This window comes from Dermacentor andersoni, chromosome 9, assembly GCF_023375885.2.
Source record: "Dermacentor andersoni chromosome 9, qqDerAnde1_hic_scaffold, whole genome shotgun sequence".
Classification (NCBI taxonomy): domain Eukaryota; kingdom Metazoa; phylum Arthropoda; class Arachnida; order Ixodida; family Ixodidae; genus Dermacentor; species Dermacentor andersoni.
The window spans coordinates 114766712-114910890 of NC_092822.1; positions in this window are offsets into that span (position 1 = coordinate 114766712).

Genomic DNA, 144179 nt, shown 5'->3' on the forward strand with positions numbered 1-144179 from the left:
AGTGCACGCCTTCATACTCTGGACCCAGTTTACAGCTCCGTATTCTGCCCAACCTTCCACGACGTAACTGCGCTCTTCTAGTCCGTCTATGGCTTGGAGTAGCATTTTCAAATGCGTACTCCTTTCTTATCGCAATGGCCAACAGCCCACTTTGTGACTGATGCGGGTGCAATGAAACAATCGCACACCTTCTTTGAAAGTGCCCTCGTTTCAACCCGAAAAAGAGCAGTCCTCTCAGCCACCCTAGACAAACTGGACAAGCGCCCAATGACAGAAAACAACACCCTCGGAAACTGGCCTACGCGAACATGAGCGCGATCCGTGATGAAGGCGCTGCTGCGGTACTTAAAAGACACGGGACTTTCTTATAAATTGTGACTGTACACTGTGTGACGTAGGATTGTACGGTGACACTGGGTAACACTAGGAACACCTTTGCGGGGTCCGTGACAGTGCCCACAGAAACAGTTCGTGTGTACGTGTGTGTGTGTGCGTGTGCGTAGGTTTTTTTTTTTCATTTGTTATCCGTTTCTCTCTCTCCTATCGCATTCCTTTGGCCCTCGCCGAGTACATGGTAGCCAACCGGAGACCACGTCTGGTTAACCGCTCTGTCTTTCCTTTGCCTTTCTCTCTCTCTCTTGTTAGCTATTTAGCTGCCGCATCCAGCCATTCAACGCTACATATATATATATATATATATATATATATATATATATATATATATATATATATATATATATATATATATACAGTCAAACCTCGATATAACGAACACGCATATAACGAATTATTGAATACATCGAACTCTTCCGAAATATTTTTGTCAAACACATGTATTTTTAACTTCCTATAGCGAACGCGGTTTGGCGTAAAACGGATATAACGAACTTCGCGACGCCAAGCCCTACCTAACTTTAATAGCAGGCCGCAGGCGTCGTTGCACTACAAGTGTGTTGTGCGGCGCAGCAAACATTCAGGACTACCTCGCAGGCGCTGACAGCGCCACAGATGCCACGTCGTCATCGAGAGTTGACAGCCAAAAAAATCGTCCGCATCTCACAACCGCTGACATTCCGACTTCACAAGAAGCAATTGCTGCGTTGGATTTACTGCACCGCCACTGCAGTGCTATTGAGGGCAGTGGGTTTGCCCTTGTTGAGTGTTTGCAAACTGTGGAACAGGGTGTGATACGGAATGCGATCAACACCAAGAAGCAGGCCGCGATAACGCAGTTCTTTGTGCGTAAATAAATGAACGTGACCCAAGTAAGCATCGTTCGAGTTGCTGTGCCTTCTCTGATTGAATTTTGTTCCTCTTGCATGTATTTTTTACGAAATTTTATATTACGAATTATGGATATAGCGAACTAATTTCCGACTTTTTAACTGTTCGTTATAACGAGGTTTCACAACATATATATATATATATATATATATATATATATATATATATATATATATATATATATATATATATATAATTTCTAAAAAAATTCTTGAAGCGAACGCATATATTTGCTCCACGGGTCCTTTACACCAAAGAAGAAAATAAATTAACTTAAATCAGTGACGTTGACTGGGGGTCTTGAGTAAATCAACGCGCCCGATTCGCCATCCTTGTCAGTTGACGGTAGCGCGGCAGAAGAGGTCCAAGGAAGGGGTGAACCCTCGAGTACTTTCTCAGGGCGACAATTTTATTCGGCATGAATACATGTTATGAATTCGGAAGGAACCGACTACGCGAGCCCCCAACCAGGCCCTATGGGTCCACTCACTTGCGGTATGTGTCAGCGAAAGAAAACGCAACAATAAATGCCAGGCAAGATCCCACACGGAGAAACCTTGGAATTACATTTTACTTGCGACAAGGTGTTTCTGAGAGGTGGGAAGCTAGGCTGTCCTATTTTGTCGCCCTCGTCAGTTTTTGAATACTTCACCTAAATAGCTTGCTCAACAATGCATTCCCACCCAAATTGTGAAGCAGGGTCAACAAAACTTAGCGTGGTATTACGCGAAGCAAGGGCCACCATTCTTTTGCTGCACGAGTTATAGCAAACATCTAGCAGCAGTGCGCAAACCATCTCCGCATCAGTGGGCGCCTGAAGCGTGGCTTCGTCCGCACTCCATAGCAAGCCAATCAAATACGAAAGCGCTCTCCTCTGGAAACGTCCCGCAGCCACTTACAAAGACTATGGGGTTGTTCATTCATTCGCTGGAATTGGCTTATCGTCTCATATAAGCGCAGAAGCTATGACATTTGCTTTGGTGGAGGACTTCGCAATAATTGTTGTGCGCGCTGTCCTTCAGAGTACATCCAATGCTATGCACACGGGCTTTATCATGCTTATAGCATCAACAACAACACTGAGAACAACAACGACAACTTTACTGGTCAAAAGAAATCGCCGTAACGTAAACTCTTTTCCCCTCTCACACCTTGATCCCACAAGTCGTAACCCACTGATCCGCCCCAGTCATACAGTCATAATCCTTGCATCATCCTGGCATCCTTGCGTTCTTGTGTCCTTGCGTAATCCTTGCGTCGTCTTCGCCGTCGTTATTGTACTCTTGTTGTCGCCGCCTCCATGCCATCAACATCACTGTGCCTGTCGGCGCCGTCATTGTCACCTGGTTTTCGTGGTCACCTTGTTGGGAGCTCGGTTTAGCGGAGGCAAGTGACACACGTTTTGACAGGTTGAGAACGCAGAGTCGACTGACTTTATTCCGCAGTAAAAGCAGGTTTGCCGAGGGGCTCTGGTGGCGCACCAGTCGGGCAGCCACCCCACTTAAAGGACAGAGGGCAATGGCCTCCACGTAGAGGCCAGGAGAGGTATCTGGATTTCCTAGAAGCGGGGACGATGTATAGTGACGGATGGTCGCTGCAACCTTATACCACCATCGTTCTCGTTGCATGATGGCCGTCGCATTTGTCTTGTTGTTGTCGCCGTTCTGGTACCGCTCTCATCTTTGCTGTTGACGCAGTTGTCGTGTCCTCGTCGTCACATGGTCGGGGCAATCAGTGGCCCGCTGAATTCTCCATTGCTGTCTTTCATCTCACTACTTTCCTAAGGGGAGCCGCCCCTGTTTTTGGTAGCACTATAACTTGTTCTGGAAAGCCTGTGCGGGTTTATGTACTTGTGAATGCAGTGTACTTCATATAAATAAATGAATGTACGTTATGAGCAATAAATGTGGAAGGCAAGGGTAAAATTTTCTCTCAGTTGGATCGTAGGGCCGTAACATATCTACCGGGTGTAAATTTGGAAGGGTGAAGCTACTTGCTGAATATTTCGTATTGAAGGTTCAAATCCGCACTTCTTGAGTAGACTAAAACTGCTTGGAAACGAAAGCTTTCAGTGCAGCAAAAGTTTTCAGCAGGAAACCCTGAAAACAGGATCAGCGCTTAGTTTGACGAATTTGACTTTCGGTTTTTATACCATGCACAATAAAAATTATTTTCCTTGCATTTTTTGTGATTCTAAGCAACAAAATAAATAAGAAAGAAGTCTAAAAGGGATAAATTACAGGAACTGATCGGAAATTGATAAGAGAAGTGTACTGTGTCGCCACGTAGGCACAATGCTCCTCCATGCCGAAACACAAAGCTGGAAAAATAAAGTTTGACACCTGACCATAAATCGCATGAATCGGAGCTGAAGTTTGCGCTTATCCCAGTGGCCCCCCACTGGGATAAGTGCAGAATTACTGGCGCGTGCACCTTTCCCGTCGTCGCCTCACGCAGGCGCTGCTTGAGCGACGGAACCTGCTCGCATCTCGGGACAAAAACACGCCCACGCTAGTGAGATTTCCGATTTTAGCGCAGTAACGCGAGACGGCGTCAGCTGCCGGTGCTTTAAGAGGCACTTCGCGCAGCTTTCCCTCAACTTTTTTTATTTATTTAGTACTTGTCGTGCCAAAGCATCTTCGCTCCTTTCCTTCCACGGCCTCTCATTCCCATTCAGCCGGTGTGCGGGTGTTTTTGAAGAGAAGAACGAGCGCAGCAATGCGGATCGGTTCGCCGCGGCAGCTTTAAGTAGGGCTACGAGAAACCCGCTTTCTTCTTTTTTTCTTTTTTTGTTTTTGCGAGAAAGGAATATCTCCTCTGCTCGCATTGAACGGCGAGTGGTGGGCGTGAGTCCAAAGATGCACTGACGTTGAAGGAAAAGGAATTGTAGAAAGGGAGAGTGACCGTGACAGAGAGCGAGCATTCTGCACGGAGAATAGCGGCACGGTACTTCAAAGTGTAGGAAAAGCTTGAAAGACGCATCTGCGTGGTTTGTAGACACCACAAATATCTCTTTTTTTGTAAACCGGCACATGTCATTTCTGTGTCTCCCACTCACTTTTTTGGCCCACTATGCACAATTGTCTTCTCGCATGTTTCCGTCAAGTCTGTGTTTCTTTTATTTTTTGCTTAGCTTGATATTATTCCTTCTGTTAGGTGCCGTCTTGCAAAGTACATTTAGGATCCCCTAAATTTCCTTTTCCTCTTCATATTACCTAACGATTTCGTGTTTATGTATATGCATTCATTCACAAGAGATCCATATAGAGTGTGCCCCCCCCCCCCCATTTCGGGCCTGCTTCTATATATTATACCGCATTCACGGTAAGATATCTCGTTTACGCCGTAAACTAGCTCTATCACTCTATAAACAGCCTGGTGCGCTTAGATGAAATAGATGTGCAACCGCGCGCCCAAAGAGCAAAGTTATTTCGACGGTACCGGCATGCTCGGTCCCTCTTGACATGGTTCCTGACTTGTGAAACGGTCATTCGTCAGGTTCTCAAATACAGCGCCATTGAATGAAAGCGACACAAAAAAAATATGGCACACCGGCAATACGAGATCTACCCGGAAGAAAGAACTACGCTCATGTGAAAATCCCGACTATAGGGATTTTAATTCCTAAGCACTGATCGGAGAGTACCCTAGCAAAATGTCTGTCACGCGAAAAGTGTAATGCTTCGTATTTGCACAACAATACTTAACTTGCGAACTTAAGGCATTTAATTGTTCTAATAGTGTAGATTGCTAGATGATTGCTAGCTTTATAAGCCATAACGAATAATTGAAACAAAAATAATTAATCAGAGAGTATAAATACCCATATGATCAGATTTATACACACCTATATAGGGATGCAGAGGGCTCCACAGAAAAGCATGGGGAAGCCTAAAGTAGGAGTGAACAACTGAGCTTTTCGGGTGGGCAGACTTAAATTTGCGGGTGTGCCAAATTGTAAATTGGGGGTCGGCGAACTTGAAATTCAGGCGTGGGCCAGCTTAAAAACGGGGGTGGCCCAAATTGTAATTTGGGGGTGGGCCAACTTGAAACTTGAAATTTAGAGGTGGCACATCTGAAATTTGGTGGTGGGCTAAGTGAAATTGGGGGTGGGCAAACTTGAAATTTAGGGGTGGGCCAAGTGAAATTTGGGGATGGGCCAATTTGAAGTTTGGGCATGGGCCAGCTTGAAATTTGAGTGTGGTTCAACTTAAACTATTGGGTGAGCCAACTAGAAATTTGGGGGTGGGCCAACTAGAAATTTGGGGGTGGCCCAACTGAAATTTGGGTGCAGGCCAACATGAAACTTGGGGGTGGGCTAACTGAAAATTTTGAGCAGGCTTACGTATACATAAACAGCTCCAGTGAAGTTTCTGCATAGTTTTCTCTCCAGGTCCCATCGTTCCAAAATGGCTCCAAAAAGAAACACTGCCTACAGGGGCATGCCATAAGGTGGTTTCAATTTCAGTTCACGCTTATTGATTTCAAATATATGCAATCGATGGCAACAAATATACAGAAAGAGCTGAGAGAAAGAGTTTGACCTCTTGTTTTAATGACTTACAAAACATAAGCAAAATAGAACCTGAAAGAAGTAATTAATACCTTAGGTGCAAGCAAAAGGATAAATTAGAATTTGAAAAGGATCAGCGAAACCAAAATAACGAAAATATGAGAGTACGACCTATAATGTGGAATATGAGGCACGAGTTTCAGCAATCGTTTGACGCTTGTAAGAAATCCGGCAGCTTTAATCTGAAATGGTAACTTATGCCAAAATCTTACGCTGAGATTTGGATTCTCTGTATCCCACACTTAGTACGAATCTTTCGAATTATAAGATTATCTTGACCGGTAAGTTCTAGATAGCACATTAGAATGAATGATCTGTGGGGTGTCTATAATTAAAACGGTAGGATCGCAGACCGTAAGCCATAGTGCCTAGATTAGACGAAATGAGGTCAGACAACGGAAAAGGCTGAGGCTTTCGGGAAAAAAAGGAAAACTTAAATGTAATCGGATTATCTTAAATGCTTAAATGAAATCAGTGTGATCAGCTTACGTAATTTAACGAACTTTATCGAATTCAAAATAGACCGATTTGTCAAGATAATTAGGCCATGTTGCTTGCAGGTTCGCACTCATATGACATACATGGCCTACTCCAGGGCCTACACGGTTGATCAGCTAGCCACATTTTCGTGCGGTTTGCCCACCAGGGCTTTTTTAATCATCCCAGATCCATCAAAAGTAGTATACTTAAGAGTTGTGAGCTTCAGATATGATTTGTTCGGGTCATGTGGTTTATGACGCACGTGCAGAGCAATCGTAAGCGGGGACGAAAGGTACGAAGCCGTACCCCTTGAACCATCCCACTGCGTCACGCAACTGTTTTCTACGCGTGTTCCTGGAGGGCGCTGCCATTTAAAACAACATAGGGAGCCTATATGCAAGCGCTTCCATGTAAGTTCCTTAATACAACGCGACTCGCAATCACCGAGGGGATGCCAGATCACTGAGGAGCTGCCAGTCTCCCGCGATAATTGTGGCAGATGTGCATGCCTGAACGAATATGTTCGCTGTGCACTATGCGTCCTACGCCAGAATAGGTGGAATACGAACCTGGAGCTCGTGTCCCACATACGACCAGTTCTTTTTTCATCCACTTTCATTTCACATATGTATATTTTGTAGACTTCAATTTAAAGCTACAAATAATTCATTGGTTGATGGCTTCCTATGAGTGTGACTGACAAAACTCAGGGCCCCTCTGTTCCCCTTGTAGTCTTTCATATGTGTATGTAAGCGTGTGCGTACGAGTGCGTGCGTGCGTGCGTGCGTGCGTGCGTGCGTGCGTGCGTGCGTGTTTGAATACAGAGTAATGAAAATGGCTTGGTCCACGGCCAAGCAGAGCGAGCACGAAAACCAACAATCACAGAACGGAAGACATTCAGTGATAGTATAATATACGAAACACTTAAACACCTCACAAAGGCAAGCGAAGCAAAACCTGCAATAGCCTTCCAGTGGATACCAGGGCACTGTAACATTCTTGGCAGCACAGCAGCCGATGAAGCAGCACAGCAAGCACACCAGAAAGATGATACGATTCCGCTCCCAATATCAAAGAGTGAATTACGCTGCATTATAAGGACAACGTCTTTCAATATGAGTAGAAACATTTGGTTTGACCAGAATTCTAAGAGCTCGGACTTAGCTAAAACCTCACTAAATGCAAAGTAATATCCTTCACGTGCAAACACACCACCATACACCACCCTTATCGCATTAACTCTGTTCCTATTGACCCCACGTGTACTTACAGATATCTAGGGGTTCATATGACACCATCACTTTCATGGGTGAAACATATTCAAACAATTCGCTGTGAAGCTTCACGCACACTTCGGTATTTGCGACGTAACTTAACATCCGCATCGTCCGAAATAAAAAAAAACAGCGTATTGAACGTATGTGCGACCCAAACTTCTGGCATCCCTCGCAAGCTTTTCTCGCCGATGGCTTAGAAGCCGTATAAAACCGCGCTGCTCGCTTCATTACGTCACAATATTCAAGACATATCAGAGTAACCACCTTAAAACAAACTGTCTCTTCCTTTTCTTGCTTCACGGCGCGTAACTTCTCCTGTTTGCCTTCTTCGCACTTTCTTTTACTTCACCCAATCAGGACACGCCCTCTTAAAACACGCGTTCAGAACATCATCCCGTTTATCTCATACTCGCCCCTTGGCGGCGATAATGTGCCGGACGACGGCGATGAGCAGCTCATTCTTCCTCCATCCCATAACAATGTGGAACGCACTCCCGGATAATATTGTTTCGTGCAGCGACCGCAAAACATTTCCCAAAAAACTAAACGATTTTGATAATGCCGAAATAGCCACCTAGATACCACACTTGTCTTAATAATATTTATCTATCGCCTCGTTGGTAATGTATATATGTTCCTTTTCATATTTTTTTTTACTTTTCTTTTTTGTACCTATTACAATCAATGCTTATGTTACTTTCTTATGAAGCTATGCAATTTTGATGCATGCCCCCCCTTATGTAATGCCTTCGGGCTATTAAGGTTGAATAAATGAAATAAACAAAATACCATATCGATCCGTTTATTGAATTCAAATTTTCATTGTCATTAGACAGAACTATGGAAACCCTCATTCGTCGGTTAAGGCTAAGCACTGCGTACACAAAGCATTTCTTACACAGAATTGGCCGTGCGGAAACCCCCGAATCTGATTGTGGATTTGTAGACGAAGGTATATATCACGTCCTTCTAGATTGCCCACATCACGACACACCAAGATGCTGACTTAAATCAACCCTAATTAAATTAGACCGCAGACCTTTCAGTTTAAAGAAACTTTTGGGTGCTTGGACAACAACGTCCTTGCAGAAGAGCGCTTTAAAAGCACTAAAGACTTTTCTTGAAGACAGTGGCATTGTTGGACGTTATTAACGCTTTTATTGTTCCTTTCATTTCAATGTAGCTGTATATATGCATGTGTTTGTGAATTATGTTATGTTGACTGTTCTGTTGTGACTATATATGATAATGCATTAACACGATGTATGTACCACCCGCTGAATAGAGACTGTGTTATTAGGCGACTGTATCGTTTGTATTTGTCAGACTTTTTTCTACATAACTGTGGAGACATTTACCTTGTATATTGTATGTACCATGTGTTTCTTACGTCATAGTCTTCCTGTGAAAACGCTGCGTGATAAGTCCTGGTGCTTGTGTGAAAAGGTTATATGATATGTAATCTTGAACCCTGTATGTTGTATGATGGAACCATTCAAGAGATAAGGAGTCGCCGGCGCCTTAAATTGTGCGTGAGCATCTTCTTATATCATATCAATAAAAAAAATATCATCCTATTACATCACTTGCAAACACCCGCCGTTGTCTCAACAATAAAAATAAATGCATAAAAATTCCGATGGTTGTTTTCTTAACTATATTTTTTAATTAGAGGACTAGTCACAAGCCATATGTACACAAGTTAACCAAATGGCATCAAATAAATGCATGCAGTCCTGTTTGAGTGACTTTGCGTCCTGTTGTCCGTTATTCGATGCGCAAAGTCTTCTGCCTTATTCAGTTTTAGTTTTGCTCCCCTGACCACTGTGTGCGCGTGTACTTATTCTTGTCTCGGCGACTGCATTTCACCCACTAACTTAACGCTATGGCTCACCGCAAGACGCGCCTGCATGATTGGAACTTACTTGAATGTTATCGATGGTTCTGTGCGTTGTCTGTTGTTACCGAAGGTTGGGTATTGTGGTTGTATGTGTATGCGACGCCAATTGCGTACACTCTTGAACAAAATTACGCCCTTTGGGTCAAGATTCTCGTTGTTTATTTCAATACATTTGTTTGTAGGTTGTGTAGCTGTTATTAAATTATATAGTGTTACATAGCGCTATGATTGTACAACGAAATTCTGAATTGTTAGTATAGTGTCCCATGTGTTCTTCTTGTCGTTGTATTTGTGCCCCCCACCCCACCCCTGTGTAACAGCCACGGTTGCGAGGGCCTTTATGGTTATTTTGTGTATATAAATAAATCTAAATAAATAAATAAATATGTTTTGTATAAATGTATGGAGAAATGCTTCTATATTACTTCAGTGGACGTTCGAAAGACTACGGCAGCGATAAAATAAAGAATATAGCTGTAAAAACAAAAGTACTAGGGATTTAGGGAAAACCCATATTATGTAAAGGTGCTACTCCAATGCATTACCCTTTCAAGTGGGCGGAATTACTTCGCTTAAACAACATCCTCTATGGGTGTAAGGGGGCGAGTTATACACTTTTTTCATCGGGTGAAAAGGAAGGGCCACGCGACGAGCCTTTCCTCCTCTCCGTCTTGCGCAAGCCGGCGCGGCGCTGCTTGAATGTGTTCCCGTCGTGGATGGACTACGGAGCAATTTTGAGATGTTTCAGCTTGTTCTACGCGCAGTTAACGACTTGTCAGTTCGTGCAAGGCCGTCGAAGAACTATACTTTGTAGCATTTCGGTGCAACGGTAACTACGGTAAAGCTCTCTCGTCTGCGCAAACATGTGACGTGCATCATCAGCTTCGGCGTGTGTATGTGTTGGGAACTATTTTGGCTCTATCGGTTTCGGTTTTTACTCGACGAAAAGAGCCGGTGTCAGTGAATTGCCACCGTGAACTGGAAAATCTTCAAAACATCGAAGCGTTCATTACTATAAAATATTTGCGTCAGCCACCGGCATCATTCTCATGCATTTCAACTCTAGTAGACTTGAAATCCATATTTTATGTCCACATTAACCTCCTGATGAGGCCGATGGGGTTACTCAAAACAGCGATCACTGAAGTTGGTAAACCAACATGATACATATAAGCTTAGTACTATGGCATTGCCTTTTTGCCCTGTAAGGGCGTATTATTTAAAGGGTATTGCGTCAAAATAATCGACAATATCCGTCCGTAAGACTGGTTAGTGCGTCCTAGAGGACGGCACGAGCAAGACTGAAAAGAAAAATTACTTTTCATTCTGTTCTACTGCTAACAAAAACATGAGTTCATGCCGCATAAGGACGTCGCATGGTCATTCCGCATGGTTGGATCATGCGCTCTAAAGCACAAGCAGACCTATAAAACAGTGTCTACCACCACTTCGGACGCTCGCGCAGTCCATTCCCGGTCGATTGTCCGCTCGACAAGTGTGACTGACACTTGTCGATTACTAACGAACACTGCTTTATTCGTGGGAGGAAACCTCGTCCAACAAACGAGGAAGTGGCGCAATGTAACTACCGATAAAAAATTGAACGCTCCTCAAAGTAAACAGTACAACTTACTCCGTAGAATAACAGTACTCACGCTATTACGATCGCCATATGTTTCCTAACTACTGCTGCCAAATTGCTGCTAAATCAGAAGTTATAACTACAGTGAGAATGCTGCAGTGAGGTCACTTCAATTAAAGAAATTTTCAGAAATACACAACTTATCTCCGAGGCTGATTGTAGGTCCAAACAGGCGCGCACACATCGCGCTGGGTGCTCCGTTCGCCGAAAAGGCGCAGAAACTCCGACAACTTTGGGTTAAATCACTTGAGTACATCTCGCAGGACCGTTTCTCACGTAGAAGACGCCATGGGATACCAAATAGACGGCGCGAGTGTGAAAACAACCGCCAGAAACTACCAAACTGGCATAGAACACGGAACGCTCAGCCCTGCCTACGCAATAGAACGGCGTCCGTGAAGAAGCGAAGGTCTATAGACGCGAGAAAACATCATAAAGGGGAACAAGTTTTCTTAGTGTGAAGAAACAGGTGTCGGACACTGAGAACAAGCTGTAGGGTGGTCACTCGCAGATGTCCGGTCGTAGGTGACAGTAGGTGTCCGGGCCATTCCATCCCGAATGCTTCGCTGATGAAATTTCGGTAAGAGATGAAAAAGTATGTGGGCTGTAAACATGATACAAGGTCCAATGAGCTTCCCCTTTCGAAACTCCCTCCACCCCGGACACGCGTGTCCCGTAGGAGAACGGACTTCTAGGCTCGGAGGAGAGCTCGAGGGCCAAAAGGAAGCTAGGCTAGCTGGTGGGTTGTCAGGTACGGACGGCGAGTGAGTCATTCGGTCGGTCAGGTTGTTAGACGGATGTCCCCCCTGTGTCCCTGAATCCAATGCGCAGTGATGGTCAAGTGGTACAACTCGTTTGGCCGACGTACTTGTTGGCAAAATTGTAATTTCCTTGTAACCTTCTTCCACTCCTTCTTCCGTCCATCTATGTATATTAAGTTCCGTAACGCTTGGTAACGCGTTGACATACTCGATGAGATTTCGTATGGCCAGTAGGTCTAGTAGTAAGGAATATGGGGGTGGTATAGGTGCGTGTATACTTCATTCAGGGATGACTAGGGCTTATACGAAGGAGAGCCGTCCACCTTGTGAAATGACCGCTGCACCTGGTAGACTACGCAGTGGCGCTAAGGAACGATTGGAGAACGCAGTTGGGTGGGTATTCCAGACTTGAGGCATTGTCAGCTAGCTATAAAAAGACGAGGCACGAGAACTAGAATCACGTAGGACACAACGCTACTCTGACGGACATCTATTATGAATTTTTATTTATTACTCTTAATATTTGTTACTGTTATTTCATTTTAATAATTACAGTTTTGCGCGCAGGCCGAAGCAATGACAGCGATATTCAGGTCTGTGCAGCTGCGCAGCGTAAACAGCCCTCCGGAGGCTACCAGGCGTCATTAGTTATATGCAGCGCGACAGTGAATGCGTGCGCGGCGAAACTGCGTATCGGCATTATACCATTACCAGCATCGCACGAGCGTGCCAGAACACAGGCGCAAAAGTGAGCAGACGCAGGTTCGGCAAGCGCTCCTAGGAGTGGCTTCTCTCGGCTGAATGCGAGCATGCGGGGAAAAGCGAGCGATGTTGGCGGTGTGGGGCAACTCCTACTAGACAGCACGAGGCTGATGTACTTCGATTCGTGGCGTTATGCCACCTTGCCCGACTGCCATAGAATCTATTGGGGAAGCTCCCGAGTAGGCCACAGTGATTTCGATGTCACCGCATTCGTCACGCAGGGGTTGGTAACCGAAATTTCGGTGCAAGAAGCACGATGTCATAAAGGCGAGTGCACAAGCCTATCTAGAAGGCCGCGATGTTTCCCTCTGTCCTTTCCTTTCCCACCGCTCCTCCCGACCGCCACTTGAGCCCTCGCTCCCATTTCGGTGGCATCGTACCCTTCTCCAACCGACCATTTTTCAGCTACAACCACCTCAAAAACTAGGACGCCTCAATAGCGCAGCCTTTCGCCGTTTATGTGGCGATGACACATTCGCTGCTGCGGGTAAGTGAAAGCGGTTGGAGTTTCCTCTACTTATGTAACTCTAATAGTGTGCAGCGCTATAGCTGGAAGCCGGTCACAGTTCAACTGCTTTTGCTCGGTGAATGTAAAGGGTAGCCTAAGTGAAAAATTAAAGATTGTTGTTTCGGGCTACATTATTACCTCTGGCGGATCCTAAAGTCAGGAACACAAAGAAAAACGTCGAGAAGTATCGCAGGAATGCTAGGAAATTTGCGGGATGATCGTAATTTACGTGCAATGGAAAGATTTTCGCTACGAGAACGCTTTCGTAGTGATACGGACGGCTCGTGCAGCAGGGATCTTATTAGCGCTCCATAATGAGAAGTTTCCCCTTGTAAACTTCACCGCAGGATAGCAGTGTGCCGCTACGAAGCATACCAAAAGCGGAAATAACCTTCGTGCAGTAAAGCATACTACCTGCGGCCATTCCTTATAGAAGAGGGGCTCGCCATGCTGCTTCAAGAATATCAACGGCCTCACGGTCCGGGAAGTGCATTAGACAAGAAAGCGTAGATGGCGCGCGATCTCTTCACCGACTGGATCCGGTCATGGGATACCGAAGTGGCGGTGTCTGCACCACCGGGTTTGTCTTATAGAGTTTCCAAGGACAGAAATTCAGGGTCCCGTAATGACGAATCCGATCACAAATGCAACCGGATAGATTTTTTTTACATGCCAGTTTGTATATAACAACACCACCGCACGCCACCTACACATTTCGCCAAGAGATCCATCGTGGCAGCAGCACACAAGACTCACCGCGGTGCGATTCGCGGGTTCACCATCCGCAGTGAACGCGTTTTATTCGCGTTCGCAGGCGACACATCTATGCAAATAGACTCGAGTGTTCTTCAGGCTTGAAGGCACTTTCAAATCTCGCAGCGTCTGCCTGGTCGACTCGTCCGCCGGCTTAAGACGATCGACCGTTGAAGCGTGTCGTAATGTGGACACGCGACTGGGGGGAGGGGGGGGGGGTAGGCGCTGCTGGGGGCAGGAGGGGGGCTGCTGGGGGGAGGGGGGGGGGGGCACGTTCACTTGCGATTTGCACCATAAGTGCGTTGGCGGCTCCCCGCGGCACATCCGTGCAGGCTGATTTGCTTTCGACTCTATCCAGAATAAAAATGCGCCACAAACAATTTGATGAGTGACGCGCACCGCGGTCTCACAGGCAGGCGATGCGGGCTTTTCGGTTTAGCGTTGTCGTCAGATTATTAAAGGCTATTCCGCAGCGCGGGTGACATGGGACATTCCTCCTGAAAAAAACAAAAAAATAGGCTTCGCGCCTGAAGCCACTTTGTAGAAGCGAATTAGCAAATTCCCGCTTTTCACGATCTCATGAGACTGTCCTACAAGTGCGGAGTTGTTAGATAAGCTTCAGAATGGCATATTTTATATATCGAGTTAGCCATATATCGAACTATTAGCAAACCCCTCCATGTATCCGGGATCGACTATAGTTCGAGACCACATTGGACGCGTTGCTTCGCACGCTGTAGAACCCAAACCTGCAGCAAGGGCGCCAGCAATTCCTTCACTCGCACGATAAAAAGCAGCAATAAACGGCCGAAACGCGCATGTAAAAGTACGACTACGCATAGCGTCCGTGAGGTATTTCCAGCTCTTCCAGTCACTTCCCAGCACAAAAGCATGGCTTTTGAGATCAGCGTGGCTTTTGAGATCGTGAGCCTTCTGCAGGGCTGCCCATTGATTTCGTCACCACTCAGTGTCACCAGACTGCAGTATAAATCTACTGCGACGTAAAAATAATTCAATACAATTTTTTTTATTTCCTCGATTGTCCTCAAAGTTTGTCAGCTTGCTGTGGGATTCGCGCTCTTTCACATACAGCCCACATCAAGCTCAAAATTTTAGAGTCGTCGCCTCTTTAAACTTTATCTTAATGTTTTGCTCACGCTGATCACGGGTGCCCTTGATTGCCATGTTGTTTTTATTGGGATAGCAAATACATGCACAGCCAGACACTTTCGCGTTGTGTGCAGCGCCACGGTGCTGGTTCGGTATCACGACACGCGCACACGTGAAGATTTAGTAGGCCTCCAGCGACGCGAGATATGCTCAGTGTGCTTGCCTGCAAAAATTCACCGACGATTGCGCTGCTCCCTAACGCCAAATTTAAGCGCAGCACTAGACGAGTTTTCAGTTCGCGATATATCGGCTGGCGCGGACAATCTGTCTCGTGCGGCACGTTGCAAGCGGAGAAAAGTATGGCGCGACTACCTCGACAGTCGGGAGATCGCGAGACGCAGCGCGTGGATGAAGCTTGGGCGCGAATCACAGCAGCCGCCGCAGACCACCATTCGCTCATGCAGCGCTTTGTTTCCATATATGGTATCGGTGCTGTCGTTTGTGAACAGACGACGCGCGCCACACACCATCCTTGCCGCAGAGCCCGCGTCTTGCGCGGCAATATGCTTCTCACGCTGTCGCCACATCGTCCTCCTCCGCTTTCCTCCTCGCTCTCTATTCGCTATCGCCGTCCTTCATCCACCGCTACGCTCTGCGTTCGCTCTTTCGTCCTTCGCTGTGCTCGTTCGCCCGGTTACGCCGACGCCTACTCTCGCCGCAGGAACGGGTGCCTAGAGCAAGGGGGGGGGGGGGGGGTGGTATTCTGTAAGCGCCCACCCAGTGGACTGTCCATTTCGGCCGCTGCTGATTGGCTAGGGCCACTGGTCTCCTCCTCTCTCGTACAGCTGTGTCCAATCAGCAGCGGCCGAAATGGACAGTCCGCTAGGTGGACTCTTACAGAATACCCCCCTGTACTCTAAAACTACAACGCCAGGTGGACGCAGCATCGCCCTTGACTCAATCGCCTCAGCAGCACAGCCAGGCCAGCGCTGTGCCTCCCGCTTTGGGCACGAGCGCTGTGCGCACGCGCACCAGCGTTCCTGCTGTTCGCTCATGAGCGTGCCACACCATGGTGCGCACATGGGTCTGGGCGAAATTTACGCGCAGTACACTGGAAGCTTCTGCCGCTAACGCCGTCGGATTTCCTACCAGGGCGCCGAATAACCAGTTTGCCTAACACTGGAGAAACGGTCTCCACCGAACTTACGAAATCTGCGCTCAAAAGACGCTGCCAGCACCATATCACACTTGTGGATTCATTCTCGAGAAGATGGAGGCAGGAATACCTACTAGAACTTCTCTCTGCCCATGTTACCAGTTCAGCGCAAAGAGAGAAGCATAAAGAAGGAGGACATTGTCCTACTCGGGGAGGAGAAGGTTCCGGGGAGGAGAAACTGTGCCGGGCTGTCGAAACGTTTCCTGGAAGGGACGCCGAGTTGGAGCATGCAGGATTTCTCAGCCAGACCGAAAGCTGCTGGGACGATCGGTGCGGACCCTCTACCCGCTTGAACAAGGGGCGGAATGAGCCGACGCTCATTGCTGGAGAGCTTGTTGAGAATTGCTAGCGACCGCCACACGTTTGTGGCACCCGTGGTTAGGGGCTGACGACGCACCAAGAGGGAGCCTGTGAACAGACGAGGGGCGCCCCGCTGGGCTTGCGTCCCGGCCAGTGCCTCGACCCGCCCCGCGTTTTCAGCGGACCACCTGCTGAGTGCGAATCGCCTGCACCTCCGAGAGCGACGAAAGCATCGGTGCGGCCAACGGAGAACTTGGATTTTGTTTTTTTCTATTCTTTTTCTTTTGTATTCACCGCGATCTGTTTTTTGTAACATAAACATTTAGTCTTGAAGCGAACCCCGACGAGTGAGCATTGTTCCTTCGCGGATCCTGCGTGCGTGGCCGCTAGGCCGCCCGAAAGTCTCTTGCTGTTATAGTCGCATTCGCGAAGTGACCACGACAGTGTTGGTCGTAGCTTTTATTCCACAGCAAAGGTTATCGATCGCCTTTTACTCAATACAGAATACTAGTGTGCCTTGAACCCTGGCAGAGAAAAATTTAATTAGTATTAGTTAAGGGTGTTTGAGTAGCAAAACTTTCGATCAAATCAAGTAGGATTATTCGAAAACGATGACGTCCAGATATCGAATCGAATGCCGAATATTTCTCATTTCTAAACAAAATAAAATATTAAGTTTCTATGAAGTCTGTTCTGCAGCAAAAGATTTAATTACGTTATTTGATGCAACTAATGAAACAGGTGTCGCTGTTAACTTGATCTGAGCTCTACTGATAAGCTTGTCAAAGAGAAGCAATATATAGGTTGTCGTGCGAGTTGCACCACGACAATGATAATAACGAAACAATGAAACGGCAGTTCACCAGAGGCACGTAGTAGGGTGTAGCGCTAGTCGAAGGAACTAAGTGTAATACTGCAGCACCGCACATTTTTCGAAGGAATACAAGCACGGTAAGAACGGCCGAACGAGAAACTGCTCTGCCACAATTCAGGCAGCAAATTCGTACGCTTATTAGAGCAAGACGCGCTTATTTAATGACTGGGAGTTATTGTGCACAGGTTTGCAAGGCTACAACCGCTTGTTGTTGTTGTTGTTGTTGTTGTTGTTGTTTTGAATTGGTGCGCCTGCAGAACAAGCGTGGTTCTGCTCCTGAATCATTCGCAAGAGTTTCCGCTTGAATCAGTCTTTCCCCCGTAGACCGCGAGAACTTTTGTGAGACGTTGTATTATTCAAACGATACGAATATAGAACATATACTCGTAAATTCTCGATTCGAATAGGAAACGAACAGCAATAACTATTGGATTCGTATTCTAAATTCTTAATATTCTTGAACCTCTACTTGTAGTGGCTATATATGCCATATAAGTATTGTTTGTACCATCCCTTTCATCAATTTGCTTCATTTTTATGTTTCTAGAGACATCTGGACAGATATCTGTGATAATGCGAGGATGAAGGGGCTTGCGCATAAAACACTGTGTAATTAATTCACTGCTGTGCCGTCACTCGAAATGCTCGTTGGCCCACCACTTTTTAGCATATAAGACGTGTAGCTCGTCTACGCTACCAGTACGTCCCACGAAGAGCTAGCGAGAGCACGTTGTCCGTCTCTTCAGGTCAAGTGTTACTAGATGATGCGGAATCAGAGGTAGGGAGGTGCAGCGAAAAGATGTGACGTAGATGATTTTACATATTCACGATAATTCAACACGCTCTAGTGGAACATACAAAGTGTCTCCTATTAAAGCACTGGACTTGAATAGGTCCCTAGACCAGGGTCCCGTTGACGTGACGTGAGATCAATAGGATGGTACAAAGTTGTCATGCGTAGGTACATGTTTGCTCTCCCGGATCACCCTCGCCGATCTTCCCGACTAGTGAGAAGTCCGCACGGCAAAACACGCGCGCCCTCTCAGCGTCAAGGATAGAGCGAGGTACAATGGCTCGTTGCGTCAGCGTGCGAGGAAGCAATGGCAACGCTGCAGCCGTTCTTCTGGAAAAAAAAGGGGCATCTGTGAATTCGTTGCCCCTTTCGGCGCGGTGAATGGAACGACAGACGACGACTCGCTCCTTCCGGTGGATTCATAAAAGCCGGCCTCATCCAGCTTAATATTCTAGTGGGTCACTTTACTCGCAGGTACCTCGAAGTACTTTGTGAGAAAAAAATAACATCTATTAGTCCCGTAGGAACTACGGCTCCAGTGGGGCCCTCCTGGTAGGCTGAAGCCTCCTGGCAGGCTGATGCCTCTTGGCCCAGCACGTTCCTGATGCGCTGCATCAGAAGTGGCCACCACATTTTTTCTAGGGTTTGTGGGGAAGCGGTCCTCTCCTCCCTGCTGCCGACATGCTTGTTCTGGGGGCGTAATTTTGGAAGCAATTTGCTTTAGGAGGTGGAGGTTGTCAAGCGCCCCCACAAGGAGCGTTTGTTCAATGGATAGGCTCCGCACTGTTTACAAGTTCTTGGCAGCCTGATACCTTGTTGAGTATATTCCTTGGCAGCCTGAGTCGTCCACTGCTGTAATAACCCCCATTGGGTTGAAGTATGTGGAAAATAAAATAAATAAACAAGTAATCTGCATAATATCGTGTCGGTAATGAGTATGCTTGTGCTTTACTTACGTGATTGAGGTGTCCTAGCTCGCACTTAGGGTATGAGTGTGGCGAACAGTGGGCGAACAAAAGATGACTCAGGCTGAGACCAGCGATTCGACGAGAGGCCTCACCTTCCTCAGGGTTCCATCTGCGGCAACCACTTTTCAGAGGAATATTCCTCTGAAAAGTGGTTGCCGCAGATGATTCGACTGATTTTGTTATATAACAAAATCAGTCGAATCAAATCTAGAGTTTGAAGTAGTAAAGTGGAAAACTTTATTTGTTATTTTGTAATGAAGTCCCAGAGGATGGAACCCTCAGACCATGGCCCCATTTGCTGCTGCTGTCCTGCTCAATCAGGTATCGCTGGTCGTCCAAGGCTGTGCTGGAAAGAGCGGCTTCCCACTAATATGGGGAGGCGATGGCTATTCTAGGAAGGCCGGCTGGTTTGGAGCATTTCCACATAGAATTCGAGGAGTTTGGGTGTCCTCCACAGAAAGGACATTTGTCGAGATACTGGGTAGGGCAAAAAAAAAAGTGGGGCGGAGAGCAAGGCTGTGGGACGTAGAGTTCGATGAAAACTCGTCTGCTTGGGATTGATCACCGCACGGAGTAACGGACACGATCATAGAAATAAAGGTCCAATGAAACAAAAGCAGATTTCGGCTTACACGCGGAAGGCAAAACTTGGTTGTGTTGTCTTTTGTTTTTTTTTTAGACTTTCAGTTAAGTGGTTGGTGTCAGTTATACTGTGCAAACCACCGCCTGCTTTGTCTGCTTACCTGTCCAGCTGGCGGCGCCTACCGAGTCACCGGCGCCGGCTCTCGTTTCAGACGTCGCCGCTGAAGGGGCGCTCGGGCTGCCTTTCACAGCATGTCGAGACAAGTAAGAAACGATTGGAGTATTGTCAGAAGAAAAAGCAGGGAAGAGGTTGACGAAACTGGAGTCGCTGCAAGTGTAAGTAGCGGTACAATATAGTGACAGAAGTTTTAAATACGAAAGTTAATATCGAGAACAGATAGGCCAAAGGACAGATAGCGATAGACGGGGTGAAAACTGAATAAATCAAGCAGCACACTGCAATGTTAGTCCATGCCCTGCTTCAGAGGTGGTGCCAATAATAATAATCATCATCAACAGCAACAACGAGTGCCGACATGTGCATGGTTACAGCAGTGCCACGCGCCCACTACGAGTGCTTTACTCACGCATCTTACTAAAATCTAGCCGTATTTTGATACACTTTGGTGTCTGTGATGCGATAGCGGGAATGTTTTTCCTGCACTTGAGCCAACATTTCAAAGTGTTTATTTACAGAAAAGCAACTGCCCCTAAACTGGTGTACCTTTCTGTTCATCAGAAAATAATGACTTTTTGAGCCGGTTCCTGCTCTTGTTTTATTGCACATGCAAGGGAAAGATGGCCGCATGTGTTGAGCACGAGCCTAGCAAAGATTTTTTACGTGCTCTTCAGTAGAGTCTTCGAGTGTAAACAGGCTATTCTTACCGGTCGCTTAAACAGCAGGTGAATATATATATATATATATATATATATATATATATATATATATATATATATATATATATATATATATATATATATATATATATATATATATATATATATATATAGTTTTAAGTGCGTGACCATAGAGCGACAAGCTTCAGCGTTACCTGTAACGTATACAGCTGAGAACTACTTGCCCCTTCCATTTTCTTACAGTTAGAATTGTTCTGGATCCACTAACAGTACTATTGCGTCCCAGAGAGGATGTAAGGGGCGTTGAAATTTTAAAGGAAGTCTACAATAAACTTCAAACTTCAAAGGCCCTGCGTGTTAGTAATTTGGGCACCAATTCACGATCTTCTAAACTCTCTCTGAAGATAGGGGTGGGTCTGTTTGTACCGATCGATGGCCTGTCGTTCTGTGACAGCTAGTCATGGGTAACATATAACCGTCGACCACTTTTTTAGAGCACAGAAATTCGACTGTATAAGGTATCTCGTTCAACTTTCCTTTTCGCTGATTGCATCCGGCGCGCTTCTGATACAGCAGGCGCCGTATACCGGCTCCGTATACGTGTATTTATCGCTCTCTGTGTGAGCCATACAACGCGAAAGCAAGTGGCAAAGCAGTTGAGCGTTCTAGCTCACACTGTGCGCAGTAGAACCTCATAACGTATACAGTGGATTGTAAGATTCAAAGCAAGACTGCATCATGCCTTCAGTTCTCAACTTACAGTCCTGGCCTAAAATCACCTGAAATGAAGCAAAAGTCACATACTTCCAATCTGTAGTTATAATTAAGGGGCCGAACTTGATAGTCGGAAGCCGCGTCGTTGAAAGAGACGAACATGTAATGAAAACGTGTGAAATAAACTATCAACTGTAATAAAGCGTTTTTTTTTTGTGCTGCGCAACTTATTTGCGCGATCGTTTCTTACAAAACGCTTTTAGCATCCCTTTTCCTGGCGTGCTCGAAATGCAAATTTGGCACCGGCAGCAAACGAATGCAGTAGATACAATGCTATAAAAATAAATGTACGAGTCCATCTCGTTAGTGATACGACATGCGCGTTTAACATTACAACGCATGTAGCTATATTTTCCTCCATGCCAAACAGCACTAGAGGAGTCTCACCTTTTATACAAACTGCCTTCACGCACGTGCATAAACAGGCAACTCAATATAAAGCTTATGCCAGCTGTCTAATCCTGTCATGATTAACATAAAGACACCAATCAGTGCACCATTATTGATTTTGCTCAATCAGCGCACTTTTGCCCATTGTCTCTATCGTACAGAGAGCGCACCCGTGCAAGCATCACGGTTTGGCGCGAGCATACGACAGCAACGTTACGGCGCAGATGGGGTAGCAACTAGCGACACAATGCCTTCAGTAGCAGGAATGTGAACTAGCACAGGCGCGCTAGCGTTCTGCTCGCTGGGCAGGTAAGTAGTATAGTAGGTCGTGGCACAAAGAAACGCAGTTGTAAGACCCGGTTTGTGTCTCCGCTATGGTGTATAGCTGTATGTACTGTGCTCCTGGCGATATTTTTTCTTATTAGCTGTACGCAAGGAGATGTTGGGGCCTGTTAAATGGAGCCGGCTACTCGCCTTATTTCAAAGATGAGGTTAAAAAAGAATGGTCAAACAAGGCATAGAGAAAAGGCTACAGTAACAACACTCCTAAAGTCTGTATACACACAAAAACAATTGCATGTCATACTTTAGAAGCTTTCGAGTGTTCATGTTGACGTACATACGGTGGTTCTCGTTGGTGGAAAACACAGCGCACACAAACACACGCAGAATAATCGTAGGAACACGATAATATTATTATTAATATTTCTTTTGAAAGAATATCTACGCCGTACACGAAAGAGAAAGCGAGGAGCAGGCTAGCAAATGCCACAGAAAGGGGCGCTATGCTTGCCTGCTTTTCAGAAGGGAGACAGAACATGAAAATGGAAACTAGGAAGAAGGGGAGGGAACAAGAAAGAAAGAACACGTTGACAGGCCTCAAATAATTAAGCAGCGAATACGCGAAATACGTATATATCAAAATGTAAACAAAATGAATCACTTCGACAAATGGGAGAAGCCGCCAGGGGGCCATGGAGTACAGATGGGTCTCACATGGGCTCCCGCTTCTGGTGCCTCTCACCCCGGAACAACTCCAGTGACGAACCCAAGTTTTGCACCGGTGCAACCGGCAAGACGAGAGAAACAGGCGGACACTAGCCACTTTCGGGTGAGTGCACCTTATCTCAAGATATTGTCACGTGGTGGTGACGTTAAGAACACAGTAGCGACACTGTGAAAGGCAAAAACTAACTTTTATTGGGCGAACCTGTGCCCACAAGAACAGGCTACACTTATAGCACAACGATAGCGGCGAACAAGGTCGGCGATCGTCGGAAATCTGATCAGCGGGTCAAGCGCGTCGGCTTTTATACAGCAGTCATCGATGTTCCAGACTAATCCTTCGGACCCGCGTGCCTTCCACAAAGTTCTACACTATTCGCGTCACGCGATGAAATCAGATAACACAAGGCTCGGCGACAACAGACAGCGGACAGAAGCATCGATAACTTTCCAGAAACTTCGGATACATGCAGGCGCATCCCGCGCTGTGCGATTACATTTGTTAGGTGGCGAAACGTGGTCGCCCGATAAAGATAAGTACACGCGTCAATACCCCCCTCTTAAAAAGCATCGTCCCGATGCTACAAATACGAGAGCGAAACACAAAAGGACACTTATTAAACATAAGTAACAAAACAACGAAAAGAAACAAAGTCCAAAGGTCAGTTACGCGAAGTCCCAAAGTTCATTATCGCTGGTAGTACGGCTTGAGTCGCACAACGTGGACTATTTCAGGTCGTGAGCGGCGCCGCTGTGATAGCGAAATGCCGTCTGGCACGACCTCATAGTCCAGTGCCCCAACACGTCGGATGATCTTGTACGGTCCGAAATAGCGACGCAAAAGCTTCTCGCTCAGTCCTCGTCGGCGTATAGGGGTACAAACCCAAACACGGTCACCGGGCTGGTACTCGACGAAGCGTCGTCGGAGGTTGTAATGTCGGCTGTCGGTACGCTGCTAGTTCTTGATCCGTAGGCGGGCGAGTTGTCGAGCTTCTTCGGCGCGCTGGAGAAAGGTCGCGACGTCAAGATTCTCTTCGTCCGTGACGTGCGGCAGCATGGCGTCGAGCGTCGTCGTCGGGTTCCTGCCGTAAACCAGCTTAAACGGCGTGATCTGTGTTGTTTCTTGCACCGCCGTGTTGTAAGCGAAGGTTACATACGGCAGGACCGCGTCCCACGTCTTGTGCTCGACGTCGACGTACATTGCTAGCATGTCGGCGAGGGTCTTATTCAGGCGCTCCGTGAGACCATTCGTCTGCGGATGGTAGGCAGTTGTCCTCCTGTGGCTTGTCTGGCTGTACTGCAGAATGGCTTGGGTGAGCTCTGCTGTAAAAGCCGTTCCTCTGTCGGTGATGAGGACATCTGGGGCACCATGTCGCAGCAGGATGTTCTTGACGAAAAATTTCGCCACTTCGGCTGCGCTGCCTTTCGGTAGAGCTTTGGTTTCAGCAAAGCGGGTGAGATAGTCCGTCGCCACGACGATCCACTTATTCCCGGATGTTGACATCGGAAACGGCCCCAACAAATCCATCCCAATCTGCTGGAATGGTCGACGAGGAGGTTCGATCGGCTGTAGTAATCCTGCTGGCCTTGTCGGTGGTTTCTTGCGTCGTTGACAGTCTCGGCATGTCTTGACGTAACGGGCGACGTCGGCGGTCAGACGCGGCCAGTAATACCTTTCCTGTATTCTCGATAGCGTCCGGGAGAATCCGAGGTGCCCAGCGGTTTGATCGTCGTGTAGGGCGTGCAGTACTTCTGGACGCAGCGCTGACGGTACAAGAAGGTAGCTGGCGAGGACTGGTGAGAAGTTCTTCACGAGCAGGTCCTTTTGTAGTGTGAACGAAGACAACCCGCGCTTAAATGCCCTAGGGACCACGTCGGTGTTCCCTTCCAAATATTCGACGAGGCCTTTTAGCTCCGGGTCTGCTCGTTGCTGTTTAGTGAAGTCTTCCGCGCTTATTATCCCAAGGAAGGCGTCGTTGTCCTCGTCGTCTTGCGGCGGGGGATCGATTGGGGCGCGTGATAAGCAGTCGGCGTCGGAGTGTTTTCTTCCGGACTTGTATACTACCGTGACGTCATATTCTTGTAGTCTGAGGCTCCACCGCGCCAGCCGTCCGGAAGGGTCCTTTAAGTTAGCTAGCCAACACAACGCGTGGTGGTCGCTGACGACTTTGAATGGCCTGCCATAGAGGTAAGGACGGAATTTAGCTGTAGCCCAAATGATGGCGAGGCATTCCTTTTCAGTCGTAGAATAATTGCTTTCCGCTTTTGACAGCGACCGGCTAGCATAAGCTATCACCTGTTCGACTCCGTTTTTCCTCTGGACTAGGACGGCACCGAGGCCTAGGCTACTGGCGTCAGTGTGGATTTCGGTATTGGCGTCCTCGTCGAAGTGTGCAAGTACCGGCGGCGACTGCATGCGTCGTTTGAGTACTTGAAATGCCTTGGCCTGCGGCGTTTCCCACTTGAACGCGAAATCACATTTGGTTAGATGTGTTAGCGGCTCCGCGATGTGTGAAAAGTCCTTGACAAAGCGCCTATAGTAGGCACACATGCCAAGGAATCTGCGCACTGCCTTCTTGTCGGTTGGCTGCGGGAACTTTGCGATGGCAGCTGTCTTCTGTGGGTCGGGGCGTACTCCTGATTTGCTGATGACGTGGCCTAGGAACAAAAGCTCATCGTAAGCGAAGCGGCACTTTTCCGGCTTCAGAGTGAGCCCTGATGAATTGATGGCTTCTAATACTGTCGCAAGCCGCCTAAGGTGATCGTCGAAATTTGCGGCGAAGACAACGACGTCATCCAAGTAAACAAGACACGTCTGCCACTTCAATCCTGCTAAAACCGTGTCCATCACTCGCTGGAACGTTGCAGGCGCCGAGCACAGTCCAAATAACATAACCTTGAACTCATAGAGGCCGTCTGGCGTGATGAAGGCGGTCTTTTCGCGATCCCTTTCGTCGACTTCTCTTTGCCAGTAGCCACACTTGAGGTCCATCGATGAGAAGTATTTAGCATTGCAGAGCCGATCCAATGCGTCGTCTATCCGTGGGAGGGGGTATACGTCTTTCTTCGTGATTTTGCTCAGTCGACGATAATCGACGCAGAAACGTAGGGTTCCGTCCTTTTTCTTCACTATAACAACTGGAGACGCCCACGGGCTTTTCGATGGCTGGATGATGTCGTCGCGCAGCATTTCCTTGACTTGTTGTCTTATAGCTTCGCGTTCTCGCGTCGAAACTCGGTAAGGGCTCTGGCGGAGTGATCGAGCGCACTCTTCGGTTATTATGCGATGCTTTGGGACTGGTGTTTGTCGAATCCTCGATGACGTCGAAAAGCAGTCTTTGTATCCTCGAAGCAGACTTCTGAGCTGTTGCTGCTTAATCACGGGGAGACTTGGATTTATGTCGAAGTCTGGCTCGAGAACTACGGTCGTCGGGGTAGATACGACAGAATCGGAGAAGACAAACGCATCGCTGGTTTCCTGTATTTCCTCGATGAATGCGATCGTCGTGCCCTTGTTGATGTGCTTGAACTCCTGGCTGAAGTTTGTCAGCAGCACTTTCGTGTTTCCTCCGTGAAGTCGAGCGATCCCTCTTGCGACGCAAATTTCACGGTCGAGTAGTAGACGTTGGTCGCCTTCGATGACGCCTTCTACGTCAGCGGGTGTTTTGGTGCCGACCGAAATAACGATGTTGCAGCGAGGCGGGATGCTCACTTGATCTTCGAGCACACTCAAGGCGTGGTGACTACGAGGGCTCTCCAACGGTATCGCTTGATCTTCCGACAGCGTTACTGACTGCGACTTCAGGTCGATGATTGCGCCGTGTTGGTTCAGGAAGTCCATGCCGAGAATGACGTCTCGTGAACACTGTTGCAGGATAACGAAGGTGGCAGGGTAAGTCCGGTCATGAATGGTAATTCTTGCCGTGCAGATTCCAGTCGGCGTAATGAGGTGTCCTCCAGCGGTCCGAATTTGGGGGCCCTCCCATGCAGTCTTAACCTTCCTCAACTGGGCGGCGATGTGTCCACTCATTACGGAGTAATCGGTCCCTGTGTCGACTAAGGCAGTGACTGCGTGGCCGTCGAGCACACTAAGAAAAAAAGGAGTACCTCTTACTCTTTTCGGAGAGTCTGGACTCGCCACGTATACGACACACTTTGTGGGAGACACCCGAACTCTCTTTCAGAAGAGAGTCCCGAGACTATCTGTGCTCGATACAAGGTGGTTACGTGACTCCACACCCAATAGTCATGCACACTCTCTTGTAGTAGTCTCCTAACCCTCTCAAAAGGGTTACACGACTAGTGCTGAGGGAGTCCGTTAACTATTCTGCAGGAGTCAGACGACTCAAGATAAAGGGTCACATGACCACTGCTGAAGGATTCGGGTAACTATTCTTGATGAGTCTGATGACTCCAGCAGTGTGTGTCAAGTTACCCTTAGTGCATGGTGCAGGACTCTTGTAGATAGAGTAAAATAACTAATCCATGTAAGTTGTTTGACTCTCGGATGGCAGTGTCGAGCCACTTTTAAAAATGTGTCGCCAACTTTTGCTGTAAGTACACACGACTACGGCTAGTTCTCAAGACGACTACTGTAAAAAGACAACATATAAGAACCCATAGCAAACTTGCCAAAAAGGACATGGCAGGTTAGCAACAAAAAGTTAACATTTCATCACCCTTTGTAGTCTTCTGGAAAATTCAAATGCATTAGTCAGCACAGAATCACCATGAAAGCAAGACAGTTCTCATTACTATTAAACTGGAATCAATAGCCAACCATGCAAAACAGTCTTAAATAAACATCCAATATGTAGCCTGCAGGTGCATATGCATGACACTGCAATGCAACTCAGAACCATAATGAGACCCCAAAATATTATGTAACTCAGTAGAAGTTCAATTCAGCACTGCACAAGTCTCTAATGTCAAAACATTTATCAGTTAAACCTATTTCACTGTTCTTCGAGACGTGTTCTTATTTAGAACTTACGACTTAACATTTTAAGCAAGTAAGCTACATATAACAAATAAACAAGGCTGCACTATGTACAAAGGAGACCCAGATAATCAAGTGCATTAAAAAGAATATTCCACCTTAGATTACATAATCTATGCATTATACTATGCTTGCTGATAACAACTGGTTGGCAATTGATAATCCAATCTAACAGTAAAAACAGCTGTCTTACATTATGGTACTCTTGTTGGCACTTTTTCCCCACAACTTGTGCGCGTTAGCGTCAGTTGAAAATTGATCTGAAAAATACATTAAAAAGTTGTGCATCAATTTTATTCTGTCATACAACATGCAACAGTGTATAAAAGCTTCACCAACAGATAATATTACAAAAATAAATACAGCAACATTTATACTAATTGTTTATTTATGTTGACAAACATATTTTTCCAAGACGAAGCATAATAGCTGACACAGACAATTTCACAGATTGCAATAACCACTAATACAAAACTTGCCATAATGCAAACACGCTGACAAAATATGTAGCACAGGTAGCTGTATTTTGTTACGGCAAAGATAGCACATCAATAATGAGGACAAGGGAGGAAGCAGAACACATAAACAAACTATACCCAGCTGCATGCACACAGCTGTAACAATACACATGGTGCACCAAGATCCAAAAGAAACAAAGAGGAAGATGTGAGGAAGGCTTTTTTTTACTCATCACAAGTTATCCTGTAAGAGCAGATTATGCACTGGCTGTAATGTACCCTCAGCACATACGTAAATAAGTTACATTAGGTGCCACATTTACAAATCCCTCATATGATGTTCTTCTGATTGTCCTTATTCCGATTATTAACTTGGAAAGAATGACTGAGTTACGTAAAGCCTCCCAACGGCTTGGCACATATACAGAAAAAAGTGTTTCTATAAACACTGGAGGTCACGGAAGGATGACTGACACATACCACTTTTAATTCTTTTGTCTTTGTCTTTATGATTATCTACCACAGTAGTCTTTTGTAGAGTGAAACACATCCAGATAATACACTGTGGGCAACAAAGTGTGAATACCTGTTCTTGATTTCTACCTTTCTCTGGTGTCCCGCTAAGGTAAGATTGGTGCACAAAATTTTCTTCCCAATGTATGCGTTCCCACAAAATAAAACAGGACCAGATGATAAGCCACATTAATGGTGCGCGAAATAAAACATCTGTTCTTAACTTACCACTGCCATTCCAATCTGGTGCGATTTTCTGCTTTGTTGTGTACTCTAACACAGGTGCTACGCAGTTCACTTGGTGCCCAAAGCAACTCTCACACCATAGCAGGATGTCAATTTTGTTTTTCAAATTCTAAGCGAAACTCTGGTTATGGGGGACAGTTGCAAACTTATATAGTTTTGCTTTGTACCTTCATTATGTTGTAGAGCAGGGTGGAAAGCAAGAACAGATATTTATAATTTGGGTTCCCACTGTGCATTGCATGGATATATTTCAATGAATGATAAAACTATTTGGTAGATAAACATATGAAAGATAAGAGAATTAAGCTTGAAGTCTACCATATTAGTAACTGGGAATATTATGTGTAATTGAAATTTTGCGATTCCCAGTGAAGAAACAGTTTTGACAATATGTGCCAAGGCAACTAAGTCACTCATGCTCACAAAGGAAACAAAATAAAAACAAGCAAGATTACAAGAAGTTGGAACTTGCAACCTGAGGTGAGACACCTCACATGACTGATTTATGTATTTACCGAGCATAAATTACATCTGGCGCATAATCTGCTTGTACAAGATGACAAACAATAAGTTACTGCTGCTTTCTCTCTGGGGAATTTGGCTCTTCTGAACACATGCACATTGTGTGGCACAGCTGTGTGGATGTAGCTCGGCACAGCTGTTATTCAGCATCAATCTGTTTTTATGGTCCTGTACTATTATTGTTTTAATTTATAATTAGCAAATAGCCAAACTATTGGGTTGATCAGCTCCATTTTAAACAAAACATACTGACAGATTTCCCTGTTTATCGCTAACAAAGAGATGGGTACATCATTTCAGATTTCAAGAAACAGCTGTGGAACAGAACAAATGCTGAAGACAGAAAATCTACAGACCAATACCTTTTTTATTAAATGCCATGTACTAGCCCTTTCTGCAATGAATACCATTATTACCAAAAATTGTAGCCTGAAAAAATAATTGGGAAATATTTACAAGAAAGTGCGCATAAAAATATTTTGCCACTATGTAGGACATAACTAAAAAACACCAGCTATAGAAAAACCAATGACAATTCAAATCTACATAAAACACCCTATGAATGGCAGTATATTCAAATCTCTAGTACAAATAATTAAAAAAAGTTGTTTCGATAAGCATTTGTGGGTGTTAGTGTTTCTACAAAAGGGTTAGAAAATGCCTTCAGGCATACCATAGGGAGTTTTATAAATAGCACATGCACGCATCTGCCTAAAAGCCCCACGCCCTGCTTGTATTCCTTAGTCATTTTTCTGCATTCTGTTGTATGTCACCGTTTGGATCCCTTAACACTGAGTGTGGAAAACCAAAAAACAGCGTATCAATACACTGAATTTTTAGCCTGTAAAGGGGTTGTGTGGCAATGGGGGCAGCCAACTCTAGTGTGAGAACAAACAAATATTTGTTCTCGCGTTAGTGAAACCAGTCAAAATATAATCTCAAATTTGGAAATGAATGCACAAAGAACCTTGCTGATTGTCACATTATTGTCCCGAACAAGATCTTTTGGTGTTTACAATTCCTAGTTTAATTCACTTTCCTCTAGTAAATGGGCTCTGACCTAGAATGCTCAGTGTAGGAGACTAAACCAGACCTGGAAGCCAATGTTTAAATCTGAAATAAAGACATTCATCCCCCGACTACATGGCACTGCTTCGTCATCAGAAGACGCATGCATCCATGGACATATAGTCCGTAAAATTATTTATACATGATCTGTAGCGTTAATCTTGCATTAACAAATTCTGAAAATTAGGAAATACATCTGCTATTTAAAGCACTGCTGTAAACCTGTGTGTTTGAGAAATGCAATACTCAAAAGGTGTAATACAACCAATGAGTGCATGAAACCTATGCTGCCTTTGACATTCGTCAGTGTGGCAAATAAGCACTGAGAAATGCCAAGGGTATCATAGCTTTTATGTCTCAAACCTTGTATGTGAGTACCACTGGTATCTTTGGAGCGAAAAAAAGTCACATTATTACCAGACTTATGAGTGCAACCCATGTTTCTGTAGTTTAATATTTTCTTTATTATGCTCTTATATCCTTGAGTTTTTCAAAAATGACGGGTGCTTGAAATAAGTACGCTATATTGCGCTTAAATTTATTCTGCACCAGAGCCCGTGTTATGTTAAATTTCTTGAACACATTGCAGTGCTGTAGGTTATCAAAGGAAGGAAAAATACCGTAAGTTTGCATTTTAGCCTTCTGTACAACAAGAATTAAGAACCTATCAATTACATCCACAAGCACAAAAGAACTATGAGAAACGGGGCATAAAGACAGGTATACACTATAATAGCAGGAGTTGATGGTCAGAACTCTACGAGAAAGGAACTATTAAAAACTAGGTACTAAAGAAACATATGAATTTTAATAATAGAAATATTTGCAAAGAATTTGAAGAGACAAATAGAATGTCTGTTCAAATCACTCCACCCCAACATTCATCCATGGTTCGATAAGTGATCGATCAGATAAGAAACAGCTGGTGATGCTGTTTGGATAGATGGAAACTGAGGTACAGCTGTGAAATAGATGGAACACGTAGAGGGGTCACCAAGTGTTGCGCGATGGTTGCACAGCAGGTTTCCTTGATCTCCGGACTCACTCGACACTGATGTGTTGAGCCTGGTTATACGTAGTTCGCAAGAGGCCTGGCCCGAGTATGTGGCATGGCTTGGGTAAAATTTCAAGGCAACCTGAAAAACACTGATCCAAATATATAAGCACCAAAATATTCTGCACCATAGGGCAAATCTGAAGTTTACCATCTGCACATAGCAGATGATGAAAACAGACACAAGTCACCAGACTCAAGGTATATAAATGTGCAAAAGTGTAAATGAATGTGAAGAGCTGCTTGTAGGATCAAATCCTTCATTTTGTCTTTTCTAGATCAATAATAGTATCTGAACATAAAATCAAGTGTACACGACCCCCTCTATTTGTGTCAGTAGGCTATTCCATGCCAGCTGTTCCAACCTGGCACATGACCACTTGGAATTTCTTTTTGAAAACTGGGGGCCCTTCAATATAGAACAAATGTCAATTTCACACAATATGTAAAGCAAAAAAAAATTTACTTGCGTAACCACTATGTCACATTTTGTGTAACGCACCAAACTATGCATCATAAAATGGCATAGCCAAAAAAAATGGTTCCTTCGTTAAGAGGGCCAAACTTTTAACGACAATGAAGCGAGGCCTTACACCAAAAACTTAACTGCTTATTAGCCACTGCTCACTTTATTATGGCCGATTAAAAATGGACCAAATGGCTTATTAATTTTATTTTCACAAAAGTGACCTACAGCAAAAGCAGTAAATTTATGTAATCCATGTGTTTAGTACTTGTGCTGTGTGCAAGAACTGGTTTCAGAAAGATAAAATATGCAGCAGAGCAGAGAGAGGAGGATGAACTTGGAAAAGAAGTCAGTTTTGGTGTACGTTTATCGGCCTACTTACCATTGAGGCAGCCCTAGTAAATTTATGCCAAATACCATGTACGAGAGTACACTGTATTGTTTTTAAATTGGTAAAGCTTTATCAAAGTAGTTTTTGTGTTACGCAAGATAACAATTTTACAATTGGTCTCTTGTAGTTTCAAAATTTGCATCGCGTTTCGTCTAATACACACAGCCTCATGGAAGCTAAGACAAAATGCATAGACTTGAGCATCCCTGCACAGACAGAAGGGAGTCTAAACTGCTTCGAAGTTACTTCTTTCATTGCTGAGTGGCTGCAAGCCACTTCACTCAAAAAGACGCCGCTTAATTACAGGTATTTACCTGAATATTTCTGTCTGCTGTCAGCCTGCTTGGCATCATCACTAAGGCTGCCAACTCCTTAGTGGACGTGGTCGGGACATGGTGGTGGCAGGATGCAGTGGCAGAAGCCGCCAAAGGCTCCCAACTCCCTAGTGGACGTAGTCGGGACAGGGTGGTGGTAGGACGCAGGGGTAGGAGCCCCCAGAGTGTACCTGCAACAAATTTGCACAAATGTTCTTAGTTCTACCACGTCACGATTTACAATAAAAATTTAGCTGTCTGTGTAACATGCCTACCAATACAAATAAAGGCAAACAGTTAGGTCCTACTACACAACTAGAACCCCGACAAAAAAGAAACGGTACTTAAAGGGACACTAAAGTGAAACAATAAATCAGTTTAGACTAATGAAGCATTGTTTGAGAACCCTGTAGGCAGTCATTTCAAAAAAATAGTTTGATTATTAGAAGAGAAAATGAAGGCCCAAGTATCAGTATTTGAATTTCGTGCCGAAACCCCAGCGCCGGTACGTCAGCGTGACGTCAGGGATTCTAAAGTATGTTTTCGCATTTGGGCTGTGTTGGCTGAATAAAGGTTCCTGAAACTTCCCATGTTTATTATTTGGTGCCTTTAGAACACAATGTAGTCAATCTGTACCGCTATATATAATTATTAGGCCCTAGAAGATGCCATCAAAATCCAAGACATTACAGCCCCCAGGTGCGGGAACTTAAGTAGGCGTCTACACCCGTATTTCGTTCCTGCGCTTTTCGTGGCTTGCCAAACGTCTTATCGTTGCAAGAGTGGTGCTTTTGGTGTTGTAGAATGGTAATTCACTGATGCAGAAGAAATCATTTTTCACTTTAGTGTCCCTTTAAGTTTATGAAAATCCAAACAATAAAAAAAAAAGTGCAACCGATTTGTGCATGGAAGCTCAGTTGAAACCTGAGCTCATACCATCAAGTGATCTGCTAGTCAACTGCAAGCCTGCCACCTTAAAATGTCATTGCAAATTTTCTTACATGCATTATTTTAAGCTGCATTAATACAAGTTCAAAATCTCTTAACATAAGTAAATCACCAAGCTAATTCAATTAATGAATTCCAGTGGTCGTTAATGCAACAAAGTGCAAGCTCGGAATGAAGCTGCCCAAACTGGCTAGTGAAAAATAACAATGTGGTTGTCTACATCTTGTTTTTCTGGCTTTCACTTAGCGTTGGAATATACAAGAATTTTGACATTCCTGATATTTCACCCTGCTAATTTCTATTCCATAATGCATAATACTTGAGCAAGAGCAATACTGCTTTCTTTTAACCGTAAATAGTGATAGAACAAGAAAATTCACTGGACCCAACGTTTTGAGAAAAATCTCTTTGTCGAAACATTGGCTCCAGCGATGCTCCTTGTTCTACGGCTCTTCATCACGTCAAGTCTCTGTCTTCCTGTGTACCTCTGTACTTTCAATGTTATGTCAATGAAATTGTAATAACAGATCATTAGTAAATGTAGCTGATGAGGAATTTGGGCTTGTTGGTAGATAACGACAGAGTAACTGCGCAACATAGAGATACGGACAAAGGAGGCTTGTGTGTGTTGTCTTCTCCAGCCATGTCACCCCTTCGGGCGATTACTCTGTCTCAATGTAAAACTATTACCCTTTGCACAATAATACCAAAATGCATAAAGACAGGAAAGTGGACACAAAAATTACAACAGATAGCATCATATGCTAATGAGAATTGCAAAAGTGCCTGCTACAATTTGTCTCACCCATAACGTGCTGGATAAGATGGCAACTTCTGGCTGTTGCTATTTCTTGAATACCTAAAATAAAATACATATCAAAATTATAAAAATACACAGGACAACAGCAGTAGCCGAGGACATAACGCATAGTTTAGTAAAAGAAGGTGAACTAATCTCTGATACACGGCAGACAAAATTTCCTTTATTAAGTTAGTAGAAAAATATACGACACTTCATTTCATTCAATACTGTCAGCATTTTTTGGTACAAGAAAAAAGGTATTTCTGCATGGAAGCAGCAAAATAATAAATGGCTTTCTACTTTTACAAAATATGCTGCAGCGACTAAGCCAACTACAGCTGTATATAATTAAAATTGTTGTATGCACATTACAATAGCCAAGACAGGATAAACTTGGGTTCATATGCAGCTCACTGGAAGGTACAACTTTGCAATCAACTCATTTCTGCTTGGCAAACATACGCACTAACATAAAACTACAAATAAGAGGATCCTTTTTTTCATAAAACACCGGACTCAGTATAAAAAATCCAGTAGCAATATTACAATTTCACCACATAACACAGCCAGGTTTTGTAAGCCTAGTAGAATTTACTATATAAATGCTGCAGCAAGTTCATGCTTTTAAATATTTACAACTGTGAAAATAAAGATTACGTAAAAGTAATACATTATATATAGGCTTAGATTGTAAGCTAATGTGTTTTCTACTTACAGCCAAATGCACATAAAATTTGTTCAGTTTCAGCGCTTTTAAAGCGCTGTGTCTGTTCGATTGAGCAGGCAGCCGCTTTACCGCTCTTAAAATATCTGTGCTCCCACATCGCCTGACACTGCCATACAGCGTTGTTGCGCTTTCATTATTCGCCGTAATATACCTAAAGCGCTAGGAAATCTTTAGAATACACAAGCTGTCTTTTCGACTACCTGTCTTCGCCAGCGAAAGTCACACTGGTGCGAGTATTGTATCTGCACTTCAAGTTACGCAGTACTTGATATTCTACGGATTTTTCGATGCGACAGGCCACTCGTCACTAGAGTCGTTAAGAACGGTGTTTCTCCTGGCAGTACAGCTTTGCAATAATTTCAGATGCTCTCCTGAGGCTTCCGTCTGCCAGTAGTATTTTCGCATACATAAGCGCACGCATGCCTAAGAAACGTCTGTGAACCGCCAAGAGAAACGTGGCGCAAAATGTAGCCATACCGGAATGGCCGAGTACGCGCCGTTTGTAAACTCGGAACAAAAGCTGATATGCTTACCTGAGACGTTAAGAGAAATATGGCACAGGTCACTCCCCGCTGGTAGTCGTTCGTATGCATCTGGTCGTCTCTGTCCGTTGCGATCTCCCATATCACAATGAAAGATGCAGTGCAAACCGCAGCACTTCGGGCGCTTGTGACGGCCCGGCGAGCTGCACTTGCTCGATGTCGGCAAAGACGATATCGGCGACACGCTGCTGCTGGCGGCGGTCCCCCTCGTCGCAATCACACAGCACGGACAGAAGCTCCCACCGTAACTTGCCCCAACGCCTGGTTGCAGTCGCCCCTAACGCAGCGATTTCAGAACCACTCAACGACAACGTATTCGCGCGTGATGCAGCGCAACTGTAAAATGGCGTCATGCTATTGACGGCTTCGGCCTCGGATCATTTTGTATCTGCACAACTGAGCAAAACAGTTGCGCTAGTTTCGGTTTTGTTTCCTCGCGTTGAGATAAAAACTGTTTTGCTCACTGATAATTTTACGTCACTTAAGTAATGTTCACGAACGAAACAGCCATGAATTTAACACGCGTCTTGAAATACCCGCTACGTTCACTTGGCAGAAGCAAAATTTGCTCGTTCGAGTGTGGTTGCGTTTGAAATATCTATCGTTGGGCTGTCGGAGCGTGCTCGAAGTGTGAAGACGCGGCGTAATTGCCCTTAATTTACTTAGCTATAACGGTGCGGCTGCCCTTGATTTCTGTCGAGTGCAGTTTGCTCTGATGTAAGGTAGAACTACAAAGCCACCCATGTTACTGAATGAGCTAGTGCACCTGAAGCTGCCAGAACTCCGGTATTTCCTCCACAAGTTCTTGCGACTGTGTGCCGCTGTCACCAAATGCGAGCGCAGTCATTTGGCGGAGATTTAGCAACACATTTTCTAGAACTATAGTTCACCGCTCTATCACGACATGGAGAAGCAGCGTGGTTGGTCCTTAGTAAAATTTTCTATTTATTGCGAATTTTGCGATAGCAATTATATGGACACAACCGCCGAAATATATCTGTCGGTGTTGCCGTGAGCTTACGTATATAGTCAAATGCGATAAGATCCTATCCTGCGGCGTTGGCTGTGCGCGTTAAAGGAAGTGTACGAGGGTGAGCCGAGACGTATAGTGCGTGGATGGGTGTCGCAAGTAGCTATAGGTGGTCACGTGATAAAACGCGAGCAAGCAGGGGAAAGGAGGCGCTGGTTTAGCACGCTCCTCCTCTGGCCGTTGCTCTAGCCCGATCTGGCGCCACTCTCGCTCTGTCTTGGCGATAATTCCCGATGGGTGCAAAGCGGGGGGGCGGGGAGAGGGGGAGGGCGCTTTTATAGCGCCATTTCAAGTTTCGGAGACGCTTTGAAGGACGAGGCAGCAGAAGCGTTCTGTCCGCTCTGTTCGCGCCCTTCATCACGCCGACGCTGTGACAGCGAGTGTTCGCGGTCATTGAGTGAGATTTGTTCATGTTTGCACGTGCGCGCGTGACCCCGTGCTTGCTAATTTACGGAGTAAGCGATTGTTTACTGCACTTTATTCAGGCGATGAAACTACGAACCTTGGTTCGTGCAGTTGTTCGTGCAGTGGTTCATGCAGCATTGGGGGGAAACTGCTGCATTATTGTTTTTACATTTCTAGGGGGTTCAAAAGCAGTGCTGCGTACGCTAATGTTTGTTTCTGGTCGCGGAACGCAACGCACTGCGGTAGCCCAGTGGCTATGGTGTTGCGCTGCTGAGCTCGAGGACACGGGTCCAATCAAACCGCAGCAGTCGCATTCCAATGGGGGCAGAATGCGAAAACGCGCGTATACTGTGCCTTCCGTGCACTTTAAATAACCAGAGCTGCTGAAAATAAATCTGCAGTTTTCCATTACCGTGCGCCTCATAACAATATCTTGATTTTGGAACCTAAATCCTCAAAATTTAATTTTATGTAGCGCAATTACATTTACAATCGACACTGTTGAGTGCGCCTACTGAACTTGTTATCTCGTTGCACTGCTCTCTTTAGTAGCAAATGCTTTTTTTTTTAGATTTACTTATGGTCAGAATCCAGTGTGACAAATCCGGGCCTTCCTTAGTATAGAAGCCAGCTATCACTTAAGCGTGTGAGATATTAACAAACATGTTCAAGGAAAATCGATATTTGGAGTTCGATGTAATTGCAGAACATGACAAGGACGAAAGAATGATACACCGCATTACAACCAGGACAGGAACCCGAGGGCCTGCCTAAAACAGAAGACGTTATCTGGTATTTCTTCTCCTGCATTTTAATCTTTCTCTCGCCAGACTCATCTCGAATATCAGAGGAGTCGCGATCTTCCACGACGACTCTTCGCGTGCTAGAGTCAAACGACCCATACACAAATGTTGACTCTTGTTTTGTGACTCTACCCGCGCGAAAATGGGTCTTCGTAAGAAAAAAGAGAGTCAAGTTGCCGTGACTCACTTTTTACTCTCTTTTTTCTTAGAGTGAGAAGTACGTCGAGGTCGGTGGTTCTTCGTCAGGCGTTGCAGTTGAGTCTTGGCGTTGGATCACGGCTGCGTCGTGTTGAACTGAAGCTGGAACGTCGCGTCGTCAAGCCATCTTTCGTCGGTGTAGTCTTGGCTTCCTGACTTCGTCGGGACGGCGGCGTGTCGTCATTAGGTCGTCGAGATAGTTTCTTTGTCGTCTTCGTCGGCGGCGGAGGATCTTCGTCAGTTCGACGAACAGCAACCGCACCTCCATCGGTTGCTACTTTTAGTTTTCCGGATATGGGCTCGCAGAGCGGCCCCGGGCTGTACCAGTGTATGGTCGCCGCTGCGGTGACAGGTAACGGCCTGGTGACGGCGAACGGGACGGTCGTCGAGTGTTCCACTGAGTGGCGGCTAGGTAATCGGCGATGTCACGTGGGCGCTGCCCAAGCTGTGGACGCGGCGCGTTGACGGCGAACTCTCTCAGTCCCAAGTCGCGGTATGGGCATCGGCGGTACACATGACCGGCTTCGCCGCAGTGGTAGCAGAGCGGGCGGTGGTCAGGAGCGCGCCAAATGTCCGTCCTCCTCGCGTAGGTGCGCTGGGCGACGGGTGGTCGTGCTGGCGGCGGCGGCGGACGACGGAATTGCGGCGTGACAGGGCCCTGGCGCGGTCGTGGAGGGGGACCTTGACGGCGTGCGACGGCGGCGTAGGTCATCGCTTGCGGCTCAGACTGCGGCGATTCAGGGGCTACTCCAAGTTGTTGTTGGAGTTCCTCACGCACGGCGTCGGCAATCGTAGCCACTTGAGGCTGTGCTGATGGGAACAGCTTTTGTAGCTCCTCCCTCACGACAGCTCGGATAGTCTCGCGTAGGTCGTCGGTGGCCAGTGACTGAACTCCGGCGTAGTTTGTCGAGTTCGTGCGGCGGTCAAATTGCCGGTTTCGCATCTCGAGTGTCTTCTCGATGCTGGTGGCCTCGCGAAGAAACTCGTCGACAGTCTTCGGTGGGCTTCGTACCATCCCGGCAAAAAGTTCCTCCTTTACACCACGCATGAGTAGGCGGACTTTCTTTTCCTCGGACATTTCCGGGTCGGCGTGGCGGAATAGGCGGCTCATTTCTTCTGGAAAAATCGCGGTGGTCTCATTTGGTAGTTGCACCCGGGTTTCTAATAGCGCTTGGGCTCGTTCTCGGCGTACAACGCTTGCGAATGTCTGCAGGAAGCCGCTTCGGAATAGCTCCCAGGTCGTCAAGGTGGCTTCTCGGTTCTCGAACCACGTCCTGGCAGCGTCTTCCAATGCGAAGAAGACATGTCGCAGTTTGTCGTCGCTGTTCCACTTGTTAAAAGCAGCGACCCTCTCGTATGTCTCAAGCCAGCTTTCCGGGTCCTCGAACGTTGAACCGCGGAACGTCGGAGGCTCCCTGGGCTGCTGCAGCACGATGGGAGATGCTGGGGCTGCCATTGGGGTGGACTTGGTGGTGACCTTCCTGGTTTCAGGCAAAAGTCCGTGCTCCGGGGGCAGTTGTTGAAGACGGCGGCTTGCTCGATGGTCCGGGACTACGTTGGTGCTGTCTTTGCGGTCCGGGCTTGGATCACGGTTTGTCGGGGGCGTCCGGTACATGAAAGAAAAGCACCTCCACCAGATGTCACGGGGTGGTGACGTTAAGAACACAGTAGCGACACTGTGAAAGGCAAAAACTAACTTTTATTGGGCGAACCTGTGCCCACAAGAACAGGCTACACTTATAGCACAACGATAGCGGCGAACAAGGTCGGCGATTGTCGGAAATCTGATCAGCGGGTCAAGCGCATCGGCTTTTATACAGCAGTCATCGAATGTTCCAGACTAATCCTTCGGACCCGCGTGCCTTCCACAAAGTTCTACACTATTCGCGTCACGCGATGAAATCAGATAACACAAGGCTCGGCGACAACAGACAGCGGACAGAAGCATCGATAACTTTCCAGAAACTTCGGATACATGCAGGCGCATCCCGCGCTGTGCGATTACATTTGTTAGGTGGCGAAACGTGGTCGCCCGATAAAGATAAGTACACGCGTCAATATCAAGCGTTATTCCCGACGCTCGTCCGCCCGCCCGGTTAAGCCTAACGCCCGAACCCGCTCCCGCAATCTCATCGGCAGAAACACCCTCGCGCCGCGGGAGCACGAGCACACGAGCGCTCGCTCACGCCGCGGCGAAGAGCCCCTACGATGACCCGAAAGGCAGCTGCTGCAAGCGAAATGTTAAAGAGCCAGAAAGAAGATGAAGCAAATGCAATGCAAACAGACTGGACGGAAGAAAACACCGGGGAAGATACCTGGAACTATGACGCAGAAAGCGGGCGAACAATCGAAGCGGAAAGCATCTGGATCACAAGAAACAAAAAAGGCAAGAAGGACACCTCGAATTCAAAGACGCGGGAAAAAAAGCAATCAATGAGCAAACGTCAATCCAGCACCTGCACAGCAACACCGCAGACCCAGGATGCCGCCCCTACCACTTGACGACTTTAAGATCGTCTACCTCCCGTAAGCAGGTCTCGACCTCGCCAAATGGAATACCGTCACAGTCATGGACGCCATCGGTAGAGCGAGTGGAATATCGTAGCAGGACTTCAATGACAAAGTACGTGTACAAGTACAGAGAATCGAAAATTTAGTCATCGGAAGAACAGCTGACAAGCAAGACGCCAGGATGCTGGTCAGCATCAACAGAATACAGCTCGGAGGCTCTTACCACTACGCCAAGGGCCACATACGAACCCCAGATGACGTCTCCCGAGGCGTTATTAATGGTCTCATACCAAGAACAAGCACCGCAGAACTTATGGCAGGAATCCGAGCACCGGCACGATACACCGTTCTTCACGCCCGAATGATGAGTCAGTCGACCGCGGCAGTCGTATTCTTCGAAGGACCGCACGTTCCCTACTACATCATCTTCCAGAGCGTAGACTTCCGCTGCAGACCATATCGCAAGTCAGTGCAGTACTGCCGCACCTGTGGCAGCACGGGACACCGCCAAGACGGCCATCCGAAACCGATCCCAGATTTTTGCTACAAATGCGGCAAGACTGGACAACCACAAGACCATGACTGCAAACCGACCTGCAAGCTTTGCGGAGAAGCGCATGAAACTGCAAGTACAGAGTGCAAGAGACCGAAGCCAAGCCCTCCACCCTACAATATACGGCAACAGCGACTTAACAGACTACAAGAAAGACAACCGCTGGAGCTCCAGCAGTGAAGAGTGCCCGGAGCTGGGCACCTCGGCCACCAGCTCGAGCAGTGTCAGTGCGAGCAGCTCCCCCAGACGCAGCAGCTCCAAGCCAATACAGCGAAATGCTTCGCGCTCACGTTCCCGCCCTCGCTCCCGCTCAGTCAAGCGCGCGAGCTACGCCGACGCGGTGAGCGGTTCGAGCGACTCGGGTGGTCCGAGCAGCTTGGATGCATCGGCCGAAGCCGCAGTCATACGGGTCCTAGAAAACAAACAGCAGAACCAGCAGAGCAAACTGCGGAATCAGCACAGCCAATTGCAAAGCCACCAAAATCTCATAGACAAGCTACGCAAAAAGACGCAAGATCTCTGGAGTTCAAGTGCCTACAATTGCCGAATATATAAACTGGACCCCACGCTACGGCTACAGCTGCCATCTAGCCTTTCCCGCGGTGAAGCAACCTTGCTGTACCGCTTGTGACTGGGAGTAGCGTTCACGAACTCATACTCTTATCGTTTGGGAGTGGCCGAGAGCCCGATGTGCGATTCCTGTGGGTGCGAGGAGACCATCGAGCACTTATTGTGTACCTGCCCCCGCTACGATGTACAACACTTCTCTCTGCGGGAAACTTTACACCGACTGGATTTAAGACCGTTCAACGAGTCAAAGATACTCGGACCGTGGCCACACCCGTCACTGGCACGAAAAGCGAATCGTGCATTAGTGCGATACTTGAAGTGCACCGGCTTACGAGGCCGTTTATAGTGTCCCTGTGCATAGTGTCCCGCCCACACGCACTCAGTGCTCACTTTCTACCCTTTTCCTCTTTCTATTCTCCTTTCCCCCACCCCCAGTGTAGGGTAGCAAACCGGATGCTCTTCTGGTTGACCTCCCTGCCTTTCTTATCCTTGCTTTTTCTCTCTCTCTCTACTCCGCAGTCAAAAGAAACAGCAAGAGCTCACCGATAAACTGCTTCAAAAATGCAAAGAACAACAAGAACTCACAGACAAGCTGCATCAAAAATGCCAGGAGCTCGAAAACATACACAGACAGTCGGGAACGACGTTGACCAAGGCGGACGTTGAAGCCATACTAGATGCAAGGTGCCTGATATTTCAAAAAGCCTTTATGAAGAACATTCACGCCACAATGGAAAAATTGTCCATTCAGCAGTCGAAAACGCAGCCGCTACCTTCGAAAACAAGATCGCCACCTTATACGCCAAAAGAGATGGGATCGCACCACAGCTAAACAATTTTATAGCGCATGTAAAGAACAACTACATCACCAAGGCACAGCTCGACGATTCGCGCCCCACGACTCGGAAGAAGGCACGGGCGAACAGCCACAGCGACTCTCACTCGGTCTCGCCCACTCGCGATCGCCGACGCGAATTCGAATCCATCGACGATGGTGACCCCTAACCACAAGGCAAAGAACCAGCATTCAACTACACGCATATGGCAATGGAACTGTCGATCATACCGCCCTCGACACGCCAATCTACAAGAATTCGTCAAGCTGAATCAACCCGACGTCATAGCACTACAGGAAACCAACACGCAGCACGTCCGACTGCAAGGATACGCCACATATGCACAAACCCGACGAACTGCCATACTGGTGAAGCAAACTCTCGCAGCCCAAAAACATGACGTAGAGAACACCCAGACCAAACATACCTTAATCGAGGTTTTACCAGAACGAAAGACGCAGAAAAGCCTATTCGTAGCCGTGTACAGCCCGCCTCACTACCAGCTACCGGACTTCGATCACTTTGTGCGAAAAATCAGGAAATCCACGAATGGACACCAACTCGTCATAGTGGGAGACTTCAACGCCTCGCACACGGCATGGGGCTATCATAACACCACAAAGAAGGGTGCTAAAGTGCAAGACGCCGCCCAGCAACACAGACTCACCCTCTGAAATGATCCTCTCCAAAAGACGAGATTCGGAAACAGCGTCTCCAGGGACACAAACTCCGACCTTACCTTTACTGCGGACGTCCCCTGGGGAGAGTGGAGTCGACTCCAGGAAACCTTAGGTAGCGATCACCATATCCTCCAATTAGACGTAGCACACACCGTAAACAGACCAAGACCGGAATTGCACGGCTAACCGAATGGAAATCCTTTAGGGACCAGCTAGATTCCGGAGCAAGCATAACTGACATTGACGAGTGGCTCAAAAATGTATTAGACACAGCAGAACGTCACACCAAGATCATACAACTCGATACCGATACACCCGCGGTCGACGCGCACCTCCTCCATCTCTGGGAGGCAAGAAGTGGCCTCCTGAAGAGATAGAAGCGACAAAAGCTTAACAGAACGCTAAAAACACGTATCGCTCTCCTTACCAAGCAGGCTCAAGGCTATGTGGACCACCTCGTCAGGGAGAACTGGCACGCTTTCTGTGACAAGCTACAGGGGACTCTGAGCACGAAGAGGACCTGGCGCCTCCTATGCCCACTCCTGGCCACCGAACCCACCAAAACGAAACAGAAGCGACAACTTCACAGTTTTATCCACAACCACGCCGAATCAGAACACCTCCTGCGAGAACTACAACAGAAACTATGCGGAGACGCACCCTCTACCGCGTCAACTCGCAGCAACGAATACTCTGGAAAACCAAATGCAGAACTCGACCGACCCTTCACGCAGGCCGAAATCCACGTAGCCCTATCCAAACTGACTAGAAATACTAGCCCTGGTAAAGACCGGATCGTTAACAAACACCTACGCAACCTACCGCAGCAGGCCACCGAGGCTCTCCTCTGTTACTACAATGGATGCTGGGAGAAGGGAGAACTGCCTGCTGTGTGGAAACATTCGGACATCACCATGATCCTCAAGCCCAACATACCTCTCAGCTTGGAGAACCTACGCCCGATCTCACTCACCTCGTGCGCGGGAAAGCTTTTCGAACATATGGTGCACGACCGCATTACCCAGTACCTGGAAGACAACGGCCACCTACCGGACACCATGTTCGGTTTCAGGCAGCACCTCTCAACGCGGGACGTACTCTTACAACTAAAAGAAGGCCTTCTAGATCACCTAAACAGTCGAAGCAAATGCTCCATAGTGGCAATAGACGTCAAGGGAGCCTTTGATAACGTTAGCCACGACGCGATCCTCAACAATCTCGAAGGCACCAGCTGCGGCACTAGGACCTACGCATACGTCAGAATCTTTCTGATGGACCGCACGGCAACAGTCAGAATCTTTAACATCCGCAGTGAAAGCTTCCTACTTCCAAACAGAAGCACCCCGCAAATGTCGGTAATTTCACCGCTACTCTTTAACGTAGCTATGATCAAGCTACCCCCACTCCTCGAGACCATACCAGATCTGCGTCACGCGATGTATGCTGACGACATCACGCTCTGGACCAGAGCTACGAACGTTGGAAGGCAAGAAAGTAGCTTACAAGAAGCCGTCGACACCATCGAAAGCTATCTCCGAAACTGCGGCCTCCGTTGCGCCCCAGAGAAGTCTGAGCACCTCATCCTTAAAGCAAAAACGAGAGGCCGACCACCCAACTACGAAGAGCCCGACACCAGCATCACACTCAACGAGACAATCCCGAAAGTCAGCACCATGCGAATACTTGGACTCCACATCCAAAAAGACGGATCGTGAGTTGCCAGCCAACCGAGACTAGAACGCACCCTTTCGCAACTGACGCACCTCGTAAAGAGAATCTCAAGCCAAAGAAGCGGGGTCAAGGAGCAAGACACTCTAAAAATAATACAAGCACTGCTCACCAGCCGCATCACATACGGACGCCGTACCTGGCTTTAAAGAACGCTGAAATAGAAAAGCCGAACATCATGATAAGGAAGGCAATCAAAGTCGCCCTGGGACTCCCCGCCATAGCCTCCACTTCACGTCTCCTTAAGATGGGCGCCCACAACACGTGGCAAGAGCTCGCCGAAGCGCACAAGAACAGCCAACTGGAAGCATTCAAGTTCACGCCCACAGGGAGATTAGTACTCCGACACCTGAACTACAGCGAGATGTACGTCGCAGACACGGACAACAAAGAGCGAATCCCACTGGACGTTCTAGAGTGCATTTGCGTCGCATGTGTCCCGCGCAACATGCATCCCATATACCACAAGAGTAAAAGACAGGCTAGAGCCAACGCCATCAAACGAAGGTTCAAGCACGTCCCGAATGCCCGCTACACCGACGCGGCCAAGTATCCGCATCGAAACGCGTATGATCTCAGCGTCGTAGACTCCCGAGGCTGTGAGTTAGTATGGGAAACCATCAAGGCACGAAACCCAGAAACGGCTGAAGAAGCGGCAATCGCTCTCGCCGCCACCACATGCACAGACGCAGCGGTTATATTCAGCGACTCTCAGGCCGCCTGCAGAAACTTCTTCAGGGGCCGCATCTCGGCCGATGCACTCAAGACAGGCACGTACGCAGGATTTTTTTTTTTTTCGGGAGGAGGGGGGGGGGGGGGCCCAACCCAAGGTAACTTTTCTATGCAAATGAGGGGGAGGGTATTTTACTAGTACAAATGTGAATAATGCCCACCATTTGCCATAAAGACGCGTAAAGCCGCAAAAGGGAATAGACATAACATGTATCTCACAGGTACGCCTGTGAGATACACCTCTTCTTTACTTGGCGAACAAAGAACCACATCAAATGGACTCGCGCATGAAACATGCGCAGAAAGAACCTTGCCAAGAACAAGTTAACAAGCGCAAGTGCACAATAAAAATTTCTAGTAGCGTTTTTTTATTTAGCTATGGAAAAATTATAGCGAAATGTATATTTGCGGAACAACTATAGTTCTTTTGGATCCCTCGTTTACTGCTCTACAGTGTAACAAAACCGACTCGAGTTGTTATTTGGGAAGTTGCGTAACGATGCGTGGTCACCAGTCCCGTACAACCGCGTAGAGGGCAGGACGCTGCGGTTCTAGAGGTACTGCGCCCACCGCGGAAGGTTAGAACCCCCCCCCCCCCTCCCCCCATTAGCACAGCAGGGAAGTGGCTACGCCAGACGGCTCGATTGATAACTGTAGAAGCGTCATTCAAGCCACACGGAATTATTCTCCACTTCCAGCGGCGTTTTCTCTACTTCCTTTTCAATAAAAATATGTTGATCCATAAATATTTTCACTAACAATTTTCGCTTTTCCTCCCTGTTTGGCTGTTGCCTTGGCTTTCTCCATTAGTAGATCGCTTAATTTCTCATCTCCTTGCAACTCTTGTTTCCAGTTACCAATTTTGCTCGAAAAGCGCTGTACAATTAGGGAAACACCAGACGAGGTAACGGGTCACAATCATATTGCTTATGGGTTGAACTGTTATTGCAGGGTCTGATGATGGAAGCTGTTTCGCAATATTTTATTTTCCACCTTGCCTAACCCATATCACGGATATACGGTTCCGAGGATTTTCCAGCGTCGCGGCGAGCCGTCACTCGAGGAAATAATGAAGCGAAAGGAAAAGTTAAACGCAACTGGCGTTTTCTCCGGCCACAACTCCTTCCACCACCATACAGACCAGCCGACTCTGAACCGAATACCCTTCCTGGCCCCTGGATCAGTCTAAACAAAGAAGGCTGAACTAACGAAGCAACAGAGATGCGCGCGATTGTTGAATACATGGTGACATAAAAAATGTGTTGGGCATTATAAATAAAATAAATAGGATAATTAAAACTATAAATTACTCCATGCCTGCAGCAGTAGATGGTGACAAATGAATTCGTCTTGAGTTATTCGCGCGAGCACGGAATCGAAGAAAAAGCTGGCCTCGGCGGAGGTGAAGCACGCGTTAAGCACCCCCATAAGTGGGCCAACCCCGAAAGTACTGCAACGCCGGGCCGACCCGCGGCAAAGGTGACGCAGGCGTTAAGCACTCCCCATACGTGGGCCGATCCCGAAGATAGTGCAACACCGGGTCAACCCCCGGCGGAGGTGAAGCAGGCATTAAGAACTCCCCATACGTAGGCTGATCTCTAAGATATTGCAGTACCGGGCCCACGCGCGACGGAGGTGAAGCAGGCATTAAGAACTCCCCATACGTAGGCCGATACCGAAGATATTGCAATACCGGGCCCACCCGCGGCGGAGGTGAAGCAGGCATTAAGAACTCCCCATACGTAGGCCGATACCGAAGATATTGCAATACCGGGCCCACCCGCGGCGGAGGTGCAGCAGGCATTAAGAACTCCCCATGCGTAGGCCGATCTCGAAGATATTGCAATACAGGACCCACCCGCGGCGGAGGTGAAGCAGGCATTAAGAACTCCCCATACGTAGGCCGATACCGAATATATTGCAATACCAGGCTTACCCGCGGCCGAGGTGAAGCAGGCATTAAGAACTCCCCATACGTAGGCCGATATCGAATATATTGCAATACCGGGCCCACCCGCGGCGGAGGTGAAGCAGGCATTAAGAACTCCCCATAGGTAGGCCGATCCCGAAAATTCCGAAGGGCGCGTTATAGGTTTCCGAGTCCACAGGGGTATGTGCCATTGTTCTTGACCCTTTTTGCACTATCCCCAGGATCAGCCCACATGATGATTTTTTCTGTCAGCGGAAGCCGAAAAATACTACGGAAGTTAGACATACACTGCTTTCGCTGTAAAAGCAGCAAAATGTTGACAGCCGAGTATATTGATTTGTCGACGCTTTAGGAATGTGTGTGAGGAGTGGTGCGTTGGGCGGATGGGGGGGGGGGCGCCCCCCCCCTCTTGGGTACGTGCCTGACTCAACATACTAAAAAGACGAAGCACTCCGCTCCCGTACACCTGCGTAACGTGGGTACCCGGACACGAGGGACTAGAGGGGAACGAAGCGGCCCACGCCGCTGCCCGCGAGCTCGTCAGCCGGGCTCCCCTCTCCCCACGCGCTCTCGGACCCGCGACAGAAGAGACGGAGGCCGTACCCACCAACTATTCGGCCATATTGCAACATTACAGGCTCGAGCGTCGAGTGTACCCTCCACCGCACCCCAAACTCGACAGAGAAAAAAGCCTGATCCTTGGACGCCTGCAAAGTAATGCGTACACGCACGGAACGATAATGCATCGCCTCTACCCGACGCTCCACGGCTACCTCTGCCCACTCTGCAACGTACCCAACAATCTGGCACACTTGCTCCTGGAATGCCCGTGGCAGGAAGGCAGCGAAATGCAACCAGAAACGCACGCAAAACGAGCAATAGAAGCAAACCACCTATTCTTAACGTGGGAGGCCATGCTAACCCTCGCGGGCCTGGAAGACCAACGACTACTCGTCGCCAGGGCCAAGAGGGCAGTCGAAGCCAGAGGGTTCCTGGACTAAAGAGCCTTCCCACCTTAGGGTGATACCCGTACTCGCTCCGGACACTGTTTCGTATAATAAACGTTTCTGTCTCTCTCTCTCTCTCTTCGACAAATACAGCGTTGTGATCCAAGTTACGATAATAAATATCCATAACATTTAGGTGTTTCTGATTCTTCAAGAAACTTTACTAATGCGCGTGTTGCACTGTGTTGCAGGTGTTCTGATGACCGTGCACTCAGGATTTTATCTAAGTGTATTTACCTCCTATCCAGAGATTGTATCTTCGCAAAAAGCCTCTTACGGTGAGTATCATAATTTTTGCATTGCAATAGCAGGTGTTCTGCGTCTTCATCAGCCTCCGCACAAGAGCACACATCGCTGCCTGTTTGTCCTATATTGTACAAGAAGCATTTAGTGTACTCGTACATTATAGGCTGTAACAATCCGGAATCTATCAGTTGTTTTTTCTCTTGAATGGCTGGTTTCCCTAGGTAAGGTGAATTGCATGTTAGGGTCGACCCTCTGCTGGTCCATCGAAGGCACCATGCTTGCATTTATTTCGCATAGGCATGAAGACGATTTTTTTATTAGCATTTCTAACATTTACAGCAAATGTTGGAAATAACGAAGATTGTTTTGTGCAGGAGCTTTCCGTAACATTTGTGAACCAAGCTTGTCACCCAAGAGCTTTTTAAAAGACAATGCGCGTCACTCGCTTCTAGATGTAGTAGCCATAGTATGCCATTTTGGTGAGCTTCGCACGCCATGCCACCTGCTTTGACGTTCCCTGTGATTCCTCAGTGACTTAAGTGGTACACACTGAACACGGTATCTTCGATATCTTGGAGAAGACCCTTCGCTGATCGTGTAAGCCTCTTGTATTGCGTACATTAATGTACTCTTTACTTTCCTCAAGCTTAAAAATTATGCGGTTTTACGTGCCGAAACCACTTTCTGATTATGTGGCACGCCGTAGTGGAGGACTCCGGAAATTTCGACCACCTGAGGTTCTTTAACGTGCACCTAAATCTAAGTACACGGGTGTTTTCGCATTTCGCCCCCATCGAAATGCGGCCGCCGTGGCCGGGATTCGATCCCGCGACCTCGTGCTCAGCAGCCTAACACCATAGCCACTGAGCAACCACGGCGGGTTTTCCTCAAGCTTATTCCCTCTATGCACAACAATGAAGCTTGCGAATCGCTCAGAATCACCCGCGGAAAATATCCTTAGTGTGAACAAATCAAGCGTAATACAGAAAGTACAGCAAAGAACTCTACTGTGGCAGATGTAAAGTGAACCAGCCTAAATGATATTCGCTCTTGATATGCGGATGTAAAAAGAGCCCATGTAAGCGCACATTTTTACATGAACCATCTATGTAGACCTGAATACGATCCCTATATTAATGTAGAAGTGTGACAAAGTTACATGTTTGACTGCTATCACTGGCATATAACACTTACGTGCTAGACGTGTAATGGAGGTGACGATTTCTGGAATTGTGCATGAAAAATACGAAACTATTGTTGGCCGATGTTCATGAGCAGAGAGAAGGCTTCGGCACTGTGCTGTTAACTTGTGCAAGCGGGCCCCGTTTTGTTCTTGAATGGCTTGAAGACGACGATGATTGCCATGTTGAACTGCCAAACGAAAACAGTGACTACATGTTTCGACGAACCTTAGCATCTGAAAAGGAGGCTCGCGATGCTTGACAATAACCACCGCGCTGCCAGAAGCCCGAGGTAATGGCTTCCAGCGAGCAGTCGCTGAAGAGTTTCTTCTAGGGTGCGAGATAGCCCATAAAGCGCGAGAGTGGAGTATGTGATTACTTGTCTAATAATTGCGCGGTGAACGCGCATTAAGGCTGATGTGGTCCCACGCCATGTGATTCCCGCAAAGCGACGAAGAACGTTGATAAGATAACTTGCTATCTCCCATAGTGATTCTGTGTGCCGAGCCCATGCCAGCCGTCTGACCAGAATGACGCCCAGAAACTAATGTTGCCACCCCAGCTTCAAGCCGTGAGAGTCAAGCTCAAACCGAATTTCCTTTCACGTATTTTCTGGTAAAAGAAAGAAGGGCAATTGCTTTTTTTGTCATTTGAAAGGCTCATGCCATCGCTTTTTAAGAACTCATTCAAAATACTTAAGCCCTCTTGTAAATCCAGCTGAATGATTTGAGCACTGTGTCCAGATGGCCATATGCACAAGTGCTACTCCCTTTAGGGAGTAGCACAAAGAAGTAGGCAAGATATGGAGCAACTTAGCCATTAGACAGTACAAAAGTAAAAAAAAAGGAATGAACTGAGTACGTTTCCTTGCGGAACGCTTTTGGCTCACTTGTTCATTGCTGTTACTCTCAGTTGTTTCTATAAATATGTTAATGTCCCTTAAGAACACTATGATTCAAGTGTTCTTGAATAACTTGCTAACTTGTTATGCTTCATCGAAATCAATCCATAAAGCCCGCGCACGTGGCTCAATGGCTGAGATTGGTTAATGTTGGACGTATGATCCTTAAAATTGCGTTTGTCTTCTTTGGTAGTACTATTTTTACCTAAAAAGTATGCTGACCGCGAAGACCAAGATTTATCTTGGGAGTCGTGAGGCCTCGATTCAGCCCTTTGTATCGGCTTTCTTGTCGGTGCCCTTTGACGTTCTTGTAATCCTAATTAAATTGGTTTGATGAATCTATCTCCACACTTTTGCTTCTCCGCGCACCAAAGACAAAGGAAAATTCCTCCTTATCTGCTCTGCGTCAGTTACAGGGTTGTTGATTCAAATTTTCTACACTCAGCGTCTAGTTAATATGGGCTCAATCAGGACAAAACAAGAAACAAAAACAGACTATCTTCGATCGGCCAAATGCCTCCTTTGTCAGCTCCTTTTTTTTTTACGTTTCCATTCGCGCAACACGCAGAGCAATATGTCTTTTTTTTTTTTTTACCTTGCTTTCGTATACGGTCATTTCTACCTTTAACATTCACTCTCAAAGCGTTCCAATCTCGAATTGCTTCCACCTCGTAATCGCGCGTCCGGCTCAGTGCAATGAATGGACATCGACGTTATCGTTGTTTTCCTCTTATCTGCCCTTACGGTCGCGAGTCTCCTACAAAAAGAGGAAGCATGACGTAACGCGAGTGACACAACACCAGCGGAACTGCCGTGGCACCAGCCAGGGACTGCGCGCCGACCTCGATGATCTGATAAAGGCCGTATTTTTGCAGCCCTGTGAGGAAGAAATAGTGTGTGTAGGGTAGAGGGGGGTGGGGGGGAGGGTCAAAAGTTAACCTTGATTCCGCGATAAGGTCATTCTGGGTGCTCAGAGGAGACTGCGTGCGTTTTAGCCTTGCGCACCCTTGTCCCTCACTTACCGGACCTATCTTTGTTCTGGCGGCGTGAAGATTTTACTTTTTCTAGCCTTGTTTTGCGATTCATAGGATAAAAAAAACGAGTTGAGAACGCGTGATGTGGGAAACACGTTTACCGAGTCCAACGTGAGCGCCTCTGTAGTACAGTAAATTTAGCTCTTTCTTTGAAAGTGTTGACTCGCGTTCAGAAAACTTACGTAAATGCTATATGCAACCGCCGTCACTGCAACGGTGTGATTATATCACGTCCGTCGCTCTCACGTGCACTTTCTGCCCGCAGTAAGGTAATGTTCTGCCGCCGTCCGAATTGGTTAAAATGACCCCTGCATTTTTTAGTGCAAGAAATAAACCTACATTCATTGAAAGCGGTTTAGCTGAGCCATACAGTGCGTTAAACGGTGGAGTAAAGTTTACAGGACCTTCCAAAGTTATTAACTACTGCGTGACCTCGTGTCAACTTATAGAAATAAATAAACTACTGCGGGAAATTGCTCAAATATTATACGGGAAGAAAATTAGGGACAATCCATAGTTTGCATATCCTAAAATAAACGCTCATGTAAATAAGAATATTTCGTGGCAAAGATTGTGTTAAGGCATCTCAAAATTTTAAAGCCAGAGTCAGTTTTTCGAAGTCCCCCAAGTATTCACCTAAACGTTCTGAAGCAAAGTAGTTAGACAACATAATAAACACTTTAGTTTGTATATAAGGGGCACATTATAAAGTTATTGGCATTTGACTTTCTGAATTTCCGGCTGCGAATTTCCACGCATAGGCAAGTTAAAACGCATAGGACCACGCATAGCCAAGTTAAAAACATTTAAAAAAAAAGAAATCTGCATTATTGCACATTTCAGTAAGAGGGAAATTGGGTGAGTTTGTGACGCTTCTTGGCAGCTATAGCCCTACAGACGCGCACAAACGCAATAGAAGGGGACACAATGTGGCGCTGACTAACAACTGAAGTTTATTGGAATAAACAACCACTATATACCACGTATCATACGACCAACACCTCCCCCCCCCCTTCTTCCCGGCATGCGCAAATACATTATACAAAACAACCTTCATATCACAGAAGGCGCATGTTTCGGCGGTGACACACATGTAACGGCTGATTCACCACACGTTACAAACATATTATACTAAGGCACGATGCAACTCAGTGGCTTCACCCAAGATCGAACAAGACAACCGCGCCACCTTGCAGTGGAATGGGAGGCTGGATAACAAATAACGAGCCTTTCATTCTAATGTGATAAGCCTTCAATCACTCACGTGACAGCTTTTCATGGTGTCTGGACAACACAAGGTGCTCTCAAAAATCGGATGACACCCTTTCTCGCGACAATGCATAGAAAGGTGCGAATGCGCAAGACCCTTCAAAGAACTATGGTGCACCTTTAGTCGAGTGTTCAAGCATTTTCTGGTCTGAATTATGTAGTGTATGTCGTAAGAAAATGGAAGCGTATAAACAAAATTTTGTGTGCTGCGTTGTGTGCAGGATTTTCGTACAAAAATAAGTTGAAAGGAATATGCGTAGCAGTAAACAATCGTGTTCTTCACAAGGGTCGTTCGAAGAGGGGGGACTGCAAAATGAAACATGGCATGCAGTTTGCCTCTTGCACACAAAATGTTGTTTATCCGATTCCATTTTCTTACGGCATACACTACAACGTTCAAACCAGAAGATGCTTGAACGTTCGACTAAACGAGCACCATAGTTCTTTGAAGGGTGTTGCGCATTTGCACCTTTCTATGCATTGTCGCGACGGGGGTTGTCATCCGGTTTTGGAAAGCACCTAGTGCTGTCCAAACACCGTGAAAAGGTCTTACGTGAATTAATGGAGGCTTATTAAATTCGAAAGGAAAGCTCACTATTTCTTAGCTGGCCTTCCATTTCGGTGCAACATGGCGAGGTTGCCTTGCTAGATATTTGGTAAAGCCACTTAGTTGCCTCGGGCCTTAGTAATATGTTAGTAACGTATGGTTAATCAGCCGTGGACATGTGCATCGTCATCGAAATATGCGCCTTCTGTGATACGAAAGTCTTTTTATATAATGTATTTGCATATGCCAGGAGGGGGGGGGGGGTGCATGTTGTTTGTATGATACGTGTTATATAGTGGTTGTCTTATTCCAGTAAACTTCTGTCAGCGCCGTATTGTGTCCCCTTCTATTCGTCTCATCCGTGTCTGTCGCACTTTAGCTACCATGATTGCGTGTTTCATATACTATGACAAATTTATTGCGAAAAGCACTAACTTTCGAGTGAACATAGCAACGAAGATTACAAATGATCTGCGGTTCTCATTCGAAACTTCTCAGTTTCTCGACAACAACAACCTTCAGCCGCTGTGCGCAGAATTGTGCGCACCAAATTGCTGTATTAAAAGCAACAGCACTGATAAAATATTGTGATACTTGAAACGTGTCCCATGCATCTTGAAACACCTCTTGCCCCCTGTGCTCCGAGATTTAGTATAATGTGCAAACTGCTTCAATAAAACAAACTCCATCGTGAACGGCAAGGTGTTTGTTCTCGATGTCAGTGTGTCGTCATGTAGGGGGTTAAATTCTTTTATTGTTTTCGGCAATTTACTCGAGGCTTATATTTCAAGTGGCTGCATAGGTTGTTTCCAAGTATGCTAGTCATAAAATAGTTTATGTTCTCGTATCTGAAGTTCCTGTAGAGACTTCTCGCATGAATTCCGTATAATTGTATAAATTCTCAATCTGTTATGCAGCGTTTCGTTCATTCTGAATAAGCAAGGGGTGTGGTGAAACAACATGTTCAATCACAGTAATATGTGTGGCTTGAAGAAAATAGAAGGCCAAGATGACTCTAAATTGGAGGTTTTCTATGGAGTTTCCACTGGGTTGCAGTGATTGCAACAATGTATGCTGTGTCGTGGTATCGATCGGGAGAGTGGTTGACAGCAACAGTGCCACTTCATGTGCCTGCTGAGGGGCTCACAAGGTTTCGTGATTCGTGCATGGCATGATGATATGGCATGGAGATGCAAGAATCATCGTGACAATATAAATTATATCATCCCCAATTATACATCCATGATAAGAAATATTGTTAATCGCATTAACGTCGTCAATCATATTCGTATGATTAATGCGTCGTCAATTCTTTGGTATTACGAATCGACATTCTGAGGCCACACTTGACAAAACTAGCGAAATAACCAGCCTTTCGACCACATTCGTACCAAAAGTACATCGCTTAAAATGCGACCATGACTTAGATTGAGCGAAATCCAAGCATAGCATTATCATACCGTATCGGATCGCCTTCTTCTTTTTCAGAATCTTAGAGTGCGTGGTGTGGACGCTACGAGAAAGCTCTAGCTCGGGAACTCCTATGCAAATGCATTGAAATGAAGAAATCGAGTTTTCTTTCTTTCTTCAGGAGGGGATGGGGGGGGGCGGGGGGAGGGACTGATTGGCTTTATAAGAAGTTAACATGTAGAGACTGTAGGTAGTGGATTTCTATTTCATGTCACCAATATTTAGGAAACATTCTTAAACATTGCTCAATTTCCGAAAACTCTAGTGTCACGTTTGCGGCTCTGTACCTCAGTAAAAGAAAATCGTGCCACAAATCTGCAAATTAAACCCAATAATACGTGCAAAACAGGCAAAATTGATTCATTGTACATCGATTGAAAGTATATCACTGATTTGTGAGCAGGACTATTACAATTCACAAAACCCTTGTAAGCAATCGAACAATTTCCCTTGAACGGTAAGTCCATACATAAATGTATCCCCTGTAGATGTCCTAACAGATGCAATTTACAGAATTGCAATAACTGTTCTCGATTTGTAGGTATGGATTTGCGAACATCGTACTTGAATTTTCTTTTTTTTTCATTTACCTATTTCCGGGGTTTTTTGCAAAAAAGTTTCAGGCCCTAAACGAACATTTTCCTTACTAGTGCTGCTATAATTACTAAGATTTTTCTCTCATATGTAGCAAATTTCATTAAAAAATTCGCAGCGGTTGTACAATAAAAGCCTTTTTTGCGTTTCACGTGCAGTTGAATAGGTGGAATTGAAGACTGCTCCGAGCAGCAGAGCTTTCTTATGCACGAGAATCGTATGGTTAAGCGCACGCATCCAGCGGATATGCTCGACATAAAAACTGAAACAGATGTTCCAAAACTGCACTTTATTGTCATTGGAAGCCTCGCACGTGCAGCACGATCTACGAACCTTTTATTTAACTACGTGATAAACTGTGTTGCCCACGAGCACCAGCTTGTTTATTTCACTTTATTTTGAAGTATTTTATTTTTCACAAGCCATTCACATCACGGGAACGTTGGTTCAACTTGTGCAGATGTGTCCGTATGTGCCTTTCAATTCAAGTAAAATAAAGCTAAATATGAAAGGGGAAAAGCTGCATTTGTCGCACCGACGCTAGATGCAATAAAATAACGCTATAATTTTACGAAAGCGCTCGCGCTTATCCTGATGAATAGAAAAGTTATGACGAAGACCATCTGAAAGCTTTCAGTTGTATAAGTGGATTCGTGTTGACGAGAAAGAGGAGACCCCCGGCGACTTCTATAAGAGGGCAAATTCTTTTACTTATCTTTTATTTTTCTCCGCGTTTCACAATACATAAAGCTCTAGCTCAGTATTTGCTAATGTAGATAACATGATAAAGATATATTAGGTTACATGATTTCTTCTTTTTTTTTCTTTAAATTTCCCAACAGTACAAACAACTATGTCAAATGCGCAGGTGGGTTTCGGCAGTATAACGCCATTTAGAGCTACGTGCTGGTGTCTATGGAGTGAGACATCCCAATCTCCTGGTCATATTGAACGAAGTTCCACTTTTGGAAAGGTAAACGCCTCGAAGACGCTCACCAAGCACCTGCTGCACTCCATTCCCACAACAAGAACGAAATACTCGCACAAGTAAATGACTGGATTTGTTGGTCAGTCGCTCTAGGCACGACCATGCTTCAACATTTGTCGGTGGAGTTGTTATCGATGATCGCGTGACAACGATTATTGAAACTCCCACTTAATCTGCCATTTACCCGAACAATTTTCGTTTGTGCAATTCTTACAGCAAAGCATCATTTTACATGTCCAATATTGCTACGAGATTTAAAAAAGGCCGGCGAATAATACAAATATTATCGAACCTTTATATGTGGCTATACATGTTACAGCATAAACAATTACGGAGCAGTTCTTAGTTTCATTGGTCAGTTGGATCCCTGAAATGTTAGACTATTTCCAATTTTATTTTAAGGCCTTTTCACACGACACAGATCGAGCATTCGTTGCGACAAGCTTTCATGAACTGCAGCTATTGAAATTGGATAGTGAAGTCAGTCAAACGCCTGATTTGACGACAGCGGTACATTGTTGATGAAGAAGAATGTGAGCTCGAAGAACTTAGTAGCAAAGAAAATGCACAAAGTAAGGCGGTGCTGAAAACCCTACGCCAACGCGTGCCTGCGTGCGTGCGTCGGTGCTTGTGTACAAAAAAAATGTATGCTTCAGGTGTTTTGACTTTCTTTTTGGCATGTGTCTAGTTTGAAACGTAGCTTTATTTGACCCGCCACTAACATTTGGCTATGGATCTAAACCACTTATATTCGCATGACGCATTGTACACCTGAATAAAAATAATTTTACTTGAATTGGAGGTGGCATAAGCTCTTCGCACCTTCCTTAAGACAAAGTACGCTGTTATTAAGATTTAGTTTGCGAGTTTACTGCATTTTGAGAGCATATTGCGGAAAGGCACGAATGAACTGTGAGACCAAATATGATGCTTACAAAATCACTAATAGCTACCACGTCGTGATGCTGTGATTGCGGAGGCCGGCCAAGTGTTTATCACTCTACGGGCTCTTGCAACAACGGGCTGGAAAAGCGAGCGCATCCGAGAAATAGGACGCCTTTTTTTTTATGGCCGTGATCAACAAGATCAGCCCAAATTTTCCTCCAAGCTCCTCGACCCGTCGCCCTTCACGAGACCACGCTGCGGCTGCCTACCTGCGAAATGTCCTTGCAAAACGAGTGTGTAAAAGGCGCGCTTCCTACGAGGGCGCTCCTACACAAATGCCAGTCGCTGCACAGGTAACGCCAGGTACGCCGTTGTCGCTCTTGTATTCCACTACGTGCGCATTCATCGACGTCATCATTGCGTATACAACGAAGCGTTGTATTTGAACGAAGGCGGCGGACGACCGTCCTTGAGTGCCTACTCAATGAGCTGTCATTTTTCTGGAGAACGACGTACGCTATCGCCTTCGGTTAACACCTCAGCGTTTCGTCACCTTCTGCGCGAAATACCCTCGTCACTGTCGCCACCGTGTATCAGAAAGAATCGCGTGGCAGTCGCACGCATTTCATGAGTTCCTTGCATCTTTGACGTTTCCTGCAGAAACTAGCACGTGTCCCAAATATCTTGAAAACTTTCACGACTTCATATATGACATTGCATATTGGTTGTAACCCACCTTTTCTCAATATTATTTAGCGCCACAACGATGTCCGGCGATCACAAAAGTATAATAGGCCAAGGTATGAGAAAGAACCGTAGAATCAATAACTTGGTTTGGGCGACTTCGGTTCGTCTTGAAGGTATGTTGAAGTAGCGCGATTAGACGAGGATGATGAAACGCACACAAAAAATTAAAAAAATATATCAATATTACGGGATTTTACGTGCCCTCACGGTGATATGATTATGAGGCACCCCGTAGCGGAAGACTCCGAATTTATTTCGGGCCACCTGGGGTTTCCTAATGTACACCCAATACACGGTACACTGGAGTTGTTGCATTTCGCCCCCATCGAAATGCGGCAGCCACCGCCGGAATTTGGTCCCGTGACCTCTGGCTTAGCAGCGCAACTCCATTGGCCACTCCACCGCCATGGTGCATGCGCACAACATGACTGTAGAACTGAGCCCCGCGTTCACAAAACGTTCTTACGCTAAATGCGTTCGGGCCAGCCAATAGGTACGTAGGACATATTATTAGCGAAGGCGATCAGCCAATTAAAAACAGAACTTACGAACGAGAAGCTTTGTGAATTCAGCCCCTGAAGAAGTGTTGAAAGCTGAGTTAGTCGATGTGAATGCATGGTGGCTAAATAGCCCAAAAAAGAAAGAAAATGTGAACTCAATAGAGAAGCAACACGAAAAGGCGTTCACTTTCGCCGACACTTTATTGCACGTCCACAAAGACAGTATATATCACCGTTTCCTCACACATAAAACATATTAACAGGAAAAGATGCAAAAAACAAACGGCCGCTTGTCATCACTCTAGCAGCCATACCATTAGCGATATGCGTCAGTGCCGACGCCACCGCGATTGATAGCAGAAATCAATGAACTCGGGCAACTTTAGCGCTCTATGCAGAATTCGTCAGCGATGAATCAATTACTGACTCATCATCAAACACGGCGTTTATTCATACAGCAGCCTCGCCACAGTTTACGTGATCGGTTCAGCAACGGATATGACGTATGCCGTTGGCCAACCAACCCGTCCTCATTCTCTTCTCTTTATTTTCCCCTTTTTTTCTCTCTTGTGGGCACTACCTCGCGCGATAATTATGCGCCGAGCGAGGCATAGTCGCCGGCCAAACGGATCAGGTGGAGCGATGAGTGTTGCTGCGCGATAGCGGTTCCAGGGGTCCCGTTTCCGAGAAGCCGATATACGCACGCGACCGCCGTCGCCCGTTCTTCCGAGAGCCCCGCTGTCCCACACAAACGCTGACGTAAGCTACGGGACGACCATATGCGCTGGCCGACGACGGTGGCGGGTTTCCCCCGCTGACACCCTCGTCACGTTGGGCGCATCACTACTCCAGTCGCCTTAGGGCGAACCGACCTGGTTGCCAGGAGAAGCGATGTCGCTTGACTCATCGCGAGGCGACGCGTTGCCATACGGCAATCGCTTGGAACCACGGACAATGGTTGAGACAGCGGGAAAGGGCCCAATGTACTGGAAAAAGCAAAACGCATGGCAGAGAGCTGGGCTATAGTTGGAGTTGTCATATGCGATGCTGGAAATGCATAAACTAGCTCGGCTCTCTGCCATAAGTTCGGCTCTTTCTCGTATATTGGGCCCTTTCCTGCTGTATCTGCCAGCGGCTAGTTGACTTAGTGAATCTCACTGCCATGACGTCTCGCATAGCCCGTGTATACACGTTCGCTTCCTTAAGACCATCTTCTCTAGCTACAAAGTCTCATACTAAAATTTCTAGATGGAACAGTGGAACTGCGCTCCCTGCCTCAGCATAGGGACGATGGTTGGTACCACGTGAATTTGTCTCATCTGCATGGTTCTTTGATGAGACGGTCTGAAGAACCTAGACTTAGGCAAGCTGGTAAAGATTTGTCGTGCTGAACTGGATGCCAAGCAGAACACAATACTTACACCTATTGTACGCCCCTTTCATGGGGCCCTTGTTATGATGTGCAGACGGATAGATGCATAAGTATTGGATTGAAATACCAAGCTTTCAGTTTCAACAAGAATGCCACAGAAGACAACTGGCCGATCACTGAGCGAGCGGTCGCTTCGTGCCCGTGTTTGACACGGCAGATGTCTTGTTCCAGCACTAAAGAAACCGTACCAGAGGAGTTATTAAGGCTTCTGACTTATCATATATTAAAGAACTCGGATCGTTGTGTTGCTATTTTGTTGCTTTGTCTGCCGACGAGACAGTCCTGTTAAAGGCAGAAGGTTAATGTTGCTATTGGCTCTCCTCTGGTCAGTCCTTGTCTGTTTTTCTTTTTCGACTTCCGCAACTCCGATTTCTGCAGCCGAGTTCTGCAATTTGAAAGCAAAGCTCTCTCTTTCTTCTTTCTTTCTTTCTTTTTTCTTGTGGGGGGGGGGGGGGAAATGGGGGGCTCTTATGGCATTTTTGGGGGCGCTCGCTGCTGCTGCCTTGAAGGTTATAACTTGGGCCACTGGTCACGCGCCGCTGGTTATGTATCGGGTGCTAGCTGCTGAGTACTGGCTGCGGTTTTGCACGATTGCCGATCTGGTATAGTGCAGAACAGCATCGGACATAGTGCAACGTGAAGCGGCCAGGGCAGCACACGATATCGGAAGCGCCGACGCGACCTATAACACAAACACACTTTCGTCGACACGTTGTCACTGTCACTCCTTCGTCGTCCGCGTATAGTGCAAGCCAGTACGGAAAATAATCTGTCGTCTTCACTCCGTCGTAATTATTCCATCTTCGCCATTTCTTTGTAGTCTCGTTGGTCACGTGCCGTCTTCTCACTTCGTTGCCATTAAGCCACGGCCGTTTTGTCGTTTTCACGTCATCGTGCCATCCTTACTTTGTCGTAGTCACCACACCGTCTTCATTGATTATTTTCTATCCATAATCTCGTCACTCCTTCGTCGTCATCCCTTCTTCGCGTGCAGTCGTGACGCCTTCGTAGCCATGCAGTCGTCGTAATGCAGCAGCGGTCTCTTAGCAGTCGTGGTGCCGCGGTTGTCAGGCCCTCGTGGCTCTATTGTGATCATTCCGTCGTAATTATAGCATTGCCATCCCATTGCCGTCAATACATGCGCCCTATTGGCACAGGCAAGTACTGAACAAGTCGGCGACAGAGAGATGCACAAGAAGTCGGGAACATAAGCCGTCCCCATATTGGGTGGGTGCATTTAATATGCATTTTTCCGCCCTTAAATAGAGACTTACGCATCACCTTACACTTGCTTGACCGCGTTACGTTTGGATAAACGTTAGATGACCCTTGCTTCCTTAACATTTTCTCTGCATAAGATCGCACCTAATTTGTGCAAATATCGCTGCGTGCTTCGCTTGACATCGAGTCCCATAAAGCATTAGAATCCGCCGCTCTTACTGCGTTAACATCCGTAGAGTACTTCAGGCACTTTCCGAGGGCTATCTATCTCCTCTCTCTCTCTCTCTCTATATATATATATATATATATATATCCGTCTATGTATCTACGCAAGTTTGTTCTTTATATCTACCTGCTTTCCCGCCTACCTCGGTCACTGGGTATCCGTGGTCGAATCGAATGGTTCTTGCATCGGGCTGCTATGCTGACGTAACAGGATTCCATACCAAAACTTGGGCCAACTTGGGTCATTGAGTATGTGGCAATACTTACGTATACGTGCCACTCTTCAACGGACCCTTTTCACGCCGACACGGGTAACTGTAGACACGAGACTGGGTAGGCGCCACTGTTCGAGGAAACTCTTTGACTCAGAGTTGGAGCACTGGGTATCCGTTTCTCGATCTGCGCCGGTCTTCAATGAGGCCCTTTGACGCCAGCTTAGGTACCTATGTATGTGCCATTGGCAGTGCGCCATTCTAGAATGAATTTAAGTTTCTCCGGTGTTGAGTGGATTTGAGCCCACGTCGCAAGGGTTCCTCAAAGACAGCAAACCGACGCATTAGCAGATTGCGCCACAAATGCACTGGGCATGTGCCGCTTTCAGTGCACGGCTTTTGCAACAGCGCTTTAACGAACTGTGGCACAAGTGCACTGCGTATGCGCCGCTCTTCAGTCAACTTCTCGCCAACTTTGTTCACTGAGTATGTGCCACTGAGTGTGCAGTCAAACGAGGGAACAATTCTCAGAATTCGCAAGCACTGGCGCGCTATGCTTCTCGTCTTGGAAGGCACGCGTGTACTTCATGGCAGTGCCACGAGAGAGAAGCCCGGTTGCTGCATGGCACGTCTCTCACGCTTCGCACGCGCCGGTGCGTTCGCCATGCATTTCGCAGGCCACGCGCAGGCTTCGCAGCGGCGGCGCTAGATGGGGCCGAGTGTTCTTAGGCAAGTGCGAAAGAGGAGTCCCACTGCAGTACATGCCTCATACGTAACTCGTTTCGACGGTGGCAATAAGTCTAGTGGCTGTATTGATTCAATGTTAAACGCATTACCATCGGCAGTCATTGTTAGAAAGGTTCTACCATTTGTTTTTTTTTTTGCCAACTTCCTAACTTCTTGCATCTTCTTTGGCTTCCGCCATTCGGGCCCTTACCCAGCGGCTCAACTTGCTGCTTACTCGGCGACACAGCAGCAGCCAAAATCTTCACAACCGGCGGCACTTTCAAAGAGGAGAAGAAAGCTTCCCTTCATTATTTAGTCGTCAGCGCCTTGTCATCATACAAAGCTTCCGAAGGGCACACGTGGCACCATCGTGAGATTAGCCAGGTGCGCGTTTTAACACGTTTTGCTGGATCCAATAGGAAAAACTGTCACTCACTCATTCACTCACTCACGTGGCGCAAGACCACGGTAATGTCGACACTTCCGGGCTCTAATATACCGCACTTGTTCTAATTACTTCATTCCACTCTCTTATGGGAGTGACTTTTTTGTTACTTTTTCTTGCTTTATTTTTCACAGCCAAGCTCCGGCTATAGACGGTATGTTGGCCCAGTGCAGAACGTAGCGTTCTGTAAGATAACCACTTCCGGGAAGAGAATATGAAGAATGCAATCTAAAGAAAGTTGGTACGCCGGGCTGCTAAACATAGCAACTTAGATATTTTTGGCACCGTTTTCATTCCAAATCCCATTTCCTCCGAGCGCTGGGCCGGTCCGGTTCTGTCTACAAGTCCCATAACGGGGCCACTCTTGAGGATCGCGAAACGTAATTGCTCTCACGAATATGTGCCGCCGGCTCACACATTTCAAAGACGCTTACCTTTATAAACATGCATGTTTTTCATGTCTTTAGTAATGAGCGGCGCTCTTCACAGCAAATAAAGGCAGGAGCCCGGCTAGTTTAGATGACGTTGTTTTCGTTGGGTACGTTAATAAACTTCTCATCTTCAATGTACACTTAACGTTAGCGTCGTTATGGTTTATTTTACTTCATCTTGCTCCGACTGTCGACCACTCCATAATCCTTTACTTGTGCTGGCAACACTTTCCAAATAAACAACAGTGGCTACACCATCCAGGCACACGGAAGCTCTTTCGTCTCATGTAGCGCTCAAGTTTCTCGTCTGTGGTGTAGAATCGACGTGTTCCGTCGAAGCCGAAAGGGTCGTTGCTGGCGATTACCTTGTTTTGCGTCAAAACTGAGAGCTGGGCGAGTTGGTGCGGTTCATCTTAACGACAAAGTGCGCAAGAAAGACGTAGACTAGAAAGAGAGAAACGACAAACACGGGCGCTGCTCACCACTAACAGTTTATTTCCGAAGAAACAGAATAAGTATAAAACTAGTTGAGGGTGGTTGTTATTCTTTCAGCGTAGTTTTATACTTGTTCTGTTTCTTTGCAAATAAACTGTTAGTTGCGAGTAGCATCCGTATTTGTCGTTTCTCTCTTTCTTGTCTACGTCTGCTTTCGCGCACTTTTTCGTTAAGCTGGTACCTTGTTTTGATCGGTCTCAAGGATTTCGGTGACGAAACCGCGGTGATTGTCGCGCTGTGCGTGCAAGCGTGCGGCCCGCCCAGCGAGCCGCATCAGTCATTAAGTGCGAAGAGCCTTTCGTGATAGCCGGAGGTTAAAAAAGGGAAGTGTTTGTGCGCAGAGGGCCTCCGAAAGATGCAAGCACTAGTGCGCGGCGTTGCTTTGCTGCTGCAGGTGCGATGCTCGACTGTTTACAACCTTCACAGGCAATTCGTCACTGCAACTCATGTTGCAGTATATCACATATGGCAGCCCACAATGTATAGGCAGTAACGTCCGTCGTGCTTTGAGAAGGGAAATACGGATATTACGCGCTGATACAACCAGGCTAAATAGCGTTGAGTCGCGCGGTCATTGTTTCTTGGCAAAAAAAAAAAGCAAATTAGAGTTGCGTTTGTGAGTTCGAGGTGTACTTTTCTCTTTATTGTTAGCTGATCCATGCGTTAAGGTAGCGGTGCGATGACCGGTGCTTGTTCATGCTTGCAATACGCAGTGTTCGAGGCTGCGCCGAGGCTTGGGAACGCAGCAGGCACCCGCCGCAAGTCATTCTCACGCCCCGGTATGTGAAACGTGAGATGTAAATAACAATCAGTCGGACCGAATCGGCGTTTCTTCAAGCAGGTTTCCGAAATTTAGCGAAGGTTTTCGTATGAGCAATGTCACTAGTATAAGTGGAAACGCATGACGTGGAAACTAATGAACCAGTTGTAAAGAAATTTGTCTGTGGGCACAGCGTCGGAAAGCAAACTAGCGGCGCTGTGGCCGGGTCCAATTCTCCAATATATTTCTTGCGCGCAAATAAACTGACAACTCACCGCACTGAAAAAGAGAAAACAGAATCTCCTGCTTACGCCGCTAAACTTAAGCATGCTATAAAAACGATATGTCGCCTCGCGGCATAACATGTATCATAATAAACTACAGACCTTCCAAGCTATTTACCGTCCCTGCTACCGCTGCCTGCGGACAAAAGTACATTGGCGAGAATGTTCTTGCTGCTTAAGGCATTAGTAACATTGTTCATGGCGCCTGACCCCCGTTTCAATATAAAAAGAAAGCAGTGCTCTAGTCGTCGGGAATAAAGAGTTTGTGCCGAGTAAAGTGAACAAACCGCCACAGTATCGGCCACCTTTTCTCCGTGCGTAAGATTATTATCCATGTCGCTACCGATGCGTGGCGTCTGTCTCTTTAGAGAAACGATGAAATCATACACTGCTGTGCTTCCACTGCGATGACACCCCTGTGATGACACCTAAATTGCATTAACCATATGTCCATGAGTTCAAGCCACGCAAGTCGTTCAAACCATGCAAACCAAGCAGTAAAGTTTCTTCTCTCTCCTTGAAGTTGATCAAGCCTCTTCAATGTGATTATCGGCATTGATAAAGCAGGAGGCAGGTTGGAGGCAGCAAAACTTAGAGATATGTTGCAGCGAAAACATTTACACAGTCAAGTGCACTGATGAAACTGATGAAAGAACACTGATGAAAAACACACTAGTAAGCTGCGCCTTGCTCTTCTACTTTTTCTAAGTTAGATCTTATAATGGGACAACTGTCCCTACATAAGACCGGCCGAGTCTAGTTGTTCGACAACCAATTGGTTACTGTCCAGACTAGCGTTGCATCGTGCGTGGTCTTAGCGATCTGTCAATTTAGTGATCACTGTCTCGACTGAAAGGAATTGGACAATAGAAAGACGAGGTGACAACTGCTGGCCCGCCTCAACATTCCCCTAACCAATGTGGTTACAATTTAAGTTAAGCCACCACCTACTGGGTTGTGCCTAATCTCGTTAGCCGGGTTAGACTTTAGGCAAGCGTTTGGCACTCTTTCCCATCCTGGCTCTCTCTCTCTCTCTCTCTCTCTCCTATTTCCACGCTCTTAGCGATTCCTCGCTGCCTGGACTCTGTCGTCACATTTCCGCGTAATTTGTCCGCAGGCCTGCTTTCGTAAAATACCAGAAGTGATGTGCGTGTCGGCAATATGCAAGCACTCCGTCAAAGGAGCGTCTTTGCCGAATCCTACGCTGTCACTACGCTGGCCTCTACCAACTTTTCACGACTGGGCTGTTCTTCGTTGGGGGATTACTGACACCACCTCCGCACAGGTCAGGACCGCGTAAACCGCGCTTGCCATTGTGGGTCCTTTGTCGCAGGCATTTTGACCCGACAAAAGCGCGTGCGAAATCATCGTCCTCTAGCTTTGGGGACAGCGTTAACGCTAGCACATTCATGGCTAGGGATCAATAAGTAATTATCCCTGCATTCGAGTGCTTCACGCACAGTCAATTACCGTGCAGAGCGAGAGAGCCGAGGAAGTGATTAAATATCTAGTACGCCACGCCGCCTATTCTGCATGTTTGAGAGATGAGCGGCTTAACACGAGCCAAACAACGTGTTCAAGTCATGCAAACAGGTTAGGATCAAGGTTCAGTTTACTAAGCTTAAAGGGAAGCAATTTATGACCGATTTTACCGAACGCCTTGGAAAAGTCCAAGAAAACACAGTCGGCGCATAAACCTTTGTCAAAAATAAGATGAAGGCTGTGGGCGAAAGAAAGAAGTTGTGTTCCGCAGGATAAATTTTTTCGGAAACCATGCTGTGCTTGTGCGAAGAATAAATTATCGTTTAAGTGCTTTACTAAATGTGGAAGCCAAATATGCTCCAGTGTACTTACAGGGAATGCTAGTAAAAGAAATGGCTTCGTAGTGAACAGGCGAACACTTGCGGCCGGACTTGTGAAGTGAGACCACCTTACCGACTTTCCAGTCTGCAGCTAGCTGATTGGTGCACGAAGGTTGTTGCAATATTTTTCAAAGTACTAAAGATGAATAAACAACAGTGTTCCTCAAACATTAGGAAAAGCACTGTTGTAGGAGAATATGAAATAATAATTATGAGTAATTATGCATAAGAATCAAGAAATAAGAATGAAGAAATTGTAAGGAATTACTACTTTCATTCTTAACCTCCTCAGGCCTAAAGATAGCGTATCGACATGATAGCTCTTCAAGTCGATCGTTGTTACCAACAAGTATAATACGACTATGAAAAATGATTTTGTGTTATAGCGTTCCGGTTAGGTGCTGAAGGGAAGCGTCACCACGTACATGAAGAATCTAACCATATTGGCATGTTCCTTGCAGTTCTATCATATGCGAATTATGAAACTTGTTGTGGAACAACAATGCACCAGCCATTTTCCTGAGCTAACAAATATTATGGTGCTGCAAAGTGAGTTTCATCGACGACACATTAGAGAAGAGGGAATTATCTGAGAACAAAAAAAAAGACACTGCCATTCTATACTCATATCGCCGTTTTGTGTACATGCATTTTTTCTTAAGCGCAGCTTTTCCTCTGAGATAATGCATTGACAATACGCACTGAAGGAAACGCGAGTAACATCAATGTTCCCGCTTAGCTCCGCGACAATCATGGCGCTTTTATCGTTAGGTGAGGTTGCGTGTGCGAGACACCATTGTGCAATAAGTCGAGGTGCTGGCTTGCCTCTAAGCTGCTTGTCAGCTCTGGCCACGCGGAGATGGTCACGTAGGACGTTGCTGCCTGCAGCAGCACTGGCAGTGCTGTTCTCATTATTCTTGTTGAAGTGGAGCGGTATCTACATCGACGTGCTTTTATATCCTAAGGCCGTATGACGCTGACGCTACAGACGTTTTTGAGAACGCCACGCCAACTATGAGCCTCCATGCCAGGAAGCTTCCGGCTACGCTTTCTAGTACGCCAGAAAAAAGATAGCACGTAAAATTGTAATCAGCTGCGCCGTAAAACCAACAGAATCCTGGCTTCGATTTTAATGCATTATACGACTGCTCGGTATTGTCTTTCTCAACGGCTAAATGGCGCGGGCTGTGTCTGTGGGCAAACCTGGAAGTTTGTAAGCACTAGAATGTTCTATACTGACCGAGGGCCTCACTCCGAAGCCGGATTGGTGAGAAAGCCTTCACTGGGCTTAGCTTCGTGGGGTCACGACACGCATCCTAGTTTCAGATTCTCATCTATATGCTTTGCTTTAGGTAACCGAGGTTTTGGTCTCGAAGGTTTGTACCAGGATTACGGCCTGAGAGTGCGCCAATGGTGTTGACGGGAAACGAAGTTCCGGGTCGGCCCGTCGTGTTCGCGGGAGCTTATACGACTCTGTTCGAAAGCCAGGCCACTCTGACGAGGTACATCGCAGCCTTCCCGAAGGTGCGGGGAGGGTTGTGGCTGTTAATTGTGCGACGTCCTAGAGAAATTTGCGCTTCGCCCACCTGCTCCCCCACATTCGTGGCAGAGTTGAAAGCCCGCAGACATGACGATCCCCTTTCCGCACCCCTCTCTTGTTTTCCTCCAGTTGCTTCCGATGTCATCGCCATGTGCAAATAATCCCTTCCATCCTTCTTGAGCAACGTTTGAAAACTTGTGCTCTTTCTTTATCGCCCTTCTCTCCCAGTATGCGGCCATCATAGAGTTCTGTCGGCCCAGTTACTCACAGCACGCAGTAATCTTCCTTTACCTACTGCAATGGCTTGCGTAGATTGGAAAAGTACGGTTGGACCGACACCAGCGAGGCTCCTGGAAGCAGTGAAGCATCGCCCTGTGCGACACGGTGCTCCGTGGAACAGCGATTCAAATTGTTTCCGTCCTTCCTTCTGGATCGACCTTATTTGCTCCGTGGTAGCTCAGCACCCACGGCTGATGACGCCTACGATGGTGACAGCAGCGGTGTATGCGAGCGGAAGGTCAGCGCGACAACAGACTTGCGGGACTAGTACTTTTGCAGCACGTTAAAGTATCCAGGTGATTAAACGCTATTCTGTAACAATTCATTACGCCCTGTAAGGATGCATTGACTCAGCATTGGGACGCAAATCGAATTGAATACTATGCTTTTGTTCTACTCTGCCCTTCCCCAACCTAAAGAAAAATTACGTCTTGGAAAAGAGCCCGCTTTGGTTACGTGGACACCGGTATACCACATTAGTAGAGTCTATCACCGGTTGTCTTACATATCAGACACGAGAATCACAGGGCATATCCCAATCAACAGCAAATGGAAGTCTGCCTTTCAGGGTTTTTTCTGGTTTCTGAACACGCTCTGACTGAGCATGCCCCTTGAAGAAGTGCTTCTATTGACTTTGGTTACATTCTGTTGGTTATTCATTGAAACTCAATAGAATGATATCCATGATTTTCTTAGGGTTACGTTTGTCATCTAATAACCTGTTGCATGTAATTTCGAGCAACGAAAATCCAACCCTAGAAAAACAGGAAACAAGAAACCACTTCTGTAACTAAAATACTCATATAGGCTCAAACCAACAGCTCAAGCAAGGAAAAATCCGTGGCTACTCATACTCTCATTAACATCACCAATTGAATGTTGCTGTTGCGACGCGGTTTGTTGTGGTTGACAACGCTGCTGGAACGCTATGTATAGGAAGGCACTGCAAGGGCTGTCCGTAGCACGGGGCTCGCCGTGATCACGGCACGGTCCTTCGTCTTCCTCGTCAGTAGGCACATACGCAGGGGCGCGTCTGCTTCATTACAATGCCCCGGAAGCGAAACGTAGCCAAGCTGGCGACTCAGGGTGGGGAGAAGATGAGCGGGTCGTAATATGGTTCCATGCGGTTGACATATACTGTCTCTCGCCCACGACGACGGAAGTCTGGTGACACTGTGACCGGCTCGACGATGTAGTTGACCGGTGAAGTGGCATCGATGATACGGTAAGGACAGTGATAACGCGCCAGGAGTTTTGAAGAGAGGCCAGGAATGTAGGCTGGTATCCACAAAACAAGCGAACCAGGAGAAGAGTTGTGCGGTGGTTGATGAGTACGGTCATGTCGTGTCTTTTGACGTTCTTGAGTCTGGCTAGTCAGGGCACGTGCCAGCTGAGGGCAATCTTCAGCATACTTGGCGACTTACCAACCTTACTGCCATACACATGTAAAGAGGGGTGAGTGTGAACTGGTGTCGGTGGTGTAAGAAACACCGGTGGTACGGCTCAATGCGTTTGATGGCAGCCGAAAGAAGAGAGAAACTTGGGAAGGAGAGCGAGAAGTTGGCTGCGATCAGACGGGGAAAGAGCAAGGTCGATGGCGTTGTCAAAACCCACTGAAGGCGATGAGTCTGAGACAGAGCGACGGCGTCAACGTAGCAATGGAGGGAGTCGGCAGGAACATCGAGATGGTCAATGTAGTCGACCGCCTGGAAGTATCCTAGGGTCTCTCCACTCAGAAGGCTGATCGGGTACTAGTAGTAGTTGGTGACCAGCATCACAGTTGACCTAGATGTTATAGTGAACACGGCCAACGGAAGAACAATGCCCTTGCGCTGAGCATACACGTCGCACGGCGTGAGCACTACAGTGGCGTCAGATACTGCACTGAGGAGAGCCGGTTAGCAGTGATTCACAAAGGGGTGAAAGCAACACTTCTTCAGGCGAACAGTCAATGACAGCATGATGACGTGACAGGAAATTCCAACCACGGATGAGGTCGTGAGAGCACGATGGTAGGACGAAACACTCGATTATGTACAGAACGTCGTTGATGACGACACGGGCCGTGCATACAGCTGAAGGGTGAAATCGGTGCGCGCTGGCAGTGGCGAGCACCAAGCCAGAGGGAGCTTCAGTCACTTTTCGTAGTTTTTGACAAAGGTTCTCGTGAGTGACGGAAATGGCTGCTCCGGTATCGACTAGCACCACTGCGGGCACTCCCGCTACAAAAACTGTAATAACATATTGCGGCGAAGATTGAGGTCTTGAGAACGTCGATGTATTTGCAGTTCTTGCCTCAGGAACTGCACCAGTCAGTTTCCCTCTTCATATTCCTTTACTCAGTACCTCCATCAAATTCGACGAGGTTTATTGTCGTTGACAACATTGCTGGAACGCTAGGCATAGGAAGGCACTGAAAGGGCTGTCCGTAGCACAGGGCTCACTCGCGATCACGGCACGGTCCTTCTTCTACCTCTTCAGTCAGAATTAAAAGGCAAGCTGTGCGAGTTGGTCGGCACATGCGCAGGGGCGTGTCTGCTTCACTACACTGTAATGAAGAAAAAGAGCACACTGACAAGGCCAACCAAATCGTCTATTCGATGCTTGCAATGCAGCCACTGAGCCAAGCGGATCACGTGCTTTGCGCGATTGTGAGCAGCTCGGGCTTCCAGCAGTTCCTGCTCCGTGTTGATTCACTCCAACCTTACGCTTGACGCTATCTGCTGAACTGTTGAATAACACTCTTTAATATATTGAAATTTTATACCAGTGGTTGTCATAAGGATATTCCGCGTATGCAGAATCACGATGTCGCCACACATCCTGCAAATCTGCGTGCGATCCGTCGTTCGGCGAGTCGTGCGCGACTTGCCACACATGACGATTCGGGACACATTGTACGAATGAGCGAGCGGCGCGTAGCTCCACCAAGAATCGGGGTCCCTGCTTGGACTCTCGGAATGCTGCGTAACTTCGCACAGAAAGTGAAAGCAAACACGTTTGCACAGCTATTTCATTTTAAAAGAACGATAGGCACTATAAACACGTCGATGCGAACCCCGCAGACGTGTTTCCACAAGGCCGCATTCCCAGTGTCGGCTCCGTTGACAGCAGCCGATGCGGCAGGCATAGCTCGAGCGCTCGGCCGTCGAGTCTGACACCGGTGGCGCTCGCGACACGATCGCACTAAAACCCCTTAAACTTCGTAAAGTAGTGCCACGCTTTGAAGAATGCCGCCTCCTCCTCCAGCGCTCTGGCCGAAGCCGACGCCGCGTCGCTATTGGCCTAATGGCATCACGTGGCCCCTTGCGCCGGCTTCGTTTGTTTACAGTCGCGCTTCAGTGCCATCTTTGCTCGAGAAGCGGCGCTTGTTGGCGGCATTCTTTCCGTTCCTATTCTGTGTTGTTTTGATCTTGTGAACGCCTTGAAGGATGTTTTGTGGCAAGTGCGACGTCGCTTCACGTCATTTTCTGTTACCATGACCTGCTGCGCGTTTGGATGCCAATATAGTTTTAGAAAAGTCAAGAATATGTTCGCGATACCATCCGGTAAGCGCAACGGGTTAAGAAGAAAGACATGCCTTCACCGAATCGGGAGGGAGAACTTCGGACCAACTTCCTCCGCGCGACTATGCGATGTAAGTTGTATTGTATGTGCCAGGCTTGCGTATTGTGCTGCGGGCAATAACGTAGTAGATATTGCACAGTTCAGTGCATGTTGTCATTTGTACGCACGCTTTAACATGATTTTTACGCAACGTCTGCTTTGCTTATATGCGCACTACGTGTTCGTGTTAGTCATGCTTGGTGCGCTTAATCGTTTTGAACGCCAACCGGCTTGAGTTCGCGGGCGCGCGAGGTTGCGTGCGATAACCTGATTACGAAATTTTTAAGATTCAGCGCAGTGCTTTTGATAAAATTTCAGTCTCGATCATGAAAGCACCTCAGGAGGGCAGCTCTCTGGATTTTGTGGTTACTTACTAGCCTTCTTTAAATAGAGTAGCTTTGTTTTCCACATTTGTTCGTGTTCCTCGTTGGCGATCGCCCGATGGATTTGCGATAGAGAGGCACCGATGAAAAGCGTGCGTGCTCTCCAGAAACCGTGTTACGCGGTGCGTTCGTCGTCCAGCGACCGCATCATAGGTAATTGAGACGTATGTGCTAATTCGCGTGAGCTTTAAAGTGTGCGAAGCTTAAGATGCGGCGGTGGAGCAGTCGTAAAGAAAACGTGCGGTCGCCCGCCCGTTCCGTGGCTGGTTTAGTCGTCGTTCGTGCTTAGTCGTTTGCTCGTTCGTTCGCACGCTCGTTTAGTCGTTTGCTCGCTCGTTTCGTTCGCGCGCTCATATAGTCGTTCGCTTGCTCGTCTATGCCACTATTAGTTTCTACAGTCACTAGGCCTAATTGAGACGCGCTTGCTGTAGGACTCTTAGGCTGGTGCGTTTATTGTGCACAAGGACTTGTGACTGCTAAGGCAAATCTGTAATGCATCTATGTGAAAATAAACTGTTAACTTGCAACTCGAATGCCGTTTCATATTTTAACCTATGGATAAAACATCATTTCACTTGCCGCAATTTCGGCCGCGTCATGGCGGGGGCATTCTTTGCGCGATCATGACTTCACTAATAAAGTAATGTCTCGCAAATGTTACTTCGAAGGGAGTGCAACCGTCCTCAATGCATGCACCTCAGTGCAAGTCGATTCGCGACAAGTACGTCACTTAGTAAACGGACGAACCAACGCACGATGAAGTGTTATTCGTGATAAGTTATTAACCTGAAAAAGTTACTGAAGGCCACAGTGGTCTTGTTTGAGATTGAGTCAAGCATTGTTATCGCGCTCCCGCTTCGCGCACGAATGCTAAAAACTCATTTTATTTTCTTGTGTACGCACAGTCCCGACTCGATGATCGGCCGCGGTATTTCTGTCGGCGTTGAGACACGAGGAACATAATAGCACCAGCGCCCACCTCTGAGGCTTTGCGCGCGCTTAGATTGGCAAGCACGCACGTTGCCGGCACTGTAGCTTGTAATACACTTTCGAACCTCCAGAGCAGTGATCTCCGTCAGCCTGTGTACGTCATAGCTGATACGCGCCGCGAATTCACATGGTAAGGGCGGCGCGGATTCTTTAGGCTGAGGGCTTGCTGGGAGCCAAGAGGTTGTCATTCGATGGTAAACGTGTTATTTACAACCATTCGCAATAAGATCTTGCGACACGCCCTTGACAAATGCTGCGTACCTAATTGTAGGGCACGGGATAGATTCGCGGTCGTCAACGCACAGCGTTAACACTCCTTCAGATACATTTTTAAGAAATAGTTATAAAAAAGTGAAACAAAAGCTGCCGTTACCGAATTTGTATAAGCATCCGACTAGAAATTCTATGCTGTACACGAAGTTACGCGGAGCTGGAAAGCCAACGTGAACGCCTAAGGAGCACTGCCTTGCTATGCGTGCATTCACTCTGCGAAAGGTCGTCTGCTGCGCTCGAGCATCGTAGGCGGCGCCATGGTCGAGGAGGGAGCGTGAAAGAGAGGAGAAACGAGGAGGAGTGAAGGCGGAGGAGGAGAGTGGCACTACTTTACGAAGTTTCAGGGGCTTTAGATCGCACGCAGCTCGTATAACGAAGTGCATGTAGTATGTTGGTCGGCGCAACGTGTACACAATTATGCCACGCTTAAATTGCGATATATTTGATTTTATTGGTGCCAACGAAAGCGAATCAGAAAGCCAGGCGAGCATGCGATCACTGGAAGACGTTATTGGGGGCGAGCTTCACCACTGGAAAAGCTGGCGCCACCGTCGGCGTGCCGTGGCATGAGGGATCACGTGGACACAGCGGCCGCATCGGCTGCTTCGGAAGCGCTGAAGTGAGCTGAAAACAAAAGTTTAATGCCCCACCTGCGCTGAGGTTCTGATTAAGTGGTGAGGCTTTCCCGCCTTGGGTGTCTGCTTGACAACATTCGAAATCACTATGATAAGTAGTGGCTGCCTTTGTAAGCGTGCAGCGTGGTAAATTGTGGGGTTTTACGTGCCAAAACCACTTTCTGATTATGAGGCACGCCGTAGTGGGGGACTCCGGAAATTTCGACCACCAGGGGTTCTTTAACGTGCACCTAAATCTAAGTACACGGGTGTTTTCGCATTTCGCCCCCATCGAAATGCGGCCGCCGTGGCCGGGATTCGATCCCGCGACCTCGTGCTCAGCAGCCTAACACCATAGCCACGCAGCGTGGTAGGCTACTGCTCGATGCTGCAGTGCCGAACGTATGCAACGGAGCCCGGTGTCAGCCTTATTCACACGTAGCCGCAGGACAAGAAGCTGTGTGAAGCTTGGCCCGCGAAACTTAGCACCGGCAAACAGCCATCGGCTACAACTCGGGTATGCAGCAAGCACACAAGCGAGGAAGAGTTCTGCTACGGCGCCGGGACTGCTATGTTCGTTGAGTAGCAGGAAACACGCACTGAGACGCTCACCCGCTCTCGCTGCCCGGCTAATGCCGCGATAGTTTGGTTTATGAACTTGTTGATGCTAGATACTGGCAAGTTCACTGGGATGGAAAGGGAGTGGTAAGAAGCACATTAAAGAAAGACATGGCATTGGTCATGTTTGCGTTATGAATTAACGCACTGGATTACGAAAGAGAAGCAGCGGGAAATCGCCCGCTGAGAATACCGATAAACATACAGTGCGACGAAACTTGAGAAATAATATTGAGACGTCCAAGAATTTAGAAGAAAAAAAAAGATTGAATCGTCGCGATGGCACATCACAGTCGCCGTAGGCGTCGAAGTCTCTATAACGAAATTATTTCTTAACAGCTCTGATAGCGTCCACACAACAATGGTTGCTTGTGTACTGTCAAATGCATATATTCTGCGGCCTTAAGCTCACGGCCCGGTGCGACAACGCGCTCGATGTGACAGCGAAACATTGTGCGCGGACATGCATGCAGACGCGCAGTCGGTACCCGTGCGATCGCTGCTTTGAGGCTTCATTCTGTTTTGCGCCATTTGGTTATACAGACAGCCCACTATAAAAACATATTTCACATAGTTTGAGCTTAGCGATTGCCTACCTTTCACGCAAGAAGCCGATTCGGGAGATTCCATCTCGGCGACCGTGCGCAGTGGCTTTCACTGTACGTATTCGGTAAAGAGATAGCGTCTGTAAACAATTCTGTGCTATCAGTATGCCCAAGATTATTGTTTCGACAGTAAGAACGTTCGCTTGTTTTGAGAGTACTTACAGAAATGCCCAGGAGGGCTGCCGCGTGGTGTTTTTATTGAGCGCCGTAAGCCAAATCTATGAGGCGCGCGCCGCGTGATCCCTCATACTACGCAAGGGAGCCGCTTCCGACAGATGGCGACTCCGTAAGTCCTCGCCCCCAATAGGCCTAGCTCGCCGGCCGTCTATTTGAGGGCCGACAGCCCTTGCGATGCGTCCGCAGTTCGTAACAAAACGCCTAAGTTCTTCAGCACAATCAATCTCTGAACATTTATGTTGGTCTTAAGTGAAAATACGACCAGTAAACACGCCAGTCAGGTGAGCCGCTTCGCATAGACGTTTGCTGCGGCGCCTGCGCTGACCGCTTTCGAGTCGTAATCACGCCAACAATTTATTACTTCCCATAACGTTTTATACCATGCACACTTTCGAGGTCACTTTATTCTATAAGTTATTTCGTGTCACAAAAAAATTGTAGCTGATTTATGTGCCGCCGTCAGCGGCGAAAGAGGCCAGTGTTCTCACCAGGGAGAAAAAAAAGCAGCCATTCCACTCTGTGTAGATGGAATGGCAGCGAAAGCTCACGAGAGTGAAAGCTCTCAAACGAAAAGCAAAAGTGCCATTCCAGCTTCACAGAGTGGAATGGTCGTCATTTCTTGCGTTGCGAGTCTGGCGTCGTTGCCCGTTCGGAGGTGCCCGGGCTCGCGATTGTCGTTTTCGTCCAGCATCGCGGCAACGTTTTTCATCGGTGGTCGTTTTGCGCCGCCGCCGTTTATATTCTCGTTGCTGTTTCCTCCGGTGCTCCTAGCACGCATGCTCTTCTTCGGGTGTACGAACTATACGTGCCGCCCCATCGATAACGCAGCTGTATTTAGCGGCGATACCTCTCCTCCTTATTTATTGCGATAACCTGGACGCCACGCTATTGTTCACGGCAAGCGTTCTAATCTGTTCCGTATTTTGACATCTGCACCGCCGCTCTGCACGCGTATGTGTTTGTTAGAAATCGCTATGTCTATTTCTATTGACGGACGCCGAAAAAACTACGGAAGGTTAGTCATATACAGCTTTCGATGTAAAAACACGGGCACGATCGGAGAGGCCCGCCCCGCCAGGTCTTCTACGAGGCCATGACGTACACGCTACCGGCGCTGTCATTGGCTGCGGCCGTCGGATCGGCGCAGCAGTCGTGCGACCATATTCAGCAAGTTGTTCGCATGCGCGGCGTGCTATTTCCCGCCTGCGGGGGACCTGTTGCGAACCTGTTGAATGAGGCTGCTGATGCGAGTGGTCGCACGAAGGATCGCGCGAAAAATCGCACCATGTGTCTCGCGCTTAAGCTTGTGAAGAGTACCACGTGGCATGCTGCAGTTAGTGATTGCCTTTATGACTTTATTTATTATTTTTGCTTATTTATTTATTACTTCGGGCACATCTCCCTGCAATCCTGCGGTCTGTGCTAGACCTCTAGTTCACATGATGGCCCATCCAATTCTGCGTCCTCCCAGTAAGCCTTGACAGCGTGGTAGTTGACAGAACATCATTGCGGCGGTATGCATACGACAGTAGACTTACCTAACCGCAAGCGGATAGTACCGTAGGATTTTCTGGACGGATGCATTAGCGCACTATCTGCTCTATAGAACGAAAAGGAATCTCAGTCAATAAAAAAAAAAGGGGGGGGGGGGGGTAGTCGATGATGTCTGCAGGACCGCTGACTTGTAGCGCCAGCGTAATGTTGCCATCTATACTATACTACTCTGCTAAGTGGTATATTCCCTATTTTCTCGAAAAAGAGAGTCCATACCGGGTCACGTTTTTACAATTGCTAGTAGGTACAGCGGGGCGGGGCGCTTTTGACGGGGCTCTACCTTTCTGCGCAGGCGCGAGTAAAGAGCAGGTGCGAGAGAGAAAATCTGGGGGCCTTTGCTCCTTGAATATGTGACTCTGCTTATAGGCACTACGGTGTAGAAGTTTCTTTGCGCGTGTAGCGTGCGTTTGTCCCTAGGCGTGCCGGCATGCGGAGGGGGTCGAGTTTGTTTACGCTCTGCGGTGAGGCAGTGGGCACGGACGCCCCATTCGGTGATCACTGTCTCTAAAGCGGCAAGGTTCTGCGTGGTGCTGTATAAGACGCAGGTCACTTTGTTAGTTGCGACGATAGATTGCATTTTTAACAAGCACTGCTCCAGGAGGGCACATGTAACCGGCAAACCGAGGACTCGGGAGGGCACCTGAGGTTATATTAAAGCAGGCGGCGCAGGATCTCTGGGGCACCCAAGCGGTAGCGGGGGGATCAAAGCTGGAAGCAGGGCGGCCCGTGGGTTGGGGCCGTGGAGGCCGAATCGTGCCAGGGGGTGTTCGCATGAAAAATTGGCTGTCCGCTTTCGCGGACAGCCGCTCTTATGCTCCTCTGGCACGCGCAGGGCTCTGCGAGCCCCAACCCACGGACCAGTCCGGCTTCTAGATTTGATGTCCCCGTTGCCGCTTTGGTGTCCTGGAGGCGCCGCCAATAATGCGAAATAGTGACACGTTGTTATAACTAGCAAACAACACGACTGAATAAATATAATTGCGTCAAGCCGACAACTTGCGATGCTACGTTCAGCACTACAGCGCCCCGCGACTTATGCCGGCGCACCTAGCGACAAGCGCATATAACACGCGCTAAGAAACTCCTTTGTAGTGCCTAGGCAGAGTCGTATATTCAATGAGCAAAAGTCCCCACATTTCCTCTCTCGCACCCGCTCTTACTCGCGCATACGCGCAAACATCCGCCATCTCCGCAAGTTATATCTCCGCTGTACCTACTAACAATTGGAAATACGCTTCCGGGTCATGTGCAAGTGTGTTCTTTCCTGCTTAGCCATTAGCGCGTAGCTTGAATCTGTGGCCTTGAGCCATAGACTGTCCTCGACCAAGCGCTGCAGTATTCGCAGTGTGCCGCTACAGCGTGCCTTACATTTGGACAACACCCCTTCAGCCGCAAACAATCAGCGCATCAGCGCAGCATTTAAAAAAGAATGACATTTTCAAAGATGGCCAAAATTCTACAACTTCGACTTAGCAGCGTCGAGAAAGTAGTCCCCTCTAAGAACATTCGCATTGACGACACGACCAAGTGCCGTAAGTACGCATGTAGCTAACTAAAGGTTGCTGAAATTCAACGGTCAATTTACTTAGGTATTATTATTTTTAACGCTACCCACTCAGTTACGCTGAAGCATTGCGGTTAAAATCCACAGCTGGGCGATGGGGACATGTCCAAAATTCTTGGGCAGGGTGGGGGGCCTAGTTTTTCTCACCTCACTGGGGGCGAAGGCTGACGTCATATGTGATACTGCGCAGAACGCCGACAACCTTAGTGCGCTTAAGACAACTCACTAGCTATCGCTGGAAATTTTTCCAACATTGGGTTCTCTTCCCGTTTGTCACTTGTCTTGAAGACGATTTTGCCCCAAAGAAATACTAAATGAACACATCTGCTAAAGCACTTCGACGGCAAAGCTTCTCTTGCTCCGGAAATACGCAATGCTGATAGCCTAGGGACTTCCGTTGTTGTTGCTGGTGCAAGTGATGAGAGCGCAGTCAAGAGTAAGATGTAATTTTCTTTTATTTCAGTGGAATAAGCAATGCTTGAATAGTGAGTCTTTCTTTTCATCAATGCCTCCGCAGTGGAGTCAACTTAGAATACGCGCATACGAAACAAAAATTTATTTACCGTGTCCCGAAATCCTTCCGAACCACATTGCAATCTGACACTTTGGTTTGCCGTTAGATACGTGAACTGAATTCACTGCGTCGCGTTGGGTCAGGGTACGATACAGCACAAAATTAACCTCTTATGCAACGTCTAGATTGTTCTAGAGTGGAGGTTGTCTTGAATGCACCGAAGCTAGATCCTGCAAAGTACAACGTGTCAGCCTTAAATCCTATATCAGCGCGCGTCACCCATAGAAACAGCCGCTTCCCCCACAGGTACCGCCAGATGCGCTATAAGACGCGAATCTCTGCTACTACGGCGATTTTGCAATGTAGAATTACAAGCTCATGTGGAGTTTAAGGACATTTGCTGCTTCTATTTCCTTCCAGGCAGCAGCAAACACTTTATTCGAAGATATTAATCCCTAAACGCAAGAGCACAGCACGAGTGTCGTCTGTTGAACAGTTAGTACAGCACTGCTCGTCGTTATCTATTTTGTTATTATGCCCGTTCCAGCGTTTCCAGCACATCAATTCCAACTCGCCCTTTTGGAATACAAGGCCGATTATAGCCCAACGATAACTTCTTCTTAGTGAATGCCCTGTGTCGACTATTTAGCAAAGTGATTGTCGCAGCTTTTCATGCGGGTATGCTTTTGTTTGTTTTTTGTTTGTTTGTTTGTTTTTGTTGGATAAGTAGGGGTAGCACCACACTCTCGGCCCTTTACGACTGACGTTAGGCAAGACTGACATCCCACACTGCTGTTTATGAGGCCCCGATTCCATCCTACCGCTTCGTAAATATTGTGTCCTAAAGACATAGCCACAGTCTGATATGAAGAAAAGTTGAATAATATATTCCTAAAAGATAAATAGAAGCCTAATTGAACAAATAAAATGCCAAACAAAAGTTGTATAGCAGCTACTTGTGATTTCATTTTATCAAACGCGCAAAAGTGCACGCGGGACTTCTAGAAAACGGAGCCTGTATGCACTCCGAAACGTTGAGGCGCAGCTTTCCAGCTCATCATCGTTATTCCGGACAGCTTTTTTTTTCTCTCATTTTTTTTTGGGCCACTTCTGAAACTTTTAGCACCCGTAAACTTTCATTGTCGGGCACTGTCATGCCCAAAGACACAACCATAATCTCCCCCCCCCCCCCCGCCCCATACTGAGAAAAGTTTCTTTCGACCGCACTGACAGCACGGGGGCCATTCTGACAGCACGGCTGTCGTTACAGTTATATGTAATAGTATTACGCGTCATAAGAGATTTCCTGCAGCAATAAATTCTGTCTAGTGCGATTCAGGAGCACTATTACCAAATAATGCGTTTCATTTTCCATCCTTCACATTTTCACATCACTCACATGTAGTGTCTAATCCAGGCGATAACAGCCGCGCGGCGACGTCCAAACCAATAAAGAAATAAAGAAAACCGTAAAAAATGAGATGAATGTCGTTACAACACCTTCCCGCCCCCCTCATGTGCTGCTGTCCAGAGAGAGAGAGAACTAAACTTTTATTTTCCGAAACGGTAAACCGAGTCAGAACCCGGTTCACCCTAGGTGGGAGGATTCCTCATTCCAAGAACCCTCTGGCTTGGGCTGCCTCTTTAGCCCGGGCGACGAGACTGCGTTGGTCGTCCAGGTCATCGGAGGAAAGCTTGGCCTCCCACGTTTCAGTTATCGTATGGATCTGCGGTGAGTTGGGGCGCTCATTTTGTGCTTCTATGGGGAGGATTTCGTTGGAGTCGCCTTGTGGAGCTTGTGAGGTAGGGTCTGTGGGTGTGCCACGCAGTGGGCAATCCTGCACCATGTGTTGCAGGGTGTCTGGAACGTCGCAATGGGGGCATATGTATGAGTACTGCGTAGGATATAGTCTGTGCATGATTATTCTGTGCACGTAGGTGTTGGTCTGTAGGCGGCGCAGGATGACTTCTTCGTCTTTGCTCAGATTCTTGTTTGGTAAAGCGTACGTTCTTCTGCTGAGTCGGTGGTGTTGCAGAAGCTCCGAATACTTTAGGGCGATATCATCAACGTTGGTGGCCGGCCTAGTGTGGGATGGCAGGAAAGCCCGGCTGGTATGCTCGCGGGCAGCGGCGTGTGCCGCCTCATTTCCTGTCATGCCCTGATGGCCTGGAACCCAGTTGATGTAAGTGTCGGGTAGCGGGGCGCGTGCGATGTGATTTGGTAGTATTTTGAGCGCTGTTTCTGATACGCGGCCTTTTTGATAGTTGCGAGCTGCTGCTTGGGAGTCGGTTAGTATTACTGCTACTTCAGGGCAGGTTGTTATTGCCAGAGCAATTGCCGTTTCCTCTGCAGTCTCAGGGGCTCTTGCTCGGATGGTGACAGCTGCAAGTTCTTTGCCTTGGTGATCCGTGACGCTTAGGGCAAAGGCGTTTCGTTTAATATACCGGGCTGCATCGGTGTACCTCGTATCAGGGTTGCTCCCGTATTTCTTGCTGAGTGCGCGGATTCTGCTTTGCCGACGCTCCTTGTGATAAGTTGGATGCATATTGCGCGGTATACTTGCAACGCTGATGCAGTCCCGGACTGCAGGTGGGATTCTTGCTTTCTGGTCTGTGTCTGCAATGAAGCTTTCACTGTATTTGAGGTAGCGCAAAACTGCACGTCCGGTGGGTGTGAGCTTGAGCCGCTCTAGTTGGCTGATCTTATGAGCCTCGACAAGCTCTTCCCACGTATTGTGGACGCCGAGCTTGAGGAGTTTCTCCGTTGATGCCATGGGTGGGAGCGTCAAGGCTACTTTGATTGCCTTTCGAATGACAACATTGAGTTTTTTTTTTATTTCTGCCGGCTTGAGCGTCAAGTAGGGAGTTCCGTAGGTGATACGGCTAGTTAGGAGCGCTTGAATTATGCTTAGTGTGTCGTGCTCCTTGAGTCCGCTTCTTTGGTTTGTGATCCTCTTGACGAGGTGCGTAACTTGTGACAGTGTGCGTTGGAGACGCGGGAGAGTGGCCGCCCCTGATCCGTCCTTGTGGATGTGAAGTCCGAGTACGCGAAGAGAGTCGACTGTAGGGATCTTGGTTCCGTTGAGCGAGACGCTAGGATCGGGTTCGATATAGTTAGGTGGTCTTCCTCGTGTCCGTGCTCTCAGGACGAGAAGCTCCGACTTTTCGGGTGCGCATTGGAGACCGCAGTCTCGGAGGTACCTTTCGATAGTATCGACGGCTTCTTGTAGATTGCGTTCTTGTTGTCCAGTAGTAGGCGCTTTGGTCCAGAGCGTGACGTCGTCGGCGTAAAGGGCATGGCATAGGTTTGGGATGGCGTTGAGTTGTTTCGGTAGGTTGATCATTGCGATATTGAAAAGGAGGGGTGAAATAACTGATCCTTGTGGGGTTCCTTTGTTGGGTAGCCGAAATTTATCGCTGCCGAGGTTGCAGACGCCTACTGTTGCTGTTCGGTGTGTCAAAAAGCTGCTGATATAGTTATAGATCCGCGCTCCGCAGGCTGTATCTTCGAGGTTGCGGAGAATGGCTTCGTGGCTCACGTTGTCGAATGCGCCCTTTACGTCGATAGCCAGGATTGATGATTTGCGTCTGTGATCGAGGTAATCAAGCAAGTCTTCTTTGAGGAGCAGGAGTACGTCCTGCGTGGACAGATGCTGTCGGAATCCGAACATGGTGTGCGGCAAGTCTCCGTTGTCCTCGAGGTATGTTGTTAACCGGTCGTGCACGATGTGCTCGAGGAGTTTGCCCACGCAAGAACAAATAAGTTTCGGCAACACCCCACCTCACGATTACTGTCGAGGGCAGTGCATTAGCATACAATAAATATAGCGACACGGTCTACTGCCGCCGTCGAAACGAGTTATTTATAAGGTATCTACTGCAGCGGGACTCCTCGTTCACGCTTACCTAAGAACACCATCATGATCATCATCATCAGCATATTTTGTGTCCACTACAGGACGAAGGCCTCTCCCTGCGATCTCCAATTACCCCTGTCCTGCGCCAACCAATTCCAACTAGCGCCCGCGAATTTCCTAATTTCATCGTTGCACCTAATCTTCTGTCGTCCTCTAGTGCGCTTCCCTTCTCTTGGTATCCATTCTGTCACCCTAATGATCCAACGGTTATCTAATCCGCGAATTACATGACCTGCCCACAACACTCGGCCCCATCTAGCGTCGCCGCCACGAAGCCTGCTAGTGACCTCTGAAAAGTATGGCGCACTGGTGCGTACGAACGCTGAGAAATGTGTCATGCAGCAACTGGGCTCCTCTCTTGCGATTCTTTTTGGACACGTGTCGACATCTAGTGTCACTGCCGAGAAGTTCGCGTGTGGCGCCGAGACTGGAAGCGTGGCGTGCCGATGCCTGCGAACGCTAATAATTGTTGCCTCACTTGACTTCACACTCAATAGCACATACCCAGTGACCTAAGTTGGCGAGAGATTCAATAAAGGCTGGCGCATACCCAGTGCATTTGGGACGCAACCTGCTAATACGTCGGGTTTATGTCCTTGAGGAACACTTGTGACGTGGGGTCGATTCGATGCGCTCAGCATCGAAGAAACTTAAGGGATCCTTTATTGGTCACTGTAGAGCGGCAGAGCGGCAGATTCCCAGCGGCACATACCTATATAGTTACCCGATTTGGCGTGAAAGGCATTAATTGACTCGCAAAAAGCACCCACGTACAGCGAATTGAGGCCCGGGATCGGGCCATACACAAGCAATACGGGAGTCAACCCTCTACAGCCAACTCGGATACGGGGCCTTACCCCAGACGTGCAGCCACAACAGCCACCGTATTCGCCAATAATGAACGTCGGAGCAGCATTTAATTCCCCGAACCAATCCGCTTCAAGCCGAGGAAGCGGCCATAGCCCTCGCGCTCTCTCAAACAGAGGCTGAAGTCATAGTGACCGACTCTCAACAGGCGTGTCGCGGCATCGCTAGCGGCAGAATTCATGCCATGCGATACGCTCAAGATCATCAATCAAAAGCCACCAACGAGACCAGTCATGATCATCTGGGCACCAGCTCATCACGGCATTCCCCGCAATGAGGTCGCCAACCACGTGGCTCGAGATTTGACCCCCCGAACACCAAGGCCGAGGATTCCGAACCCGAGAGATTCACCCTCTAGTCTCCTACAAAGACATCACGCAACATTACGAGCTAACCCGCAGAACATACGCACCTCCACACATGTCATCATATAACGAGAAGGAGCGATTCCTTCGAGCTCTGCATGTTAATACATTCCCCCACCCAACCAGAAATCACCTCATAGCCCCTACACAATTCTCTCCGCAATGCTGCTTCTGCGCAGAACCCGGTTACCTCAGGCACATAGTAGGGGGCGGCACACAGACACCATTACATCCTCCGAACCTTTATAAAACCAACGAGCTTTGGGACAAAGCCTTAGTCAGCTCCGACATGAGGATGAGAAATGGCTGATTGCGAGGGCCCAGGACTCAGCCCGAGTTCAAGGCATCCGGAATGAGGACGGCTCTCCAAAGCTTAATTTATGTAATAAATATGGTTATTCTCTCTCTCTCTCTCTCTACAGTGACTCATGTCGAGGTGAGAGAGCTTCGTTGAAGAGAGGTATGTACGTACGCATTGGCACATGCTCAGTGATCCAAGTTGGTCCGATTGTTGTCCTCGAGCCCTGTTACCTCAGGACAGCTGCACGATGCGCTAACAATTCGACCAGGAATCATACGTAGTGACCGAGGTAGGCGGGAAAGCGGATAGATATAAGCATACATAACACACATGCATATATAGCTAGACCTGGAGAGTACGTGAAGTACCGAAAGAATGCTAGCACTTGAAAATGCATCGCTTCCATTGGCGAGGCCACCTATGACGTAGGCCCTGCGTATTGTTACGACATGGACGAGCTCTCTCCGATCTCCATAAAGCTTTCTCGCTTTGGCAAGACGTCATGCTTACAAGATGAACTTTTGTCGTAGGTTGGGACAAACTTGTTCAATGAAACGACACAAAGCTTTACTCGTCTCGACATCAGGCTTGCACCAGAAATATTATTCATCGGGACAAACATTTTGCTTTGTTCCGACCTGTCTGAACAACAGAAACCTCTCCGACCTTGATAATACGTCAAACTGACAAGCAAATCTTTTTGTCTTATAGCGAGAGAAACTTTTCTTTTCATTTTCTAGCGAACACTCAAACATTGAACGCTGCCTTCTAGCATTCCGCGCGTAAGCGCTTTCTTTTACGCAAACAGACTGAACGGCCGAGTGGGCTTGCGCTATCTGTGACTGCACACGCTTCTGTCCTCGTGTGTGCGCGGGCGCCCGTATGAGCGTAGTCATGCTTATCGTACATCCGGCTCTCGAGATATCTGGTTCAACTCCGTGCCGAGGCGGTGTGGCCTTTTCGCCTAGGGTAAGCGATAGATAGCGGGGCTGCAAGCAAAGAGAGTTTCCGCACGATAACACGCGGTAACTAAGGAGCGACCGGCAAGTCTGTGTAACTTCTCGCTGGCAAGCTCAACGTTTCCGCAAATACAATTTTTGTGAGGGGAAATAAAGCGAGTAATAACATATTTCCTCATTAGCCCTCAGAAAATAACTTTAGATATTCATTGTTTATACAACTGAAGCAGAGCGCGTCCGATTTCTTACATACTTTTGGGCAGTATGAACTTTAAGGCTGCATGCGAATTGCTGACAAGCTTACATTCTTCAGTTAAGTTACATTCAATTCTAAACGAAGCGCTTCCTGAATATCTATAAACTCGGGATGACAAAAATTGTAGTGCGAAAGGTAGAAACACTGGGAGAGTTGGTTCTCGCTACCTGCGGTAAGTACTCACTTATGACAGGTACTGTTACGATCGGCCTGCAGGGGTACTGCTCTGCAAAGCTATTCCAGCCCGCTGCACGTGCTTCGATCGACCCGCGGTGGTGGCGCCCTTCAGAGAACCGGCTAGGACGACAGCGCTAACCGACCACGAACTTGTTTCGGAGAACTGGAGACTACGGCAGCGTTAATCCACCAAGCGCCTCGTTCGGAGAATCCGTGACGGCAGCAGGGCTGGCCGCGTTTGGCGCCCCGTGTATTGTTCGTTGATTTGCCGGGTCTTCATGGTCTCTCTGCAGCAAGAAGAGCTTCCCTAACAAAAGGGTGCTTTGCGGTACGTTTTCTTTGGGCCCCAGGATTCGTCACAGTCGGCTGACACTCGTGACGACTACAGGAGAAAGCCAACTCTGGAATTTATAATCGCCGGCTGGGGTCAGGCGTGACCACCTGGCTACGAGGATGCGCTCAACTCGCTTTATGCGAAACCAGTCCGTACATGTGTATGTGAGCCCTCTTCCTCCAAAAAGGCGGGTCGACTACGTTCACATTGCACGCTACGAATCGGCCGTGAACTGCCGTTTCCCTCACCTAGGGATCTAGGGAGCACGGAGTGGTTATAAGCAGCTGTTTGTCGGCTTCTAGGGTGTGCTCGTCGGTGTGCTCTGTGATCTCGCTCGTGAGCTGTGTGCTCGTGCTCGACAGGCAGTGTGTTTGGAGCTTCGTGCTCGCATGCTGTATGCGTCGTCTTGCGTGCTCCATTTGGGAGCCACGCTAGACTGTCGAATGCATCCCCTGATTGAATTAAAATCGGTAAATAAACCCTGTACGCCTAGTCCTGTCCCCCCCCCCAAGTCCTGTCCCCCGCAAGCTGTGTGCTCGTACTCGACAGGCAGTGTGTTTGGAGCTTCGTGCTCGCATGCTGTATGCGTCGTCTTGCGTGCTCCATTTGGGAGCCACGCTAGACTGTCGAATGCATCCCCTGATTGAATTAAAATCGGTAAATAAACCCTGTACGCCTAGTCCTGTCCCCCCCCCCCAAGTCCTGTCCCCCGCAAGCTGTGTGCTCGTACTCGACAGGCAGTGTGTTTGGAGCTTCGTGCTCGCATGCTGTATGCGTCGTCTTGCGTGCTCCATTTGGGAGCCACGCTAGACTGTCGAATGCATCCCCTGATTGAATTAAAATCGGTAAATAAACCCTGTACGCCTAGTCCTGTCCCCCCCCCCCAAGTCCTGTCCCCCGCAAGCTGTGTGCTCGTACTCGACAGGCAGTGTGTTTGGAGCTTCGTGCTCGCATGCTGTATGCGTCGTCTTGCGTGCTCCATTTGGGAGCCACGCTAGACTGTCGAATGCATCCCCTGATTGAATTAAAATCGGTAAATAAACCCTGTACGCCTAGTCCTGTCCCCCCCCCCCAAGTCCTGTCCCCCGCAAGCTGTGTGCTCGTACTCGACAGGCAGTGTGTTTGGAGCTTCGTGCTCGCATGCTGTATGCGTCGTCTTGCGTGCTCCATTTGGGAGCCACGCTAGACTGTCGAATGCATCCCCTGTTTGAATTAAAATCGGTAAATAAACCCTGTACGCCTAGTCCTGTCCCCCCCCCCCCCAGGTTCTTCCCTACGACCTACAACCCTTACAACTGGTGGCATCGGTGAGATCGCTCTACGGCTCGTAGATCGGCCTACGACTCGTAGACAGCAACGGTAGCTCACGGACTTTGGCACATGGTGACCGACCGGTATCCTGATCAAGTTGGAGGCAACTTGGGATTGACCACCTCTTGCAACTGACTGGATACGGCGGAGAAGGACTGGTGATATGGTGCTGCTTCAGTGGGTAAGCGTTTGGTTTTGGCTGTAAGATTTACCAGGCTTCAATTTCTCTGTGTGTGTAGATTTCATTCGCTGGGATCTTTTACTTGTATTCTGATTTGTGTGGGTATCGCAGCAAGTATTGTGTGACAGCAGAGCCAAAGCTTAAAGTAGCGACCATGGTCCTATTGTGTTTGACGAGAGCTGACCTGTTGTGGTTGTGTGAAGAGGTCTAGGTAGACGTAGTGGAGGACTTGACGGAATCAGAGATTCGTAAGACCATTCTCGAAAGTGACAATGATTTGAAATTCATAGAACAAATGGGCAAACGAATTCTAAGAAATAAGCGGGAACAGGAAGCAATTAGGCAAGAACAGGAAGAAGCAAGGCAGGAACTGAAAATAATTTCGCAGGAAGAAGGCCTAACAGAAGTAACGAGGCCGTACGTTGCTGCATTGAACAAAGAGATTGAAGGTTTGGAGCAGTTACTCGAGCGACGACAACAGCGGTTTGAGAAATCTGTACGATGGACGCAGCGAAAGTGGGAGGAAGTCGATAGCAGATTTCGGTCGAAAGCTGAGAGAAGTAGTAGTACCTGTGAGATTAGCAGCACGTTCATAGGTTAACTCGAAGTGCTGACAGCTAACGATGTCTTTGTGGCAACAGAGGCCGTTAAAGGCCGTAATGAGAGCAACGAGGTGCTGTGCCAACAGAGCACTGTAGAGACAGCTAGGCCAGCTACGAATGAATTGGCACAGTTACCGCGCGTGTGCGTCGCTTGTAATGTTAGCGAGGTTGTTAACGAAGTAGAGAGCACTGCTGACCCGACAGACGCGAGCACCCATGTCGAGTCAGATCTGCGTGCCGAAGTGAAGTGCCAACTGGACGATGCAGTTGAGGGCAGTTCGCAGAATTGCGAGCTCCGTAGCTCAAGGGAAAACCAGTGCATTGTTCAGGGATCGGTGCAGCTCTCCGCGAGTACAGGTAGCCACGAGAGCGATGATTTAGTTAGGAATTATTCGGACTGTGCGGGTGAGACAGCGATAGAAACCGACGGGCTGTGTGCCAATGCCCAGCGTGAGCTGGGGAATGCAGTAGAGGGCATTCCGCAAGAGTTCGAGTTGCATAGCTCGAGTAAAGACTGCTGCATTGTTCCAGAGTCGGTAGGGCTGTCCGCCAGTCGTGGCAAAGTGAGAGCTGATTTAAATAAATATCACTCAGACTGTGCGAGTAGGAGACCGACCCGGGCCGACGAGATGTGTACCGGCCAGCACGAGGCGCCAGAGGACGGCATGAAAGGGAATTCAAAGAGAAAGCGCCGTAAAGATCGGAAGACGGCGAATAATGTAGCGCAGCCAAAGTCGGCGACAGGCGCAAGAAGGCAGGGCGTGAGGAAGAGAAAGGTGCGGTCGTCGTTGACGATGTTGGCGCATCAAACACGTTCGAGCCACCGGTCAAAAAGAGACCGAGAAGTATGTTCTGTACGAAAGCGGACAAAGGGCACGGGGCAGTTACGTTCCTCGTCATTCTTTTCGGAGTGCAGCATGTAGTGCGAAGGAGCGCAAGGTGGCAAGACGAGACGAGGTGACAGGGAGTCGCGACGCAGTCAATCGAGTTCGTGACGAAAGCGTGGCGCCAGGATGCAAATTGGCAGAAGACTGTAACGTCTTGAAGGAGTTGATAGTGTGTCAGCCCTTTTGTTGTTCCTGGGTAGCCTGAGTAGCTTTCGAACCACGACCACCTCGAGTACGGCTCAAAAGTATGAGTCAGTCATAAACATTTGGAACGGGAGGCCAATGGAGCTTCCGCAGAAGTGAAAGGTGTTGTCTTGTTTTATTTTTGAGCATTTTGAATATTTTCGCGACTTTAGAATAGAATTTCTTTCAATAAGTAAGGTGTGAGCTTCATGTTTTGTTTGACAAGCTCCGAGATTTGAAAGATGCGCTTTAGGTAAAGCTTTAGTTTCGCGAGGTGTTAATATAATGAGTAGATAGGTTTTCTTTTTCTTGTGAGTAACCTGAAGGTCAAGGTTTTCGCTGAGAGGCCTATAGTAACGCGCGTGTTTATTAGTTAACCTTCTTTTTTTATAAGTGGTTCTGAATTTTCTAAGGTTAAGCGTGTAGGGTTTCAGTAAGTGCGTAATTTGCACTGAAAAGCGTTCATAGTTCCATTCGTGCGTGTCCTGTGCGGACGGAAGGAAGCAGAAGGTTGATGACTGGGTTGCTCGTGTGTGTTTAGCGCGGCCGTGTTCTGATTCTTTAGTGAGCGTGCGTAGAACGAGTTATTAGCAGACGCATTTCTTTAGGGTTCTGCGGTGTGCGTGAGTTACGCAAGTTTAGTTGCTCGGTTAAGTTACGTGTCCTGTATGGACTAGAACTAGAGAAAGACACATGAGTAAGCGTGTCGGAATGTTTGCGGGCGACGCAAGCACGTGTTCGGAATAGGGACCACAAAGCTAGCGCGTTTGTGATTACGTGCCTGTGGAGTTAACCAGACTGTTCAGTGGCACAAGTAAGTGCGATAAGTACGCCACTGCGATAGGGTAAGAACAGACTGTTCGTGAAGCTAGGCTGCTTAAGTTATGTTCGGGTATTGGTGGTTGAGAGCCTTCGGTTTAGTTCTGCGTAAACCTTTACTCTTGTGCAGCGCGACGGTCAGGTTTGGTCGAGCTTAAGAGGAACGTGAACACTCGCTTTGGCGGCATGAAATTTTAGGGCAAAATGTGGGGTTCCCAGTTGAGTGGCTTGCATTGAAATTTGGATAGGAAGCCTGGTGGGTTAACAGCTGATTCCGGGCGTTAGCACGCTGAGTGGTATTGTGTTGCCGGGATCGACTCTTCTGTGCCGGTTGTTGTGAGATGATTGAGGGCATTCCAAGGGTGCAGTTGTTGCGGAGAGAAGCCGTATACTTGCTCGCCAGCCGTTCTCTTGCTGCCCAGCGGTTGTCAGCACTGGCCAGTCGAGATTTTCCAGGCCATGGAGGAGCTGTTACGATCGGCCTGCAGGGTACTGCTCTGCAAAGCTATTTCAGCCTGCTGCACGTGCTTCGATTGACCCGCGGTGGTGGCGCCCTTCAGAGAACCGGCTAGGACGACAGCGCTAACCGACCATGAACTGCTTTCGGAGAACTGGAGACTACGGCAGCGTTAATCCACCATGCGCCTCGTTCGGAGAATCAGCGACGGCAGCAGAGTTGGCCATGTTTGGCGCTCCGTGTATTTTTGGTTGATTTGCCGGGTCTTCATGGTCTCTCTGCAGCAAGAAGAGCTGTCCTAACAAAAGGGTCCTTTGCGGTACGTTTTCCTCGGGCCCCAGGATTCGTCACAGTCTGCTGACACTCGTGGCAACTACAGAAGAAAGCCAGCTCTAGAATTTAGAGGCGCCGGCTGGGGTCAGGCGTGACCACCTGGCTACGAGGACGCGCTCAACTCGAGTTCTGGGAACCAGTGCGTACATGTGTATGTGAGCCCTCTTCCTCCAAAAAGGCGGGTCGACTACGTTGACATTGGACGCTACGAATCGGCGGTGAACTGCCGTTTCCCTCACCTAGGGATCTAGGGAGCACGGAGTGGTTATAAGCAGCTGTTTGTCGGCTGCTAGGGTGTGCTCGTCGGTGTGCTCTGTGATCGTGCTGTTGAGCTGTGTGCTCGTGCTCGACAAGCAGTGTGTTTGGAGCTTCGTGCTCGCATGCTGTATGCGTCGTCTTGCGTGCTCCATTTGGGAGCCACGCTAGACTGTCGAATGTATCCCCTGTTTGAATGTAAAATCGGTAAATAAACCCTGTACGCCTAGTCATGTACCCCCCCCCCCCATGTTCCTCCCTACGACCTACAACCCTTATAACTGGTGGCAGCGGCGAGATCGTCCGACAGCTCTGACAGTAGCAAGAACCCTGGAGCAGAAAGTACAGACGCAGCTTGTACGCAAAGTGAAAGAAAAATGAAGAATAAACAATCAAGATTAATCCGCTTCAAGCATCTTTAAAGTGCGTAAAGATGTTTTCTACCTGGCATTTTCACAGTATGCGCTGGCAAAAGCAAGCCAGAGTACAGACATAAACATGAACATGCGTCCGGCAAGAAACGTCCGTTTATGATAATGGTTTTGAGCTCACATGTACGGTTAAGTAAGTTTGCGTCAATACTGAGCTGTGCAGTATACCTAGACAGCCTATGTAACTGCGATTACACGTAGTTCAAAAGAGGTAATGGAACTTGCACTTGTATCTAAAGGTCAGGTTAGAAAGGCCTTTGCATGATACTCGTATGTGCCGGCGAAAAGTCATAGCTGATAGAATAACACTCCATCTGAGAAAATACGGCGGGGATATGTTACCCGAAAAGGTTCCTACATCTTATATGCAGTGCCTCACGACCAAGCTGCCTTATAGTATACCACTTTAATATCGAAGGCTGACTGCAACAAAATATTGGATCGCATAAAAGCGTAGGTTAACATAATGTAAATATTAAGGAGCCTCCATGCAAAATTTGACTTTTGAAATACGAGCTGGAGTGTTACAAAGAACTCTTAAGAATAGTACTGTTTTATACAGAAACTAAAAAAAAAGAACACTGGCTTATCGCTCTCCAGAAGTAACGCTTGACCTAAGGCGAAACTCTTCGGCACGGCCTCCGAGAATTCAACGGCACACCCGTGCAATTCCGGAGGTCACACTGCTGCTTTACACCTAGATGCCGCGGCTGCCACGAGGTGCCGCGACGAGTCCTCTCGCCATTGGGCTACCTCATGTTGTCATTAGTCTCTATGGGTCTCCAGACGTTGCGACGCAAGCCAATCCGAGCGGCTGCGGCGTCTTGCTGAAAAAAATTTGGAGGTCAGTTAAGCTTCGTCTTTCAGAGTGGAACACGATAGCATTCAAATATCCCTGACTGCTTCTCACGCTTCCCGGCAACTAGCTTATGCAACCGTACTGTTTACCGGGAAACGCTGGCGGCGAACGCTGTGCACGAAGGCGGGTTTTCTGGTAGAGGCGCGGCCTCTCCTGTGGGCCGCGATGCGGCGGAGGCGAGCGCCATCTGGAGGTGCTGCAAGGAAGCGGGCGCGCGGCTCCCTGGCCTCCGAGATATTCGCGCGCCGGCGCGCGCAAATTCCGCACGCCGTGGTCGGTCTATGAATGGTAGAAACGCTAGAAAAGGGGTTTGTTTGGGTTTTCGCGTAACAGAGTTATGGTTTCTCGTATACTCAAAATACAATCTGACGATATCATTTGTATAGGTCACGCGTAAGTCGTGCTTTACGATTTTTCTACATATTCTAGGTTGAAAAATTCAATTAGTTCAGTAACTTCCTTGCGCCACATGAAGTGCCTGTATATGGGCGGTTCGAAAACTTTATGCCGCAATAACGTCCGACGCTGGACGCCAGATTTTCTGCTACATGGGGCCCTTAACGAATCTCGGACGTGGCGTGCTAGGCTTTACGTTATGTTAATGCCATCAGGTGCCCTCATTGTCTGCTTAGGTGCTGTTTAAAGGCTGCTAAGAAAAGAAATACAATTTCTAGCCCTGCAGCATTGCCAAAGTTCTCTTAGTGGTATATACTACTCACTTGTAACAAAATTGGCCAAAGTGAAATTTCACGCCCGTTCACATGGAAGGCTGCTACAAGAACAGTTGAATACTACCAAGGGTATCCTACCATGCAGATGCCATGTGCGGTCAAACAAGCTCAATTGGTAAATATCCTTCCGCATAGAGTAGTTACGCAGAACAAGCGTTAAAGGTCCCTGGATTGACCGCAGCGTCGTAACGTGCAATATAGCAAGCAGAGACAGTAGCTTTCAGCTACAGCACGTTCGGGTTTTGAAATGCTGCCTTCCGTAGGTGATTGCGGCGTAGATGTAGTGCTACTTCTCTTTTATACACAGGCTACTTTGCGAAGACCAACCTGGTCAACTCCATTTTCTTCCGTACTAAAGCAAAAAACAACAAATGTCACTTTACAGAATTGAAATAACGGAAAAAAATATGATAATGAAATAATGAGAACAAAGATAAATACGCCTCTACTGAAAATTTGATCACACGCAACTTATGCGCACATCATATAAATGCATATTCAGAATGCACCTTGCAGTCTGTTATTACCACGTTCGTGCTAGGTCCACACACAAGCATCCATTCAAGCTCAGCCAGAGGCCGCAGTAGTATAAGTCCGACAGCTCATACGCCACTGAAGAGCGGCACTTCCTTTTGTTGAAAGAACTGCACGCTTCCTACATGGCTGAATAGCGAGGCGCTCGAACGGATGATTGCGTGGAGTTCCGTGTTCACTATCGGCGCCAATGTCTGACAGAGTGCGTAAGCAAGCGCTAATGCAGGCGCGTGTGGCGCACGTCCTTTGAAATGTCGTCCCATTTTCGCGCAATTCGAAGCCGCGGGTCCCCGAAGCATTTTGAATGAACAGCCACAATTCCGCCTGGACGAAGGCTTATGCTCTCCTGAAATGCGGAACTGCTGCATGCGCCGACACTGGCTGCCCCATGCGCTTTATGAACTGGGTGATCATTTTTTAAGCTTTCTGAAGTCTTTAAAGGTAGCCTCTTGCAGATAACATAATTCCAGTCCTTCACGTGAATTATTTGGAGAGGCGGACATTACTTCCCAGCAGGCACGTAACCTGGAAGGGGGGGCTGAAGTCTGAAGCTGAGCGGCCAGAATTGGCAAAATGGGCCGTAAATTAATAAATTAAAAGGAAAAGGATATTTAGTGAATTTTCTTTAATTAGTCAACATATGTTTCGATTTCGCGTGCTATAAATGTCCGCCTATGCGAGTAATCGAGCTCAAGGACAAGAATTACACTGTCTGCCCCAGGTGATTTTTAAAAATTTCATAAAACTTAAAACATGATCAGCCTGAATATAAGCGCGATCGGCGGACTTTGGTGTCACGCGGCGCTTCATGTCAATCCTTTTACTTTGCTTTTTTCTTTCACCTAACAAATGCGCATTCGCAATTTCGCGCTTATCTGACTCACGTTAGTCGTCGAAGCGCGTTGCATTCACTCGCGACGCGTCCGGGCTGATTCATGTTCCGCCCCACTCGTGTTACGAGCTAATAGAGCGCGCTTTACACAGCCGGAGTGACGTCGACTAAAAACAGAAAAGTAAGTAGACTACCAGGCTAGATGGTACTGCATCTAGAAAACTGCGTCGTTTGACGCATACGCCATGAAAAGAGAAGTCACACTAATATGTGCCCGTATGCATGGACAAGGTAAACCAGATTAGATGTCCTATAAAAAGCTCCAAAGTGCTTTCAGGAGAGGGGTTCAAGTTTATTTTGAAACCTTTTATCCGAGATTCCGCGGGTAAAACTGATCTCAGATGACCCTGAAGAGACGTATTGTCACGGCTACTCACGGCCGTATTGATGTGTTTGAGGAGCGATGAAGGCCGCAACGATGCCCGGTTGTCTGAACACTCGAGCCAGATCTGGAGCAACGTTTTCTCTGTATTGTGTGGCTCTTCAAGTGCCATGCCCCCCAGCTACTGCCATGTAAATACTCCCCGTGCAAATGTCGTTGGCATTCTCAAAGAACAAGTGGCGCCCACAGTGGTGGTTCGGACCACGATCAGTTGCGCAGGAACTGCAGCGGGTGGACTATATATGCAACAAAATTAACCCCTAAAAAGTTTCATAAGATTACATTGCAAATAGAGAAGTATCGAAAACCGGCGTAATGTAATTGGTGATTTCTTCTGCATGCAGCACCGTCTTCGACCCATCGTTGCCACAGCTACTCACTTATCGGTAGGTCAACTGATTTTCCTTTTCTTATTCAGACTAACACATTCCCAAACCTAGACAGATAAAGGAAAATGTACCCAGAAACATATCGCGGAATCTGCCCCTGGTGCGGCGACACACGCCCTACACTCTTTCACATCTCGTGGGGGTGCGGCGGCAAACCTCAACACTTAAAGACGCCGAGCACGTCATTTGAGTGGTGGGAGGTACAGCTGACCGGCGATAACCTGGCGGGACAAGACGTTCTCGTCCAGCAAGTATGTCGAGCAGCCATGACCAGTGGAGTCCTGGATTGAGGAAACCACCCACTCGACCTCAAGGGCAACGGCTTCGATGGTCCAAATAAATGTTCTCTCTCTCTCTATCTGTCTCCTTTTCTTTCAAATATTAAGTAATTCCGTAAACTGCTCCTGATATTGTCACGTGGTATTGACGGTTGAGGACACAGCAAGAAAACTGTCAAAGGTGAAACTAACTTTATTGGGCGAACCTGTGCCCAGAAAAACAGGCTACACTCAATGCTCAACGATAACGGCGAACACACTCGGCGATCGCCGAAAATCTGATCAGCGAGTCATGCGCGTCGGCTTTTATAGATCAGTCGCCGAATGTTCCAGAGTAATCGCTCGGACGCGCATGCCTTCCACAAAGTTCTACGCCATTCGCATCGCGCATACATGCAATCAGCTTACACAAGGTTCGCGACAACAGACAGCGGATAGAAGCATCGATAACATTCTAGAAACTTCCGATACATGTAGACGCGTCCTGCGCTGAGCGATAACATTTCTTACACGGTAAAAGCGCTCACTCGTAAAACATAAACGAGTTCATGTGTCAATATTGGCGTTTTGCGGAAAAGAACGGTAGTGAAATCTACTTCTGCTTCAAACTTTTTTACATTTTTGGCTATTTTCTACTTTTACGTCCCTACAGCAATGATTGGCTGCCGACTATTTACTAACTCAAGGAACCAGGTACATGATAGTTCAGGCGTAGGAACCATGCAGCACTGGCGAAGCGTTTGTTCCATGAGGCGCTCTCGTGCCAAAACCGCAAGTGCCTTCGCACGCGCACTTCATCGTTGTCGTCTTCCTGGCGACATGCCAGTTCTTCCTCCCTTACACGAAGTCTCCATAGCGGTCTGCAGGCCGCCTAACCTCTGGTGACCACAGTTGCCACGTGGTTCCTGCTCGTGACATCGAGGTCGATCGTTGAGAGGAAGTGTTGTCTTGCGTATCGAGTGAGTCCGCTACCAGAGGAACAGGAGAACTTGTTTCTTTTGGAACTGCGTCCGATAATTCGTCTGCTATGCCCCAATCCGTTGACGCTTGGGTTGCTTGCATAGTTTGACTCTGTTCTTTTTTTTTTTTTTTTTTTGGGGGGGGGGGTGTGGTTGAGGTGGCGCCGAACCTTTCCGAGGACGCTTTTTATAAGCCACGATCGTGGTCAGACGTGGCGCAGTATTTCACCTTCAATCCAGTCTGGCTTTTTTAAAAACTGACGGATAAGCACTTTTTTCCTTACCGAGAAACGACGTGATTGCTTCAGTGTCTCCTGGCGCTCATGGATGTGTGTTTCCGTCTACGGCTTCGGTAGGTCGAGTGGACACAAAAGTTCTCGTCCAAACATCGCTCTCGTGGGTGTAATCCCTGTAACTGTGTGCAGTGTCATGTTTTGCCGATACAGGAACCTCGCAAGTCGACACTGTGTGGACCACTTTGTATTCATCAGCAGCGCTCTCTCCAGTTCTGCCACTTAGCGTTCTGTCTAGCCGTTTGTCGCAGGGTGATACGCTGCTGATGTGATGGCCTGTATGCCATTTTACGCACAGAACTTCTTTATCTCGCTAGAAATAAAGGCTCTTCCATTGTCGGAGACGACTTTTCGGGGAATGCCGAAAGTAGTAAAGACACTTAAGAGCAGATCGATGACAACTGCGGATGTTGGTTGTGTCACGTGACGGACTTCCAGCCACCTTGTGTACGCTTCCGCAACAACTAAGTAGGTGTGCCCGTGTAACGGCCCCGCGAAGTCAACGTGCACTGTGTTTCACGGTGTGCGGGGACGGCCCCAGGTGGGAATAGGAACTTTGGGTGGACTCTTCTGCGTTGACTGGCATTCACGGCACTGTCGTACCGTTTCTCCGATAATCTTGTCGATTCCGGGCCACCGCGCGTAGCTTCTTGCGCACTCCTTCATGGCAACCATTCCTCTGGGACCAACATGTACAAGTTCAGAACGTGAGACCGCACTGAGCTTGGTATAATCACCCGTGACCCAATCGTGAGGCAGTCACGATGAACTGCCAGTGCAGTGGCTCTTTGTCGGTAAGGGGTAAAGCCATCTCCACCGAGTTTCTCCACTGTACCACTCTGCACTGACTTGAACAGCCTTTGCAGGATAATGTCTTGTTATGTTAGACGTCCTATCTCTGTGGCTGTAAACGGCGGTCTCGACAACGCTTAAAACAATAGCACGTCGCCGCCTGGTGGCCATGGCTCGTCGGTGCGTTCTGGTAATGGCAATCGGCTAAACGCGTCTGCGTTTTGCCTGTAGAGAATGATGTAGTCATACGCAGGTAAATTGATGCACCATCTGGTCATTCGTGATGAAAGGACTTGAGCGGTTGGTTTCTCCGGGTCCAGTATGCCGAGCAGCCGCTGATGGTCAGTGACGAAAGTTACCGTTCTTCCCGCAATATATTTGTGGAACTTATGAGCAGTAAACACTATAGCAAGGCCTTCTCTGTCCAACTATGCATAGTTTCGTTTCGTTGGTCCAAGGGTCCTAGGTGCAAATGTGATCGGTGCTTCTCCATTCAGGTCATCACGTTGAACCAGAACAGCGCCTATGCTGTATGGTGAAGCGTCGCATGAGAGAAGAAGCTCCTTCCGTTCGTCGTAGTATGCCAGAGCAGTCTTGACTGAGAAGCCATCTCTTAAGTTCGTCAAACGCTTCTTGATGCTTAGTTTCCTATCTCCGCATGGCGTCCTGCTGAAGGAGCTGGTAGAGACAACTGGCAATTGTCGCCCTGTTCCTCAAGAATATGTCGTAGAAAGCCAGCATTCCGGGAAATGGCTGCAGCGCTTGCAGCCATTTCCCGGAATGTCTGGTGCTGGAGTCCAGTCCGGTGCTGGAGCCTCAGTGATAGCTCGAACTTTCTCTTCGCTAGTGTGACGCCGAACTTTTCGGTGTCCTAGAAAAGAAACTTCTCTCACTGCAAAACGGCACTTGTCTTTTCCGCGGCGCAGATTGTACTTCTGCAGCGCCTCTTGAGGACTTCATCCGATCTGACGACGTGTTCGGCGGCGTCCTTTCCACTGACGATCACGTTATCTAAGTATACACAAACGCCTGTGATGCCAGACAGCATAGTCTCCATGAACCATTGAAAAATGGCTGGTGCTTCCGAGAGTCCAAAAGGCAACCGTTTGACCTGGTAGAGCCCTTTCAGAGTGTTGAGGGTCAATATTTCTGCTGTCTGTGGTGTCACGTGAAGTTGCTGGTAAGCTTGTGCTAAATCCAGGGTGTTGAAGACATTGCCGCCCCTCAAGTAGCTGAGGACCTCACCTGTTATGGGAAGTGGGCAATCTGCATTCTTCGATACCTGATTCACTGTACAACGGTAGCCACCGCATATTCGTAACGAACCGTTCTTCTTTCGGACGAGTACGAGAGCGTTGCCCAATCCGAATGCAGCGCAGGCTCGATTATGCCTTGATCTTGCAGTCGATCCAGTTCATCCGCTACAACCGACCGCAGCGCGAAGAGAACTGGACGTGCTTTTAGAAACTTTGGTGTTGTTCCTTCCACAAGTTCGATTTGTACAGCAGGATCGACGTGTCCAGAGATGTCCTTATCGAAAACAGACTGGTACTTATCCAGAAACTCGGAAACAAGTTCGTCGTCCGATACGTCATTGATACCTGTTATCTGTATACCAATATGAGAAAACCAATTTCGTCCGAGGAGGTTACACCCTGCTCCCTTGATAACGACAAGCGGTAATGTAAACATATGGTTCCTGTGCGTTACTTCCACCGTTGCAGAACCGATAACTCGAAGGGGCTGACCTGACCATGTGCATAGGAGAATGTTGTTCGTCTGAAGCCGTGGTGGGTCATGTGCCCACGTGGCTTTGAACGTGGCCTCACCGGTGAGAGTGCAGGCTGCACCTGAGCCGACCTCGAAATCCAAGGACTTGCCATGTATGCCTAGCTTAATCATGACCTTCTGTGTGCTGGTCGCGTCGCCTAAGGAGTTCAGTTCGTAAACCACCACGTCTGATGCTGACGCTGTTGTGGAAATTTCTTGTGGTGCATTTTCGATATTGTTGTTCCTCTTAGATCTTCCCTCTTTACGCTTCTCTGTGCACGCTTTTTCAATGTGTCCGCATTTCTTGCAGTAGTTGCATCATAATGCGAAGAGATGGGATCGTTCCCCACCTGCGGCCTGCGACAAGTTTATTTTTCATCAATTTTCATTTCCACTAATTTATAATTTCTTTAATTCATTTAGTAAGTACAAGAAATTTCCCCTATGTTGTCCTTGGTGTCACTGTTTGTTTGCTTCTCATGATTATATATATATATTGGGGTCCTGCCTTCATCAGAATGATTACTCTGATAAAGGCAGGGCCACCTGACGAAACGTTTGGCAAACTGCATTCGCCTTTGATATAACATAGCACTCATAATACAGAACTAAACGAACTAAAATTAACTGGTAACCTAAGGAACCAAATGAGAACCTTCGCTAATTCCCGAGCAGATAGCTTCACACTCCGGTGGCTCATGAACAAGTATGCTGTGCCAAGAATGTCAGTCGAACAATGGTGGTGACCGTCATGTGCAGTGCCTCGGGGGAAATGCATGCAGCAGTACGACGATAACCGCCTTCCTGTTTTTGATCATGCCACATCAACCGATTAACCGCGATTAAATCATTAATCGAAAAACTCGAGCGTCAGAATCGCCCCGCACACTACTCGTAATAAAAATAATAATCGGGGACGAGGCCGTTGCCGGAGATACCGCAATGACACGGCAGCCACTGAAACACGACGCCGTGTCCTTTCGCGATCACATGATGGTGCGTTTCTCGCATCTCCTGCGCAAGTTATTCACAGGACCCACGACAAAGGGCAGACAAAAGACCTTGTAGGGGTGCCTTTGAGTCGCAGAATATTGCCGGCCAATTAGCCAGTTGGTGGATAATATAATACGCGGCGCCTCGGTGGCCTACAAGCTCCGCAGCGATCGATATGGTAACGTGAGATACATTGTATATGATGCTTAGTGATCGTTGTGAGATAACCACTTACAATACATATTGAGAACATAGGCTGCTGCACTGGGGGAGGTGGGATCGAAACCCCGCCATTAGACAAGTAATTTCGTTTTCTTTATTGAGCAACAGTTTCTACTCGGCGAGAAAATCAACGATGACGGCACGTGAAATTTCTCGGAGGTACGCAAGTTTCACCTCAGTGTGGCAATAAAGAAAACATTGAGAACATTAAAGGGACACTAAAGCGAAACATTAAATCAGTTTAGACTAATGCAGCATTGTTTGAGAACCCTACAGGCAGTCATTTAAAAAAATAGTTTGATTATTAGATGAGAAAATGAAGGTCCAAGTATCTGTATTTGAATTTCGCGCTGAAACCCCAGTGCCGGTACGTCAGCGTGACGTTAGGGATACCAAAGTATGTTTTCGCATTTGGGTGGCGTTGGCTGAATAAAGGTTCCCGAAACTTGCCATGTTTAATATTTGGTTCCTTTAGAACACAATGTAGGCAGTCTATACCGCTATATATAGTTGGTAGGCCCTAGAAGATGCCATCAAAATCCAAGACGTCACAGCGCCAAGGTGCGGGAACTTAAGTAGGCGTCGCCACCCGTATTTCATTCTTGCGCTTTTTCTGACTTACCAAACGTCTTATCGTTGTAAGAGTGGTGTTTGTGGTGTTGTAGAACGGTAATTTACTGATGCAGAACAAATCATTTTTCACTTTAGTGTCCCTTTAACTCTGTTTACATTACAGTGGATCATTCTGAACTCCGTTTCGTTAATTTCGAGGTGATAAGTTGACAAGTACAAGAGGAAATAAACACCATAGATCTTTGTTTGTTTTTTTCATGCTGAATCCCATCAGTACGATGTCACGGATTCTAAGCTATTTTCGTGTATTTGAGCCGTTGCGGCGCAGTAAGCGTGATACAAACTTGACAAGCAAGGTCTTTGGGTGCTTCAGAATGCAACGTAGTCGATCGTAACACGATGACAGGTTAAACAGGCCCTAGCAATCATCATCCAATTACATGACGTCACTGCAAGTTGGTGCGAGAAACTCAAAGCGGCGTCGCCACCAGCCGTCGTTAGCCTACCAAGCTCAGCTCTTGTTAAGAGTTAGTGTTTCGGCATTGTGGAAGGGTAATTAACTCGTACAGCTCAATTTATTTTTCTCTTCAGTGCTCCTCGACAGAACTGCATGATGATAAAGATTCAATTTGTGTTTATAGTAACAGGTGGGTCACAGAGTCTAAGGTTCGGAATCCATGCCGCAACTAATTCATTTTCATATTGACTTATATTTTGTTCACTAGCACATGAAAGCGTCCATCGAAAATCTCGCAAATGCTGACAGATTACGACATATTTATGCAAAACGCACTGGTGCTTGTCGTTCCTATCGGTGCCCTCCAAAGTGCGGCAAGAAATACCGAATGGATGGCCATTACTGCAGATCTCACGAAGTGGGCTGCGACTTGACCAAATGCCAGGTCCCTGCAGTTTGTTGTCATGCGTCCGCTATTCTTTTCTTTCTCTCTGCTTCCTTTGTTTCTCTCTCTCTCTCTCTCAAGATCAACACAAACATACAAAAAAAACTCCTTTTCGACCTCTTGGTTTACACCGTCCCTTCCCGCTTTGGCACCGTTTCGTGCCTGTCCTTGGCGGGTGGCGTAACTGAAGAAAAATCAGTCAGAGCATTGCATCGTCATTATCGCACGGCGCCCGCTTATCATGCGATATAATGGCCGAGGGTGAAATGGAGTATTCGCGCCCTAGAGGATAGGAAGGCTTGTCCCAGCTCACTTTTTTCTGTTCTCTTTTTCTTTCCTTCGCGTTGCTTTACAAACTGAATTCGGAGAAACTGTTTCTACGCGCGCGAGCGAGCGAGCGCGTATGCGTGGGTGTGGTGGAGGGGCGATCGAGCGAACGCGCGTTCTGCGTCCAGCAGGCGCACGACTGCCAAACCCTTCTCCTTTTCGCTCTCCCTCCAACGCCTCGAGTCAGGCTCCACGCTGACTGAATCGTCGCCACACGCGAGGCCACGCTGTTGTTGCACGTGTTGCCACCCCCCTCCCCTGCAGCTGATCCACCCCCGCTGATGCCTCAGAGACGGTCCAGCCGCCGGCGTCGTCAAGCTTTGCGCCGCTGTCGCCTCTGATGGAGGCCGCCTCTCGGAAACGGTTGGCAGGCGATGAGTGTTTCCCGGGGGAAGCTGGAGGCAATCGGCGTAGGCAACGATGCGTGCGTTGTAATGAAGGGGCAAGCGCTGCCGCCTTGTTCGTTCGGCGTGGTCGTGGTCGCCAAGCGCTGTGTCGAGCGCGGCACGCCGGTGTATTTGTCGACAAACGCAACGGCCGTTACAGACAAGCTGTGACTTACTGGGATGTGAGACACTACTGAAAGGCATGTTCCGTGCAGGCGAAAAAAGAGAGAGAGAGACAAATCCAAGTGGCGTAACCGTGGCGAGAAATTTTTTTTTTTCGGGGTAATAAGAAAATTAGACGTGATCAAGCTTTCAAAAGCCACTTGTAAAATATCGTTGTTCATACCCTCAAGCAGTTAGAGGCCCTGCTGACCAGTCCCGACCCCGAGGTCCAGGCGAGCCTGGTGGAGAGGGCGCAGTGGATGGCCAAGCACCACAGCGTCCTGGACTTAAGACGCCGCCCGCCTAGAGCGATGACGTCACCTGTTCTTTGGATCAATATAGTTTATTATATGTACTACGACACAGCAGTGAACTGCGAAAAATAGAAATGCTTAAATCTAGGCATCCGTTCTTTTGGCCAGGACTGTGTTCTTTTGTACACACGCAAGCAGTTTGTCAATATGGGTGTTCGCTTACGACACGCCAGCTTGGTAGAGACGTTTCTTAGTAGAGCGCTCAAGTTTCTATCGCTATCTGCGCTTGCTCTTGACGGCTAAGCGAGTATCAATCTTTTTTTTTATATATATAGCCTGCTCCAGCGTTCAATACACGCGTATTATTCCGTCAATAATTTCTTTCTCTCTCTGTTATCGCGGTAAATGATTGCAAGGGGGTGGCTGAAGCCTGACGATATTTTTTTCTTTATTTCACGCTTATGCTCGTTTGCTTGACAATGAACAGTGATTCAAAAGCTTCATACACAATGAACGGTACAGGATTGAAACCTTTCTCAAGGTTCCCAAGAGCAGCTGCTAATTTTCGCTTTCCGTACACCTTGTTTGTTTGTTCCCTGTGCCAACGTACAGTGTCACTCCACCGTCCGATTCAAGGCGCGCGCGTGTTTCGCACTCCAAAACTACCATACTTACACAAAGAGGAATTCCGGACGTTTAGGACATCAGTTAAACCCCTCACTGCAACTCCGACCTCCATTCGACCTTTGGCTAGGAGTTGCCTTCACAAAGGCATACTCTACATTAATTGGAGTGACCGACAGTGCAGCCTGCGAGGACTGCGGCACCGAAGAAAACATCGACCACCTGCTGTGCCACTGTCCACGATATGCCCCAGAAAGACAAGAACTTGCCAACGCTCCCAAAAAACTGGACAATCGGCCGCTTTCCGTGCAGCTGCTGCTCGAACACCACCCCCATCGCTCGTCGGCCCATAAAGCGGTGAAGGCACTTTTGTGCTTCTTCAGGTCGACGGGTTTGCGTCAACGTCTGTGACTATTAGCGCAATAACTATTACGCCACACGCGTCAGCGAACTCACCGCTAATTTCCTTCTTAGCTGCTCTCTCTCCCCGTCATCTTTGTTTTCCCCTTTCCCATTCCCCCGGTGTAGGGTAGCCAACCAGACGTTATTCTGGTTAACCTCCCTGCCTTCTTCCTTTCTTTTTCCTTCCCGGACGTTTATGAACTTAGTCAACGATCCTGAATAAATCTATGGGCCTATACTTTAATCCTAGTGCATTTTTGCGGCATAAACAAATATGTTCCAAGAAGGCTCTCCCATTTTATTTTCATATTCGTTCCTCTGCCCGCGACCTTTATTTTTGTCTTTTGCTTTTCTTTTCTTCTAAGCTCTGCTACATTTAAGCAAGACTATTCAAACCATCCTTCACCAATTCCTTTAAAAAGAGAGACTCAAGAAATTAACATACACATACACAAACGCTCGTCTCGTCCGCCCTTCTGTGATCGCACACTCCGCTATAAAAAGAAGATAAGCCTTTTGCGGTGTGTCTTGCGCCCAAACCATGATCGTCATCCGCCTTGCTACCATTTGCTTTCTTGAAAACCCTGCACTCGCTACTTTCACGTCAAAAATGCTATGTCAAGCTGATAACGCATATTCCGTTCGTGACAAGGAAGTACCGGTCGCACAGCGTTAACGAAAGGCCCGCCAGATAGATGAAGACTGTTGTTTGCGGAAAAGATACAACCCAAGGTGGAAGGGGGGGGGGGGGGGGTGAGCTTTTCTTAGAGGGCACGTAGGTGCATATGTAATGTTCCCTTCTTATGAGAGCTATCTTTCCCCAGTTAGCTCGGGAAGAGAAAGAGAGAGAGGGATATAAGGAAGGCAGGGATGTTAACCAGTCAAACGACCGATTGGCTACCCTACGCTGGGGGAAGGGAGAAGGAAAAGAGAGAGAAGGGAGATGGAGAGGGTATAGACACGCGCACGGACAGTACTTGAGTCACAGCCGCTCGGGCAAGCCACGCGTTCTCAGAAAGCACGAAAGTGCCTTCACTGCCTTCTGAGCCGATGATCGGTGGAGATGGTTCTCTAGCAGAAATACTCACTAATATGACTTCTGCTTCCGAGCGTTGTCCACTCTCCCAACAGCGACCGAAACACGTGACGTCCATTACCGCCGACCCTCCTGTGCGATTTACGACTGCATTTCCCGCCGGATGTCAGTTCAGAGATTCAGGGGAAAAAAAGGGGGATAGGGGTTAACGCGGTTTTTATGAAACTCTCTTGTGATGTTACAATCAAAGAATCATGGATTTTACACGAAAACCCTTCGCCTTCCGTGGTTATATTAAGGGTTGAAATTAAGCAAGCAAACAAAACAAGAGCGTCCACAAAGCACTCACAGCTCCAGCTCCGTGTACTTTGTTTAAGACCGTATATATATATATATATATATATATATATATATATATATATATATATATGTGTGTGTGTGTGTGTGTGTGTGTGTGTGTGTGTGTGTGTGTGTGTGTGTGTGTGTGTGTGTGTGTGAAGAAAAAGCTGCGACGTACGTTGAATAAGCACAGTATATTGCACTGACGTTTCGGCTGGTCCACCAGCCGAAACGTCAGTGCAATATAACGTGCTTATTCAACGCACGTCGTACTCTTTTTCTTCATTTCGCATGGATGGAAGCAGACACCGATGAATCTAGATGACACTTTGTATTTACAAGGACTTTTAACAGTAGAGCTGTTTAAGCTTTAGGTAGTGACTACCGTGACGGGGCCCGACACTTTAACATCTGTACTACAGTGACGGGGCCCGGCACTTTAACATCTGCACTGCAGCGATGGGGCCCGGCTGCACTGAAGCTTCATTCTGTTATGCTCCATTCGGTCGCGTACAAAAGCGGGCATTAAGAATCATGACGCACTCGAGAACCGATACACCCAGCAGGCCGCTGTTCAATAAAATAAACATAGTGCGATTCGATCTTATGCGTGAGCATACAACAACTATAGCTGTTTTATGCTACACTATGTACGTATTCATCCTTTCCCTGTGCCCATATTTTTTTCATCATCACGTTCTACAAGAAGTACTGCCACTGGAAATTTCAACCTGCCTCCTGTACATCATGGATTTGGCAAAAGACTACTCGAATTTGTTGGAGTTAAGACATGGAACAATTAACATATCCTCCAAAACAAAAGAAACACAAAATGTCGGCAAAGCATTATTTATTAGCTATAAACCACTGATTTGGTGCCTGTGTTCTTGCTTGGCGTTCTTTTTTTTTTTTTTGCGGTTTGATAATTTATGTAGCTGGTGATAATGTTTATATATGCTGTCAAAAATTCTTTGTTTTTTTCTGTTTTTAATACGCTAATGTGTTGCATTCATCCTCTGTATTGATGCCCCTAGGCTTGTACCGCATGTCTATTATATTTCGCATATGCGGACCCATCCGCTAGCCTGCGGCTATTGGGCCCAACAGTCTTTTGCGTATGCTCTGGAAAACCTATGATGATGATAATAAAGAAAGAGAGAAAGAAAGTTCACTGGAATGGAAAGGGAACGGTAAAAAGCACATTCAAAAAAGGCATAGTACATGTTCATGTTCAATGCACAATGACTATTGTACTGGATTAAGAAAAAGAAGCTGCAGGTAATTGCTCGCTTAGAAGACCGATAAACATACAGTGCGATATGCAACTTGAGAAATAATGATATTGAAGCTTCGAAGACTTTAGAATAAAAGAAAATACGGCACATCACAAGTCGACTGTCATAGGCATCGAAGTCCCTAGCTATAACAAAATTATTTTTGAACAACTCTGATAGTGTCCATGCAAAATTGCTTGCTTGCGTACTGTCAAATGTTCATATGCTGCGGCCCAAAGCTCACGGCACGATGCGAAAACAAGCTCGCAGTGAAAGCGAGACGTTGTGCACGGACATGCATGCTGGCACACAGTCGGTCGCCGCGAACCTGTGCGATAGCTGCATTGAAGCTTCATTCTGTTATTGTACATTTCGTTGCACAGACAGCCCACTATAAGAACATATTTCACATAGTTTTCTCCCGGCGTCTGACTGCTTTTCACGCAAGAAACTGGTTGGGAGGAATCGATCGCGGCGACCGCGCGCAGTGTCCCAGCTTACTGTACGTAGTAGATAAAGAGAAAGCGTCTGTAAACCATTCTGTGCTTTCTGTTTGTCCAAGATTATTATTTTAAAGGTAAAATACTTCTGTCACTTCGAGAGTACTTGCAAGAATGTCCAGGAGGGCTTCCGCGCAGTATCATTATTTAGCACCGATAGCCGAACCTGCGCGGAGCGCGCCGCGTTATCCCTCATACTACGCAAGTGAGGCGCTTCCGACACATGGCGACTCCGTAAGTCCTCGCCCCCATAGAGTTTCCTACAAAAATTATTCTATGAAACTCTATGCTCGCCCCCAATACCGACCCTGTCGCTACAGTGTTGTTGTTAAAGTGACGGCTCCCGTCACTGTAGTGCTGAGGTTTAAGTACCGGGCCCCGTCACTGTAGTCACTACCTAAGCTTTAATTCCGCCGTGGAGCGTTACCAGAAAACTCAGCCCAGCGGTGCGCCGCCTCGTGTTGCCTAGCAACCACCTGGAGGGTTATTCTGTAAGAGTTCACTTAGTGGACTCTCCATTTCGACCGCTGCTGATTGGCTAGGGCCGTTCGTCTCCCCCTCTTTCTTACAGCTACATCCAATCACCATCGGAAGAAATGGACAGTCCACTAAGTGGACTCTTACGACTACCCCCACTGCGAGAGTACCGAGCCATATAACCTCCTCGCACCCCACGCGCGTACGGCGTAGTCGTGACGTCACAGGCGAATAAAAGCTCGGAACAGCCGGCACGGCGACACACCTCTCGCCTCCTCTACTCCGTGCGTACGTGCTGCTGCCATGCGAAGGCCGATGAAAGTCCAGACGCCCGAAGAAGAAGTGGCTTACCAGGAAGAGCGCCGTACTGCCACTCAAGAAGCGATGCGTCGCCGCCGAGCTGATCCGAAACATCGCGCCGAAGCTGCGGCTGAGAAGAGGCGACGCGGCGTCGAGGGTCCCGAGTTTCCGTCCAGGGAACGCGAGAGTCGGCGCCTGAACGCTCGACGTCGCCGAGAACTTCCAGCGTCAAGCCCGCCGAGACAATTTAGCAAAACCTAGCATAACCTAGCAAAACCTAGAAACGACTTAGCCAAGCCTACCAACAACTTAGGAAAACCTAGAATAACCTTGCAAAACCTACAAACAACTTAGGCAAGCCACGTAAAAGTTGTTGATCACAAGCTCCGATGTTGACTCCAGCCTTGCACCACTAGTTCAAGCTTCGCACGCTTATTTATAAGAAATTACGCATGGAAATACAAGGTGGAACTGGAACACCCATTGGGCGACCCTATATCGGTAGATAGTTGAAGCGGCTAAGGAGTTCTATAGATATTTATACACTACCAGTGGCACCCACGATCATAATGGAAGAGAGAGTAGTCTAGAGGAATTCGAAATCGCACAGGTAACGCCGGAAGAAGTAAAGAAAGCCTTGGGAGCTATGCAAAGGGGGAAGACAGCTGGGGAGGATCAGGTAACAGCAGATTTGTTGAAGGATGGTGGGCAGATTGTTCTAGAGAAACTGGTCACCCTGTATACGCAATGTCTCATGACTTCGAGCGTACCGGAATCTTGGAATAACGCTAACATAATCCTAATCCATAAGAAAGGGGACTCCAAAGACTTGAAAAATTATAGACCGATCAGCTTACTGTCCGTTGCCTACAAAGTATTTACTAAGGTAATTGCAAATAGAATCAGGAACACCTTTGACTTCCGTCAACCAAAAGACCAGGCAGGATACCGTAAAGGCTACTCAACAATAGACCATATTCACACTATCAATCAGGGAATAGAGAAATGTGCGGAATATAACTAACCCTTATATATAGCTTTCATTGATTACGAGAAAGCATTTGATTCAGTCGAAACCTCAGCAGTCATGGAGGCACTGCGGAATCAGGGTGTAGACGAGCCCTATGTAAAAATACTGAAAGATATCTATAGCGGCTCCACAGCCACCGTAGTCCTCCATAAAGAAAGCAACAAAATCCCAATAAAGAAAGGCGTCAGGCAGGGAGATACGATCTCTCCCATGCTATTCAAAGCGTGTTTACAGGAGGTATTCAGAGACCTGGACTGGGGAGACTTGGGGATAAGAGTTAATGGAGAATACCTTAGTAACTTGCGATTCGCTGATGATATTGCCTTGCTTAGTAACTCAAGGGACCAACTGCAATGCGTGCTCACTGACCTGGAGAGGCAAGGCCGAAGGGTGGGTTTAAAATTAATCTGCAGAAAGCTAAAGTAATGTTTAACAGTCTCGGAAGAGAACAGCAGTTTACGATAGGTAGCAAGGCACTGGAAGTGGTAAGGGAATACGTCTACTTAGGACAGGTAGTGACTGCGGATCCGCATCATGAGACTGAAATAATCAGAAGAATAAAACTGGGCTGGTGTGCGTTTGGCAGGCATTCTCAGATCATGAACAGCAGGTTGCCATTATCCCTCAACAGAAAAGTTTATAACAGCTGTGTCTTACCAGTACTCAGGTACGGGGCAGAAACCTGGAGGCTTACGAAAAGGGTTCTACTTAAATTGAGGACTACGCAACGAGCTATGGAAAGAAGAATGATAGGTGTAATGTTAAGGGATAAGAAAAGAGCAGATTGGGTGAGGGAACAAACGCGAGTTAATGATATCTTAGTTGAAATCAAGAAAAAGAAATGGGCATGGCCAGGACACGTAATGAGGAGGGAAGATAACCGATGGTCATTAAGAGTTACAGAATGGATTCCAAGGGAAGGGAAGCGTAGCAGAAAGCGGCAGAAAGTTAAATGGGCGGATGAGATTCAGAATTCGTAGGGACAACATGGCCACAATTATTACATGACCGGGGTAGTTGGAGAAGTATGGGAGAGGCCTTTGCCCTGCAGTGGGCGTAACCAGGCTGATGATGATGATGATGATGATGATGATGATGATGATGGTGATGATGATGATATTGGTAGAGCCGATGTCGCATACCATCTCATGTTTAGCCCAGCACGCTTGGTCGGGACAGCGGTGTCACGTTTTCTATAATCTCGGTGCCTCGCTAAACGCATGAACAGTCCATTAACTGCCGAGTGTTTTTGACGACGGTGCGCCGGCACACCTGTATCTGTACGAAGATCGTCGTGTGAGTAGTCCGCCGTCTATTCAAGCATTGAACCTCATCCACGCCCACTCTCTTTTACCACAGTTCAAGGTGCTGCTTCGTCTCCCTAAACAGAATATATGAAAAAACGTAGGAGGGGAGACTGCCACAAACGCATCGCAACCATACGTTCCTCGAGAGGACATATGTATTCAGCGTAAAGCAACAAAGCCCAACATAGCTGGCTCAATGAAATGCTAAGGCGGCAGGGCGAAACACCTATGATGTGCCGCTTCGTCCTAAGCTCGTGCATGCGTACGACCTTCGAGACATCCGATAGCATAATATTTCGGGCCATACCTCAACGAAAGCTTTCACTGCGGTACTTCAGGATCGCATGCACTTTGCCCTCTAAATGGGCGATTAAACACTCCTTGGTAGTCCCTCATCTGCTCGGTGCCAAACCCGTCGGTGGCCCATAATCTTAACACGAGCTCCTACGACGCTCAAAACGGCCACGGCGCGCACAGTGAACAATGGATACGTCGTACACGCGTTCTGCGTTGTCTGGAGCGCGTCTAGAGTGAGACACAAACCTCTTAGCTGTCGCCGCAAGACGACTACACAAGAGATGAACGTGACGCGTCGCCGATTGTCACCCCTCCTGAGGACAGCTATGTGTAGCAATGTGAGCAGTCAACCCCCCGTGGCCATTCGCGTTGCAACGCTTCCCCCCCCCCCCCCTCCCCCGCGTTTGCACGGCGCCAGCCGGCTCGCAGGTACTACTTCTGGTTACGAACAACGATAGTTATTGCAAACGCACGTTCAGTTTGCGTTCGGTATTGCCTCACGCGATTGGCCTGGGCCGCGCCGATGGGTGCGGCTGACGTCGGTGACGCCGGCGTGGCCGACAACAATCGCGTGACGCGAAGCTGAACGCAAACTCACCGCTCGTTATAAAAAAAAATGAAGAACGCTCAAGCTTCGCCTTTAAGACTGGAACGCGATAGCGTTCAAAGGTCCCTGACTGCTTCTCACGCTTCCCGGCAACTAGAGCGTATGTAACCGCAACGTTTACCGGGAAACACTGGTCGCGAATGCTATGCACGAAAGCGGGCTTTCTGGTAGAAACGCTGTTTCTTGCGTGGGCCACGACGCGACGGAGGCGAGCGCCAGCTGGAGGTATTGCAAGGAACCGGGCGCACCGCTCCGTGGACACTGACATACCTACGCGCGCAAATGGCGGACGCTGCGGCTGGTTGTTGAAACGCTGGAAAAGGTTTTCTTTTTTCTTTTTTGAGTTCTCGCGTAACAGAATTATGTTTTCTCGTATAGTGAAGTTACAATCCGAGAGCTATCATGTCTGTGGGTCGTGTGCAAGTCATAGTTTACGATTTCTTCCCCGTGTTTTTAGCTTGAGAAATTCATTTATTTCACTAAATTTCTTGCGTCACATGGGGAGCCTGGGTATGGGTGGTTCGAAAACGTTTTCGCCAGAGCGACGTCCGACGCCGACATCGGATTTTCTGCGACACGGGCTCCTTAGTGCTTTACTACCGCGGCAAGTGGCAGCCATCGATGTGAACAAGTAACTTCGCCTCCTTCTTCACTGCGATTCAAGACATGGGAAATAGTGTGACAGCTGATGCAGCAAACATAATTGAACAGCTTGCCAAAGTATTCTGTCGAGCTACGACTAAGGCTTATCTCAGAGTTTTGATGTCTAACGTCATACCTTCGCGCGATTACGTGGGAGCATGCTGCGTAATGTGTCTACTGGGCATTGCTCGTTCAAGGCTCTAATTTCGCGAACCCGTTTGCGTTGCGTTGCAGCTTTTTATCCACCTAATGACTTCCACGTCAGTCGCACAAGCGTTATCGTCGTTTGTCATATCCAGCTATCGCATCCTACTAACCAAAATCGCGCCATCCGGGGACTTTCGCGTCCAACCTATCGCGGCGTAATCAGCAAGTTTGGCTGCCAACCTTCAGTCTATTTTTCGCTACTAACCTTCAGAGCGGGAATGATAAAAATCAATCGCTTTTGGCCATGTTATGCCTTCGCCAAGGGCACGACCTCGACTTTCTCTTGTCCTTTTTTGGGTGGTAAATACACGGGAGATGAAATCTGCGCTATCACGGTCATCAGAAAGCGACGCGGTGAGACTGAGCGATAACCATCGCTGCTTTCTCCGCCTTTGCGTCGTGTAATCGAGAGTGAGCGGATCCTTCTTTATTCATTCTGATTGCAGCTACGACCTGGTTTACTAACCTTGTCCTTATCTTTGTTTACTTATTGAGGTTTACTAACCTTGTCCACGCAGAGCAGCCCACACTATAATAGTTTGTAGATGAAACTGAGAGAGAGAGAGAGAGAGAGAGAAAGAGAGAGATGCAAATGAGAGAAAGGCAGGGAGGCTAACCAGAGTTAAAACCTCCGGTTTGCTAGCCTGCACTAGGGGAAGGGGAAGTAAAGACGCAAAGAAGAGCGTGACAAAAATAAAAGCGTGAGAAAAAAATATGAAAAGGGACGGAATGGGGTCATTATAGTCTTTCTAATAAGCCACTGTCACGTAGAAAAGTCAACAAACTGAGAAATGTATACTGCCTGCGCTACCGCCAACGCGGCCAACTTTTTGTGTGCCGTTAATTTTAGAGCATCTTTATATATATATATATATATATATATCCAGTACAATGCTTGCGCCTGTATATTATCTGTATTGTACACCCACGCCTGCAACAATCCCGCTGATGGGATGAACAGTATACGGAAACAAACAAAAAAATAAATAAAAGTGTGAGAATGCCTCATTAAGAACAACATGATCTTCTGTGCTGTGAGTATTGTGATAGGGGACGTAATCATCAGCATAGATACGTATGCTAGTAATTATATTTTGTGGCAAGTCATTAATGCAAAGTGAAAAGATAAGTGCATTGGCCGATAAATGTGCCCTGCAGCACGCCTGAGGAAAGATTAAGAATAGCGGAATCAGAAGCATTATAATGTACTATCGTGAGCAATATGAGCAGGAACACGCGAGCGCGTGGCAATTGCCTCGAAACCGACGTGGGGCGATGCGTTGCGGCCGCTGTAGGAAACAAAGTGGAAAGGGCGCCGCGGTTCCGCCAACTGTCGGCACTCCCGCCTCACTAGCGTTGCTGCGTAACGGCACCGGATTGCATGTCACCGGGCGCTAGCGATGATAAGGCGGTTATGGCATGCAGAGCGTGGACCGCGCTGTCTGTAGTTCAGCGCAAAATACCGCTGTTAACCTTTTTTGTTCCTTTTTTCTTTGTCTGAGTGTGCGTATGTGGAGCGGTCAGACCCGATTCTTAGATATTTGCAAGCATGCGACAGGGAATATTTTCTGGCCGACTTCTTAAAAGGTCTATCGTAAGGCCAGTCGCACCTTTCATGGAAACGTTCGAATCTTTGATGAACAAGAAAAGAAGTAAAAACGCTACGTCACGGCCGACGCGCATCTTTAATTTCTTTTTCGTGGCAAATGCTTATAAGGGAGACCACGACTGCCCGCGGTTAGAAGTGCGTTTCAGCGTCCTGCGATGTCTCGAGTGCCGTTGAATAAGCGGGAAGAAGTCGTTGAGTTGTGGAAGAAAGCTTACTCGCAGCGAAACATTGCTGCCTTGACGGGCTGCCGGTTGAACACAGTCAACAGGATAGTGCAGGCGTACCGAGATGAAGGACGCATTAAGGATGCGCCGCACGAGAGGCGACCTCGCGCCACGTCGGCGGATCAAGACCTACAAATTGTTGCTGCAGTCAACGAGAAGCCATTTCTAAATGCGAAGGAGGTGCGCAGTACTCTTGCCCTGGAACATGTAAGCGACAGCACGGTGCGGCGAAGGCTAAGGGAAGCCGCCCTCCGTAGTCGTATCGCTGCTCAGAAGCCCCTTCTCACAGTTGCCAACAAGACTGCTCGCCTAAAGTTCGCTGTCGATCACCGCAGCTGGAAGGTCGAGGATTGGAAATATGTCATCTTCTCTGATGAATCTACGTTCTCAAGCCGCTGGGACCAGCAGAGAAGAGTGTGGCGCATGAAGAATACGCGCTTCTCTCCGCAGAACGTCAAGCAGGTGGCCGCAAGTGGACGCACGTCAGTAAACGTGTGGGCGGCTATTTCGCGGGATGGCCTAAGTCCCATTGTAAGAATCCCTGAGAGATTTACGAGTTCTGCATATTGCACATTGCTGGAGCACGAGATGATCCCCTATGCACTGAATGGTCCACACCCGGATGGGTATTATCTATTCCAGCAGGACTTGTCTCCCGTTCACACAGCAAAGGTCGTGGCACGTCTTTTAGGCGAACTAGGGGTAAGGAGCTTGGAGTGGTGTGCGAAGGGTGCAGACATGAACATCATAGAACATGTTTGGGCACTTATGAAGGCTAACCTTTCAAGACTCTCCTTGGACTCGACGACCAGTGATGAACTGTGGGAAGCCATAAAGCGCGAGTGGAAACATCTTCAAGATGACAAAGCCTTCATCGAGGCTCTCTACGTGTCTCTGCCAAAAAGAATGGAGGCCGTCATTCAAGCAGGCGGAGCCATGACCCGTTATTAACGCATGAAGCCTGCAAGGAAAGGTCAAGCTGTAACACTGATGTATTGGGATACTTTTTGTGTGGATGAAAATTTTGTTACCATTAGGCAATCGTCTAATAAAACCTTTAAATTCACTGCTGCGTACAACTTTTCTTTGTTCACAATAACCGAGACATAGAAAAACACGCATAACAAAACAACCCTGCTTTTTCCTGCGTGCGAGCGCTATTACAGGCGCCACAGTATCACGCCGGTATCATTGCGATACGTTCCGCAAGTATGATAAAAAGAGAGCTAGAGATATTTTGCGCTCAACTACAGACAGCACGGTCCACGCTCTGCATGACATAACCGCCTTATCATCGCTAGCGCCCGGTGACACGCAATCAGCTGCCATTACGCAGTAACGCTAGTGAGGCGGGAGTGCCGACAGTTGGCGGAACCGCGGCGCCCTTTCCACTTTGTTTCCTACAGCGGCCGCAACGCATCGCCCCACGTCGGTTTCGAAGCTATTTCCCACGCGCTCGCGTGTTCCTGCTCATATTGCTCACGATAGTACATATTGGGAACGGTCGGAGAGAAAACTGGCAATTCAGTCTACGAGTTCTGGATTATTTAGGATGAGGCCAAGTTTAAGTGTAGTTTGTAGTGAACCAGAGGGTCGGAATCTTTGGACAAATCTATAAAAAGTCCGTCAACCTTTGTACCAAGGTCAAGTGCTTTAGCAGTGCCATGCGGGAATTCAGCCAGTTCAGTATACGGTGCTAACCTCACGACGAAATCCATGCTGACAATTACTTAGTATGTTATTGTATTCCGAGTAGTCCATGATATTGTTATTTGCAGGGTATTTACAAAGCATTCACTGGCATACAAGATGAAAACCAGTCCGCCCGACATGAGTGATCGACGTCTTCTGTGCTGTCCCCAGCTTCGTCTCGGGCAGTGCTTTGTATTATGACTCTCGGCGGCGAGGGTGCCGCGTCGATGCTTGCTGGATAGTCCAAGTGGTATCAAAGGCGGGTGACGTGAACGACATCGGTGGAAAGTCGAGACATGGTTGAATCGAGAGATGTGATTTCACGTGGGACGGCGGTCACATGGCGCAAGACAAGGCACGGGCTAGAGCAAGGTGAAATCGACTTTTCGCAAAGGCCAACTCGCCTTGACGGTGTCCGAAGAAGGACCGTATCATCAGGGTTGAAGTGGACATCGCGGTGGCGGGCATTAGAGAAACGTCGTTGCTTTTTCTGCGAAGCGGCAAGGCGGAGGTGGGCAATCTGGCGTGCCTCTACATCTCTGAAGCTGGCGTCACGGGAGTATTCTCAGTAGGAAGGCTACATGCAACCGCTGTTTTGTAGGCTCCGTAGTTTTGACGACGTGTCAAGAGCGGCGGGAAGAAGCTTGTCAAATGGCAGCGTGTCGGTACTTCCGCACAAGGGATAAAACGAGCAATTATAGGCAAATGTTACGAAGGGCAGAGCGGCGTCGCAGTCCCGATGGTTGGAAGAAAAACACACAGGAAGCACGTCTTCGATAATCATATTAAGGCGCTCTGTGTGGGCGTTGGTCCGAGGGTGGTACCCCTCGTCAGCTTGTGCTTTGTAGCGCAGGAGTGCAAGAGGTCTTCGACAACCTCGAATATGAAATAGCGGCCCCGGTCTTTGAGCAGCTGTCGAGGAGCGACGTGTAAAAGTATAACGTGTTCGAGGAGGAAGTCGGCATCTTCGGTTGCACAGCTGGTTGGGAGAGCCAAATTTATCGCGCACTGATTCGTGTAGTCGGTAGCGACTGCTATACGCTTATTCCCGCAGGCAGGTAGGTAGCGGGAGAGGGCCAAGAAGGTCAATACTGCTTACAATACTGCTTTCTTGTATGGGGGCAATACAACGTCAACTAATATAGGAAAACTGGCGCCTGCCCAAAACAAGATCATTAGAGTTCTATATAGTGTTCCGTACTACACTGCAGCGGCTCCTATAATAAAATAATATATTTAATCCCTATGGAAAACGTATATGATTATTGCCTCAGCGAAACATTAGTCAGCGAAAAGCGGCGACACTGTTCTGATCTAACTTGCCTTGCCAAACTCGCATTACCGATACACACCTATAAAACAAGAAAACCGTACTAATTACGGAGAGCCGATGCTCAATAGTACAATTCGAAAACTGTTGAATTACTTTTATTATCGTGGTATTGTGTTAGAAAATCTAAGCGCACTAGAACTTAAGCGTGTTTTTCCATAGTTTGTTCCTTTGTGTCGTTTTTCTTGTTTTGCTTTCTTCCCCTATATAAACGTTCCTATACAGCTGAACATGGCTCAAAAACTTGTACGTTACTTCAACTTTGTATGAGCCAGCATGCAAGTTATTTTTTTCTTCTACTTCCTTTTATTGTTATACCTGCATTAGTCGAGCGAAATGCTTGTACATGCATTGTTCTTTGTTACAAATTTTTGCAAGCTGTAAACTGATGCTGTTCAAACGTACGGGGCGGAGAACCCGTAAAGCTGCCGTATTGGCAGCTTTTTCTTTTCGCCCCTCCATGTACATTGATACATGAATAAATGATTTATTTATTTATTTATGTATTTATTTATTTATTTATTTATTTATTTATTGAAGGTAGAGACCAACCCTAAAGAATGACATCGATGGTAGGTAGAGGGGTTAAGGGCGGCCAGCCGGGAGTACCGCTGGTTTCTTGTGGCACTAGCAAAGTGACGTAACGTCAGACGGAACGGTAAATGCCGGGCCAAAAACAACGATGCCGAACACGGTCACATGTCCTATAGACTCAGAAGTGACCCGCGGCAGGAGCATTGTGTAGCTGTGTGAGGACAATTTGACGCAGATGGGGAGGAATAACCAAAAGCAGCTCAGGACCTTCAGGCTGCATGATGCAGCGGTATACGAGACACCATCCTGCAGCCCGAACATACGCAGAGAAGGGGAAGGTGTCTCAGAAAGCAGCCTGAGAATGACGTCTCGCAAGTAGGGCTCACGGCATTTGCTCGTTTCCGATGTTCTGAAGTGCAGTAAGCGACAGCACGAAGGTGGACTCGCAGCTTTCAGGAAGCTCCGGTGAGTCTACTGGATGGCGCGACAAGGAATCAGCGTCTTCATGCAATCGGCTGCACTAATACAGAACTCTGTACGAATACCCCTGAAGTCATAGAAGCCCACCGACCGAGACGTCCAGCAGGATCCTTTAGGGATCAAGGCCAGCATGAGGCATAATCGTCGGTGATAACTGTGAATGGCCAACCGTACAAGTAGGGATGAAATTTACCCACTACCCAAACGAGGGCAAGGCACCCGCGTTCAGTAATAGAGTAGTTGCGATCTGCTTCGGACAGAGGACGCCTAGCGTGCGCAATAACACGGTCCCAACCTTGCTGGCGCCCATCCAAAACAGCCGATTCCATGACCGCTGGCATCAGTGCGAACTTCCCTTGGAGCGGTCACGTTAAAATAGGCGAGAACTGGTGGCGAAGTGAGTCGTACGGTAAGTTCAGCGAACACAGTAGCTTGCTCCGGACTCCGCACGAAAGCCGCGTTTTTCTTAAGAAGTTCTGATAAAGGACATGCAACGTTAGCGAAATTGCGTACGAACCGGCGGAAGTATGAGTAGAGGCCCGCAACGCTTAGAACGTCGTTGGCACAGGTCGGCACGGGGAAATTCTTGGTGGTTCGCACTTTCTCGGGATCGGGAAGGACGCCGGAAGAATCGACGAGGTGTCCGAGGGCAGTATTTTGCCGGTGGCCGAGGTGACAAAATTATGAATTGAGCTGAAGCCCAGCCTTATGGAAAATAGAAAGAATTGACGAAAGGCCATCGAGGTGCGTGGCAAAATTTGGTGAAAATAAAATAACGTCATCGAGATAGCACGCATATTGACCACTTAAAACCGTGAAGGAAAGCGTCCATTATACGTTCAAATGTAGCCAAGTCATTAGATAACCCTAACGCCATCACTGATAGAGGCCATGAGGTGTGTTAAAAGCGGTCTTCTCGTGGCCCATGCCATCAACTGCAATCTGCGAGTACCCAGAACGAAGGTCTATCGAAGAAAAATATTTTGCACCATATAAACAATCGAGGGTCCTATCTATCTGCGGCAGCGGATACACGTGTTTTTTCTTTTTTTACTTCGTTGAGATGGTGATAGTCGACACAGAAGCGCCAGCTGTCACCTTTTTTTGTGACGAGCACGACCGGGGAAGCCCGAGGGCTACAAGAAGGCTCAATGATATCTCGGGCAAGCAGCTTCTCGACAGTAGGGGAGACGCGGTAGGACCTTCACTAAATTGGGTTGGCGTCGCCGGTGTTTATCCGATGTTTCACAACAGACGTTTGACCCAGTGGCCGGTCATCGAGATCTAAAATGTCCCGATACGAGGTGAGAAGGCCGCGAAGTGCATCCGCATGGTGGGCCGGAAGGTCAGGAGCGACCATTGCCGTGAAAGTTTCAAATACTCGAATTGTAGGAGCCGAACCACCAGAGGCAGGCGACGCAATGTCACTAGCTAGGGCAGAAATATGCTAGTCGCAAGCCGAGGCCAAGGCTGCAAGGGATATGCCCTGCAGTGGCACTTGAGCGCAGAGGCCTAAATTCACCACAGGAAGACAGGCGGTATCGTCTTTTATATGGGTGACCATGTGTGTAAATTCGACACATTGCGACAGGTAAACGGTGGCCTTGGGCGACAAGATGTAATCGCCGTCGGCAACGGTGAATATGGGTCACGGCTCGGTGAGGTAGGCGAACGTAATCAGTGGAACCTGGTCAACTCGGCGTAGGATCAGGAGGGTCAACGGCATGCGATAGCGCGAGTTGGACAACACCTGCAGAGCAGTCAATAATGGCCGAATGTACCGACGGAAAATCAAGACCTATAGATGATTTCGTGTGGACGCAGCTTCAAGACGTAAAACAAAACATAAGTATGGAATCCGGCTAAAGTGACATGGGTGGCACACATCCCATTGTCAGCTGGAGTTCCATCATCCGGAGACGCGGACGAGAGCGAGCGGGGCAGGAGTTAGGACTTTCTTTAGGCGCGTGTGGACGTTCGAGTTCATAACCGACATGTGTTCTCCTGTGTCAATCAGTGCCATTACAGGTACACCGTCCACGTCCTCGTTGATGAGGTTGTGATGGCCAAGCAATGTAAGCATAGAAATTTCAGGTCGGGTCCTCATGACAGCCTCACCTCTCGGAGCTGCGCCCGTTAGTTTTCCTAGGAACGGCTGGAGTAAGTAGACGGAGAGAGACGAGGCAGAAGCGAGCGGGAGAGACGTGGGCGTGGTGAAAGGCCATGGTTTGGTCGTGCGGGAAAAGACGTTGGAACGGTGTCTTCTTCGATGTGTGTTGGCGGGCGGGGATTACCTGCAGGCGGGCGCCTGGTATTTCGAAAGCTCGACCAAGGCTGAAAGTTCCAAGAGCTGCGACAAAGGCGCTAGATATGTCCAACGCGTCCACAGCAAAAGCAGATAGGCCTGTCATCAGAAGCGCGCCATTCTTCCGTCTTTAGATAACGAGGATGAGCCTACGGACTTCGTGGTAGATCGGGTACGCCGGGTGAGCGGTAGTCGGGCCTGCTGACTGGGCAAAGTCACTGGAGTCCAACGTTAGCCAATTCTTGCCGTACAACGGTCTGGATGAGGGATATTGTTGCGTGGGAATAGTCTGTGGCGCGAACCTGGCAATGATGCCCTGGACTGCCGAAGAGTTCTTGAAGACAAGTATAGTAAGCGCGTCGTCTGCGATTTCTTTGAGGATATGGCCGGGCCACCTTTTTCGCATGCGGCATCTTCTCGTCGACCTTGCGACACAGCACAAGCACGTCCTTTATGTGTCTATAGTAATCAGTACAAGTCTGAACTCGGAACGCGAGGTCTTTCTTCGAGGAACACCGGCTACCGACAGGCGTGCCAAGCAATTCAGTGAACTTTTGTTTGCGCAAGTCCCACCTGGTGAGTTCCTCTCCGTGGGTCTCAAACAAGACGCGTGCCGTTTCCACGAGGTAAAAGATCAGGTTAGCGAACATGACTCTCTGGTCCTAGTGATTGCTCGCGCTCACTCGTTCGTATAGTTGAAGGCAATCTTCAACGTCGGTATTGTCCGTGCCAGAAAACGTTCCTGGTCGCGCGGTTGTGCTACGATGGCGGTGGGCGCGGGTGGCGACGTGCCCGAAGCAGTCCCGCCTTGAACTGCCATTGCCGATGCAGCCAAGGAGCACCTGCTGCGTAAATCCGTCGTGTGTGTTGGAGAACCCGCAAGCTCCAGCAAAAAGTTACGGGGAGAAGAGAAGTTTAAATATATTTACAGGGTGCTGTTTACAAAGTATTAACTGGCATACAAGTCGGAAGATAGTCAGCGCGACATCAGCGAGTCTCATCGTCTCCTGCACTGTCCTCAGCTTCGTCTCTCGCTGTGCTTGGTAGCAGTATGTTTGTAAGAGAGAGAGGGAGAGAGAGATGCAAATGAGAAAAAGGCAGGGAGGTTAACCAGAGTTAAAACCTCCGGTTTGCTACCCTGCACTAGGGGAAGGGAAAGGGGAAGTAAAGACGGAAAGAAGAGCGGGAAAGAAATAAAAGCGTGAGAAAAAAATATGAAAAGGGACGGAATAGGGTCATTATAGTTTTTCTGATAAGCCGCTGTCACGTAACAAGGTCAACAAAGCCTTGACCGACTTTCGCTGCGATGACAGTTCATGTCGGCATTCCAAAACTGACTGTTCTGAAAGTGGCCTGTCGTCAAGGCGTGCCAACGCGGTCGCTAGTGACAGCCGGTGCGCGCTGTATTGAGGACAGTGGCAAAGTACGTGTTCGATAGTCTCCTTGCCGCCGCAGTGACTGCAAACCGCGCTGTCGTCCATACCTACTCGGAAGGCGAAAGATCTCGTGTAGGCGACACCAAGCCACAGTTGGCAAAGTACTGCTGTTTCGAGTCGAGAGAGTCCAGATGGAGGTCGAAGTCGAAGGGATGGGTCCAGTCGGTGTAGACGTGTATGCTTCAAACTTGTTGTGTTCCATAAAGTTTTGATGGCTTCATTTGCAAGCACACGAATTTTCATTGCAGCGTCTGTTCTTGAGAATGGAATGGAGTCTTGCAAGCCCTCCTCATGTGCAGATCGTGCTGCTGCGTCTGCACGTTCATTGCCCATTATGCCACAGTGGCTTGGAATCCATTGTAACTTGATGCCGTGTCCTTGCTCGACGAGGTGGTGAAGCAGCAGTCTGATTTCTAGAACTAGTTGTTCGTGGGGTCCTCGGCGTAAGGCAGAAACCAAACTATGAAGAGCAGCCTTGTAGTCAGTGAACACGCTCCATTTCTTGGGTAGTTCTTCAGAAATTACACGAAGTGCACAACGAATAGCAACAAGCTCCGCGGCAGTCGATGTAGTCTGGTGAGATAGTCGAATCTTTATGGTGGAAGGTTTTGCAGGAAAGATCACCGATCCTGCAGACCCATTCACAGTGGTTGAAGCTTCAGTATATAGATGATGATGCTCGTTGTACGTCTCGTACAGCAAGAGCAGTGAAAGCTGCTTGAGTGCTGGAGACGAGAGTTGGGCTTTTGTTCGTATTCCTGGTACCCTTAGTCGAACCTTTGCTTGAGCCAAGCACCATGGTGGTAACGGAACTTTCGCTGGAGCTGTATAACCTGATGGAAGGTATGCACGATACGGCAGGACTGTTTCACAAAAGGAAGCACTTGGTCGATCCTCTGCCAGTGAGGCTAGATGATGGGCCGGGGCTCGAGCAAGGTGTCTTACGTTTGCTCTGAGCGCTTCCATGACTATATGGGTCTTGGCTGGGAAATCGTCTGCAATGGAAATTGTTTCAGCCGTTGACGAGCAGCGCGGCAATCCAAGACATACTCTAAATGCCTGGGCCTGGACGCTTTCGAGTGTACGGATATTATTTCTGCAGGTGTTGGTCAGCACAGGCAAGCTGTATCGCAAATACTCAAGAAAGAGCGTCCTGTACGGTTGCATCATTGCATGTACTGAAGTACCCCAGACTTTTCCTCCAAAAAACTTAAACACATTAAAGATATCAGCCAGGCGCTTCTTTAGGTAGGCCACATGAGGACTCCAGCAGAGATCACGATCAATGATTACGCCTAAGAATCTGTGCGTCCTGACCTAAGGTATGCTTTGACCGTCGATAGAGACATCGTATGATCTCATTGGCTTTCGGCTAAACGCAACCAATGCGCATTTTTCTCGCGAGATCTTGAGGCCATGTTCATTTAAGTTAGCCGATGTTGACGTGGCAGCTTTTTGAAGCCTGGCGCGTACTTGCGGCCGTGTCACACCAGATGCCCAGACGCAGATGTTGTCGGCATACATTGATATTTTAACTGTGTTTGGAAGTCGTTCCACTAGACCAATGAGTACAAGGTTGAAAAGCGTGGAACTCAAGACACCGCCTTGTGAAACTCCATGGTGCGTATAATATAGCGAGGTTGGGCCAGCTTCAGTGTTAAGAAATAGAGACAGCCCATGTAAATAACTGCGTGCCCAACGATATAATGGACCGCCTAAGCCAACCGATTCCAATGCTTCAAGTATGGCATCATGAAGAACGTTGTCGTAGGCTCCCTTTATATCGAACAGCATTGCGACAGATAACCTCTTACACGTCTTTTGGTGTTAAACATAGGCTACCAGATCGATAATGTTGTCGCTAGAACATCGGTGACTTCGAAAACCAGCCATGGCGTCCGGGTAGGTTTCGTAATGTTCAAGGTACCACTCAAGTCTGGCGAGGATCATTCGCTCCATTACCTTCTCAACGCAACTTGCCAGTGCAATTGGTCGGTATGAAGCAATCTCTACGGGAGACTTGCCAGGCTTAAGAAGCGGTACCAGGCGGCTGATCTTCCAGTCTTGAGGAACTTTGCCCTCCTGCCAGGACTCGTTTTAGATATTAAGGAGCGCACTTCGCGCCCGTTCACCAAGATGACAATGCATATGGTAAGATATGTCATCCGGACCAGGCGACGACAACCAATTACATAGGGCGAGCGCCGCGGGAAGCTCTTGCGTTGTGAAAGGAAGGTCCATGCGGGAATCTCGTGGATCTGGAATACGGTTCAATGTAAGCGAACCTGTGCGAGTTGGCTGGCCTGCAATCACAGAACAAAAGTCTTCCGCCACATCAATGTCTTGTCGGCGCTGGAATAGTGCTAGGGCCTTAAGCGGGAAACGCTGTTCCGGAACAGAACGTAGACCTCCCACAGTTCTCAATATTTGAGATAGTGGTTTGTGGGGATCAAGCGACGCACAAAATTTCAACCACCGCTGAGCCTCTAGTTTATCCATGCGGCGTTGTATCTTCTTTTGCATTCGCCGGGCTGTTCTTAGATCCTGAATTGACTTAGGGCGTCGATATCTTCTTTCAGCGCGACGGCGAATCGCACGAAGCCACTCCAATTCCAGGTCGAATTCAGAATGCCTTGGAGAACACGTGAATGTGCGCGTGGCTGTCTGTGCCGTTTTCTTGATAGCTTGTTGTTGATAGTTGTTGTTGTACGTTTGTAAATTATATGTTCGGGTAGTTTGCAAGAGTGAGAGGTTAAGGTAAATCGGTCGGAACTTAGTTAACATCAGCTTATTGCCAGATTTGTTCAAAGGTAGAACGTTAGCACGGCGCCACGTATAAGGAGCCAACGGGGGGGCTTATAATGTGTTAAAAATAACTGTATTATAACAGCTTGTCCAAAGGGAGTAACGAGCAAGGAAAGCATTGCAGACGCCGTCAGGACCGCAGGAATTGTTGCTAACGAGTTTTACGCTAAATTAAAGCACCATCAAAAGGTACAGAGAGCTCAATAATTGCTGATGCTATACTATATTGAAAAGGAGCGAGTTCGAGGTTATCTTGAGTTAAAATCGAATTGAAAATATGAGTTAAGGACAGATGCGATTTTATCGGGGTTATTAGTAGACTCCTAATTAACTACAAAAGTGGTATTATCAGTCGCACAAGGTAAATTGACAAAATCTTTGCATCGGTTCTTGTCCGCTGCTCTAACTTCCTAGTCGGAGATAGACTACTTGGAGGACTGATGACTGGACATCTTCCATAGGGGTCGTTGAGTTGGCCGCCTCGAGAGAAACAGTGTCTGCGGCCCGAGATTAATCCTCCCCCGAACTTTTTACCAAGCACTCCGATTTTTGGTGCCGCCTGCTCGGTGTCGCATTCACGAACGCTTACTGCTCATTCCACACCGGAATGGCCAATGGCGCCACGTGCCACTTTTGCGTAATATATGAAACTATGAAGCATGTCATTGGCCCCTGTCAACCCTTCGAAATTCAACGGTGTTGTCGGCGTACAGTTCTCTGCCTGGTCGACGACCGACCGTAACAGGGAGCGAAGAACCTGGAACCTTGGCCAGCAGACCTGCAGGGGGTTCAAAATTAAGCTTTATGGTTTCCTTAAAATTAGGCACGAGGATGTACGCGAAGACCACCTACGCAAATAAGTTATGTGGCCAGGGGAACAGAAAGTGACAGGATAATTACCACTGTCAGCAGCCAAATTAAGAAAAATTTAATGATTACCTTTTTATTGACTGCAGTAAGTGGGCACGTTTGTATTGAAAAGTTAGAGGCAGTCGTGTTTCTACACAGTATCGGTTGGAATAATTCTTCCAGCGTGTCTGTGCTCCGAGATATCCGACTCCAAATTTTAATTGTCGTTCGCACGATTACGCATGCAAGAGAGTTAGCATCGACGCAAAGCTCCTCCCTGACGTGACGCGGCTGTTGCATGCGGCGTTTAGTCTGACAACGGGGCGGAGTCATCGGCAAAGATGATAACTGTCCCCCTTCCCCTCTCGACTGGCCAAATAAAAAATCGAAGAACCGGGAACCACTGTCATAACAGACGACCGCGTAGCCTGTAACGATGACGGCAGCTGCCATGCCGAGGAAATGACGCGAGCGGAGAAGCCGGAGGGCAGTGCGCGTGCGTAATGATGACTAGACGAGTGGGAATGGTCATTGATGCTGATTTCCAAGTACTGTACGTTTTATTGAAATCAAGCGCAACAAGTGCACGGCACATCACGCTGTCGTATCTTGATTTCGCCAGCAGAGAGTGGAAGGGGCACAGTTATCTTTGCCTATGCCTCCGCCCTGTTGTCAGACTATAGCGCCGCACGCAACAGCCGCGTCACGTCAGGGAGGACCTTTGCGCCGATCCTCACTCTCATGCATGCGTAATCGTGCGGACGACAATTAAACTTTAGAGTCGGATATCTCAGAGCACGGACACGCTAGGAAAATTCTTCCAACTGATACTGTGTAGAAATACGACTGCCTCTAACTTCTCAATAAAAAACACACACTGCAGTCAGCAAAAAGTTAATTATTCAATTTTAGTTAACTGGGCTGCTCACAGCGGTAATTATCATCTCACTTTGTGTCCCCCTGGCTACATAACCCACTTGCACAGGTGGTCTTCGCGTGCATCCCAGTGCCTAACTTTAAGAAAACCATAAAGCTTAATTTTTGAACACCTGGTATATTATGCACATTGCAACGGAAGCGGTAATGTACTTCTTGAACACAACCGGACAAGATGAGCCATTGTGACTACATACGTGAGTGAAAATTCATTTGCGGGTGCGCGAACAATGCCTCTCCTCTCCGTTTTATTTTTCTTGCTCCTTTTCTCACTCGCACGGTAGACCACCGGGCGCGACCTTGGTCAGCCCTCCTTGCCTTTCGTTCACTTTTCTTCTTGGGCGAGTTCGCGCTTGCTGAATGACCTGATCTTGTAGCGCAAAAATAGTTGAAAGATCAGCAGCGACAGACAGAACAGAAACGAAGACGACGCTACTTGCCTTTCGTTCTTAATTCCGCTTTCTCATCCCTGCGATTGTGAACACTGCCACACTGAGAATGTTCAGGTCCATTTCAGCCCTCACCATACCTGTGGCCGAGAAATCTCTGTTACGCATAAGTACACCAGCTAACTGAATTTCCTTGATTTATCTACGTCTTGTGAGAACGACGAATAGACAAAAGAATTCTGCTGGTCGCGTCCAAAATGTCAAGGGGGGGGGGCTAACGTCTGAACAGCGAGACCTTGCTGGCGGTATAGTTGGTACGTGGTATTTAGGCCTAAACAACGCGCAACTAACGAAACAAGACCAGTTTGCGCTTAGTAAGAAGATGTTCGCAGCACAAGTACATTGGGAAGGAGAGCTCATAGTCGACACTTACGGCTATCGTACTTGCGCTACGAACATCTTGGCAATGAATTATCTACAAGCCCAAATTGTCCCGGCGATGTTCAGGTTGAATGTCTGAACCACGGCCAGCACTTCCTTGCTTTGAAGAGCTGTCGCGCTCGGGTAACGGCACACCGTAATCGCAAGCCACGCCGCGCTGTTCGTATCAGTCGGTAAACAGACTATCCGAGATGACTCGACATCCCACCGGATTCTTTTTTTTTTCTCTCGCATTTATGGTCGCACCGTTCGAGTCATACTCGTCCAAGGCCGGCTGACGCCGGCTCCACGCGGGCTGGAAGGAAACCGCGCGCAAGATAGCGGACGCGGCCAGCGTGCGCCGACAGCGGCTCGCGCACGAGTGTTTGCGAAAGGAGCGTCGCTCGGAACGGCCGGCCGCTCTATCGGCACGCAGCAAGGCGGTTGCGTGGGATTCGGCTCGGGCTGGGCGACATTCTTATGCGCGTGTGGGTGTGGAGGCGTGACCTGGCGTGCAAGCAGCGACAAACCTCTGATATACGTCGCGGTCGCGTAGTATACTCGCTCGGGCGGGGCCGATGTAACGTAGCGGACTTCGAAACAATTTTTATCCTAGGGAACAAAACGCGATTTGTACGCAAGCGATGCTTTCAGCTGGCACGGCTTATGTGCCGTGCCTCCTGCGTAGGTCCCAACGCGGGTGAAAAAAATATGAACGTGGGAAAATAAAAAAAGGAAACCGAAGTTCAATTTTTCTCTATGTGTGCAATTTCGTTGGTTTACAGAGCAATCTTTTGCGGGCACTCCCTTCCGCCATTGATATGTCTGATTTACTATGCCAGGTTTCATGTGCGCTCGCTGATTCGCTGGATCGCAAACCGGGAAACGGAACGCGTTGCCAGGTCGCTTCGTGCTGTGCTTGCTGTCCCTGCCGGAGGCTCGCGATGAGTGCAGCGCAATAAAACCCCTAAAGACGAACACTGCGTTGCAGCTCTGCATTTAAATTGTCACGCATATGCTGAATCGAAACACCTGGCTTCTTAGCGGGGTTACTGTACGACAAGGAAATCGAAACCTGCCAACACCAGTGAGCGAAAAAGCATTCGGGTAAAGGTGAGGAATCATAAGCGCCATCTTTCCAGCAGCATTTACTGGAATGTTGGGAGGCCCGAGGTTAGTAGTTGGAGTCAATGCTAGATATGACAAGATTTATCCGTCTTTTAAGCTATCTGTGTGAGCTCCCTTTAATATAACATGTTTGACTGAACTGTTGCAAAGACCTGTAGTATAAGCCATGGCAGATTTGGTCGCAAATGAAACTGCCTACGGCATCCCGAATTTACGTTGCGCAGTGTAGTTCTAGTGTTATACTGAGATGCACTGTGTGAACAGCTGCCTGCCTGCTTTATTATGTCTCTCTTGTAGCGGTAGCTGTTAGGGGGGGGGGGGGGAAGTAATCTTGCCTGGTTTTAGCTACTGCGCATGTGTATTACACAAACCTCGCTGAACAAAAACCACAAATCCGAAGAAGAATTGCGAGATTATCCGCTGTTACGTTTCGCCTACAACGCGCGGTAATGCCGGCGCGGATGCAACGGACGCCGGGGCTTTGTTCAAAACGGCGGACATTTTGGCCTGTTCGACGCCGCCGCAACGCCTACCCGCCAAGCGTGTCCAGGCGTGTTTCAGTGCCACGTGTCTTCGTGTGTGCGTGTGTGTGTGTGTGCCCTCGCTTGTCAAAGCGCGGCAGCCGGGGAGCGGAGTTCCCCGAATGAGGAGCCTGGACGTCTCTCGGCTCAACTGTTCACGCCGTCGTGTGGGTGAAGGTTGGCGATGCGTCACTACACTCAGTTCAGCAGGTCTCTCGGCCCGACAGTTCGCGCCGTCGTGGGCTCCTGCTGCGCCGTCCCGTGACCTTCATCCCGTGACCTTCCCTCCTTCCCTTTTGGACCGCGACGCCGGGAGTATAAGAGCAGCTGCCCCCGGACGCCAGAGGAGAGGCTCCGATTTGTACTGTTGAGTTACGTGCTCTCCCGTCTCTCCACTTCGGTCGAACTGACCGGCCGCTCTTTTGCTATGTTAGAATAAACAAGTTGTTCTGTTACCAGTCTTCTCATGCTTTGCCGGGACCTTCGGATGCTTCCAGTGCCCCAGGCCGCCAGGCCAACGCTACCCTTGGGGCTTGCGACCCATTGGCAATAACGGGCGTCAGCACCGAGACCCCAACAACTCGTGCCAGCGGTACGATTCCAACACCGCATAAACTGCCAAGGAAAGCACTGCTTACACCACGTGGCTATGAGTGTGTTGATTCTAGCATTGCGAGACTCTGCGTCACTCTGCGCGTTGACTGGTTGGTTGGTCTTGGTTTACAGTTGGAATAGGTCCATGGGGCAGGGCATTGCATTCTTTTTTTCACGATCTGTGTTCGCATCGTGATTTCCCATAAAACTCCTCTTCCCTTGGACGCAGAGTTGCACATTAGAGAAGTTTACTTCTGGTTTAGCACTTTTGGAAAAAGATTGTTGTAGTTACTAACTTTAATCTACTACTGTTTATTGTCAAAATTTTCACTACCTTTCGAGTAATTACTGTTACTGACGGTAGCGCGAGTAACTTTACTAACTGTAATACGTAACAACCGTTGTTAACGCAACTGAACTGAGTTATCCTTAACAACATTATAAGAAGGTCTATTCGATTTATAAGCGTGACTTCCATTGTCATAGTTAAGTTTCTTCTGATTAAAAACATCAAAATGTAAACAAGAACATGAAGGACTAGAACTGCAAAGTTTTCGTCTAAACTAGGAATAGTGATTTAGAAGTAGGAACGGCGGCGGTTAACAACTTTTGCTTAACTTTTATACAATTTGTATCCTTGCCATTTCTTGGATGATATATTTTTCTGTCTTTCTTGAAATTTCCTCTCAAGATGTAACGAATTCTCACCTTGTCTTATAGAAAGAGACGGATGGTTGTGTGCGTCTGTGTATTAATTATGTGATATGATAACCAAAAAATGCTCGTGCTTACCTGTAACATTATGGAACAACGATTTCGGGTAACTGCCCTGTGCACAGAGTCCTGAACGAACGATAAAGGAGATGCACGGACGGATACTACAACCGCGTTACTAAGCTCAAGAGTATTTATAGCCGATCTTAGCAAGACCTTCCACATTCGATCGGCTCCAATAAGCAAGCTTATGCAGACTTGTGTCTTTAGGCCAGGAAGCGATACAAAGTCAACAATAAATTTCTTTTCAGTAGCCAGCTTCCGCACAAATCTCTGCGACAGTGGTAGTTAAATCAAGTGAAAGCAAACAAAGGGAACCTCCAAAGCCTCGCTTTTATGCTTGGAGCTGTCAAACTGGCTCATCAAAGTCACTGTAACCAAGTTGAGGTGCTCTTTTGGCGCGGCGCTCTTACCACTGTAGCGATGTCGGGGCCCGAGTGGCCACTATGGTTCTGTGGCTGGTGATGTGTCAGGTTCCGGGTGATCGAAAGGTCAACGCCCACATCTAGGAGATGAGAAAAAGGTTTATTTAAAAATTTACATAATGATCGTTTACATGTACGAGCATGAGTACGAGCACAGTCACAAAGATCCAGCTCCGCTTCTTGTCTTGTTCATTTCCCCCTTTTACTCTTCGAGGGAACTCACTGTTCTTCTTCTCGGCCAATCACAATCGTCGAAACATTCGCGAAATCCCGCCCATGACATCGCAACGTTCCGCTGGACTCCACCTCCAGTGTTGCGCGATCACCCCCGCATACGAGGCAATGACGCGGCAAACTGGCAACTTGATGTAGACGCCGTTACCACGGAAGTCCTCGACGTTGACCCCTTTTATCAATTAGTGGGCTCTTCGTGACGGTCCAGGTGTCAGGCTCAGGTTCAAGTAGAGCGTTGTTCGCGGTAGTTACTATTTCTACGGAGAGAGGGCGGCGGCTGTTGTCGCCTCGATGTTAGTTCCTTTGTTTACGCCTCCCAGTCTGTGTCGGGTCCAGTCTAGTCCGGGCGGGCGGGCGCTCGTCTCGCCCGTCATGTCTGGGCGGCCGAGCAGCCGGAAGACGCGGAACGTAACTGCTGGTCCGTTAGCCTCGCGGGACGCTCATTTATTCGCCAGCTCCCTGGTCCTGAGAAAACGACGATGCAGCGTGAAGGACCTTTCATGGGTGCACGCTCGCTGGTGAAGCATTATTTGCCGAGAATGGAGACCGGGTACAACAGTGCGAAAGGCGAATTGTAACAGCATCTCCACCGGGGGAGGAAGATCCCGACACGTAGGGGCCAGCAGCCACTGGGCGAGCGCAATTTCCCTCAATTGTGGCGAACCCTTTGTTCTTAGCACATGGATTCCCTGGAGCCGTTCGGCAGGCCTCGCGGTGCTCTTGCGCCTTCTCTCCCTGGGTCGGTCTGGTCAAGCAGGACTTGCAAACCGGTCTCGCCACCTTTTCGTCGTCCGTTTGATAAGCAGTCACTCCATAGCAGTGCCAGACCCACAACCGCAAAGAAAGTGAGCACAAGGCCACCCTTCAATGAGACACACGAGGCTTTACAAAAAAATGCTCGCTACTGCTTCCCTGTCCCTCTCGCACGTCCTCCCCCTAAATCACTAGAAACAGCCATTTCCCAAAAGCTCCAAGAAGTGATTACCAAACTCAGCTAACAATCAGCTACATCTACGCTAATATTAAAAAGCTTATGAAAAAATACTAACAGAAAATACTAACCAAAGTGACCATGAGGCTTTCGCTACACTAGGGGCAACGACTCAGACCGTGGGCATTACCGTTAAGTTTACGCTTCTTATAACGAAACGGCTACAAGACTGCTGTAAATAGTGCGACGCGGTAGGGATAGGCCGTAGTTTTTAGAAATAATTGGGATCCTCTCCCGGTAACGTGTCCCGCGTCCTGCCTTTCCGATCTAAGAATTCGCCTACGTGGCGCGTGATTCGCAAGTAGCCACAGAAAAAGAAAACAAAGGCGCATTTTGAACCACGGACTTCGTGACTTCAATCTAAAATGGTCAAATGAACAGATGTCGCGTATTGAGTTGGTCGTTTGGTCAATGCTACCAGTCAATACCTCCGCCTCTAATGCGAAATGTACTGGATAGGCTAACCGCTTAAACTCCTAATTAAACTAATTGAGAGAGTGACATTTAAAACCTAATAAAACAAAAAGCTACCCTCTATCTACGGGCAGAAGACAAAAAAAAATGCTTCTCCAAACGCGCCTCAGCTAAGAAAATTTCTGCAATGGTAATAGACACACGCCCTACATTATGAGTATTAAATTGCCAAACTTAGGTTAGTATCTGCAAACCTCCAAGCTCAATGCTTACCTAGAAAATCAGCGCAACCACAAGCCACCACTGTCGTAAAACTTGCTTCGCTTTCATTAGTGTATGTGGCTCGTACAACGACACAAAGAAACTCTGAGCCTAGCATGAAACCTGCGAAGATAAAAGCAGTAAGTTCTTAATAACTAACAAAAGCAAAATTGCATCGCATTCTTCATACAAACCCGTAACTGATGGGCTTGCCCAATTTATCGATTACTTCATCCTAATGAGCGCTCGATGGGGTCGCAGTCCGAGAGCTCTTGCGCTTCGTCGAGGCCAACAAAGGGCGCCAGACTAGCACTGCCCTCTGCAGACACCTGCCACTCTGTGTCCCCGCCGCTTGTTTTCTCGTCCCTAAAGGGGAGGCCGTAAACACGGGAAGAATAGCCACCTTTGTCCTGGCTCTCGCGGCACATTCTACCTCAGTGTCTGTTCGACTTTCGCGGTTCGCACGTGCGTGCGTCAGCCCGGTTGAACATTTCAGCCGCAGCCCTGCTCGCGGAGACGCGCCCTGTTCTGTCGCAGTCAGCCTTTGGCGACGCCTCCGTTTACTGGACCGCCACGATGAACCCTTTGCCGTTGTGCGTCATGGCCTGTTCCCCTGTCTCACGCGGTGCGATGTGGCAGCTTTCGCGATTGTTCTCTTCCCCGAACGCATAGCTCTATTTACCTCACGGCAGTGTCTGAAAACACATTTCCTTGCCACGCGGTCACCGAAAGTGCACCCGAAACCCCCGAGCGTTGGGCTACTTTTCTGCTCGGCCGTCATGGCATTCTGCTCTACTTTTGACAATTCCGGAACGTCACCGCAAAGAACGCCCTCCGAAATCGCCACTGGCTCTACTTCTGCGACGTCTTAGCTCTCTACATTCGATGCTGCCTGAGGTTCGCCGACGTCCAAGAGATGAGAAAAAAGTTTATTTACAAATTTACATGATGGTTTACATGTACGAGCACGAGTACGAGCACATTCACGACAGTCTATCTCCCCCTTTTTGTCCAGTTCATTTCCTCCTTTGACTCGTTGAAGGAACTAAGTGCTCCTCTTCTCGACCAATCCCAGCCGTCGAACTGTTCGCAAAATCCCGCCCGTGACGTCGCACCGTTCCGCCGGACTTCGCCAACTCCGGCTGGTGAACTGGGCGGAGGACGTCGCGACTAGGCATGGCCTGGACGCCACAACCGGCAGCCTGAAGGCCGCCCACAACGCTGCTTTTTAATTTGTTTTTACTTTTGGTCTTCTCCTCAATAAACGTTTTTCACCACCACCACCACTTGATGTAGGCGTCGTTCTTACGGAAGTCCTCGACGTCGGCCCCTTTTATCAACTAGTGGGCTGTTCGTGACGGTCCACTTGTCAGGGTCAGGTTCAGGTTGTTCGCGGTAGTGACTACTTCCACAGAGGGAGGGCGGCTGTTGTCTCCTCGAAGTGAGCTCCTTTGTTTTCGCGTCACAGTCTGTGTCGGGTCCAGCCTATAGTCCGGGCGGGCGCTCGTCTCGCCCGTCATGTCCGGGCGGTCGAGCAGACGAAGACACGTAACATAACTGCTTGGCTGTTAGCCTCAGGGGACACTCATTTATTTGCCAGCTCCCTGGTCTTGAGAAAACGATGATGCAGCGTGAATGACATTTCATAGCTGCACGCTCGCAGGTGAAGCATTTTTTCCGAGAAGGGATGCCGCATACAACAGTGCTAAGCGCCAATCGTAATGCCACCAAGCGCTTTCACTTCAACCTAATTGGCGTGGAATGACTTTCGGGTCATTAGCCAGGCAATCAACCAGCGTTTTTTCGACCGTCACAGATATAGGTGAAAACATTTTACACATGTTTGTTGAAGTTCAAAACTCATCCTCCCAGTTTATTTGTTGCCTAAAATTTTTCTTTCATTTTTGGCGAAAACTTATTGTTCTTTCCCAGGTGAGCCAAAATGCATCAATCAATATTTTTTTTTTCAGAGCCACATTGTATGATCGAGTCGTTCAATTGGTCTGTATGGCAAGACAATATAGTGACGTGACTGCCAATATAGTCAATACATGAAGTGTTTGACCACTTCCAGTGCTTTTGGCACCGGCAAAAGCAGGTGAAATTGTTAAGTTTGAATTTTTGCCTCCGAGAGCAGGAAAATTCGGCAGGCACCAAATAAATATAGAGTGGTAGCCCGATTAATATAGTAAAGCCGAAATATATTTGAAGCTTTGAAGGTTCAGCAAATCATCGGAAAAGAAACAATAAATTTGGAACTTTTCCCAAAAGGCTTCGTGATCAGGACAAAAAGTTGCTTTGGTGGTCGGCCTAAAAATATTTGCGATACATCGTTAGATAGCCTATATTTTGCTATGCAAATGCGAAGTTACGAAAAGGTATTCGTTTTTAAACACGCAAAACTATTTTTCCAAATGTTTCTACGTAGATCGCGCAAACAGCGTAAATATATGAAGTCCTGCCGTCAAGCACGGAGATATTGATAATGAAATCAGCCCGAAAAATAGATAACAACGGCACCACCGAGTGACGCTGTCGCGCCGGCGTGAGAGCGCCGCATGCGGGGCAAAATTCAACTAGCGGGTGTCGGCCTCTCCCATCTCTCGTTCGCACCACCTCGATTGCCTCTTGCATTGCGCGTGCTGGGGCACGTTTCGTACCGCGCGCGGTATGTGCCTGTGTGTGTGGACGTTTTATTCAAAGGAGAGTGTACACGCTTCTATTTGCTTTTAAGAAGATCGGTGCGCTTGACGATTATTTTCGTGGCTGCAATGCGGTGAAAGGGCAGCGTCTGCTTAGCCATGTAAGTTACACTGAGTAGGTAATCGTAAACCACATCGTATGTGTCGCCGGAAAAATCGTCGGCACATACGATGCCTGTTAGCTAAAGTTGGCTACAAATCCATGTTGTCTCTGTTGGCGACAACGGACTTTTATCGACATTGTTCGGAGGAAATAAAATATATCGCCATAACACAAATACGACATGCGCACACAACTTTAACTAGTACGTCTCGTGCAGTGTAGGATAGAGGCAGCAGCGTAAGTAGCTTGGCAATTTTTTAACAGTGTTCAAGAGGTGGAAGTTGAAAGCATTAGTAATCATTTCTGCTTCAGCAATGCCGGCGCGACCAAGATGCGGGCGTGTATCGTCCACTAACTCGATCGATCGTTGTAGTGGTGATGCACGCGATGCATCGTGCAGCTATTCAATTTCTTGGCACGCGTGAACTCCGACCACTGCTAACGCTTGCAAGAGAAGTGGTTTCCATTCTTGGGCAGCGCACACACAAACAAAACACAAGAAAGAAGACAGGACAAGCGCTGGTCTAACAACTGAAAGTTTTTATTGGTATGGATAGATGGATGGATGCAAAACTTTAATGAAGGTCCCGAGGTACGCGACTCATCGCGCTGCGGGCCGCTCCCACGTTGGGACAGTCAGGCCATGCCCGACCGCAGCATCGTGGGCCCTCTGAACAGCCCATAGTTAGCCCCGGCATCGGGGCTCTTGATAGCGGAGAGCCACTTGTCTTCATTGATTTGTTCTGTGCATCGTAGTGAGGGGCAACGCCAGAGCATATGGTCTAGGCTAGCGATATCATTGCAGTGCCTGCAAGAACTAGTGGCATAGGTGTCGGGATAAAGCTTGTGGAATAAAGCTGGGCTGGGATACGAGCCTGTTTGCAATAATCTGAGGGTCAACGCCTGCGCTCTATTTAACTTCTTGTGTGGAAGAGGAAAGTCTCTCCTGCCGAGATAAAAGTGTTGCGCCATTTCATTGTATGTGGTCGGTTGATCTCTGTTCTCCACCACTGCGGGCCGGCATTGGAGTTCTCCATGGTCGCGGAAAGCGAGACCTCGCGCCTTGGAGTGGGCCAGCTCGTTGAGGTTTGTGGGGCCTCCCATGATAGGTCCCATGTGAGCGAGGAACCATGTGAGAGTGTGGGTAGCGGTGCTTTTGCCGTCGAGGATGCGACAGGCTTCCTTACACACAGCGCCAACGCTGAAGGCGCGGGTGGCTGCCCTGGAGTCGCTGAAGATATTGGCATGTTTGTCGTCCTGGAGGGCCAAGGCAATGGCCACTTGCTCGGCCGCACGCGACGACGTGCTTCGTACCGAAGCAGCGTTAACGGTCGTACCCCTGTGGTTGATCGACACTACCGTGAAATTGTTGCTGTTGCCATACTGGGCCGCGTCAACGAAGCAGCTGCCGCCAGGGAGTTCTGTCGCGCTGCGTAGGAGCGCCACCGCTCTGGCCTTCCTTCTTTCTACGTTACGCTGGGGATGCATATTGCGCGGGTCGGGCGATATGATGGTGCTATCTTTCTGCTCTTTGGGAGGGCCCTGGTAGGCGTCTTCGACAGTGGCCGGTGGGACGCCCATCTCTCTTAGGAGTCGTCTGCCTGCCCTGGTGCCGGAGAGCCTGAGAATCTGTGCCCTTTCTTGGGCTTCTGCAATTTCTTCCAGGGTATTATGAATACCCAACTGCAGGAGTCGGTCGGTGCGTGTGTAGTTTGGTAGTCCGAGCGCGCTCTTGATCCCCTATCATGGCATTTAGCTTGTTTCGCTCGGCCCTCTTCCAGACGTCCATGGCCGCTACGTACGTGAAATGGCATAGCAAGAAAGCGTGGACTAGCCTTATCGGATTCTCTTCGCTCAGGCCTCTCCTTTTATTGTGTTGTATTGTATTGGTATTGTATTGGTATTGATATAATCCTTTTATTGGTATAAAAGGATTATATACCCAGTAATGATGAAATTCATGTGCATTACATGTAAAAACCGTCATACACTCACAAGTGATCAATGAAGGAGATCGCTTCATTCGCCAATTGTTCATTTTGTGCACCGCAGTAATCCATGTTTGTCGTCTGCTTTTTTCGTACTATTTTCTTGTGAATTGGCAGAATTTCGCTGGTGGCGTGAACCCTTTCATGTCTACATTGATGTTGCGACAGTTAACAACACAATAATAATTTGCAGTCATCCGAAGAGGTGCCGCCGCAAACAAGAGACGTGGCGCGCAGCGCGAGCTAAGCGGGGGAGCGACCTTCAAGGAAAGCGGCGGAAACGTACACCCGTGGGATGTGAAATCGTACCGCCAGGGCAGAAACGAGCGCTGGCGTCTAGGATTAAACTTGGCGTGCGGACGTCTACTGTACAACTGTGACTGTTTTTTTATTATTATTAATACGAAGACAATCGACGTCAAGCGCTGCAGCGTGGAGTCGTATTTTTTTTTTTCTTTCCGTGAATGTGAAAACTGGACGTCAACCACGTCTGAGGATATCATCCTGAACAGGGCCCATATGAATTTTTTAGCCGAGCATGTTCTGCTAGGCTTTCGAACAGGGACAACGCGCAATACCAGAAGTCCTTGTTCACTCCTGTAAGATTTTTTGTTGCACTTATAAACGTCTTTTCTGCTTGCATCATCTTATGACAGTCTTTAGGTTCCACGGAACCAGGCACATAATGTCATGTTCCTTGTTACATCGAACTGCATTGCATGTCGCAACGCAGGTTGCTATGTTGCCACTGTATTGCAGAGCAAAACACATCAAATACTTTGCGTGAACGATGTCAGGAAGTTGATATTTTTTCCTCCATTTGCCTTTCGTTTCGCGTTTCTGCAATTCACTGAATAACTATATATAACTTCCCCAATGCTTTCCTTTTCTTCATTGTCTGTTGGTTTTATATGGTTGTGACTGACAAATATGTGCGAGCGTTCTTACAAAAATATTGCCCTTACAATACCGGGCCCCTCGGTTCCCCCTTCTTTTCGTCCAATACATGACGACTGGCTATTATTGTTTCTGGCCTGCCAATTAGCATTTCCTAGGTATATTTTGTGGCGCAAAATACATTTCTTGAAAAGCGACAGAAGAAAGGAAGACAGTGAAGCGCCAATGTTCATACGCGCATGAACGAGCTCAGCCGTTCCGATATTTGCACCTTTCTTTACGCACTCGATATGTCTTATTCACCTGCTGTGCTCTTAATCTGAAAACAAAAATTGTTCCAATTGGTTTTCGTAAATTAGCTCTCTTACACGCTTGCACACGTCTTGCGCAATCGATAGGATTTAGTGACACTGCTGAACCCGTAGCGTTTAAATACATTGAAATAGGCTTTGTAAATAATAAAGAAACTTCAATTTTGTGAGCGCGATGTAAAGGCTACAATGACCACTGTGCTCCGAAGCACAATCACAATGTGAACGCTACCAAAGTGAAGGCAACCGTTGGTTCATCATGGTCACGGAGCCTATGCATCGTAAAGCGCGTTTCGGCCACTTACATGTGCATGTGCGTGTGTGTGTGTGCGTGTGTGGTGGGGGGAGGAATATTACCCCACACACACACGCACCGGTAGATACGCCTACGACAAGCATGGTTTCCCGCACACACAAGCAAATATAAGCACATCTCACTCTACGACAACGAACACTCGCTGTCGCAACGCTGGCGTGATGAAGAGCGCTGGCAGTGAGAAGCGAACGCTTCGTGCTGCATCTAGTTTTACCACGAGAACGCCTTTCACGGTCAAATGAAAGCAGTCTTGAAAGTACTGGGAACCTCAATTGTACTATTGAGGGTCATACTATGACGGACCAAATGACCCGAATAAATGCCTAGATCATATCTTGAAAGATTACTCCAGATATGTAGAGGTGGGGAAATTTACCAGCTGCTACCGAGTAGATCCTATGAGCTATGTACATACCGGTGATGAGTGCGGTGAAGAACCAATGGGGCCGAGACTACGCGTGCAGTTGGTGGAGAAGCCAGGCCCCCGACACCAGCGCTTCAAGCGCCTTTCTGTAGACTCGAGTCATCTTGGTGGGGACTCCAGGCGTCGTTTTCCAGGGTATAAAAAATGGGGGGAAGGGGGCAAATTGTCTGCTTTGCACCCTCAGTTCTAAGAATGGGAGGGGGGGTGCAGTTGCCCCTTCCTGCCCCCCCCCCCTCGGTAGATGCGCCTACATTATATTACAGGTTTTTTTTTTTTCCAAGCGATCTGCTGAACCTTCAAAGCTTGAAATATGTTTCGGCTATACTATATATATGTCAACCAGGCTACCATTCTGTTTAATTTGTAGCTTCTGGGTTTTCCTGCGTTTCGGGAAAAAATTCAGATTGCAATTTTCCCGGCTTTTGCCGGTGCCAAAACCATTTGAAATGTTCAAACATTTGAAGTACTGGTTGTTTTGGCAGTAACATCACTTCACTGTCTTCCTGTACACACACTATTTGAACGTCTGGATCATGCCATGTGCTTTTGAAAAAACTTTTTGATTAGTTTGTTCTAGCTCAGCTGGGTAAGAACAATAAATTTTCACCAGCATGTAAGAAAATTTTTTGAATTTCAACAAACATGTGAAAATATTTTCGAGTATATCTGTGACGGTCTAAAAAACGCTGGTCGAATTGGTGTCGAATGACCCCTTCTTCAGTATTGGCAGGCTTAGTTTTCTGGATATATCTTCTCCGATAAACGTCTTGGTACTGCCATTGCGTTCTCCAGGAGCTCTCTTTTGTAGCAAGAACTGCAGTCAGTTAGAGCCCATACTGCAGTAATATGGCATTTTGAAACAAATTGCGTGTAGATACATGTCTGTGCGGCAGCATGCAAGCTAGGGGTTTGGCGTTCACTCGGTTTCTTCGTGCTAACGTAGTTGGGGTCACAAACAGCTGTTAAGACGCTGAGCAAAACGTGAACAAGGCGAATGCAGGAGCCAACGTTTCGACAAGTGGACTTGTCTTCTTCAAGGCCTTGAAGAAGACAAGCCCACTTGTCGAAACGTTGGCTCCTGCGTTCACCTTGTTCACGTTTTGCTCACCGTCTTGAATTTCCATCTCCCGCATTCCCCGTGTTTTCCCTAAGCAGCTGTTAAGTGTTTTGCCTTTAGAGTTAGCGCAACGGGTATTGCGTCAGTAACCCTTTGATCAGCGGCCTGATGTAGTGAACTTGAAACGTCTACATGATTTGAAGAGACGGTTCTTCTTCTCGTGCAGAATTTATGGAGAAGTGCACGCTTCCGTAGCGTGTGAAAGGCCGAATAAAGAACAAGTACTTTTTGTCTTGCTAGATTCGTTGTGGAAAACGGAGGCGACAGGCGTTACACTGGGCCTGCTGTCACGCCTTCCGTCTTGCGTGCCGCGAACGGAGTGCTCACGGGCTTCGACCTCCCGTCGTAGATGATCCAATTAGCTGCCATAGCTCCATCCCGGACGGATGGGTCTCTTCGGGCCTTTGTAGTAAGCTCAGTCGCTTGCAGTGTTCCACATCGATGTCATTGCGGATCAAATTCGTTGGAATCTCGAGGAGCATCGTGGCGTATCAAAGCTCCGATGGTCCAAGAGTCTTGAGACCTCTCACGTTAATGTGCACGGTATCCAAGAGATTCCTCGTAGCGGTCCTCATACCGTACCGGTCTGAGCGTTTGAAGACTATGCAAGTAATTCTGCTCGATCATCTTCTTGTTGCCGAAGCGTATGGCTAGAATTTTGATGGCATTTGCATGTGAAGCGTCCGTCACTTGAATTCCCTCGATTGCTTTGGGCGCTGGTCAAGCCAAAGAGGTGTTCAAGTAGTAGGAGCGGTCAATGTTTGTTATACTGGCATGTTTGTGGACGGCTTTCTTGAACATGCCTTAGAAAAGCTGCCACTGTTGCACTGTTACCTTGAAGAGAACAAAGTCGAGTTTTGGCAGTCTAGAAGCACCGACAACCGGTCTTAAGGTATCACCGAGGGCCCGATGTTGTGAGGTTGTACCTAAAGCTCAGGGGTCGTTGGGCGTCGGCAGGTCTCAGTCCGCGGTCGTTTGAAGCTGAGGCTGTTCCATGTGGTGGCAGATAAGGGACAACGTTGCTGTCGCGTTTTCTTCATAATCCGCGACTGAAGATGTAGTCTTCGTATGCTTGGTGGTCCGTGATGTATGCCCCCATATGTTCGTCGAGCACCCGCAGTCCGTCGTTGCAGTTCTTCACTCTGTCATGCAGCACTCGAAGCGCCGGAGCTCTACACAGACTCGATTCTATAAGTTGGCTTGCCTCGTTTCATGGACGTGTGTGCAAAGCTCGTTGGGTCGCGCGCTTACCGTTGGTCCGCTCCGTCTTCGCTGCCGGCGAAGTCCTTTCGTGATCGGGTCGCTTGAATCACCAAGTCCCGGGTTTATCGGCACCATAAAATGTGAAACAAAGGATTCTGCAGTAAATGGGAAGTACAGGGCGAGTTTATTGCCCGGAGAACAGTAGCAACGCGTCCATGCTGGCCGTTGGAATTAGTCAAGAAACACGCGGGAACATGAAAGCGCCGCTTGCCCTGAACATGCTGGCCCCTGTCGCCGTCCTCTTCCTCTAATATTTAACATAGATATCATTGATAAGGTATAAATCGTATTTTTTTTCATGTTGGTGTACAAAAAGTACCTTTGCACTTTGGTTGTTTCGTTACCTTTGTCTGAATTGATAGATAGCATTGGTAAGACATAAATATAATTTTTTTCATCTTGATCTATATATACATACAGCACTTTTGCGCTTTGGCTGTCTTTCGTTACCTTAAATTTGTCTGCATTTATAGGTATCATTGGTAAGGTATCAATAGCACTTATTTTTTGCGTTGATCTACATTTAGTACTCTAGCATTGTGGGTACCTGTGTCTAAGCAACATGTTATCGCACACGTGTGATATGATTATTGCGTTCTATTCAGTAATATTTTTTTTTTCGTGTGTGTATGTGTACATGTGTTAGCCCATTCGTGCCTTTTCAGTAACGGATTGCAGTATGAACAAATAAATAAGCAATATATAAATTGGACGCGTATGAACGCTACAAACTATATATTCAATGATAGATGTTTGTCAGAGCAACATTACTAGTATCGTTAAACAAACAGCCAACAAAACTTACGTGAGCGTACGCGTAGAGTCCAGAATAAACTGAAACGTGAGGGGGGGGGGGGGGGGGGGCGCCACTCGTGACACTATTGTACACGCACATTTTCCAGAGCGCCGACGAAGCGATTGGCGTGGCCGTGGAAGCGTTTTTCCAAGTTCTCTCTGCAAGCTACGGTAATGAAGTATTCAGACGGTGGACCACTCGCCAGGGTCGCTGTAGTTTGCGGTATCGTTACTGACTTCGTTCTATCCGTGTGGCGTATGCTGCGCGAGCCGAATCGCAGCGTTGGAATAACGGCTGATTTCGTATTAGCGATTTCTTGTGTCAACGCGTCATTACACAGTTTTAGTTCAGCGTTTACAACCAAACGTAAACGCATTACGTACGTAAAGAAATGGCGTTCTCATCACCGCACATGTATGCTCTGCAGGTTATTGGGTTTCCGCGGTTTACGTGCGCTATGATAACGTGCGTTACTTGGCGAGTTTAACGTTCAAATGCTTACGTACGCTAAGAAATAGTGT